Source organism: Malaclemys terrapin, chromosome 9 (assembly GCF_027887155.1).
Source record: "Malaclemys terrapin pileata isolate rMalTer1 chromosome 9, rMalTer1.hap1, whole genome shotgun sequence".
NCBI lineage: Eukaryota > Metazoa > Chordata > Testudines > Emydidae > Malaclemys > Malaclemys terrapin.
In genome coordinates, this window is record NC_071513.1 from 79,668,523 (window position 1) to 79,812,701 (window position 144,179).

Sequence of the window (144,179 nt, forward strand, 5' to 3'; positions counted from 1 at the left end):
CACTTGGCGCTCCATAATATTTAAGAGCCGCTCCATGGTTTAATTCTGGCACACCATGTTATCCTTTCGGTCACTCTTCTTGCTGTCCTGCCACTCCTTCAATTCCTGTTTTTTGGCCGCAGAATGCATCATAACATCACACAGAAAGCCCTCCTTTGTTCTTCGTGGCTGCTTTCTAATTCTTCACAGCCGTTCAGCCGGCAATAACAAAGAGGGAGGCTGGGCTCCCAAGATCATCTTTGTGAAGCCAAAACGCAGCATTTTACAGAAGCAGTATTGTTTGCAACACACACAACACTGATTCAGTGATTTAAAACACAGCCAGTACTCACACAGCTGTCACTAACTGGCTGACCTCAGGCAAGCACACATGAACCACAAGACCCCCAAAATGGTGAGTAGCCACAGGGGCAGGGTAAATCATTGTTCCCGGTCCCTACTGTACACTGGGCACGTGGCTGTTGGGTAGCGCCAGTACTTGGGGAGGGGGGGGGGGGGAGGAGGAGAGTGTATCAACAGCCTGTTCTGCCGCTCAGACTAGACATGTGGTGGTATGCACATCATACAGAGACAAGCCTGCTTTCTGCAGCCTTTCTGCCCCCAACAACTCACTTCAGCAATTCCCAAAATCAAAGCCACTTACCAGGGGCCTCCTCTCCTGTTTGTGCTTTGCTAAGCTCCAACAGCTGTAACTGGCTAGCCTCCTCCAGGGTAGAAAAGAACTCCTGGCTGCACGCATCTCTGACCTCTGAGTCGTCTTCTGCCTTTGGGTTCCCCTCCACATCCTCGTCCAAGATTTCTTCCTCCTGGCTTGGTCCACTCTCGACTGGCACACAAACCACCGAAGTATCCAGAGTGACCTTCGCAGTGAAGGTGGGGTTGCTGCTGAGTATCGTGTCCAGCTCTTTGTAGAACTGGCAGCTCATGGGCGCAGCACCGGAGCAGCGGTTTGCCTCCCGTGCCTTGTGGTAGGCATTCCACAGCTCCTTCACTTTGACCCTGCACTGCAATGTATCCTGTTCATGGCCCCTTTCCATCATGCATTGTGAAATCTGTCCATAGGTATCATAATTCCTACGGCTGGGGCACAGCTGGGACTGGACAGCCTCCTCTCCCCAAATGCTGATGAGGTCCACCCGCTCGTCATTACTCCAAGCGGGGGATCGCCTGGTGCGTGGAGCAGGCATGGCCACCTGGAAAGATGCGCTGAGATCACTGCACGCATCACCGAGCAAACACGAAGGGGACTTTCAAAATTCCAAAGGAATGTATGGGGCGGGGATGAAGGTTGGTCACCTGAGGGCAGGGCAGTAGAGTTCAAACCGATGACCAGAGAGGCAAGAACAGACATTGTGGGACACATTCCGGAGGCCAATTGCAGTGCTGTAATCGACCAGGGTGTCTACATTGGCACCGCAGCGCTGTAGTCCTGGCATAGAAAGCTGTACGCCTCTCGTCGGGGTGGTTTTTTTACAGCGCTGCAACTGTGCAGTTTCTGCGCACTAAGTGGCTTGGCAGTGTACACACCTTGGGAATTACAGCGGCAAAAGCTGCTTTGCTGCACAGAAACTTGCCAGTGTAGACAAAGCCTCAGGCTATGTCTACACTGCGCATCTTACAGCAGCACAGCTGTGCCAGTACAGTAGTGCCACTGTAAGGTACCCAGTGTAAGCCGTTCTTTGTCGGCAGGAGAGAGAGCTTGTCTCTCAAACAGATCACTCGTTACTGCTGGTGAAAGGATGTTAAGTGATAAAGCCCAGTTGTGAATATAGGTTTTAAGCAGGGGTTCTCAAACTGGGGGTCATGAGGTTATTACATGGGGGGCCATGAGCTGTCAGCCTCCACCCCAAACCCCACTTTGCCTCTAGAAGTTATAATGGTGTTAAATATATAAAAAAGTGTTTTTAATTTATAAGGGGGGTTGCTCTCAGAGGCTTGCTGTGTGAAAGGGGTCACCAGTGCAAAAGTTTGAGAATGGCTGGTTTTAAGGATCATCTTGTAGATTTCTTTAAAAACTAAGTTTAAAAAAAAACCCAACACCCTGAAATGTCTACCCCCCTTGGTGTCACCATGAAATCAATACACTAGAGTCTGCTGTAACCAAAGACTGGAACAATTACCGCAGAGCTGTGAATGTCCTCTATTCATCATTATGGGGTGTTAACTTCAAAGCCTACTTGTGACCACTTAAACACTAACACTTTTAAACACAGTCAAAACAAATACTCAGCTCCGTCACTGAAAGGTAATTACAAGGGACAGCTGGGTCTGGGCTCGGAGGGCACATGCAATTAAAGATAAATACTAAGTTATCCGTTTCAGAAGTGAAGACTCAAGGGGAGGAGGGGGGAGTGTATACATGACACTGGAGCAGCTGACACTAATCTTTTACATAAGCATAAATCATTTTAACAGCTACACCGCAGAGAAATTGAGAAATGTGAGGCAAACTATTCCTGGACAAAAAAAGTTGTTGTTCTGGAATTTGTAAATTGGAAGAATGTAAGGGACAAAACTTAAGAGTTCATTTTTAAAATATACAAACTGCTGAAAGACAAGGAAATTCATAGTTTAAAGTTACACTTAATAAAGCAAACTCTAAAGTATAGAAATGTTGAGTTGAACAAAGTTTCTGCCCCAACATGCCCCCTCCTGACTTGCTTTGGTACTGCAGCAACTTTTGCCTCAGTTTCCCCCACTGTCTTTTGGACTACCTCAGCTGTAGGAATGTTCTGGCCAGATTGTTTTACAGATTTCTGCCCTTTTGGGGTACCAGAGTCCTTTACCAAAGTCTAACAAATATAACCAAAAATCCAATGTTCAGTCTAGTTAGGCTCAGATGGTCACCTCCTCTTCACAAGCCTTATCCACTACAGTTTGTTCCCATGCCTTGGCTCAGGCTCTTGTTCCTTCAACAAACCCATTGTCCAGGGGCCGGCACGCTCCTCTTTCACTCAGGGATTCAGGCCTACAGTTCCTCAGGGTCCCTCTCTCCAGTCAGCCTTCTAGCTCACCCTGGAAAGCCGCTCCACTATTCTTAGCCTTCTTCCAGGCTGCTTCCCAGAAAGCGGTCTCTATTATTATTTTTATTTTATTTTCTCAACCCCCCCGGCCTCACTCAGATTTTCAGAGACAAACTCCAGCTAGGCTTTATTTCCAGTTAGTTCTGGCTTACCTTCCATGTGCACTCAGGCTGGTTAATTGGCCTCACAGGCCCATATTATCCTTCTCCAGCCTGTGTGTGGTAAACTCCCCATCACAAACCCCAAACAACATTGACTCCACTTTCAAATACTCATCGCTTTGTGTACCCTCAATATAATGTAGAAAAGTGTCAAATTATCCTGGTTGTGGGAGGGAGTCTCACAGTGTAGCCTGCCTTTTAACTTTCATTCCCTTAATGTTTTTAAGACTACATTAAATTATTAATAGATATTTACAGGATTAGCTTTTTAAGAGTTTTTGTGTCTAGGAAACTCCTATATTTAAGGATTAATACAGGCAGACCCAGAAGCCATTTGAATATATCCTTTTCTTGCCTTAGACTGCATTGCAGGTACAAACAGTTTCCAGGTGGAATACAGAAAGATTGCTTTTTAAGAATAACTTTTCATATTAGATCATGAGCAAAAGAGTTCCTGACTTTAGTGGCATTGCACAGCATGCATATCAGCATAGGCTTTAGTCCAGTATCTATTGCACCTATCTTAAACAGACTTAAAGCTTCAGTATTACTCCATATGCACAACTCCAACTCCATACTTCAAACGCACAGGTGTCGTGAACTCTCTGTGACACGGCTACAGTCTGGCTAATTCTTTCTACTTTTAAAGGTGTTACAATGGCCATAAGATCTACATTGATTTAAGCAAAATGTATTTCAAGTCTGATTTGGTAATTTTTATCTAGCAGAAATTGGTTGGATGTGTTGTATTCTTTGTGTGTATGTTTAAAAAAAAAAAAAAAAAGACAACCACTTAAAGCGTGGAGATGGAGAACTTGCAGAATGCCTGGTTTCAAAGGAATTCTTAAGTCGTCAGTGCATGTATATGACTCCTCTTAATTTGTATTTGTATTTTTATGTTTATATACAATGCCTTTAATCACAAAGGGAGATAAAGAAAACACTTCATCTCTCGCTGAAATGCAGACATCTTTGGGATGAAAATACAACAGTATATTATAAATCAGGAAATAAAAAATGATACCCATACTGAAATTTCAATGAGAATTTTAGCTCTATAGAATGTGATTACCTGAGCTGGAATGCCCCAGTAAACATTCCTATGCTTATATGAACACAAGTGTGCATCGTTGTTTCATATCTCATTCGAAAAACAGAGTACCTTCCTTAGCACACTGACAGGCATTCAACATAGATTTACAGGGAACAGCAAATGCTGGAGCACTTAATGTTCTTTGGAGATCTCCCATATTGACTTGGCCCAGCTCCACTTAAATTATGAAATGGAATCACAGCACGATGGCACCCCTACTTCATAGACTCCTTTGCTACTGTGTCTGAGACTCAAAGGGATGTTTGTTTTTTAGCTTTTTAGTAAATATTGACAATTACAATTTAAAAAAAATGAATTTAGTCCTCTTGAAAGCTGCCAGCTTTGAACACTGAAGTCCTCTATGTGTAGGAAATATTTATAAACACCTTAGCCAGCTAGTGTACCTTAAATCTGAAAGAATGAGAGCATAGTTCTTCCTGTTCATTTAGTCATTTGTCTCTCTGCTGAGACTGGGAGGGTGCCAGTTGTGGCGGTGGTTTTTGAGAAGTGAACTTCTGAGAGTCTTCATTTCCCCTATAGCCATCCTTTTGCAGAATAATTTCCCTTTCTATGAGCCAGGAACTAACAACCAAAACTCCCCCGCCCTTTTTTTTCTTTCCCAAAATCAGAACACAACAAACTACTGTATGTTCTGCTCCAACAAAAACTAAACTAAAATCACTCTCTAAATTTACCTATCTTAATACATTTAAGAGATGCCTAAACCACACTCCAGTTCTGAATGCCTTCTGTGCATTCTATCCTGGGCCCTTCTCTGATGTAAAAGGAAAAAATAGATATTAACTAATCTTCTGAAAAGGATGCCTCAAGATTGCAAAGAGAAAACACACAAGACCCAGTTCTAACCACTTTTACTCATGAAAGCATCACTTACTGTGGGACTTTTTGCCTTGATTCATTAATAAATACTACTCATTGTCAGTAGGAGATGTCCGAACTGGGCCCACCCGCAATGACACCTTCTTGTGGGATGCAGTTTACTAATTTCTTGTGGCTGGAGAGCTCTGCTGACCAGAGCAGTGAGGCAGGATGGAGTTGTGAGCCTTCCTCCCTCCTTCCCTAGCTGAGATTCATAGATTATATAAAGATAGAAGGGACCACTGCAGTCATCTAGTCTGACCTTGTGTGAGCTCGGGTGCCTGGGGTAGCCCTCACTAGAAATGCCAAGATCAGGACAGACTGCAAACAAGAGAGCAGATATTCCCAAGACTGGTGGGTAACACTGAAGTTAAACTCCCCAACTAGTCACAAACTGTGCTTATGATCCCCACACTGGTTATCAAGAAGCACGCACACACAAAAAGGAATCACACAGCCCCCTTTCTTGCATTCCAGTTCTCTGGGTCCCAATCAGTACCGAGGTCCAGAGAAGTTCTTTTAAAACTCTGCTCACTATACAAAACGTCTTCTGAACCCAAAAGGGCCAGCCACATTGCCAGGTCAATATTAGGTTGGATCTTACCCAAAATACCACGCTGCCAGCCAATCCTTTAGTAACTAAAACTAAAGGTTTATTATAAAGAAAAAAGAGAGAACAAGAGCGTTGTTAAATGGTAAAGCAGGCAGGTACATACAGAGGCTTCAAAGTCCATGCATCAGGTTCTTAGCAGTATTGGTGAGTTTGCTGGTTTGAAAGTCCCTCCTGTACTTCCTGGGTCCCAAACACAAGCTTCACAACACATGGCATGGAAAACGTTAGTGTTCTTTCCATAGACATGCCCCTACAGGGCTTGTTGAGTCATAGGTGTAGTCCCTGGTCTTTCAATGGGTTTATTGTACAGCTGATGTCCCTTGATGGGCCAGCAAGCAGGGTAGGCAGTGCTGATGCCAATCTGTCTGGGGGTGTCACCCAGATGCACAACACAAGTTTGAAATACAGATATACCATACATATCTATGAGTTGTGATACAAATATATAAAGATTATTATTATACTTGGCAAATTATAATATTTTTGCAGACACCACACACGGCATATCTGGTTGGATTCCTTGCAATTTTATAATATTGGCATTAACGATATCATAAAGTATCCCATATATTCCATACAGCATCACGTGTTTTATAACACAACCCATAGGTCTTCTGAGAGTTAATTCCTATGCTCTGCTCTTGAGGGAAAAGGCCGGAATCTCTCCCTGCCCGCCCAGTGTGCAGGGACTGAAACTCTGCTTGGGCCTTACACACGCTATGTGAGTTGGGGAAAAGCTTGTTACATCCTCCCACGCCTTAATTCCCACTGCATGCCCACATGAGATCAGGCAGAATCTGGCCATCAAGGAAGTCCATGAGCAGCTCTCACTGGCACAGTCAGCGTTGCATGATCTCAGTGTCTTCTAGGATTTAGTCCAATCTTGATATTTAGGTAGAACTATTGACATCAGTGGGAGTTCTGTATGTGGGTCAAAGACAGGGCATGTCCTTCCTTGAAACCACACACCAACTTCTTCAGCTTCTTGCCTGCTCCTTCAGCAGGAATGTATGCCATAAAACTACTGCACAGACTTGGTCTGTTAGATGGCTTTTCAGACTTCCCACTACACAGCCCTATAAAAGTGGTGCAAGTAGAATTCATTTCTTACTTGGGGGTGGGCGGGCGGTGGCACCAGCTAAGGGGGGGAGGGCACGTGATCACCCCACATGACCCTCCATGTGACTCCTCCCAGCCTGGAGCCCCCATGCTCTCCCCATCCTCTCCCCTCCCCATGATACATCCCACATTATCTGTGGGGGTGAGAAGGTTCGGTCCTCCTCCTGCTACGCTGAAGACTTCAGAACTGCAGTGGGGAAAGGAGCAGAACATGGGGCCACTGGGCAGCACCACACTGGCAGCTCCTCTGGCGTGACTCTACCGCCCCCAGCCCCACCCCCTGCCTGTCCCTTTGTACAGCAGCAGCCACACTGGAGGACAGGGTGTGTGGGGGGAACTGGGGGTTCTGCTCCTTTCCCTGCTGGGAGGGGCAGCGGGAAAAGGAACAGAATGCTGGCAGCTGTACCACCCCGCACCCTCCGACCCCAGCCCCAGCTCTGTCCTCCAGCAGGGCTGCTGCTGTACAGATGGAGGAGACGCAGGTCTGTGGAAGGGCAGGGGGCAGGGCTGGGAGCGGTACAGCCGTGCCAGAGGAGCTCAGCTCCTCCTGTGTCTTTCCAGTATGCCATACCGGCTATAAATATCTAGCTGGTACGGCGTACCGGCTATAAATATCTTGCTAGTATGGTGTACCAGACCAGACCTCCCTACTTGCACTGCTGACTGTAGTGCAACAAATACTTTACAGAATATTGGTTTCAAAAAATAAATATAAAATGTCAAATTAAATCTTATTATTCATCACGTATCTTTCATCTGCCGTTGAAATCACAATACAATACAATATTGCTGGTATGATTCTGCACTGTCTCCCCATCCCTTAAATTCCCCTGCAAATCAGTTGGAAAAATATACAGACTTTCTTTTTCACTATCATCCCCATCTCATCTTCTAACTCCACCGTCCCAACCGGTTCCTGGTTTTAGTATTCACTACTTTTAAAAAAGGAAATAAACACTTCCTTTGTTAAATTCCTCTAGCATCTGTGTTCTCGTCTCCTATCAGCCATTTACTCCCATCTTCCAGATAAGCACATTCAGCGTGAACAAAGGAAAATAACTAACGCAATCATGATACAGTTAAAATAACAAGGAACTGTTACAACAGTGACATCTCTAATTCTCTTTTAGCTCCGCCCTGGTTGTAATGACAATCTCAGACCTCTGTCAACCCATTTCCTGTTCCTGGATTCAGGAATTATTTTTTTTAAAGTTGTAAGTAATTAGAGAGTAATTAAATAAATGAACTGTGTGAACGCTGTAGGGTGGGAGCGATGAAATAGGTGGAAATGAAGAGGTGTGGGGGAAAGTGAATGTTGATATTTGTTGGTTTTTAAAATGATTTGTTTTGAACTTTGAATGTAAGTTTCAAGGCTGGGTGGAATTAAGCATGTCAGGGGAGAGAGGAAGACTTGGGAATAAGCCTGAACACAAAAGTGACCCAAAAATGTACGTATCATAGAATCATATGTATTTATATTGCAAATTAAGGGCCTACAGAACATGTATGGTTAGAGAGTTTGCTTTCTTGACTTATCTCCAAATCAAAGCAGTGACCATCTCCATTCTGCTTTCACCTAGCTAGATAGTCTCCATGCCAGCATGCTTCCTTTAGAGGGAGCACTCTGTGAGTTCAAGGATTTGTACAGGTGTGGAGAAGATGGGCAGTGGCAGACAACATCAAGTAGAACTCAGGTTAGTAAGGTAATACAGCTGAGGGGGCTGTACTATTTTTCATGACTCTACAAACTCCTTGCAGGGATTCCTTGAGACAGCTAACAGAGAGCAGGAAAGAGGCAGGGGTTACAACTGGCATGGAGGCAGAGAGACTGTGTGTGTGGTCTGCATTTACTGTTCATCCACATGGATTGTGGATGATCTTCGGCATTTGTGGGCAGGCCCTGCAAATTCTGCCCTTCTCACAACCCCCATAGAACAACACGGGGAAGATCAGTGAGGGGAGTCTCAAGGAGATTTCCCTTAATGTAGGCCTCCCCCATGGATCCTGCCCAGGGAGTGGGGCAGGGGATGGAAGCCAAAGCTTTTACAGATTTTCCATTTGTGACACTTGGAAAGAAGACTGCCCTTAGAATAGTTTTGCAGCAGTTCTTTCATTTGCGTAACATCAACATTGTGTTCTTTACTCAGTATTCTCAAACACTGACACAAACTATGATCTCTTACCATTGCAAAGGGTGTTAGATTGATCAAATGGTTTGTTTTTTTTAGTGAAGTAGATATTTTATGAAGAGTATATTGTGCTATAATTGCTCTCCTACAGTGTCGTTACTTGAGCAATGACATAGCAAGTTCATTCTTTACATTTCACAAGCCAGACTATTTTACAGCCACATACATGAAAACATTCATGGAAAGGCAAGTTGTCATATGAATAGCTCAAAGAAGCTTGACTGTAGCATTGGTTACTTGATTAACTATCCCCACATAGTTACATTCAGAAATTAACAGTGTGAAATTTCACCTTCTTTTTCACTTTAGTGAATTGCTGCTTGTTCAGATGATCAAGTATGAAAGTATTGTTGAGTAAGACATTTGTTTCCATATACATAAGTTATAATTCACTGATAAACAGATGGAAGAATGAAATCCAGATCTCCTTTGTTATGGACAAGATCTTATGATCGGTCTGTCATAAAAATATGCCAAAAGAAGCAGTAGTAGTAGCAGCAGCCGTTCAAAAGTAATGATGATACAGTTATAATAAAGGCCAATGAAGGACAAAAGCAAAAACTCTTCAAATAACTGTTATAGTCATTATGATTCAGTGAAATAAATACAGTAACATTTGTGAAAACACTGACAATTCAAACTGTTAAATTCCCACTGAATCAAACCACACAGAGAACATAGTCAACTTTTAGCTGGAATTTTCAATAGAATTTTAGGGGGAACTCCACCAGTGAGTGTTTGAATAAAAATGAATATTTTTTACAAGTTGGGTCAATCCATTTTCCCCCAGTGCATGCTTATCTCTGTCCCCCAGCTATTGATTATAAACATAGAACAAAAACATGCAACAGGGCTCAATGCCATCAGTCAAATCTTGTGCTTTGAGCCAACAGTGCTATATTACTAAAGTTGGACACAGGTTTTTTTTTTTTGGTTTGTTTTTCTTTTTTTAAAGTGTAGAAAAAGGGAAAAGCACATGCTGGCTACCTGCAGAGAGAGTGCCTTGAACTTGAACCCTATCTTTCTCTTTTGTATGAGGTACTTTTGTATATGACTGTAGCACATCTATCACATGTGCAATATGTATGGATCTCTGTATTAGTATGTATATGTATAAATAGCATGTGTGATATTGTGCTCCGGAGATGCACACAAAGAAATGTAATAGACATTTTCCTGTGCCTTTTCCTATATTGAATATGTCTCTCTTATTTATTTCAATCTATACATTAAAAAATATAGTGAAAGAGTAAGATACAAGGACCATGCCTTACAGTGAGAAACTTAAGGAGATCCTTCTCTTTAATTTATTTAAAGAATGTTAAGAGTTGACTTGATCAGGGTCCATGGGGCTCTTTAATATAGCAGACTGAAGCATAAATGTATCTAATGGCTGGAAGCTGAAGCTAGACAAATTAAAAATCAAGCGCACATTTTTAACAGTGAAGGTAATTAACCATTGGAACCTGTTTAGCAAAGGATGTGATGAAATCTCCATCACTTGAAGTATTAAGGTTAAACCCAATCTGTTGACTTATTTTGCATTCAATGATGCCTCCTAGTCAACTAGTTAGAATGTCTGCTGTACACTGTATATATTGTACCAAGAACTAGCTATGGAAGATAGATGTTACCTTCTTTCAGGCTCCATAGTGTTCTATTTACACTTGTCCTGTGGCTGATCTATTTGCAGAATTCTTACTTCTTGTCTTTTAAGAGCCTTCTCAGTCTGACTGATTTGACTAAGTCAAACTGTACAAGCTGCGTTAGTCCAGGCATTCCTTTTTCACTTCTGCCTGGCTCTTTAACTATTGATTTTTAACTATATGTCTAGTCCTTGCTTTTCTTGAAACTTTTGAAACAAACATTTCTTGGTAGCTTTTAATAACTCTGAAACATATGGATTTCAATGGAGAGGAGTGGTTTGGGCTTTTATGCTACTGTACTGCCTCTTGGTGGCTTGTTAAGTTATTTCTTATAATATAATAACTTTAAACGTGAATCAAACATGGTACATAGCACATACTGAAGTGAACATTCAATTCTGATATTTTAATTGTTTGTTGGCCAAATAAATCAGATGATGGGACTATCACACTGGTAGCTAAATACTCAATGTACTGAGATTTGACTCTGGAGATGTCAGGTTTTTTGTCATATTTTATGTAGACGTTGTGCCTGAGAATTGCCTTGAATCAAACAGTGGTTCCAATCCGGTAAGTGCTGTATACCTGTAACGACTGTTGTTCCAGTTTCTAGCCTCTAGGAATTCTGCATTTAGAGGGTCAGGCCAGCATAATTTGGAGGCTTGCTGGTTGATGGATGGTTTATATGTAATCTAGAATATGACTGAATTCTGGTTTGAATTCACTTATAAAATATATACATGATTCCCTCCATGTTTTATTCTGATTTGCTATGAAGCCTCATCATATTATTGGACTACAGTATCTTCTATATAAGGTAACATTTGTTTAAGTATTTCCTCCATTTGCCAAGTCTTGCATTAAAACTTTGATTCCAGCTAGTAGCTTTAGGTGCATGTCAGTAGTAAAAGAGCTTAGTGTTCTTACCTAAATTGGTAGGATCTCACATCCTGACTTTATCCCCTATAATTATAAAGGGTAGATGGGTGTGACAGACAACAAATTAAGAACAGCAACATTCTTAAAGCCAATGCCATTATTATTATTTTACATTAACTTAATCTGGTGTATTATTTTGTAACATTAATTGAGGTGCTAAGATGTTCCATATAAAATTATTGTTCCAACATGAAAGCCTAAGAGACTGGCCTATTAAAATGTTTGCCATGAGCAGTTCACACACCCATGTTTTGCCTCTGTTCAATTAGTTATATTTTGCCTATTTCTTTACAGTTCACTTCCCTAGCCAGTCCATGATTCACTGCGAATAAGCACATTTTAGTCCTTTACTCTCACCATAAGTTGGAATTCTGTTCCTTCCACCCAATCAATGTCCTCTCCGCTGCTTCCAGTTTATCCAGGGCTGGTGGAAACAATGTGCCCAATTCTGCATCCACTGAAGGCAATGGCATTCTTATTACTCGTGTGACTGGGAGCAAGATCAGGCCCAATGTTAGGAAACAACTCTCACATCCCAGAAATACAGAGTTTACTGCCAGGTCTTAACAGCCTGGGATATAGTCAAATCGGTTCCCTCTGAAAGATAGGGACATAAGAATAACCATACTGGACCAGACCAGTGGTCTTGGACAGTTACCAGTGTCAGATGCTTCAGAGTCCTGCAAGAGGCAACTCTGGAACAACCTGCTCAGAAGGAAGATTTTCTTACTCCATTAGTTATATATGGGTTCATCTTTCTCTCTCTCTCTCTCTCTCTCTCTCTCTCTTGGAATGTTTTTGCCAGTTCTAAGCATCTTAATTACTAGCTTATTCCCTTTCTGTTCCTTGAACACTAATGAACATGTTGCCCTTACACTAGCTATTGACATACTATGCTATCCTTTTGCTGTTTCACAACCTATGTCAAATGTGTTGGTTGCCAGTGCTGCTATCACAAAAAAATCACCTTTTGTATCTGGTATTAACTGATACTCTTTGGCTTGCCCCTACTTTCACAGGAGTCAGTAGAAAAACTCCTATTGACTTCAATGGGAACAGAATCTGTCTTGGAGTCAGAGAGATTAATAGTCAAATCAGCATGGAGACTGAAATGCCTGTTGTATCTAAAGTTGGTCCACCCATAACAGCACAAGTACATTGACAGGGAAATGTGGAGAAGCTCACATGGTGGCTACCTTGGCCTGTTCTGTAGACAGAGGATCTTGCTCTCCACAGCTGTCAATATAGCACATCTTAATGATAAATTCACTTAATATAAGAAGACCATAAAGAAACGGGCTCATACCAAAATCAAGTGTCCTATTTAGTGCAAATTTAATTTTCTTTACAGGAGAGACATTGCCACAAACCAGAACTATTCACATTATGCACTGCTTTAATGCCTCAGATAGGGTAGTGAGTGAAGGGACCATGCTGCTCCCCTTCATTTGAGTTGACTGGACACAGAGGGCACAGGCATACTTCAAGAGGAATCATTGTATCTTTTTAAGGGACAAGACTTCCTGGAATTCCACAAAGGTAGTGGTGTAATAATTGAGCCTACAAATTTACCCTAATTATGAGTACAAATATAAAAAGTGACAGCTTAGGTCACAATTTATAAGAATACATCTTGATGGGAAAAGGTACGAAGGGAAGACAGACAAAATGAATTAGTCCACACGAAAAAAGGCCTACTGATATAACTCACACTGTGTGAAGATCATGACTGGTAAGACAAATGTGGTATCAGAAATCAATGAACCAAAATTGGTGGACAAAATAATGATGGAGTGGGCCATTCCACCCATTACTTCATTTTGGGGTCCTTAAAGACTTTAGGGAGAATAATTGACTACAGAAGCGAGCTTCACCACCACAGCTGCCACCCCCACCATCTCTTGGGATCCAGGGCCTTTGTCATCCTGAGAGATCCTGGTCTTATTATGTTCAGGGGTCTCTCCATATGGTTTTTCATTGACTTTTTTTCTCCTGAGTGAAAGGTCCCAGTTGGACAGTCCCAGATAAGAAGCTAGTATAGGAGGCTGATGGCAACAATGACATTTGAACTTTTAACATCTAACTCATATATTTCATTGTCTTTCTGGCTCTGGTATAACAATTATCTGTCACTGGAATTAATATTTTCCCCTTTCAGCACGTCTCCAAGGAGCTGAGATATTATGACACTAAGGGCCAGGAGAAATCCTATCATATTGGAAGCTCTAAAAAAACCACCAGATTTTAGCTCTAAATCCTTCCTTTTGGGGACCAAATTCTGCTTAGGGCACAAGAGAAAATGAGCTGGTAGTTTTATTCGAGTCCATCTTCACTAAAGCAATATCAGCTTGGTATATTTCAGCACAATTGACAATCTCTGCTCAGGAGAGACTCTGAAATTAAATAGCAAGAATAGTTTTAAATTGGAATTGAGGAGCATTAGCAAAGCTGTGTGGGAAACAGAAGACTTATACCTGATGATACTGGGAGGGCAAAATGTAAAGTTCGGGGGGGGGGAAGGGAATGTGACTGTCCCATGTGTTGCCTCTGGGAGGAACCTTCCAGCCCCATCTCCCTGGGCCAGAGCAGCCAATCCTGCCAGCTCCTGGGAGCAGGAGCGGCAGAAGCACCCTGCAACTGGGGGAGGGCCAAACTGTGGGACCCCTCTGCATCGCCACCCTGGCCCCCCCTGCTCTGGTGCCCCTGTCTCAGGTGGGGCGGGTGGCCACAGGAGCTGGGAGCATGTGCCTCTGGGCCTGGCTTGGGATGGCCTGGGGAGACTCACAGCACAACAGCAAGCCTGAACCCCCGCCAGCACATTTCTGGCTTGCTGGGCCCCCTTCCCTGGCAGCTGGGCCCAGGCAGGCCCTCCACTCCTGGCCCAGCGCTCAGCTGCCAGGGGATAGGGGCTGAGCATGCTTGAAATGTGCTGGGAGCAGGAGGCGCAGCAGAAGGACAGAACCCCCATCCCTGCTGGTAGGCTGAGCAGAGCAAACCCTGCAAGGGCAGCTCAGTGCTTGCAGAAATCAGGGGTGGGGAGATGTGACCCTGCGTGCCCCCACACGCGTTGCCTCTGCCTATATAGCGTCTTCCTGTGCTATAACTAGCTCTAGCTATGATCTGCTCAGAGGTTGAGCCACATACAAACAGTTGAGGTGTTGTACTTAAAGTACTGCACAGGATCTTTTCAGGGGAATAAGGCAGAACGCCACATTTATTAGTAGTACATGTATTTATTAACACTGTATTATATGCATATAATATATTACACTTACACTTACACACACACACAAACCCATTCCGTCTTGTTGTTACCAATTAGTTGCTCCCCTTAACTTCACTGGCCAGGTGAGTTAGATGGGGGAGGGGGTGGAGCCGGGCTTTTGCCGATCCGGATCGATGCTCCCATGTTGACAAGACGAGACCCGGGGTTCTGTGCAAGACACCTCACTTTTATAGCAGCTTTCCTCTTATGCAAATCTATACCAGATTCAAACTCTGTGTCTGTGTCCATTGGTCCTTTGTGCTGCTTTCTTTTGAGTGTTGTCCCAATGCTGCAAAGAGGGTGTTTCCAAAAGAAGGTGCTTGCTTCTAACCCCCGAGGCAGTTAGTATGTCTGCTTGTCTTTAATGAGCCCACTTGACACGTTTTATTGTCCTTGGGTCTGGCTCCCAGCCCCTCTCCAACAGTTGAGGCTGTCTGGAGGTGCTGCCTTCCATGCCTTCCTCATTCACACCTTATTTATTCAACAGGGCAATTGATTAAGAGTGGGGGGTGGGGGGAGAGCTCTTGTTCTACTGCTAGCAAACAGAAATTTTTCTTTTATCTTATTTTATCCTTAGGGGCTATAATATTATACCAAGGGCAATGCAAAGTTTCTAAATGAAGCTTTGATATAAAGTCCCATGAAAACAGAGGTCACACGTGGGTAGACCCACCACAAGGTTACATGAAGAGGCACAATGTAAAGTAATGTGAAAATTATCAAAGATTTATCTACATTGTCCCCCTTTTGACCTCTCAAGAACAATTCTTGAGTGGTCACCATATAAATCTTTTGTATTTGTTGCAAACAAACCAAACAATTATAACCAGGTGAATATAACTAAAACCATTACAATTGACTAAACACCAGATATAACATAAACACAAATGCAAACAATTATAATTATAATAATTGGAAATACAACAAAACCATTACCATTACAATAATTGGGTACATTGACAAACAAAATGAGGCCCAAGTTTGATGCTGCAATAGCCATCAAACAATAAAAATCACTGAGGTCAGGACCTTTTTAAGCACACACAACAAATAAGATTTTGTAGGAGTACCACAGTTGTTATGTAAGGTTAAGCTGATTTGGACTTAAACTAACGTTTAGTTGCCAAAATGTTGCAGAATTTTCTATTTTTAACAGTTGTTTTCAAGAGGTTTCTGGGGACCTGAAAGATGGTGCCCTACAATCATGGGCCAAGGTTTTACAGGTTATGGGGGCCCAAGAACTATCCTTCAGGGCTTGGGGAAATAGAACTAGAGTGCATAGAGGAAAGTGTGGAATTAACAAAAAAGCAAATGTAACTAACAATACAAATGTATCAAGAACAAAAATTAACAACAAAATGATTATTAGAGAACCTGACAAAACAAACAAAATAACCCTGATGCACTGGGGACCAAAGTTTTTTGGACACAAGGGGTGATTGATAAGTTGGATGGAGATGGGGGAAGTAGAGAGAGGAAAAGACATTTGCCCTGTCTAGTGTAGTATCCCCTCTTTTTCTGGACCCAATGCTAACACAGGACACCACCAGAGACAGACACAGAACATGCAACACAGAACACTGAACACAGACTTTGTCATGACACTATAACCATGGTATTTTATAACTCTTCAGCTGGTACCAGCTCTTCTGATGTTCCGGTTCAGAGCCTGAAAGATAGAAGCTTGGAAACAAATTAGCACAGTGCTTTTACCATGGCGGAACCTGCTTGGTCTCTGCCACAGTGTGTTTGGTACTCGGGGCTGCACAAATGCTAATTAAATGGTGCATTTTTTTGTGAGTGTAAATCCTCCCTTTCTCTCAGTAAAAGGGCGTTAACACTCCATTTAGAAAAAAAAATTTTTTTTTTAAATTTTGAGCCATTTTGCCATGGCCTGGAGATCTGAGGCAGAAGCAGGCCTTGTTGTTAACTGTTTTAATGGCATTTTGGCCCTGGGAGGAGGAATTTACCCAAATATCCTCCTTCCCAATGTCCAGAGGGGTCCCAAAGGTCTGCCCCCTTCTGGGGTCTTAAATGTTTCTTCTCCTGATGTTACTGCTGCTGTAAGATTTGAGAGTGCTGTATTAACTCTGTGTACCCAACCTGTTTTTAGTTTCTTTATCTGTTGCTTGCCTGGGCCCGATCCTGCTTTTTCCCTTTCGCATTCTCCACCAAAATGTTGTACTTAAAGTACTGCACAGGATCTTTTCAGGGGAATAAGGCAGAACGCCACATTTATTAGTAGTACATGTATTTATTAACACTGTATTATATGCATATAATATATTACACTTACACTTACACACACACACAAACCCATTCCGTCTTGTTGTTACCAATTAGTTGCTCCCCTTAACTTCACTGGCCAGGTGAGTTAGATGGGGGAGGGGGTGGAGCCGGGCTTTTGCCGATCCGGATCGATGCTCCCATGTTGACAAGACGAGACCCGGGGTTCTGTGCAAGACACCTCACTTTTATAGCAGCTTTCCTCTTATGCAAATCTATACCAGATTCAAACTCTGTGTCTGTGTCCATTGGTCCTTTGTGCTGCTTTCTTTTGAGTGTTGTCCCAATGCTGCAAAGAGGGTGTTTCCAAAAGAAGGTGCTTGCTTCTAACCCCCGAGGCCGTTAGTATGTCTGCTTGTCTTTAATGAGCCCACTTGACACGTTTTATTGTCCTTGGGTCTGGCTCCCAGCCCCTCTCCAACAGTTGAGGCTGTCTGGAGGTGCTGCCTTCCATGCCTTCCTCATTCACACCTTATTTATTCAACAGGGCAATTGATTAAGAGTGGGGGGTGGGGGGAGAGCTCTTGTTCTACTGCTAGCAAACAGAAATTTTTCTTTTATCTTATTTTATCCTTAGGGGCTATAATATTATACCAAGGGCAATGCAAAGTTTCTAAATAAAGCTTTAATATAAAGTCCCATGAAAACAGAGGTCACACGTGGGTAGACCCACCACAAGGTTACATGAAGAGGCACAATGTAAAGTCATGTGAAAATTATCAAAAATTTATCTACAGAGGTGGTGGGAACAGCTGTGAAAATGAGTGAGACCAGAAGCTATAACGAGGGAGAAATAAGCAGGCCAGTAAAAGCTAAGGTGAAGAGAACATGCCTTTTCTGTTCATCCCCACTGGAGGTGCCTATAGTATTGGTCTCACTTTATTGAGAACCAGGTTCCTACAAAATAGATTGAAGAGGGGAAATGTGATACTATTTTGGAAATTATTTTAAACTAACCTAAATTTTGCTAATTAAAAATACCATAAATCTTACTGGTAAGAAATAACAGCTTTCCATTGCTAATTTTCCATTTTAATCCTTTTACAGGAAATAAGACTGATGCAGCAAAACTGGCTAGTTCCAGCAAATGTAAAGTTAGTTGAGTCACCTTACAGTAGGTGGCGTACGTGAGCTTTTCACAGCTTGGTACAGTTCATGGCAAATCAGAAAGAATTAAGGAAATGTATGCTTTGACGCTTGTTTACATGGTCCTGTAGGTGGCTTGGTGATGTAACAGTAGGACTTTTGATTTGAAGGTACATTAGCAAACACTTTAAAGGTCGGCTGAGCAGAAGGTTGGAGCATTAAGTAGACAGCTTGTTGTTCTAGCTCTTCCCTATGCATCTGATTTATAATGGTGCGTGCTGGCAATGAGGATCTCAGATTTGTGCAGCCCCTGGGAACCCTGTTCCCACTGACTCAATGGCATATTTTCTATTTGCTTGTCTGTTACCAGCCTGCATCAGACAGTCAATACAATAAAGCTGTGTGCTTGCTGCCTTCACTCACTAAAGATAAAAGGTCTTTTTATAAAGATGGAGCTTTGTGTATGAAGGATTTACATACTTCATACCTCTTCAAACTCATTGTACCCCTTTGCTCCCAAATATCAAACTGTGATAATACAATTTGGTTCCCTGATTGTTTTCTCAACCTACCTATGCAAAAACTTAGGTTCATTTAGACAGAATCTGTGATGAAATAACAAATAGAAGGGGCAGGTTATTTTAAAGATAGTGAGAGGGCAAATGAATTCACTCAGTGCAGTTTAGGGATGGAGTAAATTAGCAATAGGAAAAAATAAAATAAAACTATAGCTGCAATTAGTTAGGAGCAGTGGGCTTAAGTGTAACATGTAGTAGATGTGCTCCATATTGCATGTGCCTCAGTATTCTAAAGGGAGGAGGGCAAGTGCTAGAAACAAACCTTTCTCCGGGAAGACTAACAGCTTGCAGACCAGATTCACCTCAGAATTCTCTTAGAGGCAAAAGAGGTGTGGGAATCATAAACATGTATGTTGGAAACTCCATTGGAAACTGGAAAACTAGAGCAACTAATGTTGATATTTACAGGCTTCCAAATCAGACCATTGACTTGTTGCGGAAGATACAACATTTACATGCCTGCCTGCCTGCCATCCAGCTGGGATTGTCCTGTAGTGAATCTGCCCAGCGAGCAGGGGTTGCATGGCAGTCAGCCAGTGGCACCTCTGCCTCCTCTTTTGTTATTCTCGCTGCCAGATTTTGGAGATAAGTCCTGTGACAAATAGGGTAACTGTGCACAATGTCTAGGGTGACCAGACAGCAAATGTGAAAAATCGAGACAGAGGGTAGGGGGTAATAGGAGCCTATATAAGAAAAAGACCCAAAAATTGGGACTGTCCCTATAAAATCAGGACATCTGGTCACCTTAGCAATATCCTTGTGACTGGAGACAATATTGTGTTAAGTGTATGAATGGTGTATGCACGTTGTGGGCCAAGGACTCTGAACTCCATGGAAGGATGGTTACGGCATCTTCTGTGAGAAGGTAAACAGGAGGGGAGGATGATTAAGGCAGAATCACGCAAGTTGTAACACCTCAGGAGAGGTACCCTTCCTGGAGAGCTTGCAGACTGTGGTTCAAACTGGGTTCTCCAGAGACCAACAGATAAAGAAATGACTTTTGGATAAATAGCGCACGCTTAAACAGTTGCAGGGCCTTTGTTCTGGTTCCTGTTCTAAAGAGTGACGTGCACTTGTAACTGCAGGGAAAACCCAGTTGCGGGGTTTGAAGGACTGATGCCTACCAGAGCCCTAGGCTGGAGTTGGGGGTGAACTCTGGTAAGCTTTCTAGCATGCATGGAGGTTTTTATTGTGTTTAATATGCGTTCTCTAAGTCTTCTACCTGAAGAATAACTGTGCTTGCTTAGAAGGAGCTGTGGGGTAACTTGTAACTGCTGGCAATACACTGGTCATAGCCCTCAGAGAGAAAGCAAAGCACCAGGGCTGGCCTTTTAGGCAGCCTGGCTTGCTGAGGATATCAGTGTAAGGCAGAGAGCTATGCTGCCTTAAAACCCTTGCTCAGAAGGGAATGAGCTGAAGGTCTCTTCCCAGGAGAGGTAATGACTGGGAGCCAGAAACCTTTAAGTGGGTGCTGTCAAGGGACCACAGAGGGAGAGACATAGGTGCAGTTACCTTGACGCTGACAGGTTCTGCAGCCCGTTCTGTGTGGGAATAAATCCCCATCCCAATGGGATGATGAGGGGAATCACTCTTCTCCCAAGGGTTTTACCAGCTGAGGGGATGATCCAGTCCTATGTAAAAACAAGGACCCTAGCTTATGATCCCAGACACACTCTATGTCAGGGGTCGGCAACGTTCGGCACGCGGCTCGCCAGGGTAAGCACCCTGGCAGGCCGGGCCAGTTTTATTTACCTGCTGATGTGGCAGGTTCAGCCGATCGTGCCCCCCACTGGCTGCGGTTCACCGTCCCGGGCCAATGGGGGCGGCGAGAAGCCGCGGCCAGCACATCGCTCACGTGCGCCACTTCTCGCCGCCCCCGTTGGCCCGGGATGGCAAACCGCGGCCAGTGGAGGCCACGATCGGCCAAACCTGCCATATTAGCAGGTAAATAAAACTGGCCCAGCCCGCCAGGGTGCTTACCCCGGCGAGCCGTGTGCCGAACGTTGCCGACCCCTGCTCTATGTTAAAATAGAGTGTATCTGTAATTTAGGGTACAGTAAAGTAAACTGCAGAAATGTTCTTATAAATTGGTTATCCCCAAACCAATCCTGACAAACCCAGGAAATTCTGAGTTATCGGTAAATTTTAAAAAAATCCAAATATGTTCAAGCATGGAAATATGTGGTTTGGGTACACAAACAACCTTAACTCTCCTGCAATGACATCATACAATAACTATATGATTATGATAAAGCCCTTTAGTGGTAGTGGTTCCAAGTTAGATTAAGCTGATTTTTTTAAAGACACGTTTGGATTATTTTTCCCCACATGGTTTCACTACAGAGCAGAGCTAAGGTTTTTGGGGTCCCCTACTTGTATATTTCCATACTTCAACATGTTGGGATTTCACAGGCTGCTTTCAGTGAAGATGCCCTTATAAAAATCTTCCATGGAAGTAAAGCCAAGCTGCCCTCTGGGATTGACCCCTCACTGTCACAAGAAGAGAAATACTGACAAGCAGGTTAATAATAGCAATTGACAGCCTTACTAAGGGCAGCCTGTGACCTCAGACCCATTGAGAACATTAGGAGATGGTAGACATTTTGAAAGAAGGCAATTGTTCATGGAATTCTTTGAAATGGAACATTCTTCAGTCTCTGCCGAAGCAAAAACCTTTAGTTAGGAAGAATAACTGGGGAAGGGACCTTTTTTTTTTTTTTTTTTTTAAGCCTACACAAGATTTCAGTGGGTTTTACGTATATGGGAGTTTGAAGAGTCTCCATTATTCCATTAGTAATGGACAAAAAAAGGTCTGGCTCAAGGTGCTAAAATTTTTTAAAGGACTCGCTTTAAAATTATTTTAAATGTTTACAAGTTTTAATGTTTACATTAACTAGTTTTAATTCCCTGAAAGTGCATCCTATGCTCAGAGTAAGTACTCTTATTTTGTGAAGGACATAAGACATTTTATTCATAATAAAGGAATTTTAATCCCTGCTATGGCTGAGCTGAGTTTTGCACTTAACTGGTGCTTCCCTAATTGTATCTTGTCTAGTGACTCAAAGAATTTCACAAGGTGTTAGTGTGACATTCCCCAGGGTACATCTGTGTCCTCTCAATCCACCAACCTGGGGTGCCTTTCACACTGCTTTGCTGTTAACACACCACCGTTAGCATACGAAATAACTTCCAGCTAAATGAGTGCTTCTAGCCAGCCACTCCTGAATTAGATTGCAGAGTGACACCAGCAGATTCCCAGTCTCAGACTTGTCCCCAGAAATGTGCATCTTTCTCTCTAGACAATACAAGCTATGCACAAATCTTGTTTTCTCAAATGGAGCTTCCCAAACACTTCAATCGAAACACACTGGCTTAGATAAATAATAAAACAAGTTTAGTAACTACAGAAAGATAGATTTTAAGTGATTACAAGAAATGAGGCATAAAAGTCAGAATGGGTTACAAAGAAATAAAAGGTAAAACACAAACTAATACCTAACTTAACAAGCTAAGTGGATTCAAAGCAAAGGCTTTTCTCACCACATGCTCTTACTGCTAAATTCCTTCAGTCAGGACCACTCCCTCAGTTCCGTTGTGATTCCTTTGTCTTTCAAACATCGCTGATGTTGTGAGCAGAGAGAAAGGGAAGAGAAAGGTGATTTGGGGCCTCTATTCCTCATTTTTTTTATATTTTCCTCCTCTTTCAGAATTAACTCCAGCTGGGGTTCAGGTGACAGCAAGTCTGTTTGGGACAGGAACCCCCAGCTGTTTGTTTGCCAATATGTAGTTTTCTCGTTTACAGCCTTCTTCCTGCCAAAGAGTGGCCACTTAATTCAGTAATAATCCACTTGATTATGTTAACACCACGCCAAGGTGTGAGCTAATCTTTTGTCTCTGAGGAACCGATCTGGGCTGCTTTTCTAAACTTAAAGCACATCTCAGCAATGTCATACAATAAAATGTCATAACCAATGCTTAAGTTGTGCTTTGGTACCTCCAGGCTTGGCAGTTCATAGCCCTGCATCTCTGGACTTGCTGCGTCCATTATGAAGCTAAAACAATTGCTTGAGTCCCAGCACCTTTTCATTACAAATTGAGTCATAACTTTACATACAATGTTGCCACACATACTTTACCAGGACAATAACGATCAGTGAATTATGAGCTTTCAAATGATACCCCACAAGGCATACTTTTACAAAACTGATCAATTTTGTAAAAGTGATGAAGATAATGGTACACGGCTAGTTACCTCTTTCTCCTTATAAATCCATAGTTCTTTGTATCATTCTCAAGACAAATTGCTTGAGGACTTTTGCTGCTGCCAGAAAAACATCTGCAAATATTAAACCTGCTGCTGTGAAGTAATTCCCATTCCACTTTGTAAACAATAATTAAATGTCATTTAAATGTAATCTATTACATTATCCTTATGCAGTAATGAAACATTCAACTTTTATAACACTTTACAGCTAATTTTCAACTAGTTTACCATTACCCCTCTGGTGTAGGCAGATTCATAGATTTTGGTGGCATATGTTTTTTGTACGCTCAATATCCTGATCACCGCTATTATTCTGGGCTCACAATAACTCAGAAAAAATCCAGTGCAATCTGTTCCTAAAATAATTTAATAGGATGAGGGCAGCCTTTTGATAAATGTACCATTTACTGGCTACCTATGGCTTTGCTAAGGAAACTCAATTTAGATGGGTTGTATGAAGTCAGCAAACTTCTTTCCTAGCAACAAATCCACATGATCTGTCACTTGTGCCAAATGGTCATCAGATGATTGATGCAATAAAACAAAGACTGCTTTTAAATTAAGACGTCTCTAGATTTGTTTCATAGCAGATAGGTAAATCTAAGTACTATTGTGCTCTGTTGTCAAATTGAAATTTCATTTGAACTCATCTCTTAGTATTTTATTGACAATTCCGGACATTCTATATATTCAACACCAAATACAGTTAGTAAACAGTCAGTCACAGTTGACTTTTCCACTTGATCAAACAGTCATTAGATACGGTCTACTAAACATTCCAAACAAGCCCTAAAGTAAACTGGCAAATTATGTAGTTCATCTAGGGGAGCTTTTTATAATTCATTAATATGGTGGATGATCCTGCAAACTAACTGATGGTGATAGGTGCTATTTGAAACATTTGAGGAGAGTTTGGCTCTGGCAGTGTAGAAAAGCTAATATTACCTCAAGACAGAAGATTTTAAGGCCCCTTTAAAAGCTAGATTCCAAAGCAGGCCTGCAGCAAGTAGGTTCCATTCATTAACTTAATTGGGCCTGGTTATATCCAGCTTAGATTTGGCCCTAACTCAAATTTATGGCATAACTCTGCTTTCAGAGGAAAAAAACCTGGCTACAGTGTAATTTTGAGATGCTAAGAAAATTAGATATTTTCATGCTAGTTTTGATTTTATTAGGAGTAGTACATATGGACACACAAGGACTAGTGTGTCTAGTCATCAGAGACTGTTCAGAGGAAATTAAAGGGGTTCATGAGCGAAGATGGGAATATAGTATGCTTAGGCTGATAGTTCACTCATAGTGATACCTGAGAGACCACAATTTTTATCCATGGTATATTGGGAAGGCCTACAGTATTTCAGATACTACTGTATAGATTAACAATATTTCAATAGGTCTTATGTATACATGACCAGTGTTCACCACTATATGTATAAAAGACCAATCTGCAAGATCTCTACTTATGTAATGAGGAACTAGCGGAGCAGAAGCAATATATTAAGGAGCAAAAGGTATTGTTTAATGGAAGCAATTTGGCATAGAGTAAGCAAGGTGACTAATGGAGTGCTGCTGGGGTCAACGTGACAAACAATTTTGTTAAGTTCATGCATTAGTGACCTATAAGAGTGACTGTGCTGTAAGATGAAGAAAGCAGTCGATGTCATAACGCTGCAGGAGAGCTGTTAATACAAAGGAAGCGGGGAATGGAATTCAGAATAACTTGAACAAATAGGATGATGGATACACATGAGCATAGTAAAATTGGTGGGGCAGGTTCCCACCTTGGTCTGGAATGGGTTAAGGAGCTCGTCTGGGCACAATCAGCCCCACCTGTCAGATTCACCTCTAAGGCCTGTTGCACCTAGGGGGGCAGCTCCTTAAAAGGGAGGATCCAGCCCCCGTGGAGGATGGCACACAGAAGGGAGTGGAGGTAGAGAAAAGAGCTACCTAGCCTAACAGAGAAGGGGTCGCTTACCTGGAAAGCAACTGAAGAGCCTTGACCTTCTGTAGAGATGAAGGGACTATCTTTAATGGGGGGAGGGATAGCTCAGTGGTTTGAGCATTGGCCTGCTAAACCCAGGGTTGTGAGCTCAATCCTTGAGGGGGCCACTTAGGGATCTGGGGTAAAACCAGTACTTGGTCCTGCTAGTGAAGGCAGGGGGCTGGACTTGACTCAACTCAACTCAATGACCTTTCAAGGTCCCTTCCAGTTCTAGGAGATAGGATATCTCCATTAATTTAATTTAATTAGATCTCAGAAGGCTCAGCCTGGGCCTCTCACACTCAGGGGATTAGGAACCTAGCCCCCTTCACAGACACTGTTTACCTGTTGCCTCAGAGAACAGTTGGCCCAGACGGTTGTCGGCTGCAGGATTATTTTGTATGCCTCTTTTGCATGTTAGTTTGTGGTCATGCCTTGAAGGAGGGGAGCTGCCTTCCTGAGACTTGCAGTTGGGAGACTATATCCTGCACTCCAAACACGCATTACAGCATCACCTACCGCCTGAGAGAGATGTTGGTGATGAGAGAAGCACCCCAGCCTCACTTCCAGGGGGGTACCCAGAGGTACAACTTGTCACACAAAATAATAGCCCCAATCCTCCCCTACTCTAGGGGCACAAAGTAGCAGTGTAACTGTCCGCAGAGCTGGCATACCATCATTGTATCCCACTTCTAGTGTTGCGCCAAGCACAGTGCTGGCATGTCTCAGGAAAGAGCCTTATATTCTTCTTAGTGTTTATACACGTGCCTCAAGTGGCATGGGACCAGGATTCATCACTGTATTTGGTCCATGTAGTGGACCCTCGCTCTCCCGCTCGGAGGGAGGCCACTTGTTCAGGTTGCCTTCGGGCTTGTCTGGCCAAGGCATGAAGCTGCAGAACAGTCTAGGGCCCCTATCTCCACCTGAGGTGGAGCAAAGCCCCCCAGGTCTTCTAGTTCCCAGCCCCACAATAGGGCTGGGCACCAGACAGTAATGGACAGGCTTTAGCCTGGGCTTGAGGAAGCTCAAGCTGCCAGCAATTAAACACTGGCTACAGGGGGCTGGCTTCGGCCAGGGTGGGGCTGCGGCTGCCAGCAAGGCGATCACAGTCTATGGAGCTGGTGTGGGCCTGGGCTTGAGGAGGCTCAGGCTGCCAACAAGGCAACAGTCTATAAGGAACTGGTAAGGGAGGCTCCTTCTTCAGAGCATGGGGTTCCCTGAACAGTGTAGGGAGTCAGCCACTCCAGGGTGGAGTGGCAGGGGGACGCAGGCCCACCCTACTCCACTGTGCCCCAGCCCAGGTCCTGGCAGAGGCAGGATTGGCTGAGCCTGCGTCGGCAGGGATCCAGCCGCAGCATGCCGACTGGGCCACACCTGGCTCCACAGCCGGCTGCTCCGTGGCTGCCCCTGGGCCACTTCCTGCCTTTCCAGGGTTTGGTACCTCTCGCTTCCAGGGCTCCTTGGGGTACACTGCGGCCAGTAGTCTGGGCCACTTCTTGTCAGGGTCTCCCACTTCTGTGGCTATGGGACAGCCAGGTGTAGGTTCCCCTCTTGGGTATGGCAGGAGCTTCCTTCTCCTCCAGGGATTCTGCCCCAATGAGTAAGGTCTGTGTCATGAAGTCTGCATTTCCACTGAGGACTCTTCCATCGCCAGGGTAGCGCTGGTGCAGGTCTGCTGCCCGGCACAGCAATGCTGAGAGGTGCCAGTGTAGCCCCGACCCACTGCCCTCAGCCCCCACCCTAACCCTGTTCCCTCAGCCTCCCCCGCAGTCCCCCGTGTACCTCCCACCCCGAACCCACTGCCCTCAGTCCCTGCCTTACCCCAAATCTCTTCTTCAGCCTCTCCCGTCATCCCACCTCCATCGCTCCCCCTGCTGTCCCACCCCCTCAGCTTCCCCCCATTCCAGTCCTGCTCCCCTCTGTCTCATTCCCTCCAGACCCTCTCCAGCCCAGCCCCATTGTCTCCCCCACCCCGCCCCACTCTACACGGCTCTCTACCCTGTCCCATTCATGCTTCCCTCAGCCACTACCCTACTCCCCCATCCCAGTCCTGTCCCATCCCCCTTAGCCCCCCTGACTCCCCCGGTCCCAGTCCTGTCCCCCTCAGTTCCTCCACCCTGCTTCCCCTGGTCCATCCCCACACACCCACCAACTTCCTCGACCTCCCTGCCCCCAATCCCACTGCCTGGACCCACCCCCGTCCCACTCAGGACATGCAGGAAAAAGAAGCAATGGGCTTAAATTGTAGCAAGGGAGATTTAGGTTAGACATTAGGAAAAACTTCCTAACTGTAAAGGTAGTTAAGCACTGGACAAATTACCTAGAGAGGTTATGGAATAGAAAGTCATTGGAGTTTTTTAAGAGGTTAGACAAATACCTGTCAAGGATGGTTTAGTGTTGTTATTACTCAGTCCTGCCTTAGTGCAGGGGTTTGACTAGATGACCCATTGATGTCCCTTCCAGTCCTACATTTCTGTGATTCACACTGAATTGCCTTGTGCCACTGTCTAGTGGTAGTGGCACACAGTTCTCTGACATGCAGGTTTATAAAATTGTAGTTAATATACAGTTTAGAGCATAGCAGTTTTAAAGCTCTGCATGCTCAGACCAACTGAGCTGAAAATTGTGATCTATAGTATTCAAAACTATTAAGATGTGGGCTGAAATAAAATCAGCATGAATTGCTCAACAATATCAATGGAATCAGCATTGTGCTGCTATATATTGTAAAACATTACAGTGAAATCTTGCAAGTATTACGTAGCACGCCGCCTTGCCCAAGTGGTAACTAAGCATAACATCTTCCTGTTTCAACATTCTTAACTTGTATCCCATAGCTCCTAGAAGTTGTTTTTTTTTTCAAACACTGAATGCTGCTAAGTTATGAGTTTTAACAAGTTTTTTTTCTTTTAAACCACAGCACTGAATGTTATTCTAAAATTGTTTTCCAAATATTTTTAAACTCTCAGTTTATCCCCCGCTGATGTTCACTGTGAAAAGTATTGCAGGTCTAATAATAATATTTGGCACTTTTGTAATTCACTGTCCAACATGTGTTTTGTGCCCTCCTCTGGTGGATTTTTAGAGGATAACTGTATAGCTACCAGCTAAGGAGTTATATCTTGAACTCAAGTAGTAGAAGCTCATGCTTTTAAGTCTGGATGGCTCAGGTTCAATCTTTGGTGACTAGCTATGATGGAGGTTGCTACACTTATAATCCCTTTAATCAGAGGTTCTGAATATGCTTTGTTGTAGGCAGAGCTAGCCTATAGTTAAGCAACCGAAAATTTAGAATGGGAAGTGTTGAAATGTTGGGAAGCCTTATAATTTTGCCAGTCTGGAATGAACATCCCATCTGAGGGATGGGGGCGGGGAGAGAAGAGAGTGAGACATGACCAGGAAACTGGGACAAGGAATCCAGAGCGGTAGTGGGGGGCAGTTGAAATCAGATGAGGAGCTGGGGCGGGTTAGAAAGCAATAGGATAGACATAGACTGCAGGGGACGGGGAAGAAGGGTCTTTGACTACTAGAGACCACTCCGTTCAGGAACCTGGAATAGACCCAGGATTCCTGAGTTTCACTCTTCTGTCAGCAGATATCTGTGAAACCCAGTGGCAAAAAAAGTGTCTCATCCCCCTATAGAGCTGATCTATCACATATAGGATGACAACCTACTGCCTCTGCCATCATTTAATCCATTAGCTCAAGTGGCAGAAGTCTGTGCAGTGGATCTAAAGGTTCATCGGCAGGGTTGGAGCCATATGAGTTTCACGATGATTCCACATGCCAGAATTTCTGGGGCAGTTCAGTTTTGATTTTTACAAAAAAAACCTGGGGAAATGCATACAGAAATAGGGTGACCAGATGCCTAAATAGGGGAATCTCAAGCAGGAGTAGAGAGGTTATTTTATCTCTGTATTTGGCACTGGTGCAACCACTGCTGGAATACTGTGTCCAGTTCTGGTGTGCACAATTTAATAAGGATATTGATAAATTGGAGAGTGTTCAGAGAAGAGTCACAAGACTGATTAAAGGATTATAAAACATGCCTTAAGTGATCGACTCAAGGACCTCAATCTATTTAGCTTAACAAAAAGAAGGTTAAGAAGTGACTTGGTTATAGACTGTAAGTATCTACATGGGGAACAAATAGTTAATAATGGGCACTTCAGTCTAGCAGAGAAAGGTAGAGTATGAGCCAACGGTTGGAAGTTGCAGCTAGACAAATTCAGACTGGATAGAAGGCATACCTTTTCAATGGTAAGAGTAATTAATGATTAACAATATACTAAGGGTCATGGTGTTTTTCTAAAAGCTTTTTCTAAAAGCTATCCTCTAGGAATTATTTTGGGAAAGTTCTATGTCTGTGCTATACAGGCAGTGAGACCAGGTGATCACCGGATCCCTTCTGGCTTTATAATCTCAGAACTAGGAACATCAATTCACATGCAAAATTCTCATTGAATTCAATAGGTGTCCTTGCCCTGTGGCTTGTGGTGCGGGCTGCAGCAGGGGCCATACAACCCCTCTTGCAGTTTCCTAGGGCCCCCTCTTGCTGCTTTCTAGGGCCCCCTCTCATGGCTCTGTGCACCTGTGTCTGTCATTGTCGTCCTCTCCCCTCCCCCCACCCCACTCGCCCAATGTGTCCTGATATTTCACTCTTGCAATCTGGTCACTCTAGCCAGAAGTAAAATCTACAAGTGCCCTAAGTGCAGTGACTTTCTTACAGTACAATGAAGATCACAATAACAGATCCTAACCAGCCTCTGGGAGCATTCCAAGAGAGGGGTATAGGATAATTGTGTCTTCTGGTAATCTCTACATACTGTCCTGCCTGTGTGCAGTCTGCTGCCTGCATGTTCCTGCTGCAGCTAATGCTGGCCCCCTGATAGCAACAAGGTGTGTCTCTGCCCAGCTCTTGGCCTTCCTAGCTGCCTACAACCAGCCCTTCTGTCCACAGTCAGTTACCAGGCTGCTTCCTCTAGCCTGCCTCCTCTGCTCTTACACAGCCGTATTTTTCCTATGCCTGAACCAGGTTATACTTCACTTTCTTGTACTCTGGGTTTATGGAGGTGGATATTGAAATCTGATGAGGAGGGAGTGTTAAACAGTGCCGGGTAATGAGTCAGCAGGCTTATTGCAATATGTTTCCTTCTTATGTTTATGTAGTTGTGAAGAGATCCAGAAATTTGAGGAGAGATGCTTTAATACCGAGGCCCGCATGGGAGTTGCAAAACTGCATCCCCCTTCGTTGATCATTCCGTCTTAACAGAAATATGGTAAGTACGTAGGAGGTGGTTAACTAGGGAACTGACCATGACAAAATGGTTCTGTGAAGAAATGGAAAAATAAATATCCACCCACTGAGCCAGAGTAATCTATACTCAATATAATTAGCTGCATATAATGAGGTGGTATCTATCAACAGATTCAAACACAACCCTTGGACTATACAGATATAGATATCCAGGATACTACAAATTAATATTTACAGAATGTACAAGGTCTCACTCAACTGGCTCAGACAAAAAAAAAAAAATCTAACTATATGACCTGAACACACACTGCTTTGAGATTTAAGAGTTAGTTTAACTTAAAACCAATGTGTGACATTCTGTACTTTATTTTGCCCAGGACTGGAAAAGAAGTAAAAGCTGTTCAGAGCTATCTTAAGAGCGACATCCCATTTGTGTAAAGGACAACTCCTGCTCTTCTTTCCCAGATAATTTCCCCTACACAACAACTGGCTAAGCAGCAGTTCTGCAGAAAAGCACCTGGGGATGAGTCAGCAGTGTGCCCTTTTTGCCAAGAAGGCTCATGGCATATTGGGCTGCATTAGTAGGAGCGTTGCCAGCAGATTGAGGGAAGTGATTATTCCCCTCTATTCGGCACTGGTGAGGCCACATCTGGAGTATTGCGTCCAGTTTTGGGCCCCCCACTACAGAAAGGATGTGGGCAAAGTGGAGAGAGTCCAGCGGAGGGCAACGAAAATGATCAGGGCAGGGGCTGGGGCAGGGCCGGCCTTAGCAAGAGCGGGGCCCGATTCCTGGGGGCGGGGCTTGCCGCTGGCAAGCCCCGCCCCCAGGAATCGGGCCCCGCTCGGGCTGGGGTCGTGGGGTTTGGGTCCGGGCTGGAGCCGCCGGGGCCCGAGGGGCTTGGGCCGGGGCCTCTTGGGCCAGCGCCCCAGGGCCCGAGCTGGGCTGGGGGTGCTCGGCCGGGGCCGGAGCCGTGGGGCCCGAGCCGGGCCGGGGGTGCTCAGGTGGCACCACTCGGCTGGGGCCGGGGCTAGCGCCCCGGGGCCTGAGCCAGAGCTGCCGGGGCCTGAGGTGTTCGGGCCGGGGCCGGGCTGGCGCCCCGGGGCCCGAGCCGGGGCCGGGGGTGCTCGGCCGGGGCCAGAGCTGTGGGGCCGTGCTGGGGGTGCTCGGCCGGAACTGGGGCCGCTGCCCCGGGGCCCGAGCCAGGCTGGAGCCAGAGCCGCTCGGCCGGGGCCGGGCTGGCGCCCCGGGGCCCGAGCCGGGGCCGGGGGTGCTCGGCCGGGGCCAGAGCTGTGGGGCCGTGCTGGGGGTGCTCGGCCGGAACTGGGGCCGCTGCCCCGGGGCCCGAGCCAGGCTGGAGCCAGAGCCGCTCGGCCGGGGCCGGGCTGGCACCCCGGGGCCCGAGCCGGGCCGGAGCCAGAGCCAGAGCCGCTCGGGCCGGGGCCGGAGCTGCTCGGGCCAGGGCCGGGGGTGCTCGGGCCGGGGCCGGAGCCACTCGGGCCGGGGCCGGGCCGGAGCCGTGGGGCTGGAGCCATGGGGCCGGGCCGGCGTGCTCGGCCGGGGCCGGTGCCCTGGGGCCCGTGCCGGGCTGGAGCCAGAGCCACCGGGGCCGGGGCCGCTCGGCCAGGGCCGGACTGGGCCGCGCCTCCCAGGAGCCCTCCTCGCGCCCCCCCCTTACCTGTTGCTGCCGCCGCCTGCCCCTTTTCAGACTTCACGCGAACATCTGATTCGCGGGAAGCAGGGGAGGGGGAGGAACAGGGGGTGGAGCATTCAAGGGAGGGGAGGAGGGGGAAGTGAGCTGAGGGCGGAGTGGACAGCTGCGGGGCCCTCTTAGGCGCGGGGCCCAATTCAGCCGAATCGGCTGAATCGGCTTAAAGCCGGCCCTGGGCTGGGGCATGTGACTTACGAGGAGAGGCTGAGGGAACTGGGCTTGTTTAGTCTGCAGAAGAGAAGAGTGAGGGGGGATTTGATAGCAGCCTTCAACTACCTGAAGGGGGGTTCCAAAGAGGATGGAGCTAGGCTGTTCTCAGTGGTGGCAGATGATAGAACAAGAGGCAATGGTCTCAAGTTGCGGTGAGGGAGGTCTAGGTTGGATATTAGGAAACACTATTTCACTAGGGGCATGTCTACACTATGAAATTAGGTCGAATTTATAGAAGCCGGTTTTATAGAAATCGGTTTAAACAGTCGATTGTGTGTGTCCCCACATAAAATGCTCTAAGTGCATTAAGTTGACGGACCGCGTCCACAGTACCGAGACTAGCGTCGACTTCCGGAGCGTTGCACTGTGAGTAGCTATCCCACAGTTCCCGCAGTCTCCGCCGCCCATTGGAATTCTGGGTTGAGATCCCAATGCCTGATGATGCAAAAACAGTATCGTGGGGGGTTCTGGGTACATGTCGTCAGGCCCCTCACCCTCCATCAGAGCAACGGCAGACAATCGATTCGCGCCTTTTTACCTGGGTTACCTGTGCAGACAACATATCACGGCAAGCATGGAGCCGCTCAGCTCACCGTCACCATATGTCATCTGGATGCTGGCAGAGGTGGTACTGCATTGCTATACAGCAGCAGCTCCTTGCCTTTTGGCAGTAGATGGTTTATTACGATTGATATCTATCATCGTCATATTCCTCAGTGAGTTCGATCAGAGGCACCTGGGCAGACATGTTTTGTCTCCTGGAGACTCAGTCCTGCCCTCAGTCCTATTGAACCGTCTTGACGATGATGGCTAGCAATCGTAGTACAGCATCTTCTGCCAAGCACCCAGAAGATGCTGATGGCTATCAGTCATGCTGCACCGTCTGCTGCCAGTTTAAGATGTAAAAAATAGATGGATCAGATTTGTTCTGTATTCATTTGCTTCCCCCTCCCTCCGTGAAATCAATGGCCTGCTAAACCCAGGGTTTTGAGTTCAATCTTTGGGGGGGCCATTCTGTGTGACAGTTGTTTGTGTTTCTCCCTGATGCACAGCCACCTTTGTTGATTTTAATTCCCTGTACCTGTAAGCCATGTCGTCACTCGCCCCTCCCTCCTTCCGTCAGACAATAGTTTCGCGCCTTTTTTCAGCCCAGACGCCATAGCACTGGGATCATGGAGCCCGCTCAGATCACCGCGGCAATTATGAGCACTATGAACACCACGCGCATTGTCCTGGAGTATATGCAGAGCCAGAATATGCCAAAGCAAAACCAGGTGAGGAGGCGATTGCAGCGATTGCAACACGGTGACGAGAGTGATGAGGAAATTGACATGGACATAGACCTCTCACAAAGTACAGGCCCCAGCAATGTGCAAATCATGGTGTTACTGGGGCAGGTTCATGCCGTGGAACGCTGATTCTGGGCCCAGGAAACAAGCACAGACTGGTGGGACCGCATCATGTTGCAGGTGTGGGACAATTCCCAGTGGCTGCGAAACTTTCACATGCGTAAGGGCACTTTCATGGAACTTTGTGACTTGCTTTCCCCTGCCCTGAAGCACCAGAATACCAGGATGAGAGCAGCCCTCACAGTTGAGAAGCGAGTGGCAATAGCCCTGTGGAAGCTTGCAACGCCAGACAGCTACCGGTCAGTCAGGAATCAATTTGGAGTGGGCAAATCTATTGTGGGGGCTGCTGTGATCCAAGTAGCCAACGCAATCAAAGACCTGGTGATATCAAGGGTAGTGACTCTGGGAAACGTGCAGCTCATAGTGGATGGCTTTGCTGCAATGGGATTCCCAAACTGTGGTGGGGCGATAGATGGAACCCATATCCCTATCTTGTTACCGGAGCACCAAGCCACCGAGTACATAAACCGCAAGGGGTACTTTTCAATGCTGCTGCAAGCCCTGGTGGATCACAAGGGACGTTTCACTAACATCAACGTGGGATGGCCGGGAAAGGTACATGATGCTCGCGTCTTCAGGAACTCTGGTCTGTTTCAAAAGCTGGAGGAAGGGACAGGGCCGGCTCTGGCTTTTTTGCCACCCGAGGCAAAAAAGCCTCCCGCCGCCTCCCCCGCACCAGCGGGGAGCGCCGGGGGGAGGGCAGCGAGCCTGGCCGTGGCTCCGCTCTCCCCGGTGGCCAGAGCGCCGGGAGGAGGGCGGAGAGCCTGGCTGCGGCCCCGCTCTTCCCGGCCGGCCGGAGCACCGGGGGAGGGCAGCCCCGCTCTTCCCGGCTGGAGCGCCGGAGGGAGGGCGGCAAGCCCGGCCGGGGTCCCGCTCTTCCCGGCCAGCCGGAGCGCCGGGGGAGGGCAGCGAGCCCACCGCGGCTCCGCTCCCCCTGGTGGCCGGAGCGCCGGGGGGGAGGGTGGTGAGCCTGGCCGGCTGTTGGTTACACAGGGGCTGTAGCGGCGGTCTCTGCTCCTGCTGCCTTTCCTGCAGCTCAACCATACGCTGGAGCATATCAGTTTGATGCTCCAGCAGCCGGAGCATAGACTCTTGGCTTCTGTCAGCAAGCTGACATCACCTATTCTCTTCAGCCCGCCACTTGCGCTCTTCAGCCCGCGATTGAGCCCGCCATCTCTCCTCTCGTTCATATTGTGCTTTTTTGCACTCTGACATTGACTGCCTCCACGCATTCTGCTGTGCTCTTTCAGCATGGGAGGACATCTGGAGCTCCGAGAACATATCATCCCGAGTCCGCCGTTTTCTCCTTCTAATCTTCACTAGCCTCTGTGAAGGAGAAACATTTGCAGCTGGTGGAGGAGAAGGGAGAGGTGGTTAAAAAAGACACATTTTAGAGAACAATGGGTACACTCTTTCACGTTAAATTTTGCTGTTCACATTACACAGCACATGTGCTTTCGTTACAAGGTCGTTTTCCTCTTATGTTGAGGGCCTACCGGTTTGGTGTGAGAGATCACTCACACAGTGCCAGGCAACAGATTTCGGCTTGCAGGCAGCCATGGTAAGCCACAGTCTTTTGGCTTTTTTAACCTTCTTAACATGTGGGAATGGTTTCAAACAGTAGCGCCCTCATTTCCCATACCAAGCTTCCATTGGGTTGGCCATTTAAAATGGGTTTGCAATGTAAAAGGAGGGGCTGCGGTTTCCGGGTTAACATGCAGCACAAACCCAACTTACACCCCCCCCACCCACACACACACCCAATTCTCTGGGATGATCACTTCAACCCTCCCCCCTACCGTGTGGCTAACAGTGGGGAACAATGTACCTCTGAATGTCGCCTTAATAAAATCACCCCATTTCAACCAGATGACCGTGAATGATATCACTCTCCTGAGGATAACAAAGAGAGATAAGGATGGATGTTGTCTGCATGCCAGCAAACACCGGGACCATACGCTGCCATGCTTTGTTATGCAATGATTCCAGACTACGTGCTACTGGCCTGGAGTGGTAAAGTGTCCTACCATGGTGGACGGGATAAGGCAGCCCTCCCCAGAAACCTTTTGCAAAGGCTTTGGGAGTACATGAAGGAGAGCTTTCTGGAGATGTCCCTGGAGGATTTCTGCTCCATCCCCATACACGTTAACAGACTTTTCCAGTAGCAGTACTGGCCGTGATTGGCAGGGCAAATTAATCATTAATCATTAAACACGCTTGCTTTTAAACCATGTGTAATATTTACAAAGGTACACTCACCAGAGGTCCCCTGTGTGCCCTCAGGGTCTGGGAGCACGCCTTGGGTGAGTTCGGGGGTTACTGGTTCCAGGTCCAGGGTGATAAACATATCCTGGCTGTTGGGGAAACTGGTTTCTCCGCTTCCTTGCTGTGAGCTGTCTTCATTGTCTTCATCAGCATCTTCCTCGTACCCCGCTTCCCTGTTGCGTGATTCTCCATTGATGGAGTCAAAACACACGGTTGGGGTAGTGGTGGCTGCACCCCCTAGCATGGCATGCAGCTCCGTGTAGAAGCGGCATGTTTGTGGCTCTGCCACGTACCTTCCGTTTGCCTCTCTGGCTTTGTGGTAGGCTTGCCTTAGCTCCTTAATTTTCACGCGGCACTGCTGTGCGTCCCTGTTATGGCCTCTGTCCTTCATGGCCTTTGAGACTTTTTCTAATATTTTGCCATTTCGTTTACAGCTATGGAGTTCAGCTAGCACTGATTCATCTCCCCGTATGGCGAGCAGATCCCGTACCTCCCGTTCTGTCCATGCTGGAGCTCTTTTGCGATCCTGGGACTCCATCATGGTTACCTGTGCTGATGAGCTCTGCGTGGTCACCTGTGCTCTCCACGCTGGGCAAACAGGAAATAAAATTCAAAAGTTCGTGGGGCTTTTCCTGTCTACCTGGTCAGTGCATCTGAGTTGAGAGTGCTGTCCAGAGCGGTCACAATGAAGCACTGTGGGATAGCTCCCGGAGGTCAATAACGTTGAATTCTGTCCACACTACCCCAAATCCGACCTGCAAAGGCCAATTTTAGCGCTAATCCCCTCGTCAGAGGTGGAGTAAAGAAACCGGTTTAAAGGGCCCTTTAAGTTGAAAAAAGGGGCTTCGTCGTGTGGACGTGTCCAGGCTTAATTCGATTTAATGCTGCTAAATTCAACCTAAACTCGTAGTGTAGACCAGGCCTAGGAGGGTGGTGAAGCACTGGAATGGATTATCTAGGGAGGTTGTGGGATCTCCATCCTTAGAGGTTTTTAAGGCCTGGCTTGACAAAGCACTGGCTGGGATGATTTAGTTGGTGTTGGTCCTGCTTTGAGCAGGGGGTTGGACTAGATCAGTTCTTCTCAAAGTCGGGACACCGCTTGTTCAGGGAAAGCCCCTGGCGGTCCGGGCCGGTTTGTTTACCTGCCACGTCTGCAGGTTTGGCCGATCGCTGCTCCCACTGGCCACGGTTCGCCGCTCCAGGCCAATGGGGGCTGTGGGAAGCAGCGTGGGCTGAGGGATGTGCTGGCTGCCTTTCCCACAGCCCCCATTGGCCTGGAGCGGTGAACCGCGACCAGTGGGAGCCGCAATTGGCCGAACCTGCGGACGCGGCAGGTAAACAAACCAGCCTGGACTGCCAAGGGCTTTCCCTGAACAAGCGGCGGACCGGCTTTGAGAAGCACTGGACCAGATGACCTCCTGAGGTCTCTTCCAACCCTAATCTTCTATGATTCTATGGCAGGATGCTGACTGGTGAATCCAACTGTGGATCCGTCACTGTAGCGCTACAGATTGTCTTCCCCTGTGGAGAGATGACGAAGCTGGCATGCAAGCTTCTTTAGCTTCCTGCTAGTAAACTTGGTTGTCAATCCTATACTCCACTCCTGACCTAGATCTGAGCTCTGATTTCAAAGGTGCTAAGTGGTATGTAGAATCCCATGCTGATCCTCTGCACAGAGGTGAATTTCATGGAAGGGGTTTCATTTGGAACACACATTTTCATTTCAGAAGCTCTTTTGATCTTGAGCAGAAAAAAGTTTATATTTCCCAATAGTGTCCACATGAGTTCATTGCAACAAGAATCTATTAAGTTGAATATCATGGATATTTAAAATAGCTGAATATTTTTATAAGTAATAGCTGTAGCTATGCAAAACCTAAACCTAATTTCCCCCATACGAATTTTCCCCTACTGTTACTCACACCTTCTTCTCAACTGTTTGAAATGGGCCACCCTCATTACCATTACAAAAGTGATTTTTCCTCCCTTGGTATCCTACAGTTAATTGAATTGTCTCATTAGACTGACCTCCCACTTGGTAAGGCAACTCCCATCCTTTCCTGTGCTGTGTATTTATACCTGCTACTGTATTTTCCACTCCATGCATCTAATGTAGTGGGTTCTAGCTCATGAAAGCTTATGCTCAAATATATTTGTTAGTCTCTAAGGTGCCACAAGGGCGCCTCGTTGTTTTTGCTGATACAGACTAACACGACTACCACTCTGAAATGTGAAGTCTAAGGTATTGACCACTGTCAGAAGGGATACTAGACTAGAAGGATGTTTGGTCTGATCTGTTACAGTAAATTCTGTGTCTCTCAAGTGTTTGCATTTATTTCAAGCTCCCTGCATAGTGATGAAGAACAAACTTATCAGACAGGTGGACCTTCCAGGGGCTTTTTTGTCTATGATCATCACTTTTCCTGCAACTCTTAATTCATATGCTGCACTCTGTACTTATTTTTGTAACTGCATTTTCCTCTCCAGTCTTTCAGAGCTGTGGTTCTTGCTAGAAGAGCCCCTGCTTGAAATCCATGTATTTTCTTTGATGTTTAATCTTTACATTTAAATATTGTAGCTGAATGCTTTCCACTTAAACACACGTTTCCCTTCTGTGTAGCAGAACGACCTCTGTTCAGGGTGATCGGATGAGAACTCACCTCCTGGGCGTGATCCAAACATAACGACAGATTAACTTTGCCCTATCAGCGTGTGCTGATTTGCAACTGTTAAGAGTCAGTGAGAACGTTTAATCTGATCAGTCTTGAAAGAAGTGGATAGTAGAACATGGGAACTAAATCCCTGTGCCTTCTTTTGGCGTCTGTTCTGGTAGCATATTATGTTTACACACCCATTCCAGAGAATATTGAGGAACGCTGGAAACTGATGCTCATAAATGCTGGCTTTAGAACTGTAGCACATGTGGTAAGTTTAGAATTTTATTTACTCCAGGTGCTTATGTATGAAATTGAGTTCAAGTAATGTATTAATGTGGAGAAAAGAAAAATACAGATCAAAGAATAATATCAGTGTCTGGTTAAGTAATATCCAAAATTATATCTAAGAATACCTGAAACCAATCAAGGAACTGTAACCCTGACACTAAATAAACTATTAGAGAAAAATGAAATCTACGAACATAAATATATACAATAATAGAAATATATTAATTTGAATGGAAATGAGGAAGTGCAAACTTGTAGTTGATTTGCAATTTACTCTACAATCCTGTATAGCTAAATTATTGCTGTTTGTTTTTTCTTCCCTCCTGAGCCTAACTAGAAATACTGTGTCAGACGTCGGAGGAAGGAAAGCGAGAGGTGCATTTAAATATGGTACATCATTGGGGATTTACATAGTCCATGCGCGCATGGGTGAGGTTATGAATAAACACCAGCTAATTATAGAAGTGCTAATGTAATCAATCACATATAAAGCTCTGAGACTTTCTAATCACTTTCCCTGGGTACTGATGCAAGATCTAATTGTAATCCTGTGTGATAACGGGAGAGATGGCTAACTCCGCAGCACAGAACGATGTGCAGCCTTCTAGAAATGATCGGTAGAGTAGTGTGACTATAATGGCTATACAGGACACATTTAAATGTATTCTGATGTACACCTACGTGTTTGTCTCTATTTATTACATTTTGGGCTTCATTTTAGTCATCACTAACTCTTGCACACCGTGTATACATACCAGGGCTTTTCTTCCTGTGTGCATAAACAGGGCTGTAGTTTCCAGCTCTGGGTAGTACTGTCAAATCTGTAGAAGTATTGTGCGCGGTACAGTTTAAGAAACATACATCTTAAACTTCCGATCTACTCAAGCTCCACCTTGCCTCAAACGCAACCTGCATTTGCGAATCAGCAGGGGCTGCAGCAATTATGATCTTTTTGTTATACACTTTTGTCGGCGCTAGCTATGAAGGTTGGTGGTTGTTGCTGGGGGGACGGGGAGGTGTAAGCCTATGTGTTGAGCTGTCTAGATGGTGGCTTTTTGTTTCGCTCTGTTAGGAATACGCACAGTACTAGGTAAACACCGAGAGGGGGAGGTTACGAACTTAGCTTGAAAGGGTAAAACTGAAAGGTTGCTCGGCTGAGGCTGTAAACATTAGGGCTCAAGTTTCAGACGTGCTCTCTTATTTTGGGGGAGGGGGAGCTCGTTGTTTCACCCCTTTGGTGCCCAGCTTGAGATGCGGGGGTATGATTTGCAAAAGCGCCGCGCATCTTTCACTGACTTCGGTAGGAGTTGACAGTGCTTATCTCTGAAATCTAAGCCCTGCGTGTCTGGATTTGGTCACCCAAAATCATTGTCCAATTTTGAGCACTTTGGCCCGGGAGAAAAAGTTTTTCGGGTGGTGGGCGATCTCTTATTGGTGTTAGTTGGGAAGTGAGTTGTGGGGTCTAGGAGAGGGGAAACAATCATTTAGTTAATTTATAAATAAACTGGACTCTGCTCTTCGATGAGCTTTTGTTTTGATTTGGTCTCTGTATCTCATTCATCCTGCACTAGCTTGTCTGATCTGTTCCAAATCTCGTCTGTGTGCAGGATAACTCTTGTTTGCCTTATGGACTTTGTAAGCCTGAAAACCTTCATTAGAGAGCCCTCCGCCCAGGAGTAAAATCTCTAGTGTGAGCGGATTTCAAGTTATCCCCCATGCTAGAGGGACTGTAGGATGGCTGCAAAACTACAAATTTTAAAGTAGTTGCTATGGTATAATTTCATTATGGGTTTTGTTTGGGGTGACCAGATAGCAAGTGTGAAAAATTGGGACACTCCCCCACCCCAGGGGATGGGATGGGCTATAGTTGCCTATATAAGACAAAGCCCCAAATATTGGGATGTCTGATCACCCTAGGTTTGTTTGTCATGTACCAGAAGGAATTTTCCTCCGGGGTAGATTGGCAGAGGCCCTGGAGGTTTTTCGCCTTCCTCCGCAGCATGGGGCAGGGGTCGCTAGCTGGAGGATTCTCTGCTAATTGAAGTCTCTAAACCACAGGATTTGGGGACTTCAACAGCAGAGTCAAGGGGAAGGGTTGGGACGGCTTTGTGGCCTGCATCATGCGGGAGGTCAGACTAGATGATCATAATGGTCCCTTCTGACCTTAAAGTCTATGAGTCTATGAGATGAGTTTGGAGGTCAGATTGGTGAGGGCTAAGAAAGAGAGAGGAAAACTAACATTCAGTCCCCAGACATACTGTTAAAGGTATTCTTTGTGTCCAAGGAAATAAAGAAGTGAGAGGCTACTTAACAGGGCCCATTGTGAAAAGCTATGAAGGATCTAATTGTGTCATTTCAAACACAGAATGAACATACTGTACTGTCTATTACATGAAGTAAAATGCATAGGATGTGATTCTGTGTCTGAGGGAGATTACTCAGATAGGTCCTTACCCATTTGTGTAAGATTAGTAATATAACAGGGAAACATTTGTGTCGTGTGCACAAAACACATAAGCTTTCGTGGGCTACAACCTGTACAAGTCTGTACTGGGCTATCTTGATTATCACTTCAAAAGGTTTTTTTTCACTTACTTAATTGGCCTTTCAGAGTTGGTAAGACAACTCCCACCTGTTCATGCTCTCTGTATGTGTGTATATACACATCGCCTCAATATATGTTCCACTCTATATGCATCCGAAGAAGTGGGCTGTAGTCCACGAAAGCTTATGCTCTAATAAATTTGTTAGTCTCTAAGGTGCCACAAGTTCTCCTGTTCTTTTTGTAAAGATGATGATTACACAAAGTGACAGGGATGATTTCAACAACTCTGCATGGGCCCTGAGTGTGAATGAATAATGTGTAATAAAATGAAAAATGCAGCATGGTCTAGAGTTCTGAGAGTCTGGAGAGCCCGAGTTTTAATCCTGGCTCTGCTGCTGACTCACTAAGTAGCCTTGGGCAAATCATGGGTTAATCTCTCTATGCTTCAATTCCCCCATCTGTACAACAGGCATCCGATCTGCTTCTCAGGAGCACTGTGGATTAAACAGTTAGTTTGAACAGTACTTAAAATGTAGAGATGTTTATAATGTTGTAACAGAAAAACATAGCATGGCTTTTTCAAATGGAAACATTTTCTCTCATACACTAATTGATTTCTATATCATGTATGACATAATACATAGCCTAATTATTCTTTGTCTAGTCACTTCTGTCAGATGTGCTAGGAAAAATAGAGTGAGAAACGGGAAGTGTTTTAAAAAGTTTATAACTCATGACACCTCAGCGGGGACAAAGGAAATATATATAATTCAAGATGTTAGTGCATAGTTACACATATGTTGCAGCTGAAGCAAATCATGCAGCTGAAGTGAATGATGTTCTGCTTGCAAATTCATTGGATTGCATGGGCAAAATTCCTTGAGTAACATCATTCACCTCTAACCTATCCCAAACTTCTATAGCATGTGGTGATGGGCCATAAGTAATGTGTTTAGTACAGATGTGTATGTGGCTTGAGGGGGGAATTGAGGGAGTTGTTGGTAAAGGTTTAATGTTAAACTAGAAGAGGAGAAACCTGCAATATACCCCAGCCCGGGAAATGATAAAAGCGAGAGCTCTTTAAAATAGGCTCAAGTTATTATTATGACAGAGTTTTGTCACAATGAAATGGTGCATACAACACAGTGTGCATTGTTATAACACAGCTATCAAACATCACACTAGTACTTGAACCTGTCTAAGAGGTATATAAGACCCCCCTGCAGCTGTAGAGTTGGCAGCATTGTCTGTACAAGCTCTGGTAATATGGTCTAATTTTTTTTTGGCAAGTACGGTGTTTGACAGCATTATTGGGTCTAGTATGCAAGAAATCCATGCACATGCGTAACTCCTATTAATCTTTGTGGGAGTTGTGTGCATCCAGTGCATGATCCTGCTTCCATTGAACTCTCCTGGACTTTAACAGAGTCAAGCCCCTAGAAATCAGAGAGAATATGCATTGTTACAACTACAGCAGTGTCTTCTTTTCATTTTTAAAGTGGAATTGGTACTTCTGAAGGATGTTGCATTAACTGCACTTGAGACTGACGTCCTTTCTCCATAAAACTGGTACAGTTCTGGCACCAATTGTGTAAATTGCCTCACATCAATTGGCCAGATTATGATCTCACAAACAGAAGTGCAAAGCTGGAGGGACTCCTTTGACTCTGATAGTTTCTCTGAATTTACACCAGTATAAGTTAGATCTGAAACTGGTCCAAAATGTCTTAAACCTGTTCTGGATGGGAAACACTAGAAGCAAGATGGTAAGTTATTGTACTCAATCCTTGGCTTTATTGATCAGACTCTCAGCAAGGGTTCCACTTGTGATGGTGTTTTTTGTGATTAAGCCTCCTGTCTACTATGAACTCAAGAGTAACCACTGGCTCTGATGAACAGTATTCTATGCTTGGTGTCAAAAGCAGTCTTTAGCACTGTCGTGTTTTGGTTCTCTAGAGATTACTAACAGTAGTAATGGATGCTTTGTACTGGAAGGAATGCCATATTCTAGCCATTCTGAATAAAGAGGCAATCCATAGAAAAGTATTTTTTATGTATTCCTGTTTTTCCTTTAGGGTTAATACCATAGATCCCCACCAAACTCACTTAGCATGTGCTGCTGAACTGCCATGTGACCAGATGGCACTGATTTATGGTCACTTAATCATGGGTCTGAATGTGAAGAGGTGATCTAATTTAAAAGGCTGCATGTCTTTTGAGCCTTCCAATCTCTTGTTTTGATTTAAAAAACAAACAAATACAAATTGCATCAAATACCAAGATAAAAGGGTGAATGAAGCTGTGAAACAGCCAACTTAAGTGTTTTCTCTCTTCCTTACAAATATCCTGGGGAGTGTAGCCTATGCTTTCCAAGCCCACATTGTGCAAAGATTTTCCTGGTTTCGGATTTCAAGGGCCAGATCCTCAGATGATGTAAATTAGCATTGCTTCACTGAAGTCTGTCTATTCCTGAGTGTGGATGCAATATATACTCAGCTTCACTTTTACCTGGACACGTTGATATGGCATGCTGTTGAGTTTTAAAACCAACATCATTGAGTTCTGCTCTCCCCTACTTTGAGTATGACAAGGATGCTGCAATGGATACAAGAATTCTGAAGTAAAGTGGGAGATTTACACCTCCATCTTGTGATTGAATCCAAACTAGCAGGCACATGTCTGTCCAGAGTCCCACTGATTTCAGTGGGGCTCTCTTTGGTCACAGGTTTCCAACTGTGTGGTGTGGATTACGAGATGGTGGACCTTAGTTTGCTCATATATACGTTAATACCAGGGATAGTCTTCCAGTTCCAAGCTATTTCATAGCAAAGCTGGGGTCTGATCTCTGGGAACACACTGGAAAGATTGGGTGTGGTGTATGGCTACCCAGGGCTGTGTGTGTTTTCTCTCCGTGTAATAAAGTAATTGTGAACAAGGGTTAAGTCAAAGTGTATAAGCAGTATAAAGTGTTGTAAAATGTTTTGATAAAGAGGAGTTTCTTTGTTGCCTGAGTAATCTACACTTTCTCAAACATTTTTCTTGCCTTCAGAACTCTGGATTGGCCCCCCCTCCCCTACCACCATTAAAAAGTCCTTTATACTGAGGGCTGGTCCACACTAACCCCCCAGTTTGAACTAAGATACGCAACTTCAGCTACATGAATAACGTAGCTGAAGTCGAAGTACCTTAGTTCGAACTTAAAGGTACTTACCAAAGGTCCACACACGGCAGGCAGGCTCCCCTGTCGACTCCGCCTACTCCTCTCGCGGAGCAGGAGTACCGGCGTTGACGGCGAGCACTTCCGAGATCGATCCGGGATCGATTTATCGCGTCTAGACAAGATGCAATAAATCGATCCCAGAAGATCGATTGCTTGCCGCCGAACCCGGAGGTAAGTATAGACGTACCCTGAGTTCTCTTCAGTCTTTTTGGTAAATTGACTGCTTATTCAGCTACGTGGATTTCCTCTTAAAGGGACACCTTGAACTTGAAGTCTTTTCAGTGAGAGAGAACCAGAACAATTAAAAGCTCATTTGTGCAGTGCACATGGCAATTTTAGGGGCTTTATAATCAGAATTCCCTATTTTTAAAAATATTTTTCTCTTCCCTGTTGCTGTGTGGAAAAACCCACACCAAAAAAGAAAAATTAATTTACTATTCATGGCAGATTGTGAAAGGAACTATATACAAAGTGCGGTCAAATGCACAAAGTAAAGAAACTGCAAAAATGGAGGAAATGTTTTCTTATCTGCCAGTTATAGAAATCTCTGGTGTTACAATAGTAGTAGGGATAGAAGTGATATTTTTAACTGATATCCCTTGAAACCTGAGGAAGTGGACTGACAATTAAAATTCTGTAAAAAGGCTGAACACGTCTTGGGATTTAAAAAACATCAACAAGGAACAGAAAGTTCACGGCCCTGAACCTAAGAAAAATTCTCAAGAACATATCATAGGCCAGATTTTTAGTACATTAATAGAGTTGTACCAGTGATCAATTTGGCCAACTGTATTTAGTTTTAGGGAGAGTAATAAAAGGGTGGAGTGTTGATATAAACTGTGTAATGTGTATGACTATACAATATAGGGGTGGGTGGGTGAGATTCTGTCAGGGCCGGCTCCAGCTTTTTTGCCTCCCCAAGTGGCGAAGCGAAAGGCCACGATCGGTGGCAGTTCAGTGGCAGCTCTACCGCCGCCGCTTCATTCTTCAGTGGCAATTCGGCGGCGGGTCCTTTGCTCCGAGAGGGACTGAGGGACCCGCCGCCGAAGACCCGGACGTGCTGCCCTTTTCCATTGGCCGCCCCAAGCACCTGGTTCCTTGGCTGGTGCGTGGAGACGGCCCTAGATTCTCTGTATACATACATTAGGGCTGTCGATTAATCACAGTTAACTCGTGCGATTAACTCAAAATATTAACTGCGATTAAAAAAATTAATCACTTTTAATCACACTGTTAAACAATAGAATACCAATTGACATTTATTAAATATTTTTGGATGTTTTTCTACATTTTCAAATATATTGATTTCTATTACAACACAAAATACAAAGTGTACAGCTCACTTTCTATTATTTTTATTACAAATATTTGCACTATAAAAATGATAAGCAAAAGAAATAGTATTTTTCAATTCACCTCATACAAGTACTGTAGTGCAATCTCTTTATTGTGAAAGTGTAACTTTCAAATGTAGATTTTTTTTGTTACATAACTGCACTCAAAAACAAAACAATGTAAAACTTTAGAACCTACATGTCCACTCAGTCCTACTTCTTGTTCAGCCAATTGCTAAGACAAACAAGTTTGTTTATATTTACGGGAGATACTGCTGACTGCTTCTTATTTACAGTGTCTCCAGAAAGTGAGAACAGGCATTTGCATGGCTCTTTTGTAGCCAGCATTGCAAAATATTTATGTGCCAGATGCGCTAAACATTCATATGCCCCTTCGTGCTTTGGCCACCATTCCAGAGGACATGCTTCCATGCTGATGACACTCGTTAAAAAAAAATGCATTAATTAAATTTGTGACTGAACTCCTTGGGGGAGAATTGTCTCCTGCTCTGTGTTTTACCTTTATTCTGCCATATATTTCATGTTATAGCAGTCTCAGATGATGAGCCAGCACATGTTCATTTTAAGAACACTTTCACTGCAGATTTGACAAAACACAAAGAAGGTACCAATGTGAGATTTCTAAGGATAGATACAGCACTTGACCCAAGGTTTAAGAAGTGCCTTCCAAAATTTGAGATGGATGAGGTGTGGAGCATGCTTTCAGATGTCTTAAAAGAGCAACACTCCGATGCAGAAACTACAGAACCCGAACCACCAAAAAAGAAAATCAACCTTCTGCTGGTGGCATCTGACTCAGATGATAATGAACATGTGTCGGTCCTCTCTGCTTTGGATCGTTATCAAGCAGAACCAGCATCAGCATGGAAGCATGTCCTCTGGAATTGTGGTTGAAGCACGAAGGGACATATGAATCTTTAGCACATCTGGCACGTAAATATCTTGCAATGCCAGCTACAACAGTTCCATGTGAATGCCTGTTCTCACTTTCAGGTGACACTGTAAGCAAGAAGCAGGCAGCAATATCTCCTGCAAATTGTAACCAAACTTGTTTGTCTGAGCGATTGGCTGAAGTAAGACTGAGTTGTAGGTTCTCAAGTTTTGCATTGTTTTATTTTTGAATGCAGTTATTTTTTGTACATAATTCTACATTTATAGTTCAACTTTCATGATGAAGAGATTGCACTACAGTACTCGTATTAGGTGAATTGAAATATACCATTTCTTTTGTTGTTTACAGAGCAAACACTTGTAATCAAAAATAAATATAAAGTGAGCACTGTACACTTTGTACTCTGTGTTGTAATTGAAATCAATCTATTTGAAAATGTAGAAAACATCCAAAATATTTAAATAAATGGTATTCAATTATTGTTTAACTGTGTGATTACGTTTTTTTAATTGCACGATTAATCGCAATTTTTTTTAATCGCTTGACAGTCCTAATATACATTCAACTTGCGTAGAAATACACAAGATAGAAAATATAAATTGTTCTGCATATACCTACAACCACTTGCAACAGCAGTCACAGATACATTCTCTTATTCTCAGTTAACTCCTATTATTTGTGTAGTTTGGATATGAAGTATTTAGATCTTTGTTTCTGAAACAGATTTTCAGATCTTGAGTTGTTTCGTGTTTTGGGGAGGATGTTCTGAACACCAGATTGGGAGCGTGGGTATTACTCCATTCCAGATTGACTTTCATGATCACTTCTTCCTCAGTTTAGTATGGTACTTGCCTATCTTGAGCGGGTGCTGCGATGATTCATCTGCCAACCTCTTTGATGGAAAATGCTATAGAAGTGCTCAACATTATTGTTACTATAATAAAGTATTTGACAATCTGGAAAAAAAAAACAAAGTGGGCACCTCTAGGTCTCTGGTTGGAAGTTGAAGCTAGAGAAATTCAGACTAGTAATACAGCACAATTTTGAAGAATTCTTAACCATTGGAACAACTTACCTAGGGACCATCACAAAGTCTTTAAATCAGTATTGGCTATCTGACTAAAAAGATATGCTATTAGCTCAGAAGTTATGGGTCTGATGCAGAATTTACTGGGTAAGTTTCTCTGGCCTGTGTTGCGCTTATTAAGTTTGCGGATGATGCCAAACTGGGAGGGATTGCAACTACTTTGGAGGACAGGGTCATAATTCAAAATGATCTGGACAAATTGGAGAAATGGTCTGAGTTAAACAGGATGAAGTTTAACAAAGACAAATGCAAAGTGCTCCACTTAGGAAGGAAAAATCAATTTCACACATACAGAATGGGAAAAGACTGTCTAGGAAGGAGTACGGCAGAAAGGGATCTAGGGGTTATAGTGGACCACAAGCTAAATATGAGTCAACAGTGTGATGCTGTTGCAAAAAAAGCAAACATGATTCTGGGATGCATTAACAGGTGTGTTGTGAGCAAGACACGAGAAGTCATTCTTCCGCTCTACTCTGCTCTGGTTAGGCCTCAGCTGGAGTATTGTGTCCAGTTCTGGGCGCCGCATTTTAAAAAAGATGTGGAGAAACTGGAAAGGGTCCAAAGAAGAGCAACAAGAATGATTAAAGGTCTTGAGAACATGACCTATGAAGGAAGGCTGAAAGAATTGGGTTTGTTTAGTTTGGAAAAGAGAAGACTGAGAGGGGACATGATAGCAGTTTTCAGGTATATAAAAGGGTGTCATAAGGAGGAGGGAGAGAACTTGTTCACCTTAGCCTCTAAGGATAGAACCAGAAACAATGGGTTTAAACTGCAGCAAGGGAGGTCTAGATTGGACATTAGGAAAAAGTTCATAACTGTCAGGGTGGTTAAACACTGGAACAAATTGCCTAGGGAGGTTGTGGAATCTCCGTCTCTGGAGATATTTAAGGGTAGGTTAGATAAATGTCTACTAGGGATGGTCTAGGCAGTATTTGGTCCTGCCATGCGGGCAGGGGACTGGACTCGATGACCTCTCGAGGTCCCTTCCAGTCCTAGAATCTATGAATCTATGAATCTATGAATTTCCCTCTTTGTCTAAGAAGCTGTTAGTTCTTTTGACCAAAATCAACCTAAAAATCCCACAGAGCTCTGAAAGACTCAAGGTTTCTTGCAGTAGCTCTTGCTACTTTCTTTTCTAAATAGTATTAGATTTAATTAGTGTAATGAGTTTCCCCTGCTTCAATGCTCAGTTACTTTTGATTTAGCATAACTTCTAGACAATAACAAGACTAGTTGTTAACAGAAGGGTCACTCTCACTGGCCAGACAATAACATATCTGTTCAATCTCTCTCATCCAGATGTTTTGGCTTCAGGGCACGATGTATTGAACACAGTATTTTGTACATTTTTCTGCTGGATGGCATAACCTGGATCCTCTTTTTTGGCAAAGCTGATGTGAACCAATCAGAAACTGACCCATGGTTCTGATAAAGATTTGAAATGTCCAGCCAGAATCTGAGGTGTCTCAGCATCCAGTGAGAAAATAGGGTGTCTCCTTTATGGCTTCTTGCAACTTTGCCTGGAAAATTCCAGTATCTTCGTGCAAAACATCTCATGCCATAGCAGTTTTTGTAAGACATGTTGAACCATATGCTGAATACCTGCTTCCTTAGCTGAAGTCAATAACTCTCTCCCACCAGTTACTTTCCATGGGCCCATTTGCAGTGTGATCCTTTGGCCAAATTTGCATGACTCCATACTCTTTCCATCACCACTTTTGAACTTTGAATAGAATCTTTATGTAAAGTCTCATCACACTCCTTGATGGTGTTGTCCTGGTTTAGTAGCTCATCCCAAATCAATATAAAGTCATTTGACCCATTTGTTGTTTGTATTACTGTAGCGCTAGGACTGCTAATTATGGACCAGGACACGTAGTGCTAGGTGTTGTGCTTGGTCAATCCCTAAAAGGAAAGAATGAAAGAAATCATACAAAACAGCTGTACACAATTCTGCACCACTACAGTCCCTGATCTTCAGTGGCAAGGTGAGGGAGTCCTGCCTATGAAATGATCCTAGTCTGTATATGTGCCAAACATATGGTTGATCAGGGCTTATAAAACTTTTGGTGATTCTGCTCAAAGATTTACACCTCACATTGGCTTCTCAAACATGCCATTTGAATGTCTCGGTTTCTTTCATGCAAAATAAATACCTCCTTAGATATTATCATTAAAGATTTATTTTTATATAAGTATAGATCACATTTCTATTTAAAATTGACAGCATGGTCCAGACTGCTTGCAGTACTTCTGTGGTTGCCTAGGCCACAAACTGAAATGCAGCATCCTCAAACTGAAGAGGTCTATTAAGAATACTTTTATAACTTTAATCTTTTGATACAGTTTTTTAAATCTTAATTGTCATCTTTCAGGATTATACCTTGTGATACTGTAACAAATATAATAATGTGATCTACTCTGTTACTAATTTACAGGCATAAAGTATACAAAATAGGAAAAAAGGTAACAGAAGAAGTTACATCAAAATTTTGCAAGGGTTTGTGGTTGACTAGCTAATTAGCTGCTGTAGTTACTAAGGCCTTGTCTACACTGGCAAGTTTCTGCACAGTAAAGCAGCTTTCTGTGCTGTAACTCCCAAGGTGTACACACTGCCAAGCCATATAGTGCTCAGAAACTGCACAGTTGTAGCGCTCTAAAAAAACCACTCTGATGAAAGACGTACAGCTTTCTGCGCTGGGGCTACAGTGCTGCAGTGCCAGTGTAGACACTGTGGTGATTAGAAGCGCTGCAATTGGCCTTCGGGAGGTGTCCCACAATGCCTGTTCTCACCTCTCTGGTCATTGGTTTGAACTCTACTGCCCTGCCCTCAGGTGACCAACCATCATCCCCGTACATTCCTTTGGAATTTTGAAAGTCCCCTCCCTGTTTGCTCTGTGATGCGTGCAGTGGTCTCAGTGCATATTTCCAGGTGGCCATGCCTGCTCCATGCACCAAGCGATCCCCTGCTTGGAGCAATGCCGAGCTGCTGGACCTCATTGGCATTTGAGGAGAGGAGGCTGTCCAGTCCCAGCAGCACTCCAGCCATAGGAATTCTGATACCTAAGGACAGATTTCACGATGCATGATAAAAAGGGTCCATGACCGGGACACATTGCAGGGTAGGGTAAAAGTGAAGGAGCTGCGGAATACCTACCACAAGGTGTGGGAGGCAAACCGCCACTCCGGTGCTGTGCCCACGAGCTTCCAGTTCTACAAAGAGCCCAATGCGTTACTTGGCGGCGACCCCATCTCCACTGTGAAGGCCCCTGTGGATACATCGTTGGCTCGCGTGCCAGTCGAGAGTGGACCAAGCCAAGAGGAGGAAATCTTGAATGAAGAGGGGGAGGGGGACGCAGGGGCAGAGGATGACTTGGAGGCCAGAGATGCATGCAGTCAAGAGCTCTTTTCTACCCTGGAGGAGCCTAGCCAGTCACAGCAGTCGGATCTTGGCGAAGCACAAACAGAAGAGGAGGCCCCTGGTAAGTGGATCTGATTTTGGGACATGCTGAAGTGAGTTGTTTGGGGCAGGAGGGTTGCAGAAAGCAGGCTTGTCTCCCACCATATTCCTAGTCTGAGCAGTGGAACAGGCTGTTGACTCCCTCACTTCACAGGAATCTCCCTCAGAGATCTCCAGGAAACTCTCATAGAGATACTGGGCAATCTGCTGCCGCAGGTTCCTCGGCAGAGCTGCTTTGTTTCTTGCCCCATAAACGGTAACTTTCCCACTCCACTTTACCATCATGGAGGGGGAAGGGGGAACCATTGCTGCACTCAGGCGAGTTGCATAGGGGCCAGGACGGAAGCCACAGGCTTGGAGAAGACCCTCCCTTGATTCCCTGCTCACCCTCAGCAGTGAGCTGTCTTCCATAATGATCACATGCTGTGGAGAGTTTGGGACCAGGAATGATTATCAGCCCCCCCGTCCCCTCCACAGTGCTGGCTCTCCCCAGGAGCCATGTGCCCAGTGTACAGCAGCGTCCAGGAACAGTGATTTACCCTGCCCCTGTGGCTACTCACCATTGTGGGGGGTCTTGTGGCTCATGTGTGCTTGCCTGGGGTCAGCCAGTTAGTATCGGGTGTGTGAGTACTGGCTGTGTTTTAAAGCACTGATTCACTGTTGTCTGTGTTGCAAACAATACTGCTTCTGTAAAATGTTACATTTAAACTTCACAGAAATGACCTTGGGAGTCCAGCCTCCCTCTTTGTTGTTGGCGGCAGAATGGCTGCACAGAATTAGAAAGCAGCCAGGAAGAACTAAGGAGGATTTTCTCTGTGAGGTTTTGATGCACTTCACTGCCGAGAAACAGGAATTGAAGGAATGGCGAGACAATGAGAAGAGGGACTGAAAGGAGAACCCGGCACACCAGAAAAAAGCCACGGAGAAGCTCTGAAAGGTTATGGAGCGCCAAGTGGACATGCTCCAGGCAATACTAGCTCTTCAAACCGAGCAGCTCCACACCCACCATCCGCTGCAGCCACTGTTGCAAAACTCTTTCCCATGCGCCCCCCACACACACTGCTAACACACTGTTATCAACCTCCTGGCTTCACTCTCTTACCTGCAGCATTCCACTCCTCCCTCCTCACAGTCCAGCACTGTGGACTGCCAGTACCCACTGCACTCAACACCCATCCCTCTGCAGTTTGGCCATGTTGAAGTCCAGCACCCGCTGCATTATACACCAAAGGAGAAGGTTGGGTATGATCTCTGGACATACACAAATCTGTAGCAGTCCTGGGACCCTTCCTCCTCTTAAGACCTTCCCTTCCCCCATCTCCCTCCCTGCTGATAAATTTTTTTGTTTGACTCTCTCCTCCGTTTGTTGTCTTTTAATAAAAGAATTGTGTTGGTTTGAAAGCAATCTTTATTCTCTAAGTGAAAGCAAAAAGAGCATGCAAAGCAACAGGCAATTATGTTAAACCCCTTCTTGCATCATGTGCACCAATCACTTCCTAGCATTTTACAAGCACTGCAATCCCAAGCATAGCAACAGATATTAGTGGCTTTTAGCTTCAAAGTGCTGCCTCAAGGCATCCCTGATCCTTATGGCCCCATGCTGTGCCCCTCTAATAGCCCTGGTCTCTGGCTGTTCAAACTCAGCCTCCAGGCACTGAGCCTCTGTGGTCCAGCCCTGAGTCAAGCTTTCACCCTTCCCTTCACAAACATTATGGTGTATACAGCACGCGGCTATAAGTATAGGAATATTGTCATCGGCTTCTGTAAGGTCCAGCTTACAGGCATCACCAGCGGGCTTTTAAACAGCCAAATGCACACTGAACAGTCATTCTACACTTGCTTAGCCTGTTGTTGAACCGCTCCGTGCTGCTGTCAAGTTACCCCATGTATGGCTTCATAAGCCATGGCATTAAGGGGTAGGCGGGGTCTCCCAGGATCACAATGGGCATTTCGACTTCCCCTACGATGATCTTCTGGTCCGGGAAGAAAGTCCCTGCTTGCACTTCTTGAACAGGCCAGTGTTCCGGACTGCCTGCATTAATGTCTGTGAAACGCCCACGTTGATCCACAAGCGCCTGGAGAACCATTGAGAAATACACCTTGCGATTAATGTACTTGGTGGCTAGGTGGTTTGGTGCCAGAATTGGAATTTGCGTGCCATCTATCCCCCCGCCACAGTTAGGGAAGCCCATTTGTGCAAAGCCATCCACTATGTCACACACGTTGCTCAGAGTCACGGTTTTTCAGAACAAGATGCAATTAATGGCCCTGCACACTTCCATCAACACGACTCCAACGGTCGACTTTCCCTCTCCAAACTGGTTATAGACCGATCAGTATAGTATAGCAGTCTGGAATAGTCAGTTTCCACAGTGCAATTGCCATGTGCTTCTCCAAAGGCAGGGCAGTTCTCATTCTCGTGTCCTTGCACCGCCCAAGAATGTGGCTTTCTTCATGCGAAAGTTCTGCAGCCACTGCTTGTCATCCCAGACATGCATCACGATGTGATCCCACCACTCAGTGCTTGTTTCCTGAGCCCATAAGCAGTGTACCACTGTGGTCAGCACCTCCGTGAATGCCACAAGCAATCTAGTGTCGTACTACGTGTGGCGAGATCAATGTCGCACTCCTCTTGCCTTTGTAGTTTAAGGAATAACTCCACTGCCACTCGTGACATGTTGGTCAGAGAGAGCAGCAGTTCAGGATCCATCCTGCTGCCCGAAAGAGGTAGGGCACACAATACACAAACCATTGAAAGATGGCGCCAAATGTGGACGGAAACACAGGCATTGATGGGATGCCAAGCAATGCATCACGGTGCATTGGGACAGGACCCAGGATGCCCCGTGACTGCCTCCCACCTTCCCACAAGTCTTAACAGCAGAAGAGAAAGAGGTGCTCTGTGGGATAGCTGCCCAGAGTGCACCGCTCCAAATACTGCTACAAGTGCCGCAAGTGTGAACACGCAATTGCGCAGGCAGTTGTCAGTGTGAACACAGAACCGTGGTTTCCCTTCTGCGCTCTCTGAGCGATGCTGTAACTTCCAGCGCTGTAACTTTGTCAGTGTAGACATGCCCTCAATCTTCTGGGTGTGAAAAATAGAAGCAGTGTCTGCTGTTTGGTTATCTTTTTAAAAAAGCTGACACCTGTTTTATGCAAAAGATTCTGGGCTATGCATGAATTTATATAACATCTTTGTTACTAATAAGCTCCATATTTTCTGTGTTGCAACTGCAAAAGTATATCCACGGTTTGGTTTTTAATTGCACTAGTCAAATCTGTGGTCCTTTCTGATATAGCTTTTACTGCAATATATTCAATTGCAAATCTGAATAAATTTAAGAAATGACACTTCAGACCTATACCTTTGCCAAGGAGAAATTTAGCTGAAACACATTTTTGAAGTTTACTCAAGAAATTAAGGTATTAATTTCAATTAAATGGAGTTAATACATTTAACTGGTTTCAGCCATTAGAGAACTCTCAAAGCTGATACTTGAGTTGTGGGGACTTTCGTTTGAAACTTCAGTTAGGTTTAAGCATCCTCAGATAGTGATAAGAATAAAGCATGCACCTTTTAGTAAGCTGCATTTGAGGATTTGTTTTGGATCCATCACTCTTTAGGCTCTAGTACAGGGAGGTAAAATGTAAAGGCACACACTACCCTCTCCCTGGTGATAGAACCCACAGGAGAAGAGAGAGCCCCAGAAACTCCATTTGGCTCACCTTGCGGAGATACTGATGCATGCTCCCAACAATGGGAGAGATTTGAGGATGGGAGAGAGAGAGAGAGGGTTTAGCCTCTTAATCCTGCAGATCCTCTGGACCAAATGGAAAAGGAAGCTGGAAACCTGTAGAGTACCAGCTGTTCTGTTGATTTGCTCAACCTCCTCATAATTTTTGGCAGTGTAGCTCCCTCAGAGGAAATGCACTCACTGCCTCTACTTCATTGGCTGGTTCAACTGCCCATCTTGAGAGAATAGCAGATGCCTAGGAGCCAGCATAAGCTTCAGAGAGGGGGGAAATGCCACAAAGAGACCATTGACAAGTTTCTGCTCAGACCTTTCTCTGAAACCCTGCAGAGGCCCTGCAGTACAGAGTTGGTTGGCATAGGCGTCACCGTGAGTGAAGGAGTATGAAGTTAAGGAGCCACTATTTCTCCTCTGCTACTTTTCTGGTGTTTTTAATACATTTTAATGTTATTTGCTCCAGGGGAATGAAGCAAAGGGCTCTTAAACATGAACTCTGTGGGCAGATTTAAAAATAAACTGACTGGAACCTGAGAAGCATGTGATCTTCTTGAATTCTACTCTAAAAGCAATTCACAACAAGGCCTTGCATTTCTAATACAGCTTTCCCCATCGGCCTCAATTCTGTATTTTAACTAATTCTTTATAATTCTGGGGTTTAATATAGTATCAAATAAACTCTTACCTTTTAAAAAAGGTGTCACTGGAAAACATTCTTTTGAAAATTAAGTGAATTTATTGAAAATCCAACAAAGGTACCTCCTTGTATGTATTTTTACCTCTGGCAGAATCCTAGAAATTAAAGACAGAAAAGACCTGTTATGTGATCTTATTCAATCCATCTGCCAACACAGTATTGCTTTCTTCAACACATTCTCCTGAGCTTTGTTAAATGATTTGGATTAAACCCATCCAATTATTGAAAACTATATCTTACTATTAAATCAAAATACATGATGGCGGATCCTTGGGGCTATTTAGTAATATTAAAATGTGAATCTAAAATAGCTCCACAAACATCAGTGAAACTTCAGGGATTTATGTTGGTGTAATTGAGATCAAACTCTGGTTTGCTGGGCTAAATTCAGCAGTGAGTTAAATAGTGGTGCAAAAGTTGCATGTGTGGTGTAAATTGATTGATTGTAAAATATGTAAATGGCAAAAGTGTCACTTGCACAGATCTGGCATTTTGTGCATGTGTAAAATGAGTAACTTACATATTGAGGATGTGGAAGTTGCTGTTTAGCAGGAAAAGTAACTACCTGAAGGAATAACAGCATCGGGGAGAGAGATGCTTTTTCTGTGACACTTCTCTTCAGTCCCCTTTGCATGTAAGTTACTCATTTTGCACATCCAAGTTAGTATAAATGACACTATTTTATTGCTTACCCCCAACTTCTATATGTCACTTCTGAATGTGGCCTGTTACCTACTCACAGGTTACTCAGGTATCAGTAATTGGTGTCTAGTTTTACTTATACTAGAACTATGCTGCTGTTGTTGATACCAAATTTCCCTTGGGGCCAAGGTCAATGAAGCACTAGTCATTCCTGTGGAACAGCTCATGGGAGGCAGTTCCTTTTTCAGGAGGTACAGAGGGCCAGGAGGGTTCATGGTCTCCAAAATTGTAGCCCACCTACCCACCTAAGATGATGATGATGATGCAAGTAACCTTTGCAGTAGGAAACTCATGGAGTTCCTTCTCTTCTCCAGCCCCTTCTTGTGGGCGTTTCTCATAATATGGGAACTCTGATCCAGATTACATAGACTAAATGATATAAGGTAGAGGGTGCTACCTTACACAAAAGGATAGTCAGTTATTAAAATATAAATCCAATAAGGGGAAGAAGAGAACAAAGTGAAAGAGAATAAGGAAAAGTACTGGCAAATTGCATTTCTGTTCACACAGCTGCATGGCCACCACCCCTGGGTCAATGAAAACGAGATGGAGGAAGGGGACCAATATATAATTCTGAGCATGAGTTCTGCTTTCCAGATCATATATTAAACTTTCACAATAAACTGCAAATTCTGCTACTGGCATGTGCCAGACCATGATTACAACAAAGTTATTGTTAGTTGTCTCAGTGGCAATTAGAACTACACTGTAATGCCCACAAATCATGAATAATACTCACTTTATGGTCCAGACTATATGTGGTTCCTTCAGCTGAAAGAAAATACCAATAACTCATTGCCAAAATGTGCTACAATTTCAAGAAGCCAGCACATGATATGGAGACAGCATAATAATCACTCCACATAAGTGACATCAGAATCTGGCCCAATGTCTCTCCCTCAGCCCCCCAGAATCACTTGTGATAAGCCTTGTATGATAACAGTTAGATAGTGTCTAATTCTAAGAGTCTGATTTTAATTTCAGAAGCTGAATCCTTGATTTGCTTGCCAACCACTGTGGCATTGCTCTGTTATTCCATTGCTCATGTATCATAATCTCATCATGTTCTTGCTAAACATTTTAAAGCAACATAAGAACTAGGTTTCAATATTTTTAAAACCCAGAGTTCCACTGGAAGGGGGGTAGGGAGGAAAAGCAAGTGGAAGAAGAAACAAGCCAGAGAAAACACAAGGCAGATTTTTTTTAAGCTTATATCCTCTCTGTTTACACTGGTGCATTCAGAAACAGCACTGAGGAAACTTTACATCTACTTTACCTGAATGTTTGATTTTGGAGAGATTAGTTGTAGGATGTGTGTGTCCAACGCAATGAAGAGTAAATAGGAATGCTATTGCTATGACTGACATAAATACTTTGACAATTATTATTTGTGAAATCCCTGGCTTCTGAACTGAGATGTTAGACTGGTGGTGAGCAAAGAATGTGAAATAGCCTGTGCTTACCACTAACCACTTCAGCTGGAGAAACCGGTTTGTTTTTTCAAAAGATGTGTGATATAACTGAGCTACTACAGAAAATTCAGAATGTTTACATTTATATTCATGTGGTATGGCAGAGAAAGGGAAACATCATGACTGTGGCCTTTCCCCAACTGTTACACCAGCGCTGTTACACCCTTATCAATCCCAAGCTTTAGATGAACTGGGTAAATTTCAATCCCTCTGTCCATCTGGGATGGCAGTTCTGCTGGCACTTTTCAGCAGAATAAGGAATAACCCTGGTGTCTAGGTATTTCTATCAAAATCTACTGAACTGGCTTATAACAATGGAAAGTAAGTTATCTTATCCTTCTTAGGAATGGAATAGAATACTAAGTAGTTGGTGCATTCATTATTCCGGACAGAATTGGAAAAGTAAAAAATAATGGGGAAAGGGCACACAGGGGCACTAATGTTATATTAGAGATGTTTCGGATCTTATTATTCATGCCCTGTGGTTGGCAGACTACTTAAATCAGGCAAAGAGAGCATTACACTATAGGCATCATTGAATCAGCACCACAGGTAGAGTTCAGTCAGTGGTTCTCTGCAGGACTGGGGAGAAAAATTCATGTGTGTAACACATGACTGGTGAGGCAGAAGTAGAATGCTGAAACAGAGACAGCCTCGTGACATACATGTCCTGGCATATAATCTCTTCATTATCTGGATTATGTACAGGTTAAAATTGTTTTTAATGCTCAGTTCAGGCAAACAAAACAGGAAAGAGTAGCTGCATTATTCAAAGCTTTAAAAAAGATCAATTGGTTGCAACAGAATTTGACCCAAACTCCTGTCCTTTCCCCTTTTGCTTTTACAGTCAGCTCCATGCACAATGTGAGTGTAACTAGAGCTGTGGAAGACTTGCTGCAGATGGAAAGGAGAAATGGAAGGTAACATAGCCTTCCCTCAGGAGCAAAGAATTATAATCCAAGGAGGTGCATCATTTTTGCAGGCAGCCTATATACTGATAGCAATAACAACGGTTCTTAGCATTCTGCAAAACAAAAAGAAGAAAAAAGTTGTCCCAAAGCTCTGTATATGATTTCAAAGGAGACAATGGGTAACATTCAGTAGGGGTCAATGGAGTTACACCAGAGTTTTTACCCAATATCTACATAAGTAAACAATTCTAGAAAAGTAAATCTATACATCAACAGTGTGGCTTCATCCAGAATATGTCATTCATTATTGGTCACCCATTTCAAAAAGGAGATTGCAGAATAGAGGGGATTCAGAAAAGGGCAACAAAAATGATTATGGGCATGGAAAAAACTCTCCTATGAACAGAAATGGAAAAGACTGGGATTGTTTAACTTCAAAATGAAACGAACAAACAAGAACGGACATAATAAAAGTCTCTAACGATCTTGAGAAGAAACATTGGTAGCTTTGGTTCTCCCTCTCTCGCAACATTAAAATAAGGTGAAATTCAAGGAAGCTAAAGGCTTCAAAACCAAGCTTTTCACACTACATGAAATTAGACTGTAGAACTCATTGCCAGCAGATGTCACTGAGGACAAAACCTTAGCAAGAGTCAGAGAAAGGTTGGATGTGTATACCAATAACAAGCATATCCAGTGTTATAGTAGTAAATGGTAGCCTAAATTTTGGAAGAGGTATAAAACTTTATGCTTCAGGGTTTAAGTCCTTTTCTAACTGTAAGGGATTAAGAGGACCGGAATGTGGTCTCTCATTATCCCACCTCTACCTAATGTGAGGTTTTCTTGCACCTTCTTCTGAAGCATCTGAGTGCTGGCTATGGTCAGAGACAGGATATTGGACTAGATGGACCTTGAGTCTGATCCAATATGGCAATTCCTGGGTTCCTAATTCTTCTGCTATTTTGATTTTGAGTACCAAATATTAAATCAGTCACATAGACAATTGCCCCTAAATGGTGACAATCTCTGAAATAATCAGGGATTATTTGGAAAATGTTAATGTTTTTCCAGCTACTGCTTGGAACAGCTAATGGTCACAGATAGGTACTGAACAGCAGGCCCTGCAAAACTCTAGACTGAAAAGCTAATGAGATTGTTTGATCTCTCCATGTGTAGACCAGTGGAGTCATTTATAATATGCCTTCCACTGTAATAAGGCCATTCTGTCATATTCAAATACATTGAGACCCTCTGATATGGAAACCAATTTTTGCCTCCCCAGAACAACTTCAATAAGCTAAGTAAAGGTATTTAATAAAATATCAATGTTGTTTGTTATGTATATATCATGACTCTGCTATTTTAGTGCTTGTCTAAGATCGGCTGGCTAGCATGCAACTGAAGTTATAAATGAATACAAAAGTAGATAAGCTTACATGCTGAACTGGGCCATTTCGAGTTCTAAAAGGCAGGTTTTAAAAAGTAGTTATGCTTAATATTGGTGTGGGCAGAACACTATGAGGAACTGAAATATGTTGTTGGTTACCTTACAGGAGTTACGTAGGGAAACAGTGAAAAATCATATAATTCTTTGCAGTACTAACAATATATATATTTCTAAAATCAACTTCTAAAGACTTTTCAAATGTTCTAGAAACATTACTATACACGTACTTTAACTCTTTGAACTAGCAGCAAGAACGCTGTGACCTAAATTTGCATTTCATAGCTGGATTCAATCGCCTCTTTCAGAAGATTCAATGTAACATCTAAAGAACAGCAAGGGCATGCATAGTACTGTGTACACTTTTCTGAGGGTTGTTCTTCCTCAAAGGTTTTGTCTCCAAAATCCTCCTGGCTTTTGAAGCCATTTAACTGAATGTGGTAGAAATAATTTGTCAAAGATTGAGAGAGGACATACACCAATCCCATAACTAGATACCCACAGATCTTCAAAGCAATGAGAAAGGTGGTGTGTGCTGAAAAGGCTGGAGCATATAGTTCACCTACTGGGTTTAACTATCCTTGCACCAAAATGAAGAGAGTGTTTTCAGATAAAACATTTTATTGACAAATGCCAATTTGTGAAAACCAAAACTTTTTGGGAAGGTTGCTCAGATCCAGGATGTAATTTCTGGTCAAAACAGGAAGGAGAGAGAGTGACCCCTAGATACCCAATAACCCAGTGGTAAGGGTGTTCACATGAAAATGTGGAAGAGACAGTGTCAAGTCCCTGTTCTGCCTCATTTGGAGTAAGGACTTGAATGTATGTGTTTCACACAGACAGTTTTGTTCTGCACCAAAACAAAAACAAAAGAAACCTCCCAATTTTTCATGCAATGAAATCTTCGTTTTCCTAGTTAGGAGTAAACTTTAGTCCATCATATCTGCGTTTCCAAGATCATGAGGAATAGCTCTGTATATTCTCAGTAGATGTGTTCCAACTGGAAAGCCACCCAAACTCACAGGAAGTACACTGTGAAGACAGACTGCTCCTCAGCACCTCTCTATGCCACAGTGATTGTACTATGGACATTTTGTGGGAACCCCCAGAGAGGGGGTGAATGACAGCAGAAGTAGTGAAATTAGCCCAACTTTCCCTTGACTTGGTGGCAGAATTTTAACAAGACATTCCTACAAGACCCCAAGTGTCTCTTCTAGCATGTTGCCACTCTCCCTACCTCCACCTGTGTAGGAGAACATCTATACAGAGAAGCTTCAGTGGTGTCTGGTAACAAGGAGAGTGTAATTACATGGCTCCCAATACTGTAATATCTGAACTCCTCACAGTCTAATGTATTTATCCTCACAATACCCTGGGGAGGTAGGGAACTTCTTTATTCCTCTTTTCACACACTGGGAACTGAGGCACAGAGATGCTAAGCATCACAAGAAGACTGGTGGAGCAAGAAGTGAAACTTGGGACTCTGGAGTCCTACGGTAGTGCCCTAAGCACTGGAGCATCCTGCTTTCCTGCTTTTCCCAGTCACAAACCATATGCCCTCCCACTTGGCACATGTTGGTACCCACCAAACCAGAGACATATTCACCATCATGAAGTTCTTCATTCTTAATTTCCTCCAGTTGTCGGGAACAGAGACTATTTCAAACATTTGACAGTTATTGATTTGTTGTTAACCAATTAACCAAAAAGCGTCATAGATTTTAAGACTATTGTGATCAACTAGTTTAGTACTGCAATATGTCCTGGTCTTCTACTTGCTCCTCCCTCAAGGGCAGCCCCCTGCAGAAAGAGCAGTTAGTATTCCCATTACTCCTGAGGGCCCCAGTGACACAGATTCCATTAATTAGCAGTTTGACTTTAAGCAAGGTGGATATAGTGTCTAATTATTAGATCCTTATAATCAGTGGAGGATGAAGTCAATTGCTGGCCACTGTCAGCTGTACCATTGAAAAAAAAATCCCAACCCTTCCCCCTCCCCCCCCAAAACCAAGACCATAATAGCATACTGTATGTTGCCTGCTCTCAGATACCTGGAAGCTATGGATATTTTTATGTCCAATGCCAGTTCTGTTTGGTTTGTATTGTTAAGTTACTCTTTTGCTGTGTCATTGTCTATAACATTTTTGTGTTTGTATGTAATAAAACAGACAGGGCTGGTTGTGGGCAGTTAAGTAAGTCAGAGAGATTTATGGTGGGGAATTTCATTTTAAACACTCCTGGGGGTTGAAACTGTCCTAACAGATAAGCTTCCAAGAGCTCGTTAAAATCTATTTACAGAATGTTTGGAGGGAGAAAGAATGCGGGCTGATATGTTTCAGTGAAAGGTTATCTACTGGATCTTCTGTTTTTGTTCATCTGCATTCCTAATAACAGCGGTAGAGTTCCCCCTTCCCTAATATGAATCTACAAAGCATGTAATGTTCCCACACAGGTAAAATCCAAAGGCAGCAGCTCCCTTATGACTATTGCTGCAGAATACTGTATGTATTAATAAGGAAGGGATACTTTTGATGAAGAGATTGAGTGAACTATTCTTATTGTCTCTCCAACCCAGAGGGAATTTCTTCTCCTGTGAGAGAAGATGTGGCTTCATTTGAAATTCCTATTCCTTTTGGGTGTGGAGAGGAGAGCCACCAAAAGTCTCCCTATACATTTCCTGCTGATCCCTCAGGAAGGATCAAAGACTTCCATTGGCCACATCTTCCCTCTTATCCTGTTGGCATATAAGGCCTATCTCACTTGTAATTTGTTTGTTTTTGTATTGATTGATTCATGTGGTGTTTTTGTATTTGTTTCTATGTATTTCTACAGAAATGAAGGTATAAAACATGTAATACATGTAGACAAAATAAAATAAATATGCAGGACCATATTGTAACATCAGTTTTTAAGCAGAACTACAATGAAATCAGTAAAGAGTTCACCTTAATAATTGATAGTGTAGAACAGGGGTCAGCAACCTTTCAGAAGTGGTGTGCCGAGTCTTCGTTTATTCACTCTAATTTAGGGTTTCGCGTGCCAGTAATACATTTTAACATTGTTAGCAGGTCTCTTTCTATACGTCTTTAATATATAACTAAACTATTGTTGTACGTAAAGTAAATAAGGTTTTTAAAATGTTTAAGAAGCTTAATTTAAAATTAAATTAAAATGCAGAGCCCCCCGGACCGGTGGCCAGGACCCCGGCAGTGTGAGTACCACTGAAAATCAGCTTGTGTGCTGCCTTCTGCACGCGTGCCATAGGTTGCCTACCCCTGGTGTAGAACGTCCCATGCTAATTAAGATTCAGATGAAAGATTTGAGTTCAGTTTATTGTACATCATTTTTGCTATTACAAGACACCATGAAAAGACAAACCGTTAAAATCAATATTTCCAAACAGAGAGGCGGCTTTGGTAGGTGTATGTATATTGTTTTTGTTGTTGTTGTTTTTAATTATCTAATTCTTAGGACAGTGATTTCCAGCCAGTGCTTAACAGTACTTGTCCTTCCATGTTTTGGGAGTAGGTTCTGATCCTGGGGGGGGGTCTCAAAAGGGCACAAATGAATACCAGACATCAGTCCAGTTCCTAGATCGACTCAAATCATTGCTTTGTTTCGGGGCTGCAACAGCGCCAAACAGCCTGTTCCAACAGACCAGGCTGCCGGGACCACATCAGCATTCTAGCCACACCCCTTCACCCTAGAAGTCCAGCTCCTGCTCTCTATCTTAATGCTTGTGCACTGGGTGCTGGAGTTCTCCCTCTGCCCACCTTCCATTCAGTTATGAGGCTGGGTTTTGGAAGAGCCTAAGTTCCACTACAGATGAGAACACACAAAAGAGATGGGGAAATAGTGGGCAGTGGGTGGTACACCTTGGCTCCTAGTATGGCAAACTGATACAGTTGCCCAGAAAAGTTGGCAACCACTAGTTTACAGATTGAGTTCAGTGGGAGAAGGATTAATGGCAAAACTCCTATTGACTTAAATAAAGCAAAGGACGGCCCTTATTGTACATAGTATGGACTGTACAGGTAGGATTCAGTCTATAATTGATGTACTGATGTTAAAACTTACTTTGTTTTCATTTCCTTTGACCTTAGGCTGAGTTTGCTGAGTGGCTGGGTCTGATGCACTACATGGAAGTTCTGATGATGATCACAAGTATTGAGTACACTGCACCAATATCAGATGAAAATGTGACCGTCACTGACACAAAATTTAACAATGTTCCAGCCCGTTTGTACATACCCAGGAAGCAATCCAGTGGGCTGAAAAGGGCAGTGATTTATATTCACGGTGGAGGCTGGTGTGTAGGAGGCTCAGGTAAATACAAGGGGCTCTCCTTTTCACTAACTAGAGTCTTGTACCAAAGGTCTCACTTACTGTTGTAAGGTGTTAGTTTTTTGTATACAATATTGCTTTCTAGTCACTGGCCCACAAAACCGATAAGGGACCTGCTACTAATCACAGTTGCGAAAGCTCTTTTGTAGCTTAGGTGACACAGGTCAGTGTCTTTTGAGGAGAAGAATAAAGGTTCTAGTTCCACATTCCTGTGTATGTGATCATGTAAATGTTATCTGCAGCACATGGATTTGTTACACTAACAAAAACAGGAGAAAGGAGCAAGAACGGGAATGACCAGGCCCCTCATAAGGGAGAAGAACTTCTAAATGGGGAAGTCAGGTGCCTCCCAGAGGAGGAAATCCCTGTGAAAGGCTGACCCACAGATAGGACAGTGCTCATGGTGGAGCCTCATGGGGAGGGAGAAGTGTCCATCACAAGGGAGGGACTGAGTTTCTCTTGGGTTAAGTATGAGTGATGGGTGGGTGTTCATGAAAATGGGCTGAGTGCAGGGGAGAGAAGTGTCCTGGAGTCATCAGCATCTCACAGGGGAAAGTGCAGAGACAACCTAGGGGAAAGGAATGGGAGGTAGAAAGGAGCTCTGGCTACCAGATGCTTCTCCACCAGGACCGGCTCCAGCATTTCTGCCGCCCCAAGCAAAAAAAAAAAAAAAGCCGCGATCGGCGGCGGCAATTGGAAAAAAAAAAAAAAGCTGTGATCGGCGGCGGCAGTTCAGCAGCAGGTCCTTCGCTCCTAGAGGGAGTGAGGGACCTGCCGCCCCCGAATTGCCGCAGGTGCCGCCCTTCTCCCTTGGCCGCCCCAAGCACCTGCTTGTTAAGCTGGTGCCTGGAGCCGGCCCTGGTCTCCACATGATTCTGCTGTCTCCGCAGGAGGAGAGGAAAAGCAACCATCAGTCTCTCTTTGATAACCTAGAGGGCAGCCTGGTATCTTTTGCCATCTAAAGTCTATTTTGATTGGCCCAGATCCTTAGATTCCCCATGCCTTTTAAGAATGACCATAGAGAGAAAATGGGAAGAAATCAAATGGTGCAATGCAGAGGTTGTTAGGCCCTTCTTATGGTTACTCTACATCTTCTGTTAGAAGGTTCGTATTCAGAATGCCAGAGTTAGGAAGCATTCCTAACAAGTCAATGTGTGGAGGGTCCCCTTTTCCTCACGAGAAGGCAGAGTTATCCATTAACTTATATGTTACATTTCTTTCACCACTGAGGGTGATTTTAGTACTGTGCCTCTAGGAAAGGCCTGAATTAGGAGATCATTTTCAGAAATTAGAGCAAGAGCCCTGTCTGTCTTGTGTTTTCACTGGCAGGGAAAATGTATTACCGAAAAAAAAAGAGAAAAGACATTGTAACTGACCTTGCTTCTTCAGGTACCACTGCATTAATTATATTTCTCCATGTATGCCATGGTTCCCCTGGGGTGCTATGTTGTATAAATAAATTCAAACCACATGTGTAATTTAAAAGGGTCTCTTCTATTTAGGGAAAGCTTTTCCCATCAGGTCGGCATTTCTGATGCTGTGCATTCTCCTGGAAGAAGGAAAAGTAGATCTCTTTTGTTTCAGTTTGCTATAGAGACTATCTCCCTGTTTGTTTTTGCTTAGTCTTCTTCCACATTACTTCCAACAAGGCATTTTAAAATGTTTTGATTTTTTGTGCTATGCTTTTGCTAGTATTATTTAATTGGAATGATTTCTCTTGTCCCTCACACTCACACCCAGCCATGTTTTCCCCCGTCGCAAACATTCTCTGCTTCTTCTTAATGTACTTTAATGACTGTAATAAATGATTATAAATTACCATTTTAGGATGCGCAGCCAGACTGGTATCACAAACAAAAGCATCTATGGCTTAAATTCCTAATGATCACTAAATAGCTCACATTTCATTGCTCCCTATTTACTAAGGAAGGTGGTTGCTAGTCTGCCAGAGACTGAGACAAATTTCTCTTTTCTCACACACATGCAACCCCTTTAATTTCAGCATGGTTGCACGCATGTGACGAGAGATAAATCTTCTCCTCCTTGGTGTAATTTTCATTCCTTTTTTGTCTGTCATAAAATCCAAGCTTTCATGATAAATAATGCACAGCTCTTTCATGGGTGTCTTCTTGGATAGTGTTCAAGCACCAGTTGAATCATTTGCTTACTTTGTGCTTCTCGATAAAGTTGTATGTACAACAGTTGAATTGCATTGCTGTGAAGGCACTGAACTGTGGAGATTTTGGAAAGGGACCAGAGGACTTCTGCTAAGAGAAATGTGGAGCTGTTTACGTATTTGTTTATAAGTGCAATCAAATATGCTTTAAGTGACTTATTTCATTGCAGCCATGGAGCCCTATGACCTCCTGTCAAGATGGACTGCAAACAAGCTAAATGCTGTTGTCATATCAGTCGAGTAAGAGCGATTCTGTTTCTAGACTGAACTAGGGGTTGGGATAAATGACCCTTTGCTATATATTTGTGTTGGGGTATGTGTTTTATGTGGTTAACAATAATTACTTGCAAACAAAAACTTCAAAGATTTTAATAGTGAACACTGTCCCGATGGTGGTGCATGGGTATTCTTTTGTGAGGCGGGGTGGGTAGCTAACCTTCTGCTCTGTGTCCTGGGCAGGGATAATGCCTATTTGTCCAGATGTGCCCAGCCCATAGTTATAGGCACTTTCTAATTAGGATAAATGTTAGCACTCCTCTTTATGTCAGATTTTTCACTTACAGTGGGCCCCGTACTTCCCTGCAGAAAAGTGAACAGACAAGAGCCAAGACCTGCAGATCCCTTTCCAAGGAATGGGTTAGGGAGGAAAAGAGCAGCATCCTTCCTGAATGCTTTCCCTTCTTCTTCCAGAGGGCCTGATCCAAAGCAGCTCATTCAAATAGCTGGAAAGACTTGCATGGAATCCACACCTTTATAATGCCATTACAAAATGAAATTAAATTCTATTGGTATGTGCAGGGGGGAGGAAGGGTTGCCAACTTGGTAATATTTAAAAACTGGACACTCAAGCAGGAGTGCTGGAACTTATCCAGTCCCGCCTCTTCCACCCCAGGCTCTGCCCCATCCACTCCTCTTTCCCCTTCCCCCTCGTCGCTCGCTGCTTTTCCCCCCTATGCAAACCCTTCCCTCCCCACTTGAATGAGGAGAGACTCCCCTGCGGAGCCGGGGCTGGGAGCTGCCCTGGCTGAGTAGGGGCTGGCACGGGTGATGACCCAGTGCCTCCCCACTTCCCTCTCCCACAGTAACCGGACTTTGGGTGTCTGGTCAGTGGAACTGACTGGACACTGTCAGGTTCCCTTTTCAACTGGACGTTCTGGTTGAAAACTGGGCACCTGGCCATCCTAGGATGATGATGAGATAAGCTGATTTTCAATTAGCTCAGTATTTTATTTAGTTGTGTCTTTGTCTATTAAAAAGAATGGGTCCATGTTCAAGAGGCATATACAATATGGGAAAAAATCAGCTAAAGTTTGGAAGCCATTTTTTGCACTTTTGAAAGGCATTTGAAGCTGCTCTGTTTCTCCTTTTTCCATATCTCAGCTTTTACATTTTTGTAACTTTGAAATATACAGTTTGATTTTATTTAGAAAATTACGACTCTTCATTTTAACCAAGTTCACACCAGGAATAGATTTTTATAGTTGAATTCTACATCCTTGAAGCAAAAGATTTATCACAGGCACTCCATTACTAGGGTGTTGGGCATAGTAGAAAAGCCTACACCAGATCACTCCTTCTTGCAGAAAAGTCCATGGAAAGGGTTGCAGAGGAAGGAAGTTTCCATGATCTCTTTACTGAGTCTTTCCCCACCAGACTGGTGTAAGGGAGTGGAACATGGCGTTTCCCTCCCCAAGAAAAGATTGCAGTGGCCACCCCAAACTTGATTAAACCCCCATGTATTCATGTGACTCTCTAGAAATCTGCAAGTGGCCAGTGGTATCTGTGCCTCTGTAATAGCTCTGACCCCGGCAGTACCCCAGCCCTGCTCTCTGGCAGTGCACATCCATTATATTTAATGGTGTAAGTAAAGCATAAGAATGGACATATCAGATCAACAATCCATCTAGCTCATTATCCTGTCTTCAGACAGTGGCCAGTGCCAGATGCTTCAGAGGGAATGAACAGAACAGCATTATCATGTGATACCTGTTGTCCAGTCCCAGTGTTACCCGGGGTTCTTTCAACCCAAAGCTCTTGGTAACTTTTACTCTGTGTCAGGAAATAAATCAGGGGAGACATGGCCGTCCGACCGACAGATGGCTGGCACAAACAGGACAACACAAGAGTGCTTTCACTTAAAGCTACACTTTACTTAGACTCAAGCACTTACACACGTCCGCAACAAGATTAGTAAAACACCCCCAATCCTTGATAATGACCAAAGCTGAGTGTGGCTCTCGAGTGGCACAGTGGCAGCCCATCTGCTGCTGGGGGAACACAAGATGCATCCAGAGGGAGAGGCCAGTCCCGAAGAGTCCCCCCATCTCAAGCTTTTCCCCCTTATTTATACATTAGTAATACGATGACATGTCCCTTAAAGAAACCTCGTCAAGTAAGCAGTTTCAAGCAAGAGGCTCCTTCTGATTATTGATTAACCAGGTGTGGGTTTTTCCAGAGTCTGCAGCTCTGAGACCCCAATAGACATTCCTGCTCTTTTAAAATGCATGTATTAGCAACTTCAACATAATTCTTATCAGGAAGGATGCAGGATCAAGCTGCCCCTTTCGTGGCACCCCAAAACCCCTTCCCCTCCTGCCTTGGTCAAGCTGAGTTTGCTGACTGGCCAATTTACAGCTTGCTGACTAGGTTGCTTTTTAACAATAAGCCATAGTGGTTTCAAGCACTTTACTGGTTTGCCAAAGTCTCCCTGTACACCAGCATCTGACAGTCAGAAGCTTAGGGACACCCAGAGCTTGGGGTTCCATCTCTGACCATTTTGGCTGATAGCCATTGATGGACCTATCCTCCATGAACTCATCTAATTCTTTTTTGAACCCAATTATACTTTTGGCCTTCAGAACATCCCCTGGCAATGAGTTCCACAGGTTGACTGTTGGTTGTGTGAAGCAGTACTTCCTTTTGTTTTAAACCTGCTGCCTATTAATTTCATTGAGTGACTCCTGGTTCTTGTATGATGTGAAGGGGTAAACAACACTTTCACTTTCTCCACACCATTCATGACTTTATAAACCTCAGTCATATCTCTACTTAGTCCTCTTTTTCCAAGCTGAAAAGTCCCAGCCTTTTAAAACTCCTCATATGGAAGCTGTTCCATACCCCTAATCATTTTTGTTGCCCTTCTCTGTACTCTTTCCAATTCTAATATATCTTTGTTGAGCTGGAGTTACCAGAACTGCATGCAGTAGTCAATGCGTGGGTGTATCGTGGCTTTGTATAATGGCCTTATGATATTTTCTGTCTTATTATCGATCCCTGTCCTAATGGTTCCAAACATTCTGTTCACTTTTTTGACTGCCTCTGCACATTGAGCAGATGTTTTCAGACAATTTTCCACAATGACTCCAAGATCTTTCCTGAGTGGTAACAGCTAATTCAGACTCCATCATATTATATGTATAGTGGGGATTATATTTTCCAACGTGCATTACTTTGCATTTATCAATATTTAATTTCATCTGCCATTTTGTGTCCCACTCACCCAGTTTTGTGGGATCCCTTTGTAACTCTTCACAATCTGCTTTGGACTTAGGCTGTCATGTGTAATTACTCAAGATAGTTATGTAGCTATACAATACAAATGCGTCCACAGAACCCAAGGCCTGTGTATCTTTTTTACAAGGATTGCCCATAGGAAGTTCATTATTAAATGTCAAACATGGATTTTACTTTCAGATCACCATCCAAATGTCACTATCAAAGAGCCATTTGCAATGCTGAGCAAACCACTGATGACCATGGGTGGCCTAATTATAGAAAAAACTGCAGTAGTGGGTATTAAGAACACAATAATGTAATCAATTGAAGACTACTTCTAGGATTGCCATTGTTTCCGTACCTGCCTCTTTGCAATAGGAAATTGGCTTGGCACACTAGACTCCACTGTAGTAATTACATTGTCTTGTAAAACTAACATTAAATTAACAGGCACTCCATTAGATTGGTAAAACTCATGTTAATCGCCTTATACTGTGAATCAAAGTTTCCCAGGCACCAACCCTAACTGTCAGCCATGGTGATATGGCTGTTCATCAATCAAGGGATTAAGTTTTCCTCCGCAAATACCCTATTTTTATTTTAAAATATGCCAGATAAGAAATGAAGGGCTGGGACATTAAATTTGAAAGAGAGCAGGAGTAGGGAGAGCAACAGTACTGCTCTGATAGGACAGCATTTTACCCTGTGTCCTGGATGCACTCCAGGGAAAGGATGCAAGGAGGCTCTTTGCTTTTTGCACACTTCTGCATGCAGGTGAGCAGGATTAGAGGAAGCAATAGGAAGTAATGTATCCGCCAGTGATCTGTCACCCCAAGGGCCACAGCCAGGCAGCTTGAGGCGATTACGTTACTGTTTCCACTGTACATATGCTGCAGGCACTCACAGAATTGTTTGTGCTGTCTGTCTCTTTTTAGATCTGGACTAAGACTCAGTACACAGCCCATTCCACCAGGGCTTTTCTGAGCCATCCTATCAATAGGCTGTCTCAGGGACTCACCATGGCACGAGCATCATTCATCTTCCCCCCCGCTCCTAGTTTCTAAAATTTCTTTAAAAATGTAAAATACTTTGAACAGTAACTGTGGAAAATGGTGCCTTCTTATACCACAAATCTGTTCCCTGTGTGTATGTTTAGAGCCCCATCTGCTAACTTTAGTGACTGAAATAATTTTTTTACTGATTTATTTTTTTGCCCTCTGGGCCCCAGTCTGGAAATAAATACAATCTCCCCACCCAACCACTTGAACATAATGTATCCTTGTCCAGGACCTAGCCTGTCCTTCTGGTGTCTTCAGTGATGGACGAGTAGAGTGTTTCATAGTATTTTATGCATTTGGCTAGTTGTCTGCTTGGGACAGAGTCGTGCTTCAACTCCCAGTAGTGGCTTCATCATTCATGAACTTTGTTTAAATCAGTAACCACCCAGAGGTGATGGGATTTTTCTCCATGTTTTCTCTAGCAGCACAATTATTGTAACCAGTGATATATGCTGGTATGCAATTATTGTTATTACACAGATCTGTAGAACAGTGACAATGCAATGAATACATTTACATAGCATTAGAATGTTCTCAAAATATGCGGGGGGAATTTCTTTAATCACAATAACATCAAACCAGTCACATTTAGTAGTACTTCTTATCACAACCCCTGGAACAGAGAGAGCATGATAGAAGTGAAACAAATCAATGTATGTATTGTAGTCAGCGGGTAATTGCAGAACAATGGAAGTTCACTGCTAATTTTGAATATGTTAGGGCAATAACTACCAGAACCATGATTTGTTTATATCTTCAGTAGGAGAGAAAAGGCCCACTGGCAAAATATTGCCATTTCAACTAACTCTGATTAAAATTGACACATGACCCCAAGAAACAAATTTCAACCTTTTTACTGTCAGGTTGAAAAAAAAAGGTGGAAATGGTAAAATTTTGCTACTGGATTAATGTGTGAATTTTCATGAAAATTAGCATCTTTAAAATGTGTTTGTTTTGCCAAGCAGCTCCAACTAACACATTTGTTTTTTCCCCCAAAGGTACAGATTAGCACCGATGTATCATTTTCCAGTTCAGTTTGAAGACGTGTACACTGTAGTGAAGTTCTTCCTACAAAACAGTGTTCTTGCGCAATATGGGGTGGACCCAAATCGGATCTGTATTTCAGGAGATAGTGCAGGAGGTAACTTAGCTGCAGCAGTGGCACAGCAGGTATGTTGTTTATATTTTACAGGTCTAGAGATTTGTTCTGCTCATTTTTCTTACCAGGGTGATTTAGCAAAATATCTCTTAAATTTAAATATCTTAAATATCTCAGTTCATTAAAGAAAAATATGCCTCCCAGTTATTTTTCACTTCTATTTATGCTGGTGTCAGTGAGAATTGAATCACACGTAAATGAGTAGATAAAAAACATCAGTTCTCAGGTTGGTGAATGTGGTTTTTGTATCTCAGATTGAACAAACTGCCTCAGCACGATTTACTTTAGTTGCTCTTACTAATGCTGCCACTTAATAACACTGTAGCACTAATTGATAAATGCCGCAGCTGATGTCACAACCTGCTGGTGCGGGGGGACCTCCCAAATCTGCATACCCCTGCAGAAAAAAGCTCTACTTAATAATATAATAATTAGTGTCAAATCATGCAGCCCTTATTCAGGTGAAACCCCATGAAATGGGGACTTTTTAAAAATAATTGCAGAATTTGGTCCATTTTGATTAAAGTGCTACTGCAAAAGGTGCTTAAATGTTAGCAACTGGTCAGTGTAGTACAGCCTTGTAAGCGGGTTGTTCTGTTTAGTTAAGGTATTCTGTACTGAAGTGAAGATGTTACTGCCCTGAGAAGAAATTATTTGTATTTTGTAAAGTTGCTGCTTTGGAAATGTTCCAAGTTCATGGTGGTCAGTACAGCTAGGAGAAGGCTAGGATGACATTTAAGCAACCATGGTGTTGAATTAATTTCATATACTCTCATTTTGTTCTCCATGTGTTAAAGATGGATGAAAGCTCAATTATTAGAGCCCTAAATCTCTCCTCAGATTTAATAAGACAGAGTGAATAAAGCTTATGTAGTGCAAAATAATTAATGAAGTCTCAAAAGTCTGTGCTTCATAAATCATGGATATTACAAAATGGCATTTTTTACTAGTTAGAAATGCACCCATGACTTCTAATTAATGCCCTTTAAAAAAGAACATTTTCAGATGTATTATTTTTATTCAGCAAAAGAAATAATATGGAATTATTTCTTTAATTAGAACTTTACATGGGAAAACTGTTAATATAATTCAAGATATGCTTATACAACAATGTAGTCTTGGGTGACCTTCCTATGAACTAATGATTTTTATTAATCTGTTTTATTTTGGTTTATTTTGCTTATACTGTAAAATTTCTTGTAGGATCTTCAGTCATTGTCAGGGAACTGAAACCTTTAATTGATTGTGTAAACATTTTAATTTTTTACAGCTGCTAGATGACCTTGAAGTTAAAGTTAAACTTAAGATCCAAGCTTTACTTTACCCTGCTCTTCAGACCCTTGATCTGGATTTGCCTTCCTATAAAGATAATGAGAACAAGCCAATTCTGCCCAAGTCATTGATGGTCAGATTCTGGAGTGAATACTTTACTACTGATGTCTCTCTTCAAGAAGCTATGGCTTCCAATAGTCATGTCCCTGCAGAATCAAGCCATTTGTTTAGGTTTGTAAACTGGAGCAATTTGCTGCCTGAAAAGTTTAAAAAGGATCATGTTTATGCCAGCCCCATTTATGGAAGTTCCAGGCTTGGAAAAAAATATCCAGGATTTCTGGATCCAAGAGCTGCACCACTCTTGGTTGATGATACCAAGTTACTTGGCTTACCTGTGACATATGTCCTTACGTGTCAACATGATGTCTTGAGGGATGATGGAATCATGTATGTCTCACGACTTAGGGAAGTAGGAATTGAAGTAATACATGACCACATTGAGGATGCAATTCATGGGGCTCTAATGTTTATTACAAGTCCAACTGATTTAGCTCTAGGACATAGAGCAGCAAATAAATATATTGAGTGGTTAAATATAAACTTATAAAGTGAAAAAGGATATTTAATGCATTTGGCTCTTATTCACTGGGTCTGGGTGAAACACTGTATTTGGAGAGAAAAGGATCCCTGGTGAAAATTGTGGATGTGAAATTGCCATACTGAAACTGTACATTTTTCTACAATGTTTGGGTTCAGGTTGGCTTCTTGCCTACTCTGGCAGGTGACTTAGGCTGTCTCTAATCTAAGTGCTCTTTCATCACTGGGATACAAAATCCAAGTACAATCACCCTTACTGCCATCAGTTACGAGCCTTGAATTTCTCTACACAAGAATACAAGTTCCCCTGCACCAGATCCTTTTACACCTAATTACTCCTACCCACTCTGTCCACTTCCTTTCTTTCTATTCTATGGGTTCTGCTGCTAACCTATCACAGCAAATCATACTTCCCAAAGTGTCTTTATCTTTCAGGACTTCTCTATTACAATCCATGCTCCATGCCTCATAAGCCTGTATGTGTGCTGATCCATCTTAGTGTCCTTCCCCCCACCCTTGAATGGATATCAGTGGGATCACTTAACAATAGAATGTTTGTGTTAGCCCATTTAATATCATCAGTGGTGGTCAGTTCCCATAGTCATTAGTGAGAAACGAGTCTGGAGTACAAGGGGAGGTGGAGATGAAGGGCAGGGCAGGGACCAAATTCCATGGCTGAGGTAAGGACACAATTTTGTGTGAGCCTGAGAAGCCTTTGTAGCTGGCACTTGTGTGGGTATGTTTCTCTTCTCGGCAGAATGCAAGGAAGCAGTTGAAAACATAACTGAATTTGAATGGCTGTGAATATGACAGCTGTTATAAATATGTAATTAGGTTTTGGTGCCATTATTAGACTTTGTCTAATCACATTCATCAACTTTTTTGTTTACTGCAAAAAACAAAGTGTAATTTAACAGCATTGGATACTGTATGATCAAAAAGATTACAGCCTTGCAATAACACCATTTTGTGGCTTGTGTTTCTCTTATTACTCATTATATGGTAAGCCTTATGATTTTAAGTTAGCTGTATTTATTCCATTAGTATAACACTTGCATACAGCACATTTTAAAATCTAGGCTTAGACATCATATGGACTCAAACAAGACACAAATCTCAGTCAGTCTATATTGCATGAATATGTTTTAACACAAACATAAATGTTTTGTACATTAAAAATGTGTCCTAAAGGTTTTGGAATCATGAAAAGTCACAGCCCTGAGTTTTTGTTTGTTGTTTGTTTGTACATGTGGCATCTATTTGAATATTTATTGTTTTTTGATGTGCTAGTAACATGCTGTATTTTCTCCCTAAGAAAAACACACAGTCTTCAAGAAGTCAACATTTTTACAGCTATGTATAAAAACAGAATGTGTGTGCAATGATTATCATATTTTTCCTCAATTTTTATCATTATTGTTATCAAAATTAAACTTGCCTTTGATTCTACCACAATGTACTGTACGTCTTTCAAACTTTGCATTTACAGGAGATGATAAAGAAGCTCACTTTGCATATATAAAAACAATCAATATAACCAGTTTGGGCCAAATCCTATTAGATGACGGACCTCCAGCATTGATTTCAGTGGAGTTGTGGGTGCACCTCTTAACCACCATGACTCTTGAGGACTCTTGTCTCTTCTGAAAGGAAAGTGGTTGAAAAGATTTCTTTTTATCAACAAAAAAAAGTGCTGGGAGCCTGGAATTACATATGAATTATAGTAGGTTCAGAGCTGGAACCCTCCATGTATTTGGAGAAATGTTCCTTACAAAGCTTTGTACAATGTTGACAACCAGACATAGCTGCAAGCACAAGAAGCAGGATTCCTCTTCTCCAACAGCAGAAGGCTGGATGGAACTGAAGAATTCTCTCTTGCTCTCTGTCATTGGAAATTAGACTGTTAAGTTTGGGTGTTTTTCCAAGGAATTATCTTGCTAACACTCACCTACATCTTCAGGCTGACCTTTTTATTGTGATATAATCATGTGCAGTGGAGTTGCCTATACTTTGGTTTTGGGGTAGAATATTGTCATAGGCACATCTAAAAATACTAAGGCATGCTCTGAATAGGTCATATTTTATCCCCATTCTATTATCCTTGCTCAAAATGGTATACAACAGAAATTGGCCTTTCCTCTAGTTTCAGCAATAGAAAAAGCTGGTTTCAGAGTGAGGCTATAGATATAGATCTTTATGGATATTAGCTCAGGAAAAAGGGAGGAGGTGCACAACTAACCACAAACATGGAGATCAGCAGTCAGACGCTGAATTTTATGGCCATTATTACTTATTATTTTTAATTGTTTTCATCCACACAAGCACCAAAGCACTGCTGATAAAATGACATTATTCTGATTGAAAATGTTTAGAAAAGGTCACTCCTCATTCAGTCTGTTAGAAGAAATCAAATAACAAACAGAGGAGTGGTTGTTCCCCCGCAGGGACTGAGATTTGGGTACATACTGACTTACAAGGTGCTAATGTCTTAAAGCACAGCTGGTTTTGCACACGTGATCAACTCTGACCTAGATAGAAAAAGACTGCATTGTCTTTGCTTTTTGGTTCTTGAGAGTCTGGAAAATATACAATGTGGCTTATGCTGGAAAATAAACATCAGTTAATTTTAAGCCTTAAATATTTTGTTGGATTTGGAGAGAAGAAACACACTTCCCAACACAACACTAATTCAGGGCATTGCTATTAGAACTGATTTGTCCCTTCACTGTGTAAAGGTGTCTAGTGTTAGGCCTTCGGTGTGAAAGCAACAAAGAGGGAAAGACTGGAATTAGGCAGAGGGTTGGCCTTACCAACATTTCTAATCTATGGTTTTGTGTCACTGAATACTGGAGTTAAATTGGTCAGGATTGTATAGTTAAACTTAGAAGGTGTGAAAGTGAAATGAATATATTAAAGAAATAGAATGAATTAAAGAATGCTGTATGTACCTTTAAGTAGAAATGAGAAATGCTGCAATCCATGTGGCAGGAAAGCAGACATTAACCGCTTAATGAATTGCCCCACTTAAGGGCAACTGGTGAAGCATTAACCTTAGATCGATAAAAGTTAATAAGGAAGCAGGATATGCATATTGTGCCCCATGCAAATTTTACAATTTTGCTCTCTCTGTCCCTTTGTTTAGTTCGCACCCTTTTATCTGTATAAATAAGACTGTTTGAATCTTGCATGGGGGCTCACATTATCTGAATGTATTAGCAGAGTGCTGTGCTAATAAAACAGAGTGGTCTGACAAACTAGGAGTCCTGAGTCTAACTTTGACAATTGTGACTTCCATAGTTTTTAGTGTTTTTTTCTTTTAATTGACATACTATGCTTGGTTAGGAGATGCATACTCTAATTACAATGTAACTGGGTTTGTGTGGCTTTTCTTAGCTACTAAAAGTGCATGGAAGGTAGCAGGAAGCGTTGTATAGGTGGGCAGTGGGTTGGTAACATGGGGTGGTGTAGTGAGGTGGTGTGGCGCCGCTCCATCCCACATAGGGCCGAACTTCCCCTAACCCCAACATGGGCGGAGCCACCGGGTCCGGCGCCCGCCCCTCTGAGGTCACGGCCCTGACCCGGAAGTATAAAAGCCCGCCTGCAGAGCTCAGTGGAGCCCAGGCTGGCAGAGAGAGCAGACGTCCCGGGCCAAGCTCCCGCTTGGGAGACAGCCGCAGGCCGCGAGCCGCCTGCTACCCCACCGCGCTGGTCGAGCCTACCTCTCGCCAGGTACCCCGAGGAGGACTGGCCAAGCCTGCCCCGGACCCGCTACCCCGAGGAGGACTGGCCAAGCCTGCCCCGGGCCAGCTACCCTGGTGGAGAGCTGTCGGACCTGCCCCCAAGCCCTGCACCAGAGGAACCGATGCTGTTGGACTGGCCTGAACCCGGCGTCGCCAACAAGGTAGGCCCCGAGGGGGAACACGGAAGTAGCCCGGGGGTAGCCGACCCTGGTCAGGCTGCAGAGACATGTGAGCTGATGTCAGTGTGTTTCGGTCAGGACACCCCACTGACCAGCAGCGGCAGTAACCGCTGCTAGGGCCCCGGGCTGGGACGCAGTGAAGTGGGTGGACCTGCGTCCCCCCCCGCCACCCCCGCTCACGGGTGGCAGGCTTCCCCCTCACCCAACGCTCAGGTAGGAACCTGGGCCTCCCCCAAGTGTATTGTTGCTCAGCCCCCGCACCAGAGGGCCTGAGCCCCTTAACTGACTGTTGCTCAGCCCCCGCACCAGAGGGCCTGAGCCCCTTAACTGACTGTTGCTCAGACCCCACACCAAAGGGCCTGAGCCCCTTAACTGACTGTTGCTCAGCCCCCGCACCAAAGGGCCTGAGCCCCTTAACTGACTGTTGCTCAGCCCCCGCACCAAAGGGCCTGAGCTGTGATTGTTTGTGCCCCGCCCTGATCCAGGGCCTGGGCCTACTTTAAACTGTTGATTATCGCTCAGCCCCTGCACCAAAGGGCCTGAGCTAGCTGATTGTTTGCTCAGCCCTGCCTGAGGGCCTGAGCTCCCTGGACTGTGGGTCGCTTAGCCCCTGCGTAAAGGGGCCTGAGCTTTGACTGTCTGTGCTGTAGTGAGTTGGTGTGGTGCCCCTCCGTCCCGGAGGGTAGAGCCCCGGCGCAAACCTACTACAGGTGGTATTTCGGGGGGGGGGAATAGAGGAGTGAGGGAGGAGCATAGGGAAGTGGTAAGGGCAGAGTGATTGAAGGATGGCTTCACTAGGTGGTTAGATCAGAATTGAGGCCAGAGGGCCTGAGAGAGGTGGTAGGGCAGTGAGGATGTTGTCTGGGAGAAAGGAAAGTGGGTAAGATGGCATGAAAGGAGATCCTGCTCTGCTCCTTACTAGGAAAAAGGGTCTTGGTGCAGCTTTGTGCTGAATCATCTGTAAAGAGGGATGAGGTTGTGGGTACGTGGACTTGTTTGCTCTGGTGTTGAAGTTCATTCAGCCCTGAGGAGAGAGGATGTAGGACTCTTGTTCTCTGGAGCCAAAAGTATAAGACTCTTGGGTTGTCACTCGTCTCTCCTTTCCCCCTCCCCCATCTTTCTGTAAAGGAAGATTTTTATTCCACCCTGCTCAGAAGGGTGCTTTTTATGCTTATTTTTCTACCAAAAAGGAGGCTCAGAACTATACTGTTTTTAGACCCTGCTAAAAGAGAACCCACCATTACAAAGGAAAACTAGCTGTGTTTATTTGGACCATGCTGACGAGAGAATTGTGAACCTGCCAGTTTCCCTGCTAAGCAAAGCAGCTATTATGACTGTTCCCTGCCCTATAAAAAGAAAAGATTTTGCATATTAAGACACTTTATTTGTCCCCTTTAATTGTAAGTGACTCCTTGCTGTAGGAGGTGTGGTGATCGCTTTTATGAACAATAGGCGGACTTGAAGATGGCCAGGTTTGACTCTCCCCCATTAGTATGTTTGTTTGATTATTTTGTTGTAGCTACAAGGTAAGGGAAAGACTATAAGTATGTGTGTATATATTAGGGCTGTCAATTAATCACAGTTAATTGTGTGAATTAACAAAAAAATGAATCGCGATTAAAAAAATTAATCATGATTAATCGCAGTTTTAATCCAACTGTTAAACAATAGAATACCAATTGAAATTTATTAAATATTTTGGATGTTTTGCTACATTTTCAAATATATTGACTTCAGTTACAACAGAGAATACAAAGTGTACAGTGCTCACTTTATATTATTTTTATTATAAATATTTGCCCTGTAAAAATGACAAAAGAAATTGTATTTTTCAATTCACCTTATACAAGTACCTCAGTGCAATCTCTTTATCGTGAAAGCGCAACTTACAAATGTAGAATTTTTTTTTACATAACTGCACTCAAAAACAAAACAATGTAAAACTTTAGAGCCTACAAGTCCACTCAGTCCTACTTCTTGTTCAGCCAGTCGCTAAGACAAACAAGTTTGTTTACATTTACAGGAGATAATGCTGCCCTCTTCTTATTTACAATGTCACCAGAAAGTAAGAACAAAGATTCACATGGCACTTTTGTAGCCAGCATTGCAAGGTATTTACGTGCCAGATATATTAAACATTCGTATGGCCCTTCATGCTTTGGCCACCATTCCAGAGGACATGCTTCCATGCTGATGACACTTGTTAAAAAAATAATGCGTTAATTAAATTTGTGACTGAACTCCTTGGAGAATTGTATGCTCCTGCTCTGTGTTTTACCTGCATTCTGCCATATATTTCATGTTATAGCAGTCTCCGATGATACCCCAGCATGTTGTTCGTTTTAAGAACATTTTCACTGCAGATTTAACAAAAAGCAAAGAAGGTACTGATATGAGATCTCTAAAGCTAGCTACAGCACTTGACCCAAGGTTTAAGAATCTGAAGTGCCTTTCAAAATCTGAGAGGGATGAGGAGTGGAGCATGCTTTCAGAAGTCTTAAAAGTGCAACACTCTGATGCAGAAACTACAGAACCCCAACCGCCAAAAAAGAAAATCAACCTTCTGCTGGTGGCATCTGACTCAGGTAATGAAAATGAACGTGTGTCGGTCTGCACTGCTTTGGATAGTTATTGAGCAGAACCCGTCATCAGCATGGATGCATGCCCTCTGGAATGGTGGTTGAAGCATGAAGGGACATATGAATCTTTAATGCATCTGGCACGTTAAATATCTTGCAATGCCGGCTACAACAGTGCCATGCCTGTTCTCACTTTCAGGTGACATTGTAAGCAAGAAGCGGGCAGCATTATCTCCTGCAAATTGTAACCAAACTTGTTTGCCTGAGCAATTGGCTGAAGTAGGACTGAGTTATAGGTTCTCAAGTTTTACATTGTTTTATTTCTGAATGCAGTTATTTTTTGTACATAATTCTACATTTGTAAGTTCAACTTTCATGATGAAGAGATTGCACTAGAGTACTTGTATTGTGAATTGAAAAATACTATTCCTTTTATTTTTACAGTGCAAATATTTGTAATAAAAATAAATATAAAGTGAGCATTGTACACTTTGTATTCTGTGTTGTAATTGAAATCAATATATTTGAAAATGTGGAAAACATGCAAAAATATTTATATACATGGTACTCTATTGTTTAATAGTGTGACTAATCGCGATCAATTTTTTTAATCGCTTGACAGCCCGTGTGTGTGTGTGTGTGTGTAAATATAGTAATAATGAGATCTATACAAGTGTATAGAAAAGGAAAACCGAAGCAGGCTTAAAAGAACACAAGTAAAATTAGTATAACCACCAGCACTAAGTTATATATGTATTAAAAGTTTAGTCAAATTGTAAGTTTATAAACATTTTCTTGACTAGAATCCTAAAGGAGGTTTCCAGATTGGAAATACTTGGTAAGCTTGAGCAGTGAAACAGTCACATCTCTAGCCTGACATGTTTGTGGAAACTCTTCTAGCAATCATTGCTGCCAGTCATATTCCGGAAGGGTCTCAAAGCACAGTAGCAAGGGCACAAACACTGTAACACCCCACTTATGAGGCTAAAAATGAGATTTGCCTGCTGTACTGTCCCAGGGTGCATGAGTAGTGACAGCCAGTCACATTCACTTAGGGTGGAAGCCAGTCCTGAGGGAAACACTTGCATCCTGTGCAGGGCCGGCTTTAGGAAATGCGGGGCCCAATTCGAACATTTTCGGCGGGGCCCCGGCAGGGATGACTAAAAAAAAAAACCATGTAAAAAAAAGCCTTTCATTACTTAGCAACCGGTTCCCTATAAAAAGTTCTGATTTAAGGGATGTGCCACAGTATGTATTTTTTATACCAATAGGGTTACCATACATCCGTATTTCCTCCCGGATGGCGATTTAAGAACCAAAAAGCCTGACATGGCTCAGCACCGCCGGCCCGGCCCCAGCCCCCGGCCCAGCACCGCCGGACCCGCATGTCCCGATTTTCCCGGACATGTCCGGCTTTTTGGGATTTCCCCCGGACGGGGATTTGAGGCCCAAAAAGCCGGACATGTTTGGGAAAATCTGGACGTATGGTAACCCTAGACTGGAGGTAGGGTCTGGCTGCAGACAGGGCAAGGGGTGCGAGTCTGGCTGGAGACGGGGGTGTGGGGTGAGCTGGCTGGCTTCAGGCAGGGCTGCAGGGGTTGGCAGGGCTGGAGACAGAGGAGTGCGGGACTGGCTGGCTTCAGGCACGGGGGTGCAGCAGGGGTTGGCTGGAGACAGGGCAGGGGATGCGGGGTTGGCTACAGGCAGGGCAGGGGGGGCAGGCCACCTGCCACTAGAGGCCTATTCCCCTGCTTGCTGGGGCCACAGCTGACTCACCCCCACCAGGAACCCGGAGTGCTGGCAGGCAGAGTGATGGGGTGGCTGCCAGGGGTTTAGGAACGAGGCAGGGCAGAGCCGGAAGGAGGCTTGGAGGGAGTGGGCAGAGCTGTCAATTCAGGCTGGTGCGGGAAGGGGTGTCTGTGGAGCTGGCTGGCTTTGGGCAGGGCCGCAGGGGGGTGCGGCAGGGGTTGGCTGGAGACAGGGCCGGGGGGTGTGGCAGGGGCTGGCTGTGGGCAGGGGGTGAGGGGCTGGCTGCGGGCAGCAGCAGGGTAGGGGGTGCAGGGCTGCTGCAGGCAAGACTGGGGTGCAGGGCAGGGGATGTGGCAGGGGCTGGCTGCAGGCAGGGGGGTGCAGGGCTGGCTGGAGACAGAGACTGGCTGCGGGCAGGGCAGGGGGTGCGGGGCTGACTGGAGACAGGAGCTGGCTGCGGGCAGGGCAGGGGATGCGGGGCTGGTGCGGGCAGAGGGTGTGGGTACAGCCCACCCTGTATGGTAAGTGCCCCCTCCTCCTCCTCCCTCCTCCACTGGGGTAGCAGCAGCCTGGGGCTCGGGGGCTATTTAAAGGGCCCAGGGATCCCCTGCTTCCACTGCCCCAGCCCTTTCAATAGTCGCGGGAGCCCTGGGGAAGCGGCAGGGCTCCAACGGCTATTTAAAGGGCCAGGGCGGTAGAAGCAACGGGAGCCCCGGACTTTTTAAATAGCCCTCAGAGGCCCGCAGCCCTACCCCAGGGCTCCAGCAGTGGAGCTCTGGTGGCAATTTAAAGGGCCTGGGGCTCCCTGGGGAAGCCGGGCCACCCGGGTACAGCACTCTGGCTCTTGCCGGTATGCCGTACCGGGGCTTGGGCGCAGGGCCCGATTCAGGGGAATTGGTTGAATTGGCATAAAGCAGGCCCTGATCCTGTGTATAGGCAGGAGGGGGGAAAAGCCTGAGGCTGTTCCTGCTGACACCGCTCCCTGTGAGTCAGCTGGTGAGCTGATGGCCAGAGCAGGAAGCAGATGCTGCAAGTGTGGCCACCTGCCACTAGAGGCCTATTCCCCTGCTTGCTGGGGCCACAGCTGACTCACCCCCACCAGGAACCCGGAGTGCAGGGCAGGCAAAGTGATGGGGTGGCTGCCAGGGGTTTAGGAACGAGGCAGGGCAGAGCCGGAAGGAGGCTTGGAGGGAGTGGGCAGAGCTGTCAAGCTTGGGACAGCTCCAAGTGTGGTATTATGTAAATTACAGAATGAGCTGATTTGCATACTCACAACTAATTTGCATATAACCATAAACTTCATCCTATGCAAGACTGTGCCGCATCAGGGCTGGTGCCTGGATCCTGCCGTATATCTTGAGGGCAAGCTTCCCGCCTACACACTACCTTGAAGAGGAAGTTCAGTCTGCATAACCCAGGCAGTTCTTGGCCTCTCTAAGCGATCGTCAGGCAATTGGGGGAAAATCGTGGGGATGAATTGTGATGTAGGAGCTCACACTGAGACCCACCAAACTCATCTCACATAAGAGCCCCCAAGCATCCTTTAGATGGGAACAATCTTCACTCAAGTGAGATGGATTGAAACTGACATAGAGGTGAAAGGATTTGTAGCTCACTAGCAAATGCATTGATGCATGCCAGCCCCCAGTAGGTGCTAAGTCAAAAGCTCACACCCCAGGAATTCTTGTATTAAAATCCCCCATGGAAGAACATTCAGGTTGCAAAGTCAATCACTCAAAAATTAGAAAATGCTAGTACTAATGTGGACCATGAACCTTAACTCTATGTGCTTGTATACATTAGGACACAAGCCTCAGTTACATCACATAACAGGATTTGAACCTGGGACCTTCCCATCTACTAAAAGTCAAGGAGACTTGTACTGCTAAGGCATTTGGATGCTTTTGAAAACCCTATACAAAAAAGGAAGCCTCTACTGTGGCCTAGTAGCTTAGCTGGCTAAGGGAATTGTTCCAGATGTGTCATAAATAAACACATCTGACACAGTCAAGCTAGCAGAGACAATGCTAACTTCTGACTTAACTGTATGTGCCATCTCCAAAAAAGGTCTCATTTTTCTGACAGGGAAAAACTGCTATTAAATTTACATAATGGAAAAGTGAAATTCTAATTAGCAGTTGGCAGGGCTAACCAGAGTCAAAAGGAATGTTCTGTGACCTTCCAATCCTCCACCTTACAGGGCATCTTGTGCTTCCTTTTAAGAAGGAGTTTTAAAAACAGAAGGCAGCTTTTCTTACCGTCAGACATGTTTTAATGATACTGTACAACCATCAGCTCAGAACTGACCTTGCTTCAAGTGGAAGTTACTGAGCGCAGTGCTATATTTCATGTCCAATCCTTTCATCAAAGCATTATTTATACAATGATGGTTGTATGTGGAAAAAAGCAAACTAGTTTGTACTTGCAAACGGGGGGTTAGAGGTGGGAAATACAATATCTCCTCAAATTCTTTTTCTTTAATTATAAAACTGCTGTTATACTACTTAATGTACTGCCTAAGCACTGTACAGACAGTAAATATAGCTCTAAAACCCATTGGCAGAGTATTCATCTGTGAAAGCATTTTTTTACATGTTCAGAGAGATGGCCAGTCAAATGAACTATGCTTACCATAAAGGCTTCAGAAAAATGTTCATTAGTGTACATCAAATTTAAGCATAAGCACTGGAGCTTGACTGGCTCAGGAAATTAGAACTTTTAACTCAAAAGCCACACAGTTACTGCATTTAATAATGGAGAAAGGCTTGAGGCCTCATTGACATGAAAAACTAGAGTGGCCATAGTCCATATAAGTTTGTATATGAATTAAAAAATGTCCATGGGAAATTTCTGTTTGTGTTTATTCTTGGAACTGTTAATGCAGCTGTTAATATCCAGTTAGAAGTTACCTTTTATTGCCTAATCTTTTGGGTACCAGCATAGTAACCACACAGTGGTGATAAGCATCATCTCTCCAGTTTGCTTTGGTATGACTTCTATGTTCCCTGTCACATGTTATTTGCATGTCTGTGTTTAGCTCAGTCTTTCTTATTCAACTTTAGGTAGGATTGTCAGGTGGCGTACATCAGCAAATCTCTGATTTACTGATGTTATTTATTATCTCTATTCTTGTAGTAACTAAAGGTCCTGATCAGGACCATTATTGTAGGCACTGAACAGACATAGAGTGGAAAGATGGTCCCTGCAGAGTTTACCTAAGTATATAAGAAGTATGTGTAAATTTCAACGTGCGTGCTTTCATCAAGTGTTCTGAAAGTCGGGTATATACAGTGTTTGGAAAAGGAGAACCTTACAGCTTTGAGACTTTCTGCATGCTAACGCTTACTACCACATGGCATGTTTAGTGCACATTGAGTTCTGTGGGACTACTTGCTGCTGTTAACATTATGCCAGTACTAAGAGTTTGCAGGACTGGGGTTTATTATAAAGACAACCAAGATGTCATTCAAAGTGAGAACTAACCATTCAAGTTGTATTTTCAATAACTTTAGCCATAAACCTAGTGCTGAAAGAACAGCCAGTAGAGGACAGTATACCACAAAAGTATATGACAAACAAACAGCATTGCTGTGATACATTAAATTTGTTTATCTGCTATAATACATGAGTATTATAACATGAAATGTTTTCCTGAAAAGGAGAGTAAATTAATACATTGGTGGCCTGGAGAAAATTGAAGATTATATCTTAGCCTAAAACCAGGCCCAGGACTTGCACCAACTTAACAACAACAACAACAAAAAAGCTATATAAATTCATGGGAAAATAGGCCACTGTAGCCATAAACAGTTTTGGGAAATTTCCATGTATATAACACCAAAACTAAAAATCATGACAAAGTTGTGGGTAAACATGCATAGTGCACTAGTAATAAGAGCAAAATGTCTCGGAATGCTTTACACATAGGCTGAAGTGTGTGACCAAGTATTCTTTTAGGAATAGTCATATAAGACCAGACTGTCGGCCCATCAGGCTTAGTATAGCTGCTTGTAGCAGTGGCTTTCATGTGACATTTCAGAGGAAGGCTGTGTGCATCTGGTGAAACCTCCTTTTAGATCCCAGCTGGCAATTGGTTCATATCTTGAAATATAAGGACCGATATCCTTTGTGACTCTCAAATCTACAGAAGCTAGTGTAATTACAGACATTATTTCTTTTGATATAACTATGTCTAAACTTTTTTTTTTTTACACAGATTTGCTAATGAATTTGCCTAACAATAATTAGGGTTGGGGAAACATCTGTTCAGCTGTTATGTATTATTTGTATTAGGGCCTAGAAGCCTTAGCCACAGACAAGCATCCCATTGTGCTTGGTGCTGTAGAACGGACATCTTCACACAGGATTTGAATTCAGCCTAGTCATTTTTAGATGTTTGGTTAACTTGTTTTTTTTCTTTAAAATTTTTGTGCGTCTGTGCACACATGTTGGTATGTGCTGAAGTGAGAAGTGAAGTAGCAGCTATTTCTTTCTTGTGGCATTTCTTATCAGACGGAAATGATGAATGCTTAGAAATCTTCCAAGGCAGCCCTGTGTTCACAAGAACTCCAGTTTTCAGACCAATTCTAGAGAATTTTGGAAATGTGCAGATAAGCTTTGGAGGTTATTATCCTCAGCATTATTTGTATTATGATAGCACCGGCAGGCCCCAACTGCTGATGTGCTGTACAAACACTAACTCTTACAAACTTGTAAGACACAGTAACTGTCCCAGGTACCTTACAGTCCAAGGGCTCGATCCTGTAAGCTCCTAGGTTCCTAGCTGAGAGATCCTTACAGTCTCGAACCCTAACTGCACAAGATAGACAAAAGGGTGGGAAAGGAAATGAGGCGAACTGACTTGCCTCACATCACACACAGCAAATCAGTTGCAGAGTGGAACTAGATCCATCTCTCCTGAGTTTAAACTATGCCCTATCAACTAGACCAGTGGTTCTCAACCAAGGGTACTCATACATCTGGGAGTATGCAGAGGACTTCCAGGGGGGTACATCAATTCATCTAGATATTTGCCTAGTTTTACAACAGGCTACAAAAAAAGCACTACTGAAGTCAGTACAAACTAAAATTTCATACAGACAGTGACTTGTTGATACTGCTCTATGTATTATACACTGAAGTGTAAGTACAATACTTCTATTCCAATTGATTTATAATTGTATGGTAAGAATGAGAAAGTCAGCAAATGTTCGGTAATAGCGTGCTGTGTCACTTTTGTATTTTTATGTCTGATTTTGTAAGCAAGTAGTTTTTAAGTGAGGTGTAACTTGAGGGTACGCAAGACAAATCAGACTCCTGAAAAGAATACAGTAGTCTGGAAAGGTTGAGAGCCACTGAACTAGATGATGCTGTTCTTCCATTTCTCTCAGCAGTGTCCTGCAACTCTGAATTCCACAGGATAAGTACACCGTGGAAGATGGGGAATATTTTTTTTCATTTAATAGTGTGTATGGACCACATTGTATTGGTATTTTCTGCCAGTGAAGATCACAAAAGAAGGCAACGAAAGAATTACACCTTCTGTTACTAAATTTGCTAACACTGTACAGTAGCAGCTATCGTTTTACTTGTATAATGGGATGGCCTAGAAGCTCCTACTGAGGATAGGGCCTTATTGTGCTAGATGCTGTACAAACGTATAGTAACAGACATTCCCTACCTCAAAGAGCTTACTATTTAAATAGACAAGACAGATAAATGGTGGGAGGCAAAAAAAAGCATGGAGAAGGGAAGTGACTTGCTTAAGGATTTTAGAAAGACTTTTAAATTTTGATACAAACTAAAAGTAACCCGTGATGTTCAAGAGTGTCATGGAATTGTGCAAACAATTCTTGGTTTGGAAAAAGGTTGATTATTGCTGAAATTTAAGCTATGGTTATTTTTGGCTGGGCAATACTGTATATTACTATTCCCTGTCTGGATTAGAAAACTCCTTAGACTTAGATAAAACTTGACAAGTTTCTGTGCATTCAACCAGCTGGAACCTTTTTTTGGTGGCTGAATTTTGTGCTCCGGAGTCTGAGATTCCTTTTTAACAAAAAATGTTTTTAGTTATTTTGGATACAAAAATAAATGAAAATCAAAAAGCAAGCAGTATATGAATCAGTGTGGTAATGTTGGCCAACAGTTGAAAACAATAGATCTAGGGCATATTTACATTGGAAAACTCAGAAAAGTTAAGACCAATGAACTAAATGTGTGAAGTTAAAACTCATTAAACCCCAATTCTTATTCACAAGCAAAAAGTGGCCTTAGTTTGCTTTAGTTTAATTTTAGGGGATTAAGGAGATTAAGCCCCTAAAGTAGTGTGAGCTCTGCCCCTTTTTATGTTAGATGAGTGTTTATGCTGAACCCTAACACTGGCTATCAAAATGTCCACATTAACTATTTCACTGCTGATCACAGCACACAAAGTAAAGGTATTCTGGGGTTATGAAGTTCTGCACAATTAAGTGTTATCTTATTTTGGTCTCATGAGTCTGAGTTGTGGTTGGAGTTTGGGAGAATGTCAGAATGTTATTTTGTTCCAATTTGACATTTTTATAATCTGTTTTCTGGTGCCAATACCAGCATTTATTGGTTCAATATTTGTTTTCCACAGATAGTCTCCAATATTTGCTGAAAACACACTGAGTTGGGAAACATTTTTCAAATAATTTGTCTGCTAGAATATCTGTAGAAAGTGAATGAAAAGGGAAACAAACATGAAGGGAATTCATTTAAAAACTCAAATATTTGCAGGGTAGGAGTGTGTGTGTGTGGGGGGGGGGGGGGGTTTGTACTGTTTTGTTTTGCAGTATTTGCCTATCTCGAGTCAGAAATTATTTTACAGCCACCAGAATCACTGACTTAGAAGTACTCTGGTAATGGAAAATCCATAAACCTCAAGCCCATCAGCCTATTGTCTTTCAAAAAAAGGAAATAAGATATCCTTGCGGGTCTCTGAAACAAGTTCTTTGAAAACTGGTTGGTGATTTATAAATGCTGAAATACAAATGAGTCCCAGAGGAAAAAAGTTTCAGACTAGATAAACATTTTTCTGACTGCCATGGGGATAATATGATTTTGGACCATAGATTCACTCTGAACAGGTTGGTCTGCATCCTCCTCCTGACATTGCTGCTGATCTTGTACTCCTAAGGCTGCTCAAATGAATTTGTCTTGCAGTAATGCAGTGCCTGGGGCTGAGCCAGCACATTGTAATGGAGGCTTTGTTCCTCACTGACTCGGGCATCACATCAACGCAACTCTTTTTAAGCAGTCTGAAGGCATTTGGTTACCATAATGATAAAATCCCAGGTGGCTTAAAAACTGTCCCCCCCACAAATTTAAACTTTAACTCAGTGAGACAAGAGAGTGGTTTCAGCCTGTCAGGAAACACCATGAGTGTCAAATGCATTCCTCTCTTACTGATTTGGAGGTAGTGGTTCCATTGAATATCATCATGGTTCTTGTTTTAAAAATAAAACAAAAAATGCAATGGACAAATATGTCCCTGGTGCAGACCTCATAGCAGGCATAATGCATCTAAAGGGCCATTACTTTCCTCCATGAAAGGGCTGACATTTAGGACTTAATATGGTTGGGGAGCTGTTTTGATGGCTGGCTGACTCCCTTGGGTTGGGAACCAGCCAAATGGAATGTTTCTGGGAAGGGACAGTGGGCTATTTTTGCTGCAGGAGGAAAGTGAGAGTCAGGCATTTGTCATAAGAAGCATGAAAGAGACCCTGAGAATCCACCCTGAGGGAAATGAATCCTGGGTGAGCTTTGCAGAAGGGGCGCCTTTCATTTTTTCATGAAGGGAGAATACAAAATCAGCTTCTGAGAAGTGACCAATAGAAATGTCTCTGTTTGATTCAGTTAAGAACAAATGGTTTAAGGAGCCATTTTGGCTAAGTGGGCCCAAGGAGGGCAGCTTCAGTCAATAAACCTTTTGTCATCATATTATACTTTTGTTGACAGGTGCCACTTCTAGCCAGTTTGACACAAGAGTAAGGGGAGCTTGGTCAGACTGTGGCCTCTTTGCTTCAGAGCACCAGCACGTTGTTGCATGTTCTCATGTGTAGTGGGCTCTATGCAGTTCATAGGAGGAAAGTCTGGACTGCAGGCTCAAAATTTGATGATGATGGTGATAATAGTAATGGAAGGAGAAACTCCTCTGACTTATAAATATTTAAAGTAAAACAATAATGATAAAAAGGCCCCTAACCTTAGCTGTAAATAAAAATAAAATAAAACAAAAAATGCAATAGACAAATATGTCCCTGGTGCGGACCTCATAGCAGGCATAATACATCTAGCCCTGTGTTTTGTCCCATCCTGCTGTTTCTGTGTTTCCAATTAATTGACAAACTCTATTAGCTATTCTGACATCAGCCAAAGATGCTGGTGAACAAACAAAGACATTTTGGCACAGAAAACCTGCAAATAAGTAAAGTTCCTCTTTTCTTTTTCTTTTCTTTTTTAAATCTGCTTCATTTTAGTTCCATTCAAAGCATAAAAGAGAACTGATATTTGCTAAAGAAAATGGACAAAATGACTTTACATAACATACCAACAGTCAACTTGAAGATACAATATCAAAATAGAACAACTACTTTCAACTTTCTGAGAGAGTGATGACTAAGCAATACTTAGCCCTGACCTGCTTAGGGGCTCTACTAATTTATCACAATGGCACGCCACACCTTCACTCAGCAAGCGTTCCTAACCTTTATCATCAACCAGTAAGCGTCTACCTCAAATGGCTCCGCACTTTCTCCTGAACCACCTTGTATGCATGGTGAAGACTCCCTGAAAAAAATCTTTACTGTCATTCCCTTAAGCTCCATCATTTGTGCTGTGATGCCTATAAACTCTACCTGCTGATCATGGCTAGACAGCTGATGAGGTGCAATTTCACCTCTTTTCCCCTTCCATTTTTACCTTCTCCCTTGCCCTTACTCAGTCCCTCTTTCCTGCCATTTTCCTTCACCTTGCCTTTACCCTAATTAAGAAATAAAGAAACAAACCTACCCAGCAACACCAAAACTTTGCCTGATGTGTACATGCCAATAATGTGCACATGCATGTGCAAAGGCACATTTTTATAGACGTATGTGCATTTTCAAACAGGTTCATTTCTGAAAAGGATGTTGTTATGTTGTCATTTCTTTGGCTTGAAGATATAACATTTTATTAAAGCTAATGTTAAAAAAATTATCTAGTACACAGGTTAAGAAAAGAGTGTCTGTACATTATTACTACATGGAAGAAACCCGCTGGTTTATTCAGGCCTCACTCTACCTGGTTGCCTGAAGCGGCAAAATATTTAGCAGCTGTTTAGTATGTGAGTGACTAGGCAGTGTAATGGGAGTATCCTTTATAGTTTGTCTGCTATAGCAGTAATCAATAAGCCAGACTTAACCTTACAAAAGAAATGCGATCAAATCGTGATTATATGTGAATACTTTTGTATAGTTCACATAAATCCATTCATCTTTCTAAACGAATAAAGAAAATATTTAGCAGATGTGTAGGTAACTTTTCAACAGCATATTGCTTTTAAATATTAGCTGAGCTAATGGGGCTCGTCTCTCCAGAGAAAGGTTAGCTCTGTGGGGTATAAAATTATATTTTATCCTATCTGTCAATATCTTAAATGCAAATCACTTAAAAGGAGATGTGACTTGAAAGCAAAATTAAAAAGCCGCTTTTGAATCTGTTCATGCTAACTGAGAGCAATAGTCACAATCTACAAATTGGGAGTAATAAAATAAGTTTTATTTCTCTCATTCCTGTGGTGGTGATATTTAGACATGGCTTGTGTGTGCGTGTAATTATGTATAAGTTTTTGATCTTTCTTTTAACAGCCACTCCAAGTGTTCCTGCTTTATGTTTCTTCTACTTTCGAGGCCCCATGCTTCATTCGCTATCCTTTCCATTAAGATGTGCTGCTCCTTGGAACTAGTCACTATCATTCTTTATTTAGAGGATTTGCTGTTGAATGACATAAGGCACTACATTAAGAGAACTCCCAGCTATGCCCCAGATACATACCAAGAGCCTGGGACCAAAGATGAATGTAAGTCATTGGTGTGGTAGGAGAAAGCACAGCATTGTCATTAGGCAAATGAGCCAGTCCCCAGCATGGTATTTTTAGTTTTATTTTAAATAGGAGATGGACTGTGCATGGAGACTGCCTTATCTAAAGCTGATAAAAAGTTGGATCTTTGCATACATTATATAGCATCTTCCTGGCTTTTGGGTTTAATTTACAAAATATGTCATAATATGGGAATTTTATTGTCTTCAATTTATGTAAGAAAATTGTAAGAAGTAGTCAAAATAAGTTTCAGCAGATTCCCACCCAGTTTGGCTGAAAATTAATGTCTCACTGCTATCCTCATTTGGATATCATTTTAATTCATATTATGCAGAGTCTTTCTTTACAGAGGGATCTCAAAGCCTTGTACGTCAATGGGATTTGATGATGAAAGAGGTGTTCATTTCTAGGGCTACCTGCATTCATTTCATATCTGGAGTTACATGTTGTTTCTGCCATCTAGTGGATGCTGGGACACTAACAACTCTTGTAACCTTGAGCCCTGAGTAGGGCTCTACCAAATTCACAGTCTATTTTGGTCAATTTCACAGTCATAGGATTTTAAAAATAATAAATTTCATGATACCAGCTATTTAAATATGAAATTTCTTGATGTTGTAATTGTAGGATTCCTGACCCAAAAAGGAGGTAGGTGTGTGTGTGTGTGTGTGTGTGTGTTGCAAGGTTATTGTAGTGAGGGTTACAGTCCTGCGACCCTTACTTCTGTGCTGCTGCTGGTGGTGGCGCTGCCTTAAGAGCTGGGCAGCTGGAGAGCAGTGGCTCCTAGCCGGGAGCCCAGCTCTGAAGGCAGAGCCGCCGCCAGCAGCAGTGCAGAAGTAAGGATGGTATGGTATGGTATTGCCACCCTTACTTCTGTGCTGCTGTCTGCAGAGCTGGGCCCTTGATAAGCAGCCGCCACTCTCTGGCTGCCCAGCTCTGAAGGCAGCAGCACAGAAGTAAGGATGGCACGGTATGGTATTGCCACCCTTCTGCGCTGCTGCTGGCAGGGCGCTGGCTTCAGAGCTGGGTGCCTGGCCAACAGCTGCTGCTCTCCAGCCCCCCAGCACTGACGGTAGCACAGAAATAAGGGTGGCAATACCACATCCCCTCCCCCCCAAAAAAATAACCTTGTGACCCCCTGCAACTCCCTTTTGGGCCAGAACCCCTAATTTGAGAAACACTGGTCTCCCCTGTGAAATCTGTATCGTATAGGGTAAAAGCACACAAAAGACGAGATTTCATGGGGGGAGACCAGATTTCACAGTCTCTGACACGTTTATCATGGCCGTGAATTTTGTAGGGCCTAGCCATGACCCTCAGGAGGAATATGAGTCCTGCAGAGTAGAATCCTTCTCTGGTATCGAGTGAGACTTCCAGGTCAGTTTAGACCCCGGAGTAGACGGTCTAATTCCTGCCATCAAGACATACCTTATAAATGAAAAAGGAGACTCTGCTAGATTCCAAACATTTTAAAAGCATGTTTCATATTAGTTACATTGTATGACTCAATTACTATTAAATGTTCGTCTTAACGTTCTAATATAAAATAAAATTACATGTTAAATTATCACATTTACAGAGATGTTGCTGAAAGGCCCCAGTTGGACTTGCTTTCTCTTTATAATTGTTTGCAAAGTTCAGATAATTATTTTCAAATGTTCAGTGCTCTTTATTCCACATACAATGAAAAGGGACTGGAGCTGAGGTGGTTGGCAATAGGATCTGATACCCGTAGATCAGTGCCCATAGTCAGGTGTTTAATAGCAACCCCTAAGTAACAGATCATTATGCTCACACAGTGCAGGAGAAAGCAGATCTAAATTTCAAACTTCTAAGCTGTTGTTGCAAGGGGGAGAAAAATGATCCTGAAAATGATAAATTACGAGTGAGTCTTTTAACAAATGTTTTAGCAACATTGTACCAATGTCTCAATCTTGAACAAGTGAGCAAAGCCTGGCAAAAATGTCTTCTTTGTAAGGAACTGGGAGGGATCTGAGGGAAGGAGATATCACAGCATGGAAGGCACAGGAAAATCTGCGTAGGCAAATTCTGTCTAGCTAATGCTGTGCATGGGTGGGAGAGGTGGCTATGGCCTTCTGTTCCATTGCTATGAGTGTTTTGATTCTGGAGAATTTTTATTAACATATACACTGGCTGTGTCACTAGTACACCCACTTTCACATCTTGTGTACTGCCCATTACAGTCCTGACACAGAGGTCTCATCCCTGTTATGCATGTGATGCAGGGCTCCACATTGCAACATATCTGGCATTCAGTGTTGAGCTTAAACATATATGTATATCTTGGCAATCAAGAGGTTTCCCATGGGAGATATGATGGCTTAGGTGACTGATAACAGGAGATAAAGCCTTTCCTCTCTACTACTTTGAAGTCAGTCTAGGGTCACTAGTGACCAAAATTTGTTATATTGTGTAGGTGTTTGCTACCCTTTTAAAAAATGTGTGAGGTCTCAGTCTAGAGAGGATAAATCCTGAAAGGACATGGAAGGTTGTTTACTGTATTCTCTGACCCCAGGATATAGATTCCCCTTCTCAGAAGAAGTGTGGGGAAAATGTCCCTTGCACTTCTGGGCTACACCTGTTTTGCAGATAAAGGGGGTCTCAGGGCTTTCAATCCAGCACTTTTTGTGAGCACTAAGCATAAAAGTTTTGAAGGGGTGGAAAATTTTCAATCTTTTTGGTTCTTGTCATTCTGGTTCTTGCTTGATAGCACTATGACAATATTGAATTTATTTACATCAGCATCACAAGGTATTGCATTTTCTGTGCTGCAACTGGTGATGTATCATAGTCACAAGCCTCGATTAGTGACTAGGATTTCTCACTGTTCTTTTAGCAAAAGGCCTCCAAGGCGTAACAAGTTCCTTTGATTTAGTCACTTCCTCTTTGTCTTCTCCAAAGTCCACTTATCTGCCTGACGACTCAGTCTAGGCAAATATTACAATTTGAGCTAATTATGTTTTAAATCGAGTTTAGTGCTTAGGAAAGATTGACAGCACTTCAGCCTGAAATGTTTTATTTGCCCCTGGAATAGGTTCAGAATGATAGCCATACACATGTTCCTCTCTGTCTCCAAATGTGCCTTAGCCCTGACCGACAGAGACCACCTCCAGGAGTGAGAGTAGTTCAGATACTAAGCCTACTCAGTCCCTTACATCTCTGCTGAGACTGCCAGGAATGGCAGTAATAGTACGTTATGGTGTGGAAGAGGGCTGAGATCACTTTTGGTCACTAGCAACTTGAACTGAATTTGAGTGCGTGGCCTAGAGATGAAAGGCTCTGAATGGTGTCCTGTTCCTAAACCTTTTGGCCATGCTTGAGGCTCCCTTTTTCACATGGACATGAAAAAGATTATGAAAAAAATCACTTCTTAAAGCCATTTAAACATAGGGGAATGTTCATAGGCTTATTCATGCTACAATATGAAGTCTGCGTATTACTTACCAGCATTTCTTAGCCTTTATATAGGACTTTTCAAGAGATGACCTGAAAGCATTTGACAGAGGTTAGTAAGTGGTGTTAGCCTCATTCTAAGAAAGGAAAACTGAGGAACCGATAGCATAGGTAACTTGCCCAAGGTCAACAGTAGAACCAGGAATAGAAGATCCAGGTCTTCTGCCTCCCAGTCAAGTGTCCTATTTACAGGATTTACCACTGTAACATTTGTCGGGCTAATGTTTGGTTGGAGTCCAGCTCAATTATGTTATGAGCATGGGTTTCCAGTGTTGTGCTGACATATGAAACCCACCTTACAGGGGAACACTTGCACCATATTGATCAAAAGATAAACTGTCTCAAAGGCCACACATGCGGTTGTTCAGTTGGGACAATACTGAGCTATAGTGATCTCTCAACCTTTCTCTACAAGCTCCACTCTAGCTATTTTTTTACTCACACATTAGAGAGAATGTTAGACAACTGATAACGAATTGTTCGCTGTAACCCTGCCTGAAATAGGTATTTACCCACTGGAAGATTGATTTCTTGTTGTTTGGTTTTAAATGTTGAGATTTTAAAAGCGAACTTGAGAGAGAATTCGTAGCTCATGAAGAGAAAGAGCTAATCAGCAATGGCTCATATCATGCATAATGGAGGCAGGTATTGTCAGGGCCGGCTCTAGGCACCAGCAAAACAAGCAGGTGCTTGGGGTGGCACATTTCTAGGGGCGGCATTCTGGCGCCGGCCATCATAGGCACTGACTCCATGGCATGGAAAGGCTGGGAGGGAGGAGAAGCAGAGAAGTGGGGCGCTCGGGGGAGGTGGTGGTGGTGGAGCAGAGGTGAGCTGGAGCGGGTAGCGGTTCCTCTACCCCCCCCAATTACTTCCTGCGCCCCCCCACCCAGCTCACCTCCACTCCACCTGCTCCTCTGAACACGCCGCTGCTCCGCTTCTCTCCCATCCCTCACCTGAGAGGGAGGGGGGAGGAGCGTAGCGGCGGCGCACCTGGGGGAGCAGGTGGAGCAGAGGTGAGCTAAGGCGGGAAGTCGCGGGGGGGGCCGCAGGAAACAATGGGGGGGAGAAATGCAGCACCCCCAGGGGAGGAGGCGGGGCCAGAGATTTGGGGAAGGGTTCAGAAGGGGCGGAGTTGGGGCGGGGCTGAGGGCGGGGGGCACGTAAAAAAGGGGGGGCAGCCAAAAAATGTTTGGCTTGGGGCGGCAAAAATCCTAGAGCCGGCCCTGGTTATTGTGCAAACTTGCACTGGCAGAGCTGCATGCATCAGCCTTCTGGAAAGGTGCACTATGCACACTATAACCTCCACTTGCAATTTCCATGTTGGGCAGTATTCTTCACTTCCTGATCTAAACTATTTTGTCATTTTCTATTCACTATTAAAGGGTTGCAGTGTTCCATCCCACATGTGCCAGTAGTGGATAAAGTCTTGGTGTATCCATTTAAGTTTGTAAAGAGCTTTGGCTTCCCTCCAGATTAAATTTGCAACCAAATATAAAAATATATATGGATACTGTATACATAAAATTGAAGAGATTCTGTCTATTATTTAAAGGCCCTCCATGTAATTGGTGCTTTACAAAACACAAATATCAAGGCAGGTCTTGTCCTGCGGAGAATATAACCTAGACAGTAATAAGTATTTCATTACATGTTGTGAGATGACTTAAGATTTGCCTAGTTTTGAAGGACAGCTTTTGTACATACTATATACATTGCAAAGCCTGCAACAAGATGAGAGGTATGAAATAATTTCTCCAGGTGTTGGGCTGTTGTGAATACATTTTAGCTACTTTACATGAAAATGCCATTCTGATCATCTGGATCTTTCTGGGCAGCAACAAAGTGTTTACATTTAATCTTCATGAATCTATGTTCTTTGTGCATTCATGCTGATTGCTCCTGATGCTTGTAGGCCTCTGCCCCCCTTTGCAGTCTGCAAACCCCATGATGTACCAGACAAGTTCCCCATTGTTCACCAAGTGTTTGGAACATACAGATACCCTGTAAAATTACACAAGAAAGGCATAATGCATGATCTTTCCATGTAATTGAATGGAATGCCCAGTGTAAATGGGGGATATGCTGGAGATGAATGGGGACATTTCATCTAAATTTTATAACTCTGCACAGATAGCTACTGAGTGATGTTAATTTGTTTAGATCAACAAAGTTTTATTAGAGTTTAAGAATTTTTTTCACATTCCAAGCAGTGAAGTTGATGATATAGTGTGTTCTTTGTTTGGAATCTATACTAAGCAAAGCTTTCTCTAGCACTAGAAATAGACATAGTTTACTGCAGATCATATCAGTATAGCTAGAGAATTATAAAAAATAAACCAATTCACTGCTAAAACAGCATGGGAGGAGTGTTAAATTCCCAGATTAATAAAAACCATGTCAGCAATAAAATTCACAACCTCTTATATTTTTTCCCACCCTCCCTTCCTCTCGGAAATGACTAATCCTCTTTACTCCTAATGCCTCCAGTTTTCCAGCAAATTAATAGCAGAAAAGATTGGTGATGTTTTAAATACCAAGTGCTTAAATTACGCACATAAGCAGGTAGGTGTGCCTGCCACATAAATATTGTCTTGCTTCAAAAAGGTACTTGAATCCCCCTTTCCCCCTCACTTGTATATTACATGTGCAGATATCATGACTGTTCTTGCGTACACATATTTTTTCAGACACAAAGAAGGCATTGAAAACATAGGACCAGTTCTCACTTCTGGCTGAAATGAGTTCAGCACAGCTCAGAAAGGAAGAAGAGCAAAGGCGGCTTTATCCCCTAAGCACCAGCAGCCCCTATAATGGTGGTGCACAGAAAATTGAGAGGGGGTGGAGCACAATCTGAGAACATGAGTGTGAGAAGGCCACAGTGACACGTTCTTCAGATAGACGGGAACAAGTGTACAGAAAGGACAGAAACGTGGCAACTTTTCATTTTCATTAAAGGCCTGAAATTAAAAACGTGGGGGTTGGTATTTATTCACCAGTGTAAATCAGGAATAACTCGACTGAAGCCAATAGAGTGACCCAAGTGTAGAGCCATGGTTAAGTTTGATCAGAATGACAGGTTTCAGAGTAGCAGCCGTGTTAGTCTGTATCCGCAAAAAGAACAGGAGTACTTGTGACACCTTAGAGACTAACAAATTTATTAGAGCATAAGCTTTCGTGGGCTACTGTCCACTTCTTCGGATGCATATGAAGAAGTGGGCAGTAGCCCACGAAAGCTTATGCTCTAATAAATTTGTTAGTCTCTAAGGTGCCACAAGTACTCCTGTTCTTTTTGATCAGAATGAAGTCTCTATTCCTAACCATCATATGTCCCCCATACGCTGTGTTCTTTTGGGGACTGACCAGGCTTGGTCTGCTGGGAAGTGCCCAGGCTAGATATATGGGAGCTAGTCAAACCGCAACAATGAAACATCTAACCAGCCTACATACCTCAAAATACTCCAATTAACTAACCCTTTCATTAATCAAACACTGCAGCTCCCATCTGCTATCTGTGAAATCCTGGTCTACACACACAATTACTAAACCTGGACGCTGCTTTCAAACACTTAAAGTCATTATCCCAGAAGCTCTTCACAGTATCCTGTAAGTTATGAAATTGTGGCCAAACAACCATAAGACTGGATGAGTCAGAACAAAGGAAGATGAGTAACTAATATACAAATCAACTATCTTTAAGGAAAAACAAGTTGTTTCTTGTGGGCATTGAAATGCAAAAGGATGGTTCTCTATAGCTTTCGTCCTTTGTTATTTTCCTTTTGTCTCTGTGAGCCTACCATAAGGGAAGCATACCCTCAGTATCTGTCCATTTCACAAACTGTACAGCATTCCCTTCCTTGCCTCATCCCCGTTTCCTATTAGCGGATCACAGAGTGTAACTTGCGATGCTGGGGTGACTGGTGTGTCCTCTGACCAGTGTTCTGAGGGTCAGCTAGCAAAGGCTGTCAAGTATCAGGGGGTAGCCGTGTTAGTCTGTATCTACAAAAACAACAAGGAGTCTGGTGGCACCTTAAAGACTAACAGATTTATTTGGGCATAAGCTTTCGTGAGTTAAAACCTCACTTCTTCGGATGCATAGAGTGAAAGTTACAGATGCAGGCATTATATACTGACACATGGAGAGCAGGGAGTTACTTCACAAGTGGAGAACCAGTGTTGACAGGGCCAATTCAATCAGGGTGGATGTAGTCCACTCCCAATAATAGATAAGGAGGTGTCAATTCCAGGAGAGGAAAAGCTGCTTCTGTAGTGAGCCAGCCACTCCCAGTCCCTATTCAAGCCCAGATTAATGGTGTTGAATTTGCAAATGAATTTTAGTTCTGCTGTTTCTCTTTGAAGTCTGTTTCTGAAGTTTTTTTGTTCAATGATAGTGACTTTTAAATCTGTAATAGAATGACCAGGGAGATTGAAGTGTTCACTTACTGGCTTGTGTATGTTACCATTCCTGATGTCCGATTTGTGTCCATTTATTCTTTTGCGGAGGGACTGTCCGGTTTGGCCAATGTACATGGCAGAGGGGCATTGCTGGCACATGATGGCATATATGACATTAGTGGATGTGCAGGTGAATGAGCCCCTGATGGTGTGGCTGATGTGGTTGGGTCCTCTGATGCTGTTGCCAGAGTAGATATGGGGACAGAGTAGGCAACGAGGTTTGCTACAGGGATAGGTTCCTGGGTTGGTGTTTCTGTGGTGTGGTGTGTAGTTGCTGGTGAGTATTTGCTTCAGGTTGGGGGGTTGTCTGTAAGCGAGGACTGGCCTGCCTCCCAAGATCTGTGAGAGTGACGGATCATTTTCCAGGATAGGTTGTAGATCGTGGATAATGCGCTGGAGAGGTTTTAGCTGGGGGCTGTATGTGATGGCCAGTGGTGTTCTGTTATTGTCCTTGTTGGGCCTGTCCTGTAGTAGGTGATTTCTGGGTACCCGTCTTGCTCTGTCAATCTGTTTCCTCACTTCCCCAGGTGGGTATTGTAGTCCTCGCTTACAGACAACCCCCCAACCTGAAGCAAATACTCACCAGCAACTACACACCACACCACAGAAACACCAACCCAGGAACCTATCCCTGTAGCAAACCTCGTTGCCTACTCTGTCCCCATATCTACTCTGGGGGGGAAAAATGTGACTGCTCACAAAATAGGAAATAAGTAAATACAAAATCATTATAATTTACCCCCCTCTTAATAGTACCCTTTAAACCTTTGTTTCTTCAAGAAAGAATATTCTACTCTGTGAATCTGAAGTATCTAAGAATAGAGGTGGAATGCTCTGTTTCTTTTTTATCAACTGTAGAAGTATGGATTGGATAAGCTTTGTGGGTGAAGTCACATATGCAGCAAGTGAGAATGATTTATAAGTAGTTGATAGACACAAGCAGACCAGTCAGAGTGGAGAAATTAGAAAATAAGTACAGCTGTCCTTCTCTGAGAGCATGAATCTGCTGCTAAGTACTGAAAATGATGCTTGGATGATAACAAGGATGTATGGGGGGGAGGGAAGAGACAGGGTTTTTTTTTTTTTCTTTCTAAATGAAAATTGTATACCCTTACATTGCTGTTCCTTGCCTCTGTTTATCTGATGGCTCAGCATTTGCTCAGGGTAGTAAGAGTACAAAATACACAACAGTCACCGATGGGGAGATTTTAAAAAAATATTATTTGTAAGGGATTTATTGCTGATGTAAGATGCCAAATGATCAGTCCTAAAAACTGAAATCCTTCATTTGTCTTCAGAACAGGTTCAGCATGGGGATGTTTCCCCACCAATGTGCCTCAATAAAATTCTGAGTTGCGAAGTACCCTTTTCAAGTGCATTCAGTTCTTGATGCCAGCTGCAGAATGGCCAATTTTTGTGACACAGACAGCAGTCCACAAGGAGCTGTTTAGACAGTCAGGTAGGTCTTTTCACAAAGGCCAACTATCCGTCACGACCAACTTGAGGCAGGTTTGAACTGGGGATGAAGAAACAAAGGCCGCCATAGTGCATCTTAGCATCAATCCCCTGGAGTGGTCTTAAAAACATTTCACCAGAACTTTGGATGTGTATCCAGAATACTTTAGTTTATAAGAGATACAAATAGAAAATTTGTTTTGTCAACCATTAAATATGTAGATGTCATTTAAAACATAAGAAATGTTTTACTTAGTAAAGAGGAAGCATTGTCAAGTAGCTAAATTACTGGACAGCGCTCCCTCTTTACTAAGTATCTCATGGACTGGTGTGTTTGTAAAGTGCCTTGATCCTCGAATGGAAGGAAATGTAAAATGCAAACTATGTCATGGTATTGTGATAAATCGCACTCTGTCGTTCATGCCATCCTTTTCTTTGCCATTCTCTGAGGGATTTTATAACCTGTCACAGATAAACAGTTCTACAGTTCTGTCATACAGCAGTGCTATACATTTAGTAAAGACACTTGTATATCTCAAAAGACGTTTTCTGGAGGGGACAGCTTGAGATTGTGCATGTTAAAATGATGATGACAAGAAGGTAGACAGCAGAATTAGCGCTACTTGTGGGGGGGAGATGGCGTTCTGCTCACAGGCAGCTGACAAATGAGCATGTGAGCATACTTGGAGCTCAGCAGCTCTCTAAAAGGGATGAGTTTGACCTAGAGACTGAAAGTAAACAGTAAGAAGAACAAGGCACATTTTATGGACTAACGTAAATAAGCCAAAAATAAACATTTCACTCAGTCCTTTCTTTGCAATCAAGCTAGAAACAACAGTTGGCCGTAATGTTCTGTGATAACAGGGTTTGTACATACACTATTTCCAAACCCCAATACATGCTGAAGTGACGCTACAGAAGCAGTGTGCGTTACTTGGCCATTCATGTGCAATAACTACTTCACTTCCACATGTCATTTAAGAAGAGAGCAAGATTTTTCCCGTTTGTATTACTTTCATGCTTTACATGCTCTTTGTTTGTCCCCACTGGGATAAACCCAAAGAGTTGGATAAGGTACTGTCATTTACAAAAGGTCTTTGGAAATAGCAACACATTTCACTATAGTTGAGACTGAATGACCCAAGCAGTTCATAAGTCACAAGAAATCTAATTGAAATTTATGATTCAAATTATAGACCAAAGTCTAATAGAAATTGTCTAAAGTGTATTTAATGACAGATTAGTCCACTTTCGACTGTATATCTAGATGCAAACGACTATAATAGCTTGAAGCCTTATAGGAAGAAATCCTGTAAAATTAACAGCTGTGTATTAATGTATGTCTCAGTCAAAACACATTTGTTTCAATGGTAGTTTAGCTTGAGTGGTCTGCAGGTTAGCAGGATTTGGTCTCCAGAGTGGAGCCCTCCAACTGCTCTGGTGAGAACTGCTGTACACAGCTATCAAAGCTGTGCAGAGAAAAGTCTGATTTTAGTTAAGCTGATATGTGAAAAAGGTAACATGACACTAAGAAATTTGATAAGTAATGTTAGCCTGATCTTTGACTGCTAACCTGAACAGGCTTATCCTCCATTTAGAGCCAAGTGTGAATGCTGGATTTTCCTTCTTCTAAACTAACGCTTCAGTCAGGACTCTAACTACCCACCGGATCGGCGGGCAGCGATCGATCCAGCGGGGGTTGATTTATCGCGTCTAGTATAGATGAGATAAATTGACCGCTGAGCGCTCTCCTGTCAACTCCGGTACTCCACCAGAACGAGAAGTGCAAGCGGAGTCGACAGGAGAGCGTCAGCTGTCGACTTACCGCAGTGAAGATGTCTCGGTAAGTAGATCTAAGTACGTCGACTTCAGCTACGCTATTCACATAGTTGAAGTTGCGTATCTTAGATCGATCCTGTGCCGTAGTGTAAACAAGTAGATTTTTGTCACTTCACCACAAGGATCTTCTGTGTGCTGCTAGTATCTTATATGTATTTTCTTTACAACTCTGTCCTTTCAAAGTGTTAGACTCTCTGCTGTGTATAAAATGGAGGAAGGGTTTAGCTTACTGTATGTTTTACTATCAGTTTCATGGATGGAAATACAGTATTAGGTTGTGCTTAGGCCAGGAAAGTTCTCTGCTACTTCACACAGCTGCACCCCCAAAAGCTTCATCTAGAATAGATAACCAGTAATGGCAACATCAAGTAAGAAATGTTATATTGTCAGATCAGGCTCTCAGCGTACGGTTTTTGTGTTGAGCTGCACTTACATTCTGTAATGCTTTGGGACAGCAGACTAAAAGAGATAACTGGGAAAATATCCTTTTGTTTGTTTACTTTCTATTTGAAAGCCTTTGGTGCATAGGTAATTTCTCAGCTTCCCCTCTAGTTTGTGTTGGTCTCACACACAACACTTCAGGAAAAAATATTTTTAAAACTAAAATGATGTGGCTATAAAACCACAAAAACCGGCATTTGGCTCCTGGGCAGGCATAGTACCAGAAACTAATTTTAGCTCATATTTTGCAGTTTGCAAGATTTGCTAAAGATTCCTGTGTGAACGAGGGCAAGGCATGATGTATCTTTGTGCTTCAATTCCCCCGGTGTAAAATGGTGATAATAGTGCTTCTTCACCTCACGGGGATATTGTCAGGTTACGTTTATTAACAGTTGGGAGGTGCTCAGACATTACAGGGATGAAGAGTCTCTGGCAAATTTAATGGCCACAGAATCATGGCAAATGAACATCGACCATAATTTTCGTGGACATGGCTTCTAGCAGTTTCAGAAAGAGAGCTTCCACAGGACATTATAACAACTGTATATCACCAAATCAAAGGAAGGTACATTTTTAAAAATACTCCTTCAAAGGCAAAAAAGGCACACTGAAGCTCAGGTTTCTTCATAAGTGCTTGTTATTCCCTCTCTAAGATGTACTAAATGCAAAGGTGAAAACAGGAAGATTCAAGATATTGCTAATCTTCTCTTCCTAGATCATTTCAAAGACTGAAGGCTAGGGTCAGCTAGTACTTGGAGAGAATAAGTGAGAGCTTATAATGATAATTTGCACTTCCATCCTTTTGCATTTTCTGCCTTATCTGATGTATGCGCCTCTTGCTAGTAAATGGAAATTTACCAAAAATGCAAAGGAGGTTTCTGTGGCATAAGAATTGTTCTGCAACAATAAATATACATAGCTCCATTCTTATCCTGTGGATTCCCAAAGCCAAGATACAGTAAATTAAATAACAGAACATGGTATTCTGAGTAGGATTTAATCATACTTTCTAAAAACACAGAATAATATTCAAAAATGACTGCAGAATGTCATTGCTATGCTGTTAGCTTCCTTAGCCACAGTGGCGTATGGAAAAGATTTTAAGACAAGAACTAGTACACTATGAAAGATTATATTGATAAAAATAATCTCATGCCATAAACCAATCTCAGGCCTAATCTGTGCCACAAAGCTAGATTTACATAAACTACCTTGCGTCAACATAGTTGCATATGTGTCTACGCTTAAACTTGTCCTCCACTAATGCAAGTGTCCTGTTACAGTGATGCAGTAAAAGTACATCCCCAAGCGGCATTGAGCAATGGTCGAGTGCAGACACTGTGTTACTTATGTTGACCCTAACAGTCCTCCAGCAGCTGTCCGACAATGCCTGACACAGACCAGTCTGGTCACAATTGCGAACTCCACTGCCCAGGGGTCATGGAGAACGGAAGGCCCTCCCTCCCCTTTAAAGCCCTGCAAATGTTTGAAATCCCTTTTTCTGATTGTCCAGCTTGGAGAGCACACCTAGCAGCTCTCCATTCTTGCGTGCAACTGCTCGGCCGACTGAGCTGGCTCCATGTTCCAAACATGGCTTGGAGTAGACAGGAGATATTGGATCTCCTGGGCCTGTGGGGGAAGAGACTGTGCAGGTACAGCTATGGACCAGCCGTAGAAACATGGACATCTACAAGTAGATTGCACTGGGGGTAGGGGTAAGGAGAAGGGGTATGGCAGGGACCAGCAGCAGTGCTGCATGAAAGTGCAGGAACTGTGGCAGCCATCAGAAGGCCAGGGAGGTGAACAGTCAATCTAGTGCTAGTCACAGACCTGCTGCTTTTACAAAAAGCTGCATGCACTATTTGCCAGAGACTGCACCCTTGCCCGCAAACCACCCTGGATACCTCTGAGAAGCCTGAGCCACAAGCCCTTGGTGTGAACAGCAAGGATGAGGAAGAGGTGGAGGAGAAACAAGAGGAGGATGGAGGTCCAGCTATGCCATGAGCCAGGACCTTTTTGAGACTCCACCACAATCCAGTCAGTCTGGGCAATTGAGCACAGGTGAGCCCAATGCAGGGGAAGGAAACTTGGGTAAGTGTGTAATCGTATTTCCCGTTTCAATGATGTATGTACTGATGGCACCCCCAACTTAACAGGGCACAGCCATCGACTGTGTCCTGTTATTTTACTTGTACTAAACGAGATAGCAGTACAACAAAGAGAGGTGGAGTTATCTGCTTTTCATTCCTCTGTAGACTTAGGAAGGCCATGTGGAGCATTTTGTTTATGTGCACAGGGATGTCCCTGGCATCCTCCTGAGAGATCTCGATGAAACTTTCATTACTTGGCAATCCTCTCCCTTTCTAGGGATGGCGGCCTTATTTCTTCCTCCGTGGTAGGACACATTCCATTCGTCAGGCACCATTGCAATGAACAGGTTAGTGGTAGATGGGCCTGGAGGGCTTCGGGGTGCCAGCAGTAGCCATGCTCTCTCTGCCTCTGTTACCCTTAGGAGTGACATATCGGCTAAAATCACCACGGCCTCTGGAAAAAGGTGCTAATATTCATTGCCATTGTCCTGTACTCATAAGTTCATGCAACTGAGCAATTCCCTTGTCATTTCCTGGAGGGTCGTAATCGCCATGGCTGATGCTGTGAGTGGTGCTGTGCACAAGCACTCTGAAGCAGAAGTGTCAATAAGCATGTCTTGTTTAACACTTGAGGGGAGCAAGGGAAGGGAGTTCTAAATCTTAACTTTCACTTTCCGTTGTGACTATACTGACAATGGTACCTCTGTGTTTTATCTGTAGCTGCCACCGCTGCGGTCTTGAAGGGTTTGCACTCCACACCTGCAGAACGCCTGAGACAGATAAGGAGGAGAAAGAAGAGGACTTAGGATGACATGTTGTGATGAAGTGGGAATATTTTGGTAACATTTCTGAGTCCTGTTTGTGCCTCAGTTTCCCCAATATACTGTATTGTTATCTGGGGAAGGGGGGATGGGGGAGGATGGGGTGGAAAGGGACTGTTTGCTCTCAGGGCAGGCTAGGAGACGTAGGTTTTGGTGCAGCCTAACTGTCTGGGACTAGGTTCCTATATCAATGAAGCATTTGCAAATCCAATCGCTTGGACACTGACACCTAGCAACCAATGACCCAGAGGGATATGGACTTCCCTGCCTCTCCTTAGGGAAGCTGAACAACAATCACCAGCTCAAGACTGGAGAGGTATGAAGTGGGGGGATAAGAGTTGACTGCTGGAAGGTGTCAGGGCTCTCACCTGGAGTCTGACAATGGAGGGAAAGATGGAGCTTGAACCAAAAAGTTCACCTCAGCTTGGCTGGGCTCTGGGATAACCAGAATGGACTTGGGCTATGTTTTAAACTTCAGTTTTCTAGGCTACCCAAAAGGACTTCCTATGTTGTGTTCCTGTAAACGAATAAACCAACTGTTTTGCCAATGATGTCACTGCAAGTGCTTGGTGAAATGCATTAATCCCTGAAGAGCGTACAAGTTTCCAACAGGAGTCAACCTCAGTTGGACTCACTGAATGGCGCTCACAGTGTGAAGCAGGAGTGCTGAAGGCCCAAAGGTCTAGTCTAAGGAGGTGGTGAAGCCACATGGCTTACCCTTCAGGAAGACTGAGACTCATAGGAGATCTCTGAAGGGGTTCCTCCTACAGACTGTTCCAAAGCTGGGCACGTAGCACTGATTCTGTGCACCTGTGACACAAGTTCAATGAGATCCTGCAAGCCAGTGCTGCATCAGGCTGCGAGCAAAGGACCTGGAGGGTGAACATTGCAGACAGCCTGGAGAAGGAAAGAGCAGACAGGGGAAAGGCCCAGAAGTCCCAGCAGGAAAAGGAGAGGGAGCTGCACCAGTACATAATGGGGCTTCTCCAGCAGCAAATATAGATTCTGCAGGTTCTTGTGGGCCTTATGGACAGGTGAAACAATCAGTGGCCCACCTCACTCTGCAGCCCATGGAGAACTCCATTACAGCACCTCCCTCCATCTCCCCTCAACATTCCACGTGGCATCAGGGGCCACCTCCCTTCCCCTACTACTTCACCTTGGAGGACAGTAAGGACAACCACAGCTTCACATATACTGACCTGGGAAAGTCCCAGTTGCTGTATGTGTAGGGAAAAAGGACATGAATGTTCTTTCCCCCTTGTTAAGTTCTGTTCCATTAATTACGTTTTTAAAAATCTGGCTGCATGACACTTATAAATGGTGGTGAAAGTCAATGTGGGGAAGTTAAAGTTATAAGGACAATTTGCCACAGTTCTGAGAGCATGCATATGTGACTGGCCACTTCCCTCATTTTTGTATTGCAATACATGCATTGTTACCATACACAGGGTATGGTACATATACATTGGGGATGTGGATAACCAGACCCGAGTAGGGCTAGAGCCTGCCAACATATATGAAGTCTGTTTCCTGCCCTCTGTGCCCCCTGGTCACATGCAACTATGGTTAGTGTGTTTGCTCCCCTCCACTCCATGCAGCAGAAGAGCTACTACCACAACAGGTTTCTAGGAAATAGGTTAATACCATTTATCATGTTAATAACAGTAAATAGAAGAGTATAGGTGAGACTTTAGTAATTAGGGCCACAGAGCCTGGGACAATGGACATTCCCACATCATCACTGGCAGGCCATGCAGTGCTATATCCAAGGAGCACTGTGGAGATTAGGCAACACAGGAAGTATTGCCCACAGCGATCCGAGTGACAGTACCATGTGGCCTTCTGATTGGCCATGCTCACTATTTAACTCTGGAGGGTGCCCCAGGAAGTGGTCTGGGCAACCATACAGACTTCCGGCCTGTTGTGACTTTAGATCTCCCCTTTCTTTCTGATCCAGCCTGACTCTTACTTCCTGATTCCATTCTAATAACTATTTCTGATCTCCAGCTCTGACCTCAGCCTGACTCTGACACTTGCCTGTCCATCCCAGCTCTCGACATACTTTGGCACATTAGACCAAACACTGACATTTAAAGACCATGTCAAGAAGCTGAAAAAGAAAGTGAACTCCAGAAATGGTGTACTCTAGAAACTGGCCAATACAAAATGGGGAGCTGACCCCAAAACACTTCAAGCAACCTGTCTTGCCCTTTGTTTGTCAACTGCAGCATACTGTACCTCAGTAAGGTCACACTCGAGCCATGCACACAGACTGATACTGAATTCAGTCAATCCTGTAGGATCATCTCAGGGACTTTGAAACTGATCCTCATGAGGTGGGATGCGTTCAGTAAAAAGGAGGTGGGGGGACAGGTGAATGATCCAATATATCACATTCCACTACTCAGGAAGCCAAAGTCCAGAAATAGCTTTTCCTCTGAAAATCCCTTCCCCCAAAATATCACTAAGAAAGGCACCAAGGCAACAAAATAGTGGGAAATGCCAATAATCTTAGAGAGTGGTTCCTTCAGAACAACACCTCTCAGGCACTGACCTCAAATGAAAACACTGGTATACTCTAATTTGAGTGAGAGCTGGGATGGGAAAGACTGATGACAATGTGATCAAGTGGAATCTTTGGGTACGTCTATACTTACCTCCGGGTCCAGCAGTAAGCAATCAATCTTCTGGGATCGATCCCGGAAGTACTCGCCATCGACGCCGGTACTCCTGCTCGGCGAGAGGAGTACGCGGAGTCGACGGGGGAGCCTGCCTGCTGCGTGTGGACCCTGCTGCGTGTGCGCGCGGTAGGTTCGAACTAAGATAGTTCGACTTCAGCTACGTGAATAATGTAGCTGAAGTTGCGTATCTTAGTTCAAAGTGGGGGGTTAGTGTGGACCAGCCCCGAGAAATGACTCCAAATGTGAATGTGGAGAGCCTAGCCAAAACATCTTAACTCTGCCAACATCTTGTAATCCCAACAAACTGTTCGACATAAGTGATAATACAAGGTCTTGACTGTGGCTTTGGAGCCACAAGCTTTTTGACTGCCATTTATGGGGGAGCAACTCCACATGCAGACTGCCAGTACAAGGAACACCCCTCTTTTAAAAAAAAACACCCAAGGTGACAAAGGAGTGAGGGGTAAATAGCTTCCCATTATGAACAGGTAAGTCATAACATTATCAGTCCAGTATAATTCTGGCTGTCAACTGGAAATGGACAGTGTAAGAAGTGTTAATGTGCACACATGCTGCAAAAGTGTTTAATTTGCACCCATCACCACGACTGGCTCAATGTCTTGCAGGGTCCATGAATAAATCTTATGCTGAATTTTACAATTCAGTTGTACCAAAGACGTGTAGATTTGAGATTAGTTCATTTACTTGCTCTCCTTTATGAAGTTGAAATTAATCAACGTAGCCGTGTAAAATGATGGTTATGTATAATATGCTATCTTCTTCATGTTGCTGCTAGATCTAGTCATTTAAGGAAAATATATCTTAAGCCTTTTCATTGTCTAACCTCTGTGAATGAAAGCTAGTTCTCATATTGAATAACGACAACTCAATCAAAACAGACTTTTGTACATGATTAAACTCTGTTGCATGGCACCTGATAGGCAATAAGCTGGCTTGTAAATCCTGTGGCTTCAGTCATGAATTCATTTACAATGAAATAGTGGCGGTCAAGTAATATTTTCATAGTCAATTTGCTTTTGACACATTTGCTTTGTTATCACGGTTCCATAGCTGCTTTTATATTGCACAAGTCATGACATCCGGTACTTTGGAGAGATTGTCTATATTTAAGTTGGCCAGATACTATTTCCATACTACTATGTGTGTACATTGATTCTGTTTCCTAGTTGTGTAAGAGGGGCCATTATATTCTTCTTAGTTACCCAGTGAAATCAGCAGAGCTTTTTGAAGAAGTTGCATGCTGTCATTATACAAAGTTGTGGATCATTCTGTTATTAGTCATACCTGTATTTTTCTTGGTCATGGCCTTGAGTTAAAAACTCCTCTGGCAAAAATGTTTTAAAGGCTATATAATAGTTCAAGAGACAGACATAGCTTTCACACTTTTATTTTCAGCATGGTCTCAATCTTTGCTGGTTTCCAATTTCACTTCATATGTATTCATATTCAGCTATGTTTTTGTCGGGCAAGTACTGCAAATCATACAGCAAAGAAAACAAACCTTGAGAAAGCTGAAACCACTTATGCTGCCTTAGTTCTGTTTGCCCTGGTTCTGTTTTCCATTCCTTCCTGTCCCGACCATGCTAGGAGAAATGTGAGATTAGCTTCTATACTCTCTCTGGTTTAATAAATAAATAAAGACAGCTGTTCCATATAAATCATCAGAACAGACCAATAAGCAGTTTCAACAGTTGTTTGTATCCTGATTTTTTTCCTGTTTAATTTCCTTATAGCAGATAAGTTTTTAGAGACTTCGTTTGCATAATTCACCAAGGTGAGATAACACTGAATATATTTGTGTACTGCTTGTTTTGAAAACTTCAAAAGTGTTGGAAGCTAATGTGTCATTTAATTCTGTCGATTTTGCTTGTCTTAGCTTTATTCAGGCTAAATATTTTACAACTATCTACATAATAGTAGTTTCACTATATGACTTCATTCTCTTTAAACTCCTGTTTTAAAGATGAGGCATGCAAATACTGGTTTAAATTCAAGAATGCAGCTGCACTGCAGGAATAATTAGTTTGCTGAACCTGCAGATGTCAATAACTTTTCTTCTCTGTGTGTTTTCTCTTTCTCCCTGGCGTACTTTGCATTTGTAATAAAAATATTTCCAAACAAAGTTGACAAATAGTAAAGTGAGCTACTAAAATCCCTAAACAGACATAAATTTGCTGTGATGAAACTGATGCAAATCTACGCAATAGCTCCGTTTTCCCTTGGTGTTTCCTACCATGGTTCATATGATATGGTACAAAACATAACATGTGTTCATGCCAGGGATCTTGTTTACACTACTGGTGCCTCTTGTTTAGATTATAAGGTACTAAATGTAGGGGCTGACTTAAACTTTATCTTGTACAGCACTGAATTCATTGTTGATGCATGTAAGCCAGGGACAGATACGCCAGCTGGGGAAGGTAACATGAAGCCCCAAAATACAGTTCAGAAGTGCCTTTCCTCGGGTTTGGCTTTAACACAAAGAAGATTCAAAAACAAGAACACAGCCCAGAACCTTTGGGCTCAGATCCTCAATGGTATTTAGACACTTAACTTCTGTTGATTTCACTGGGAGTCAGATGCCTAAATACCTGTGAGGATATGGGCTTTGGTAACAAATAGCAGAGGCCTTTCCAGCTGTCAGCATGCTGGGAGGGGAGAGGGCACAGCCTTCGCCCTAAGTAGCCTCCACTGCAGCAGTTTCCTGTCTGCTTTTTACAGCAGCAGCATCCAGATCCCCCAAGTGATAGAAAGAGAACCAGGACTCTCCCTGTAAACCCAAACATGCTGGGAGCTAAGAAGCATGTTATATCTTGACACAGTGAATATTGAATAAATAGTGTTGTAAACAGTATTTGTAGGACTTGTTAATTTCCACTGACTTTAAATCTTTCTATTTAGCAGTCCCTAACTGCCAACAGGTACGGTATGTATAGCGTAGAGCACCTTCCATTAAAAGAGTCTGCTTTTAGGTCATGGTTCCATAGCCCTTACATCAGTGGGACAATTTTTATGAATAAAAGTTGCAGGATCATGCCCTTACACACAGCATAGTAAGGCCCTGCTCCTACAAACAATTCTGCATGTATTATTGTTTCCTGACCTAAGTATAGGGGAAAGGTGGAGTAACTGTTGACAAGCAACTTTCTTGATGATGACCTTGTTAAATATAGGCCCAAGAATGGTGGAATGGAAAGAAAGGCTTTATTTGTTTTTGTTTTTTTCTGAGTGGAAAGAACTGGAATGAGACAGATTTTGAGGATTTTTTAAGGTGGTAATTTCAAGACTTTTCATGGTAGGAGAGAGAAGAGACAAATTTCACTTAGTGCTAGTTCTGTCCAGGCTGATTGACGGGATGCAAGGCCCATTTCTGCATGGTATTTGGGCCTTTCTGATAATGAAAACCCTGAAGAGAAACCTCTTGTCCTACAAGGAAACCTGTATCATTAATGCTGCCTGCACTTTGTGAGATTGAGACCTATTTTCAATTCCAGGCAATGCCCTTTGGCTTCTCTCCTATTCCTTATTTGCTTACCAGTCTGATGGTATCTGTGTTGGCCAGTCCATGTCAGGAAGCTTATAGGAGACTGGTTGTTAATCTACTCACGTGAGATGGTATCTGTACATATTGACTAGATCAGGGGTGGCCAACCTGAGCCTGAGAAGGAGCCAGAATTTACCAATGTACATTGCCAAAGAGTCACAGTAATATGTCAGCAGCCCCCATCTGCTCTCCCCACTCCCGCTACTAGCGTCTCCCGCCCACCGGCAATCAGCACCTCCCCCTCCCTCCCCGCACCTCCCAATCAGCTGGGGGAGGAGGCAGAGAAGGAGGAGGAGCGAGAGCATGGCAGGCTTAGGGGAGGAGGTGGGAAGGGGTGGAGTGGGGGCAGGGCCTGTGGCAGAGTCAGGGTTGAGCAGTGAGCACCCCCCGGCATACTGGAAAGTTGGCGCCTGTAGCTCCAGCCCCAGAGTCGGTGCCTATACAAGGAGCCGCATACTAACTTCTGAAGAGACACATGTGGCTCCGGAGCCACAGGTTGGCCACCCCTGGACTAGATCTTTCAATCACTTTAGTCCCTCAGCTTCTTCAGTTATTTTCAGAGGAACTCTTACTGCTCTTTCACGATCTGTCCCACCTCTGGGAGATCTGTCAAACACTTCGGTTCCAGGCTAATTGTCTAAGGAAAGAATTCACAATTTGTATTTCTGATGGGAACTCAAATATTTCCCTGTATGAAAGTGACCAGGTGTGGAAAGTATTCCAGGGGGTGCTGTACTACACCCATTTTCTTGACTGTCAGTGGAATTGCCAGAATCAGGAACCAGATTATCTTCTGTGCCCTGGAGGGAGCTTGGGGAGGCCTTTAATTCAAGGCAAATGGCTGTCCAAGAAAGCTCATGAGAACAATGTCCTAAAGTTGCAAATAGTTAAAAAGGTAGCTTTCGCTCTTGTCTCAAGATTCGCTCTGGATTTAGCTGTCATTCAGGTGACAAGCAACAATAGGACCTTCGTAACATATTAGCACTTCCAGGCAAGAACAAGAAAAGGAAATACAAATTGATAATCCTGAATGAAGCAAGGGAAATTCTCTTGCTCCTGGAGCAAGAGAAATTTGGTTGATTATTTCTCACATTTACAGTTAGGACTGTCCTTAAGCATATGCAGTATACGTGGCTGCATAGGGCACCCGAAAATTTGGGGCACCACAGGGACCATAGGCACCAACTTCTCATCTTGCTTGGGGGGGGGGTGCTTGACCCTCCCTCTCCACTCCAAGCTCTGCCCCCCGCTCCACCCCTTCCCCCAAGCCTCCGCCCACCTCTTCCTGCCCCTGCTCCACCCCATCCCGCCTCTTCCCTGCCTCCTCTCCTGAGCGTGCCCCATCCCTGCTCCTCCTGCTCACTTCTGGAGCTTGAATGCCTCAAATCAGCTGTTCGCGGTGCTCTGGAAGCGCTGGGAAGGAGGGGGAGGAGTTGGTAAGCGCAGGGCTGCCAGCGTGTGGGGGTAGGGGGGCAGAAGTGGGGAATTTGGCACCGGTGGATGCTCTGCACCCACTAAATTTTCCCTGTGGGTGCTCCAGGCCCGGAGCACCCACCCACAGAGTCCGCACCTATGACCGGAACAGCAGGTAAGAGTGGGTCGGCTCCTGCACACCCAGTGCGCGCTGCAGTCTCCTTCCTAGGCAAAAGGCAGGAGCTGTATTCACAAAGCCAAATGCTCTGGGGTAGGGGCACCAGTATTCACAGAGCTGAATGCGCTGGCATAGGGGCGGCAGTATAGGGACACCAGTATTCACATAGCCAAATGCGCCAGCATAGGGGCACCAGTTTAATTATACTGCATAGGGCCCCATAAATCCTAAAAATGGTCCTGCTTACAATTTGCTTGCTGTGCACTGGGTGTTTTCCAAGGCCTCATTAAAAAAGTCTGTGCTTTAAGGAACTCGCAGCATAAGGCACCTAAGTGATTAAAACCACCTACATTTCAGCAAAAGAGCAGCCTACATATGCAATTTTCATAACAAAATCCAAAAATATTTATTAACAAGCATTTTCACTGAAAAGACTTAAATGGAAGAAAATGCGGAATGAGTGCTGTACATGGGAGCTCAGGAACCTTAGACCAGTTGTCACCAAACTGTGGGGCGTGCCCCCCTGGGGGGCATGAAGAAACATTCGGAGGGGCACAGTGGGACCTGGGCCACCCTCCATGGGGATGGGGAGGGTTTGCCACCCAGTGCCGCTCTGCCCCCAGCTCCACTACAGTCCTTGCCCCAGCCCCCAGCTGCAGCTCCAGCCCTGGCCCCCAGCTTCCAGCTGCGGCTCTACTCCTGGCCCCAGCCACATCTCTGGCTCCTGACCCTGGCTCACAGCCCCTGCGCCCAGGCCAACTCCGCTCTCATTCTGTCTTCACCCCAGGCCAGCTCCGCCTCTCGCCCTAGCTCCTCCCCTCATCCATAGGTTTGCCCCCAGCTCTGCCTTCAGCCCAAGCTACTCTGCTGAGCCAACTGTGCAGTAATGGATGGGGGGGCATGGACAGATTCCATTACTGGTATCGGGGGGGGGGGGGGGGGGCGTGACAGGAAAAGATTGCACCCCACTGCCTTAGACTAAAGAAGAGCAGTGAGAAACTGATACCAAGGTATCATCAGATCTTCATTCTTTATAAATAAGGTTGTCCTGAAAGAGCAGTTTTCTCTTTTGCCTTGCTTTTTGTTATTTTCCTTCTATTCCGCAGCTGCCCTCCCCCCATGGTCTATCACTTTTTCATTATAGTTTAAGTCAGCTTCAGATTGCAAATGCCTCAGGGTAGGAACCTTTATATTTCTGTTCATCTGCAAAGACTGATGAACATCGTGTCATTATGTCACTACTAAATCACAGATATCTACGACCTGTCTCTCTCTGAAACAGAAAAATAAAATGATTCAAGGCCATCAGAGACTACCTTTCATTACCATAATTACATCCTAATAAAGGATTGCTTGTGTTACAAGATTAATTTGTCTCACAGACAGTCATTTCTATTTGTAACTGGCTCCATTTTTTCTTCATAAGAGAAACAGACCATCAGTGGAAGATGGCTTTGAACCATTAAGTACAGAAGTGTTCAGATATTTTTAGAAGAAGTTACCTTATCTCAGCCGAATGCTTTGGGGGTATATTTAATCTTTTTATTGGCATCTCTCAATTTGTATGTATTGATTGTATTTTATTATGTGACTTCCTCTGGCCTTGAGCCACTATTTTCCTATTCAAAATTGTTCTTGATTCTTATTTGTTCGGCAACTACAGTGACCATTTATTTACATACTATTCCTTTTGACATTGAGGTTGTCTACAGCTGACCTGGCTCCCAATATTGCTACTCTTACTCATGCAGATCTCTCACTCATGTCAGTGGGAGGGCTGCCTATGTAATAGCTACATAAGGATCACATTTGGGGCTCTCTATCTAGACTTAGCCATAGATACATTTTGAACAGACTGCTACCTTCATCAGAAAACACCCTTAGAGTGAATTTTCTGAGGGGATCATGACTCAGCTGAAAAATGTTGAATAAAATAGTTGGCGCTACATCAATGCCTCCTGAAGTGTGGGATGGTGTTTCTTCTGTACCTGTGCACTCCCACCCTCCTTTCCTTGCAGATATTATTTTATTTTTCTCAATATCTACTTTATATTTAACTCGCCCATCACAGCCTGGCTATAGTTTTCAAGGTGAGCCTCCAAAAATAAGTAATTATGGCCAAACATTCACTTGCACCTCCAGCTGTAGCCCCTAATTTTCTTTACACTGGGTGTTTGCTCAAGTCTCTGACATTTAAGGCTGTACCAGATATCTCTAATATTAAAAACAGGATACAAAGATATGGTATATGAAATGTGTAGGACCACATCCTTCCCTTAATTACCAAATAACTTTAGTATTGCATGTGTATACGTGAAGGAAGGATATGACTGGTAATCTTCTGATACCGTACGGTATCTGACAGATCTTTCTTGATTGTGGCTGCCATCCTGTCCAACAAATGCACAGTAACATCCACATTTATTCACTATCAGGCAAAGTATTAAAACCACAACTTCTCTCCAAAGTCATCTCAGTAAACAGAGCTGTTGTCATAACCAGGGAAAATATACAGAGATAAAGCAGAGACAAAGACTTAGAGCCAGTCCTGTCATCCTTGATTTTCACTTTGAGTAGATTATAGGTTCGGGTGAAGAACACATCACCTCAAAAATCAAATTTAGAAAAGTTTATCAAAAATGCCTCATACAAAGAGCAAGAATTCTTCCATTGAACTGAAATTGAGTGAGTATTGTCACTAAATGCGACATGAACATGACTGCTCTTTTGTTTGCTTCATTGGCACTAACCACAAGGAAGGTTGTAGAAAGTGAAGATAAAAAGGAAGTATTTCTTCAATGACACACAGTCAACCTGTGCTCTAAGGAACAAGGCCAAGGCCAAGACCATAACAGGGTTCTAAAAAGAACTAGACAAATTCATGGAGGATAGGTCCATCAATATTAGCCAGGATGGGCAGGAATGGTGTCCCTAGCCTCTGTTTGCTAGAAGCTGGGAATGAGAGACAGAGGATGGATCACTTGATGATTACCTGTTCTGTTCATTCCCTCTGGGGCACCTAGCACTGGCCACCATCGGAAGACAGGATACTGGGCTAGATGGACCTTTGGTCTGACCCAGTAGGGTCATTGTTATATTTTTATGTTCTTATGAGATTGGATTCACCAAGTGCAAGTTGTTTTGTGATGATGCAAGTGTCTGGGAGTCTCCTGAACACTTGGTGGCCTCCCAGTACTACTCTCCCTGTTAGCACTGTTCATGTATGAACACTTTCTCTGGGGCTCATTCTTCTGTCCAGTTTTCTCTCAGTAATTTATTTTGGGGTTTCCAAAGCACTCATTGTTGGTGTAACTCTGTCAGTAAAACTCCCATGTCTTTACTAGAAGATAAACTTTTGAAAAATTTCACCCTTGGTCTCTCTTAGGGATTTCTGTCTTTATTAATTAACCATGGTTAAAACTACTTCCTCCTCTTCCCACTCTCTAGTACTGCATCTGTAAATGTTCCTATGTTACTGACCTGTGGGAATTTATTGCACAAATACTCTGAAAGTGCAACAGTATTCCCTGAGGGTCAATCAGAATTATTTTCTTGATCTCATACTGCCCTCCCTATCTCAATACACAAATTTTGGGCCACTGTGGAGTATTATTGATTTAAGGCCAGTCAGTAATTCTCAGGAGGCTGCCATTAGCTGTGCAAAAAAAGTAATTCTTCTTTGTTTACATGAAATTCAGACCTAATGAGCTTCTTCACAAAACATCCTGTTTAAAAATAAATACATGTGAGCCTGGGCCTGCAATCTTCATATACAATATAATCTGAAATGAATGGTACTTTTTTGGTGAGACAGGTCTATAGTATTGGGCCCTCTGTCTATACCTTTCCATATACCACACTGAGCATCAACCTGTTATACAACAGAAATTTTGGCTTCTTATCTCTCTCTCACAAACTTTACATGTACATAGGTATGTAATCAAAATATTTTTTTGTTAAGTTTTGGAATGTATATAAGCTCTCGTGCTTCACAGCATAGCCAACTTCTCCACAGGCCGTACAGAAAATTAGTTTAAAAATCAATTTAATTAAACCAATCCAAACCATTTTATAGACACACTTGTCAGCTGAAAACATGTTCTGTTGATTTACCTTGCAGCTGTAAATTTACTGATGCAATGTAAACCAAAATAAAGCGGGTTTAAAGCCTTTTTTTTCTCTTGCTTTTCTAAAGTATCTGGTACTGGCCATGGTCAGAGACAGGATGCTGGGCTAGATGGACTGCTGATCTGACTTGCTAAGATGGTTCCTGTGTGTGGGATCCATAAAAGGCCTGAGGCATTGCAATGCTAAGCATCACAGCACCTAACTTTTAGGCACCTAGAAACTCACAGGAACAACAGTAAGATCCACAAGGACCAAGTTAAGTGCCTAGGCTCCCTATACAATGAATAGGGAGAGATAAGTGCCTAAGAATGTGATCCACAAAAGCCAGCATATTAGGCATGGAGCTGCCTAAGCTAATTAGAACAAGATGCTGATGAGAGGAATTTGTAATAAGCCCAATCCCTCTCACAGAGGTAGGTGCCTCCTTCAACCTGGACTTGGGTACCTATCAGGGCCGGCTCCAGGCACCAGCTTACCAAGCAGGTGCTTGGGGCGGCCACTTCGGAGAGGGGCGGCACGTCAAGCTGTTTGGCGGCAATTTGGCGGACGGTCCCTCACTCCTGCTCGGAGCGAAGGACCTCCCGCCGAATTGCCGCCGCAGATCGCGATCGCGACTTTTTTGTTTGTTTGTTTGTTTGTTTGTTTTTGTTTGGCTGCTTGGAGTGGCCAAAACCCTGGATCCAGCCCTGGTACCTATCTCACCTAGTAATTCATGAATGGAACTCACCACCTGGAGTCAGGGAGCTAAGGCACCTTAGTTGCCTCTTGTGGGAATTGATTTAGGCACCTGCTTCACTCCATACAAAATGGCCGGAGGAGGAGGTGGTGCTGCCCATCTTATGACTCTTAGTCTGGTGCACTCATCTAGGATGTTGAAGACCCAGGTTCAATTCATCTCTGCCGGGGGGGGGAGGATTTGAATAGGGGGGGTCTACCACCTCTCAGGAGGTTGCTCTAACCACTGAGGTCTCAGATATTCCTATGTGAGGCTTCCTCAGTCCTTCCAGTTGAAGCTGTTCCTCGGTGGGTAAATAATGAGTGACTGGAGCAGGGGGTCAGGACCCTGAGTCTCCCACTTCCCAAGTGGGTGCCCTAACTGCTAGACTACAGAGTCACTTTCACTCTCTGACTCTGGCCCAGTGATTGCTCCACTGTGGAGAAATATGAGAGAACGACTCTTTAGTCCAGTGGTTAGGGCAACTATGTGGGAGACCCAGGGTATGCCTACACCGCAATAAAACACTTGCGGTTGGCCCATGTCACCTGACTCGGGCTCGGGTTGTGGGGCTATAAAATTGAAGTGTCATGTTTCCACTTGGGCTGGAGCCTGGGTTCTGCAACCAACCCCCTTGCTGGGTTTTAGAGGCTGTCAGTTGCCCCGGGCTCTGAGACACACTGCCATCTGGGTCTTTTTTTGTAGGATAGGTGTAGCCTAAGTTGCTTCATGGATCTCACAATGGGTTTGGCAGGGCTAGAAATGGCTTTCTTCAGGAATGTTGGTGTTCCCAGTGGCCCCCCTCAAAGTGCTCAAGTGCTTTTACATTTTGAAAAATTATTAAGTCAAACTTTTTGGGGGGTATGTTTAAAAATAGTTTGCTGTTAGTTTTCAGGGAAAGTTGATCTTTACCTAACCAAGTTTGGATATTCCTGATTCACTATACTACAGGGCCAAAAGTTTGAGTGGTGCCCTGCTGACCTGTAAAACTATCGGTATACTTTAAATCTACCTTAATTTTTGTGCAAGCTATCTTGACCAAATTTTTGCACATGCAAAAACATTCAAACTTTTGCTTGCAAACTGAATTTGTGTGAAAATACAATTAACGGAGTGCACCAATCCAATAGGCATATGAAAATCAAGCTTGAAGATAAATATCTGTTGGGGTTTTTTTTCATGCAAAACATTTAGTCATGTAAACCAGCATGTGCAGATACCCTGGAGTGAAAAATGAGCCTGTCTATTTTGAAACTGAGGAGTAAATTATTCACTGGTGTAAATTAGCTCAGGTTTATTAGCTTCAGTGATGCGGTGCCAGTCTACAGCAGCAGAGTATTTGTCTCTAATTCAGAAAATACATCCAACCCTCTTCTACAGCACTGGAGTGCAAAATAAAAAGCTTTGGAAGTATTAAAATGTTTTCTGCTCTAATAGTGTAAATTGTAATAACTAAGACAAACACTTAATATGGGGGGCAAGTTGATCATTAATGATAGAATTATATTAGTCTCTGTGTTGCATTTATTTTTAACTGTCAACATGCTGAATGTTTCCTTGGTCCTTAGAAAACTGAAATTAATCTGGCAATAAAACATACAATGGTTTAAACTTTCCTTCCATCTGAGGATCTCAAAGCACATTACGAACATTAGTGAATTAATTCTCATAACACCTTCAGGAGGTAGGAAAGAGTCGTTCTGCTTATTTTGATGGGGAAACTGAGGCACGGAGGTTGTTTGATTTACCCCAGGTCAGTGAGTGAATGAGAGAAATGTCATTATAACCCAGATCTCCTGACTCCTAGTCCTGAGATTCAGCCACAACGCTGTACATATCCTCCTGTTATGAATATTTCATTAGTATTAGGAAATAGTAGTTTTAAACCTCTGTTTACTGAATCCAAAATCTTTTTATAAGATGCTTTCAGCATTCTCCAGCCATTTACAAATAAATATGATAAATAAGTACAACAGAACATTTCTGGCTACTTACCGCAGCACATATAGTCAGATTTGAATAGGTCTCTGCAAAGAAGAATTATTTCATTAGTTTTCTAGTTGACTCAGAATAAGTTTTGCAATACTTTCCACTTCAGTGAAACTTCCCACACAGCAAGCTCGGACAATTTTCCTTGTACTTTTGAATAATTAACCACCTTTGCATGATATGCAAAATAAGCTGAGACAACTGTGTTCAGTTGCACTCTAGTAAGCCAGAAGCTTTCATCCAGTCATAGATAAAGGAGTGTCTACTGAGACAGTACTCATTCCACAAAATGGTAAGTTGTAATCTTTAGTGAGTTAGACTTTCATATTAAACTGTTACAGTGTTATACTCTTTAAAGCTTATGACAAAATGTTAAAATTTTGTCCCTTTGTTAGCAAAATTTAAAGAGGTGGCTAACCATATAAAAACTACTAAATGAAGAGTGTACCTCATTCTGCCTTTCTGTTACCCTATCCTGAATATTGCTCTGAAGGTGATCAATAAGTCTGTTTACAGGATGTACATGGACTAATGGGGCTTTCAATATTTTAACATTTTTTTCATTCAAAATGTGAATGCTTATGTAGTGTGCAGTGATCTGGTTGCTTAAACTTTTTTATTTTTAAACAAAAGGTTTGAGATTGTTCCTAATTGTTTGAATTGCAAGGGCTAGCTAAAAGCAGTATCTGGGGTTGTTTTGATAAAAATAAAAAACTTGTGGTGATTCTATCAATATTTTTACAAGAATCTATTAGTACACGGTATCTGTGTATACATTTTTGTTTCATATGACTATTTTATCTCATAGCTTTAAAAAAAGTTTTTCTTGCTACAATAGAGTATCTTGCTATCAGCTACCCATATAATTCAGTGATGGATTTTATATATTTTAGACAATATAAACAATAAATATACAAAACATTAAAAATAGGAATGTCAGAGAAAGAGCATCTTACGGACCTTATGTATAGCAGATTTTGAGACAATGTAATTTCCCTTCTTAGGAAGTGTTAATTGAGACTTCATTGAATTTAAGTTGTAATCTAATTTCTATTTTTCTTATGTTTCATTTTCCCACCATATGTTGCCAGTGATGTGCTGCCAATATTTGAATAATGGGCTCCTACAAAAATTCCCTCTTTAGCCTGTAATAAGCCCCATAAACCAGGTGTGTGTGTTTGTTGACATGCAGGGAGGGAAAGGTGAAGAACTAGACAATCTATTACGGTACTTCCCCATATAAATAGAAAGAATTTCTCATAACTGTAACCTATTAAGAAAGCAAAACAGCTTGGCAAACAAACTTTCACTAAGTACACTCTAGTAGAAATGTTTATACTTGTTCCTGAAAAATATATTGAGTACATTGAAGATACAGCACAATAATCAACCTGTGTCATTTGGGGAAAATAGAAGCATCCTTCCCCCAGATTTGTTGATACCGGGTGCAATCTACTGCATTTAAAGGCAAAGCAATGTTTTTGAGCCCAAGGGATAATTTGCATATTGTTGGGGAGAGGTGGGTGAACTGCTTCAGAGACAAAGTATCCCAGTCCTCTCTGGAATTTTGACAAGGGCTCTTTAGCCCATCATGATATATTTTATTCTGAAATCAAAAAGGAGAATAATAAAACAGTTGTTTTAAATAACGAAAGAGAAGGTGCAATAAACTGTGGATGTTATTCTCAATTATCCTGGGTAATTTGCCTTATTAGAGTTATTTATATTATCAGGGAATCAAAATTGTAACTGTAATTATTTATAGATAGGCCTACACTAGAAAGGGGTGCTGAACAATGTATTTTTACAGCTTTGAAAATTGTGTGCTTATATTCCCTTAATAAAGCATTTCCCTTAGCATGCAGCAATCGAATAGTTACATGTTAGCTAAAATACAGAAAACATACTACGCTGAAAGTTCTCCAGGACAGGGACTGTCTCTCAACTTCACTGCACTCGACAGAATGGGACCCTGGGCACTCTGTCAAATAATTAATTATAATTATAATAATACACCATACAGAGAGCTGAATAGATCTCTGGGGTTTACTTGTAAAATGTTCGCTACAAAAATTGTGAATTGATGAAAGTTTACAGATTACACCACTCAGGGCCGGCTCCAGGCACCAGCTTGTCAAGCAGGTGCTTGGGATGGCCACTCCGGAGAGGGGCAGCACGTCCAGCTATTCGGCGGCAATTTGGCAGATGGTCCCTCACTCCGGCTCTGAGTGAAGGACCTTCCACTGAATTGCCTCCACAGATTGCGATCATGATCGCGTTTTTTTTTTTTGGTGAATTTTGGATTTAATCTGTTGAGCACTGGCTTTTATTTTGAAAAATAGACAAATAATATTATGGTCTATTAAACTGCAAATACTGAGATCTCCATTTCTTCAATATTGCCTCAGAATTCCTGAGACACAAATGTAAACTGCAGTGCATGCTGTAGCTACATTATCTCTTCTATAAGACTGTTTCCATGTAATTCTGATAAGATTATTATTAGTTTAGTTTATTATTGTGAATACATAAATAGCAAACATTCCTATTGGTTAACAAACAAGTTTGTTTCCTTTTTTTTTTAACCACCATGACTAATAGAAACTTCTTCAGAGCATAGTCATACCAATGGCTCAATCCTGTACTACTACTTCATTCCTTACTTGGGCAAAGGTCCCATTGGAAATGATGGGATTTCTGCCTTAGTCAGCAGTGAGTAAGATGTGGGAGTAAAACTCCACAGCCACAAAGCAGAGGATTTCCGAAAAATGCTGTTATGAGATAGATTTTGCTTGTTTGTATTTTTTCTCTTCCCCTCCGATCACACTCCCTCCAGCCCAGTGCTGGGTAAGTATAACACAATGCTTTCAGTTTATACTCGTAGCATAATGGACGCTAAGAATAAAAATCACCTTTGTGCTCTATCTTATGGGAGACTCTCAGGAAAATAAATGTTGTCATACAAAATCCCAAAGTCCTCATTCAATTTCTTACTGAGGCAGAATTCTTACTGGATTTCATCCGTATGTTTTTATCATTGTGTTTTTACATCTCTTTGATACCAAGACCTTGAAACAGAAAGTTTAAGTGTTTATAAGACACATTTTTTGCAGAGCTGGAAATATCTGAGTTGTGATACCAAAAAATAGAATAGCACTGTAATTGTCATTGTATTCTTACTATTACTTTTACTTTTTTAACTTCCCAGGCTGCGAATAAGACAGGTGACTGCCTGGAGATGGATAACACCCTGCAAAAGTATTATCTTTCTACCATGTATACCATTGAGTTCATTTTTGGCATTATTGGAAACAGCATTGTTGTGTTTGGCTACATATTCTGCCTGAAAGTTTGGAAAAGTGGCAATATTTACTTGTTTAACTTATCACTATCAGACTTTGTATTTCTGTGCACACTTCCAATGTTGGTGACAAGCTACTCCAAAGGAAAGTGGACATATGGGAACATTTTGTGCCAAAGCAACAGGTTCATGCTGCATGTAAACCTATACACAAGCATCCTTTTCCTTACCTTTATCAGCATTGATCGTTATATGCTCATGCAATATCCTTTCAGAGACCATTTTCTACAGAAGAGGAAGATAGCTGTTGTTTTCTCTGTTGCCATATGGATCCTTGTTATACTTGAACTGTTGCCAATAATCACCTTCATAGGATCTAGAAATACTGCCAATGATAACCAATGTATCGATTATGCAAGTTCTGGAGATCCAGCAAAAAACCTGATCTATAGCATGTGCCTGACTCTTCTGGGGTTTGTAATCCCTCTGAGTGTTATGTGCTTCTTTTACGTGAAGATGGTTCTCTTTCTTAAGAAACGTAGTGAGCAGCTCACAGCTGCTCAGGCCCTTGAGAAACCTCTTACTTTAGTCATCATGGCACTGGTTATCTTTTCACTGTTCTTTACCCCATATCACATAATGCGCAATGTGAGGATTGCCTCCCGAATGGAATCCTGGAAGCTATCCCTGTGCACACGGAACATCATCAACACCATTTATATTATCACAAGGCCTATTGCATTTTTAAATAGCGTAATTAACCCTATCTTTTATTTCTTAATGGGTGATCACTTCAGGGAGATGCTGATGACTAAAGTAAGACAACTCTTAAAAAGGTTTACACCCACAGCAAATGAGGCGACGACAAAGTACTCTGACACAGGAACACACTGAGAAATAAAGGACCCTGGTTTATGGGACAGCTTTTATTGCTGAATATCGAGGCTTATGTAGCTAGCTTTATTTAGGCTTGGTTAGTACATACACAATGATGCCATTACTAAGCAACTGCATAATAGACCTGATCTTGCTATCTTTATTCAGGCAAAACTCTCACTGGCTTCAATAGCTGGTTATATTAACAAGAGTCACAGGACTGGACTAAGTATTGCTATATGATAGAAGAATATAATATTTATGCACTTGTCTGTTTTAACTAGGGTTACCAGATAGCAACTGTGAAAAAATGGGACAGGGGGTGGAGGGTAATAGGCTCCTATATAAGAAAAAGTCCCCAAAAACGGGACTGTCCCTTTAAAAATGGGACATCTGGTCACCTTAGTTTTAACTTAATGGAAATCTAATGTCCTGATGGTGTCTGTCAGAGGGCAGAGACTATATGCAGTGGTGTTGTAGCTGTGTCGGTCCCAAGAAATTAAAGACAAGTTGGGTGAGGACAGAGACTATCCTTTCAGCTGGCCTGGCAGACTGACATACTGACAGAGGGTTGACCTTAGGCACCTGTGACATGTGTAGCAGCACTAGACCCCACACTCAACATTCACCCCATGGCCCTTTCTTTGTTCTTGTTTCACATTGTTTCTGTGTGGCTGGAGACCATTCACCTTTTACAGTAAGTGGCTGAGCCATTTTCAATTCTTGGTTGAACTGGTGGGGGGGAAAGGGGAGTTGGTGCATCCCAGGATGGGCTCAATAGTTTTATAATAAATTATCGTATGTGTGTGTTGTTATTTGTTGAATAACTGAAAAATGGTGAACCTTGCTTGCTTTTGGAGCCCAGGTATTATCTGATACCTGACTTGGGCTAGAGAAGTCCAAATCTCAAGCCAGACTTCACTTCAATGCACTCCACGGGATGATGAAGTACTGTACATAAAAATATGGTTCATGTTAGGAACGAAATGGCCTGATTTGGGATATGGCATCTAGCTGTTGATAGTTGTGGACCCATAAAGCACTGGGGCTTTAAGAGTTGTTATGCAAGATGAGTTAAATCCTTATTGTATTATTCCTCAGGTGACATTCCAATAAGTAAGCATGTCAACGTATGGCCCAAAGTTTGTTTTATTTTGTCATTTGATATAGTTTGTGTATTTTTTTAATTTGTTTCATAACTGCCTGATAATAAAACATGCAGTACGTAAAGTTCAAAAATCTGTTCAGTGTTTTGTGTTTAATATGCACGTTCCCACAGCTTCATGACTTCTGCATTTCTCAGTACACAGTACTGTAAATCACAGTACAATGTACAATCCTGTAAACTGAATAACTCAGCATGAAAATTGAAACGTATTGAATATGAAGTACATTTGAACAATATTAGCGGAGATCTCTGCCTTTGTTGCCTATTTGACACATTTGAATATTTCAGACCAGATTCTCAACAGATCTAAATGCTAATTTACACCAGCACAAGATCTCACCCTCAATGCCCCATTAAGTATGAGAGCAGCAAATTGCCCAACCATCTGCCCTGTACATTGAACTTAACTATTTGGTTTGAAGTTCAGCGGGACCATGAAACTATTTTCACCCATCCTCCACCAGCACCTGTCATAGAGTATAATTTTGGGGGGAAAGGGTGGTGTTAAAGATCTCTGGACAAAACCTCCATGCTTTATCCATTCACATTCATTTAAATTGTGTTCTTAAACAACTAGTTTCTTTTGCAGAAAAGTTACAAAGTAAATTTCATCTAACAATTTCAACTTATTTAGAAGCATGATTTAAGCCTTGCAACAAGCCTGTGAGGTAGATAATCATTCCTTTTTATAGATAACCCATTTTACTAGATGCCACAAAAACACACTCTGAGAATCTGCAGTAGACAGGCAAAGAGAAGAGGAAAGGCTGGTAAGAAGGAAATTATTTCACAATTGTTATCGGCAAAGCACACTGTGGAAAAATAATTTGAATGCTGCACAGTCCTCATTCATATCAAACTCTAGCTGAAGTTGATACTCCCTTGCAGGTGAGATAGTAATCTGCAATCTGCTATTGTAGTAGCTTTTTCAATATCATCAAAAGAAAATCGACTTCTATACCAGAATGAGACTAATAACAAGGATATTAAAGGTGAAATTTAGTCCAGCTCCAGTCAGGGCAGGAACTTTTCCCCCTACAGTAAGTTTTCTAGGGTGTATCACCGATCCTTCCTTCCCATTCTAGGTATGAATGTTTTTATAGGTGACAGGTGTGTTTGCCATATTTGAAAGAGTTCGTTAAAACAAAAGCAAAATACATATTTTTAGCATAGCCTCTGTAAACTATATACTAACTAAGTGTTCACTGCATTATCTTACAATATTTGCACTCTAATCCAAACAGGTTTTGATTGGAAATGAATAATGTGAATAAAACCTCCATTTCTACACTAGTTTGTTTTGTGCATAAAACATCAATGTTGACACCCATTGGGTTTGTAACAAATCTGCATAAATCTCAAATCACTTTGTCAGTGAGGGAAAAGATCCATCATACAAACTATAGCAGCACTGCCTGCTAGATTTGATACAGATAAGACTGCTTGCATTTTCATTATCAATGTTTCCTGTGTTTTTTAAAGACCACAGTACTTAAAACTAAGCAGTCATTATTCACTTGAGTCTGGAACTTGACATAAAACATGTTCAGACCAAAGGACAAGGGTTTATATGCAAATATCCAATAATCTGGTTAAATGTTACATTTTAAAATAGGTATTTATCCATTTAAAAGGGGGCTTTCACAGAAGGAAAACACTCAAATGTCAGGCCTAGATGTCACTTGTTTTAATATAACAAACTTATTAGCATCAGTTAGGAAAGACACTTAGTTTAAATAAAGGTTTTTGCACTTCTCCTCCTGACTAGTCCAGCAATAAAAGCTAAGCACACCACGTGTACAACTTCTCATGAGACTTCAATCTAATCTCGGCTTTCACATGTCTTGCAAAAGATAGGTTTGCAAATTAATGGACACAAATCTGACATCAGGAATCATAACATTCAAAAACCAGTAGGAGAACACTTCAGTCTCTCTGGTCACTCAATAACAGACCTCAAAGTGGCAATTCTTCAACAAAAAAAACTTCAAAAACAGACTACAACTTGAAGCTGCAGAACTGGAATTAATTTGCAAACTGGATACCATCATATTAGGTCTGAATAAAGACCGGGTGTGGTTGGGTCATTACAAAACCTAAACTTAATTTCCCCAATGCTAATTTCTCCCTACTGTTACTCACACCTTCTTGTCAACTGTCGGTAATGGACCACTCTCTTACTACTTCAAAAGTTATTTTTCCTCTCTTGGTATCCTGCTGTTAATTGATTTATCTCATTAGACTGACCTCACGCTTGGTAAAGCAACCCCCATCCTTTCATGTATTTATACTTGCTCCTGTATTTTTCACTTCATGCAACCCAATGAAGTGGGTTCTAGCCCACCAAAGTTTATGCCCAAATAAATTTGTTAGTCTCTAAGGTGCACAAGGACTCCTCATTATATTAGAGAGGTAATTGATAAGAGTTTGCAGAGCTCCTCCACTGGACCTCCCTAATCTTAGCTGCTCAAACTCTGCATAAAGATACAGAATAATTACTATTAACTCACATTGGTATTTAGCTTGACTGGAGCTAACAAAATCTATAATTAAGAGTGAGCTGTTTCTTTGGACATGGGGAATTGGAGGCTAAATCAGAGGAGTCCTGCAGAGAAATCCTAGGAATGGCCAAGCTTTGCCAGAAGGTTTAGGTAACGTTTAAGATTTTTGTTGTTGTTATTGTTGCTGTATGACTTACCAGTAAAAACCAAACCCCAGGAAAGGTGCTGGTATGGACTGTATCTGATGTATTCAAATGGTTTTTAAAGCAGGATGTGGACTTCAGTTGTTTACACAGTATTAAGGGACACAATGTTCAACAGCAGTAAATGTACTCTGAACTATCTCTACGGCTCACATAACAGTGCCTTGCACCTGTTGATGCAGGTCCATAATACAGTTCGAAGGTAAGATTTTATTTCCACCCTATAACTAAACCATTCTCACTTGAGGATTGTGCGTGCCATAATCAAAAATGTTATTTTCGGGGTTATTTAAAATGTAATTCTGACACAGGTTTCAGGGTTTCTGCAACCAGAGTCATGCTGATTCAATCTCATCTAAATCCAAAAGAATGAAACAAATATAAATAACTGATTACTTTGCCACTACTTTGTTGTGGAAGTCAAGCCGTTGGACTGTTTTTACCACTTTTAAAAACTAAACCTAAGTAACATCCTGGAAATAGTTGATTCCCATATCAATCTTAATGCTGACTGCTTACCTTCACTTTTCCACTTAAAATTACATGATGGTGCTAGCCATGTGAAAGGAATGTAAATCTTCCCTGTTGTACATATGAAGTATCACAGGATGACAGAATCTGTACTTGCTTATTAATGTTTCCAATAGTACTTAAAGACCCTCATTATCCTAGGCACACTACAAACACCTGGTAAGAAACAATCCCTGCCCCTAAGAGCTTTCAATTTAAATAGACAAACAAAAGGTGGGAGAATGACCTCACCACCAATTAAGTGGGGAATGGGGTGGGGATGGGGCGCATTGTCTGGCTTGTCAGAAAATATGTGTGTGCCCTGTTAAGAGCCAGAAAATGACTTGTTGTGGCAGCTTCATACCTGGTCAGCTTGGGGATGCTGACCCTTCTTCCCGCCACGCCTGGTGACCAGAAAAAAAGGGGGAACTATTTAGGTCCATGACAGTGCAGAATAAGTCTCTTTTACCTGGCCCAGGCAGAGCAGTAGCAACACTCCCACCCATGGAGATAGTTAAATAGCAGGTTTTGTCATGCTCCACTGTGGACATTATGCTAGTCGCTCCTTTCTAGGAGGTCTGGGAAGGAATTTTTCCCTTGCTACCAGATTGGCCAAGGCAAGGTGGGGTGGATGGCCAGATACTATGTAGGGAAGAAATACGGTGATCAGATAAAATGGATTGGTAAAGGATTCAAAGGAGGTATTCTTTAAAGGAGTGGAAGCCGGGGGACAGAGGAGGGAAGGGCTTCAAGGCTTCTATAGCTAGTACAGCAGGGAATCAACCCCCTTCTCCTTTATAGCTCTCCTTAATGCTCATTCAAGGGGAGGTGTGGGGTGAGGTCCCAGCAGCAGGTTGGCTGGGAGACCAGGATGGGTAAATGGGGAAGGCAGACAGCAGCCCCACCTAGCTATATGTAAATGATTATGAAATTACCTGCAATGTACTTTATCTACGGCGTACTCCCAGACATTTAGGAATAAAGGTGCGGCCTATTAAAACCATGTCCCAGTGTCTCCTGTCTTCCTTCTGGCATAGCCAGACAATGGAGGCACAGAGAGGTGAAGTGAAATAGAATCTCCTCTCCTGAGTGTCAGGCCAGTGCTCTAGGCATTAGAGCAGGGGAGGGCAAACTACGGCCCGCGGGCCGGATCCGGCCCAGGGCTTTCAATCCGGCCTGCTGGATTGCCAATCCTGTGGTACAGTGGGGCTAAGGCAGACTCCCTGTCTACCCTGGCCCTGTGCCGCTCCCAGAAGCCGCTGGTACCATGTCCCTGTGGCCCTAGGGAAAGGGGGGGAGTGGAGGCAGTGGGATCTGTGTGCTGCCCTCACCTGCAGGCACCGCCCCTCGCAGCTCCCATGGGCCAGGAATGAGGAACTGCGGCCAATGGGAGCTTTGAGGGTGGTACCCACAGGCGAGGGCAGAGTGCGGTGGAGCCACCTGCCCCACTCCACCCCCACGAGCCACTGCCGGACATATTGTTTGCTTCTGGGAGCAGCATGGGGCCAGGGCAGGCAGGGCACCTGCCTTAGCCCCGCTGCGCGCCACTACCACCCTGGAGCTGCTCGAGGTAAGCGGCGCTAGGCCAGAGCCTGCACCCCTAAGCCCTCCTACACCCTGCACCCCAACCCTCTTGCCCTGAGCCCTTTCCTGCACACCGCACTCCCTCCCACACCCCAACCCCCAGCCCTACATTCATGGCCCTGCATACAATTTTCCAACCCAGATATGGTCCTCGGGCCAAAAAGTTTGCCCACCCCTGCATTAGAGCATGCTGTCATCTACCTTTCTAGCCATAAGGTATTCTATTATCTCAATAAGCAAATGGATGGTATCAGAGTGCATCTGGTCAGTATATTCAGGGTGGACAATGAAAATCTGATCTCTGGCTTTTGAACAGAGCATGTGATCTAGTGAAGGTGATCTTCTAGTGGAGTATCTGGCTTTTAGGGCAGTAGTGAATAGAAAGAGACTCTCTTAGGCTTGGTCTACACTAAACCCCCAAATCGAACTAAGGTATGCACCTTCAGCTACGTGAATAATGTAGCTGAAGTTCGAAGTACCTTAGTTCGAACTTACCTCGGTCCACATGCGGCAAGCAGGCTTCCCCGTCGACTCCGCGGTACTCCTCTCGTCTAGCTGGAGTACCGCAGTCGACGGCGAGCACTTCCTGGTTCGACTTATCGCGTCCAGACAAGACGCGATAAGTCGAACCCAAAACTTCGATTGCCAGCCGCCGAATTAGCGGCTGGGTGTAGACATACCCTTATAGGCTAGATGTGAAGGACAATATATGATACAGCTTCTGGGCCAATAGTATAAGAGTGGGGTTTACCCTGGTCTCCAGCCCCTAATTAGTGGAAAAGTTTGTGTTTTACAGGCTAGCAAGGAGTTTTCTGCAGCTTTAATGGGAGACTGCAGGCTATCGCTGACCTGATGGTCAGGTGCAAAGAGTCAGAATAAATGTTAGCATTTGCTAACTTGTATTTATGCACAATACATAAAGAATATCTCTAACTCTCCTGAACTGTGGTCTGTCATCCAGACTGTCAAGGTATTCTGACATGATTTTAGATTTATAAGGCGTAGCCAGATTGGATTGACTGGGATGATTTGATGTTCAGCTAAGAGGATAAAGCTCAGAACAAAATGGGTAGCAAAAAATTGAAGTATCGGGCCATATCTCGTGCAATTTTTGAGGCAGAGCATTAAAATGCAATGGGACGAAAAAGCCTGGTCTTGCTGTTTTCTGTCATCTCGACAGGGACTATGAGACTGCAGGTCCCTTTAGCTCAGGATTTGCTTTCAGGAAGTCATTAACTTTTTCCATGGTGGTGAAGAAGAGTCCACCGTTTTTGTAGCTGAAGGCAATTACCGCTTCATCACAGATCTGTTTCATTCATGCCTTTTTACTTAAAAAATAAGCAAAGAACCCCAACCTCTTTCTATAGTTAAGTCAAGGATTCCAGTAGTTTTCTCTTGAAATTTCAGGCTTTCTGATTTCTCAGGGTAGGTCTACACTTCCCTTTGGGTCTGGCGGTAAGCAATCGATCTTCTGGGATCGATCCCGGAAGTGCTCGCCGTCGACGCCGGTACTCCAGCTCAGCGAGAGGAGTACGCGGCATCGACGGGGGAGCCTGCCTGCCGCGTCTGGACCCGCGGTAAGTTCGAACTAAGGTACTTCGAATTCAGCTACGTTATTAACGTAGCTGAATTTGCGTACCTTAGTTCGAAGTGGGGGGGGGGTTAGTGTGGACCAGGCCTTAGCTGCTTTTTCTATAGATTTTAGACAGCATGAATCTTCACACAAATACATATTTCCATTGATGTTTGAGATTTTTAAATTTTGCTTACATTTATACAACTTTGTGAACGAAGCCAATTGCACATATGAATGTTCAGAGAAAACAAAAAAGGAATATTACTGAAACAAGTTGTTGGTTTTCATTCAAACAAATGTTCAAAAACTTTTTTGTAGTATTCTGCCTTATGTAGCAAATAATTACACAGACTTTTGTATTTAGCTGGGACAAAATACTACACACCAGCTTATTATGTTTATGATTATGATTGTATCTATCTACCTAATCTCTTTCTTTCCATAGGCAGAAGCATAGTGGAATGAAAGTGCATCTTCTCTTAATTCATACTAATTATATTTTAAATAACTTTTTTTTCCAGTTAAGGACCTAGTTTGTCCAGTCTTTCATCTGGTGAGCTGTATTCACGTCTGCTAACCTCATTCACATGGCTTTGGCTGCAGAAGAAGTCCTAGAACTCAAAAAACAAAATAATGAACTTGTCCAAGCTGAAACCTTACCTCGCCTAATTTGACCTATTGTATGACTTCCTGTAGTATGCTGAAAGCTAATAAACCAAACAAAGGTAGGAATCACACACAGCATACTTGCTTAAAATGTTTGGTCATCAATTCAAATCCAGCACCGTTGCTAATGACTAAAAGTTGTTACCATCTGGTGACAAATTGATCCTTATTTGATACAAATGTAGTATCATTCAGCCTCTACTGGGCAGCAGTCCACAGCACCATAATCACCTTGGACAGCCAGCAGTCAGTACCTTTTAAGGGCCATTGAAAGAATAACTGGGTGTGACCAGATTCCCAGGGGAGCCAGCTGAGGTCACTCAATTAGGGTGAACTGCAAAGTCTGGGGCAGGCAATCCCCAAAACCGGTGGATATACCAGTACTTAGATTTACCAAGCCAGCACAAAAAGGTTCTGTTATACCTCACTGGTTACTCAGAAGTCAACAATACAGTTCCCTTAAAGTAATCCAGCCTCAGGCTTCCACCTAGTCACCCAAGTCAAATATGATGAAGATTAATGAAAATCTTATCAACGAAAAGGTTCTACCAATCCCAAAGGATCAGACTCATTACCTCCCAGGTTAATGAATCTTTCAGACCTTACCCAAATACATGCTTACAGCCAATTCTTATTAATTAAACTAAAAATTATTTTAAAAAAAGACAAGAGATAGAGTATGGTTAAAAGATCAATATACATACAGACATGAGTTCAATTCTTGAGGTTCAGATTCATAGCAGAGATGGTGAGCTTTGTAGTTGCAAAGGGTTCTTTTAGAATTTAGTCCATAGGTTATAGGCCAATGTCCAATATCATATTTAGGGTGTTCCAGCTTAACTGGGATCTCAATCTTGAGACTCAAACTTTCCCTGATGAAGCTTAAGCAGATCTGAGATGACAGGATCAGGACCCAAGGGTCTTTTATACAATGTTTTAGCATTCACTTGACCATAGAGTCCTGGGTAAACAATAAGCAGTCAGGGCGACTTTGAAGTAGGCTTACTTCCTAAGCATCGCCCAGTAATTATTCACACAGATTAACACAAGGCAATTGCCTGTTTTTCCACCATTTGCAGATGATTTGCTATATATTTCAAAGAGAAATGGATACAGTGATATCCCATGTTTACAGTTCATTTAAATGCTAAGATGTTCTTTTGATCTCTGAATTAACAGAATACAGCATAGACAGGGACAGTTTGATTACATTGTTGACCTCTACCAAGCATCCTGAATTTGAGTCAGGATGCTTAACCCTTTCTGGTCATGCATCATACTGAGTTCAAAAAATAATTAGATAAATTCATGGAGGCTAGATCCATCAATGGCTGTTAGCCAAGATGGTCAGGGACATAGGCCCATGCTCTGGGTTTCCTAAACCTCTGACTACTAGAAGATGGGACTGGATGACAGGGGATGGATCACTTGATAAATTGCCCTGATCTGTTCACTTCCTCTGAAGCATCTGGAGGAAGAGAGGATACTGGGCTAGATGGACCATTGGTCTGACTCAGTATGGCCATTCTTATGTCATACTGACTTTATTTTCCATGGCTGTCAAATCAAACTACTCTAGAATACACTAATTCATATTAATAGTTTTGTTTAATATACGCTTTTTTCAAATTAGGGACAAATGAATGATCAGATCTCATTGTCATGGTCAACTTCAGAGATTCAGAAATAGGTTTTGTTTCTTGATAAAGTTTTTCTTCTTCTTTTGGAAGCCAAGGTGTGGTGTTCAGTTTCATTTTTAAAAAAGGTGGTGATACTTTTACTGTTATAGCGAGAAGTGTTTCGTGTCTCCATGTGTGCATGCTTCATTTCCATAATTGCCAGGTTAGTATTTTTAGCACAATGAGTCTGTTCAGTATCTACATCGCAAAGAAGCTCAAATGAGTGAAAACTGTCGGGGTGCGGTGATATACTGGTTTACATTTGCTGCTAAGGACTCCCTACTGTGAGGGGAAAATAAACAAAATCTTCAGACTCCAGCAAATCACCAGAAACCAGCTCATCCAACATTCAGGTCACGCAGCTCATGCAACATCTCAAACCAGGATGTGTACACGCAGAAGAAAAGTAGATTAAGGCATCCACAACAATAATTTGAAAATGTCTCTTTCATTAGGGCATATTAATTTCACATTTTAAGTTGCAACATACTTTTAATGAAATTAACAAAAACTGTCTGTTTTGCCATCTGGTCTTAGCCTACTGAAAATACCCAAGCTGAGAGTTGCCCTTGGATAGTGTACCTAATGAAGTTGATCTGAACGGCCCATTTAAATTTGTTCCAGCCTACTGTTTGAAATGAGAGTAAACTCTTCCCAACCACAATATCATGAACTAAGATATTACAGTTCATAGAGTTCCTTGCATGTACAGGAATATGGAAAAGTTTTTTAAAAAATAGGGCTTGATTCTCACACCTATATAAATCAGGAGCAACTCCATTTGAGTTAGAACATAAGAATGGCCATATTGGGTCAGACCAATGGTCCATCTAGCCCAGTATCCTGTATTCCAATACTGGCTGGTGCCAGAAGCTTCAGAGGGAGTGAACAGAACAGGACAATTTATTGAGTGATCCATCCCTTGTCGTCCAATCCCAGCTTCTAACAGTCAGAGGTTTAGGGACACTGGGGGCATGGGGTGGCATTCCTGACCATCTTGACTAATAGCCATTGATGCACTTATCTTTATCTAATCCTTTTTTGAACCCAGTTATACTTCTGGCCTTCACAACATCCCCAGGCAATGCGTTCCACAGGTTGATTGTGTGTTGTATGAAGTATGTCCTTATATTTGTTTAAAATCTGCTGTCTATTCATCTCTTTGTGTGACCTCTGGTTCGTGTGTTATGTGAAGAGGTAAATACTTCCCTATTCATTTTCTCCACACCATTCATGATTTTATAGATCTCTATTGTAGCCCTTCAGTTGTCTCTTTTCCAGCTGAACAATCCCAGTCTTTTTAATCTCTTCTCAATGGATGTTCCATACCCCTAGCAATTATTGTTGCCTTTCTCTGTACCTTTTCCCATTATAATATATCTGGATTTTTTGACATGGGGTGTCCAGAATTGCATACAGTATTCAAGATGTATGTTTACCATGTATTTATATAATGGCATTGTATTTTCTGTCTCATTATCTATTCCTTTTCTAATGATTCCTAACATTGTTAGCTTTTTTGACTGGTGTTGTACATTGAGCAGATGTTTTCAGAGAACTGTCCATGTAGGGGACTGGACTAGATGACCTCTCATGGTACCTTCCAGTCCTATGATTCTATGATGAGTCCAAGATGTCTAATTTAGACCCCATCATTTTGTATGTATAGTTGGGATTGTTTTCCAATGTGCATTATTTTACATTTCTCAATACTGAATTTTATCTGCCATTTTCTTGCTCAGTCACCTGGTTTTGTGAGATCCCTTTGTCACTCTTTGCAGTCTGCCTTGGATTTAACTATCTTGAGTAATTTTGTGTCATCTGCAAACTTTGCCACCTCACTGTTTCCCCCTTTTTCCAGATCACTTATGAATATGTTGAACAGCACTGAGCCTAATGCAGATCCTTGTGGGACTCTGTTATTTATCTCTCTCCGCTATGCAAACTGACAATTTATTCCTACCTTTTGTTTCCTATCTTTTAACCAGTTACCGATCCATGAGAGGACCTTCCCTTTTATTCCATGACTCCTTACTTTGCTTAAGAGACATTGCTAAGGGACCTTTTCAAAGGCTTTCTGAAAGCCCAAGTATGCTATATCTACTTGATCATCCTTCTCCACATGTTTGCTTATACTCTCAAAGGGTTACACATATGTCAAGGTGGTTTGAATAAAATCCGATTCCAGACTATTGTGTATATGGGCAGAAAATTCCGAAGTGAAGTCATAGGAAAGCTGTCTCGTATAAAGGACTAAACAAGAGAAATATGTTATTCTTACAACACTTGGATTAGTAGTTCAAAATTGGAAACAAGTTCATACATTTTTAAGATCTGGAAAGTTGAGCACTCAGGGGTCTATTTAGTGGAGTCATGCAGCAGTCTCAATTAATTTCAAACCCAACCAGAAGTTCTTCTCTTGTTGTGTGGCATCTCAAAAATAGCTTCTTCTTATGTTATTAGTCCAGTCAATGCCTCTCTGTAAAGGTACCAATGATTAATATAACTACTTAAGACAACAAAATGGATGATAAGTTGGAGAAGACACTGAAAAGCCTAACACCATTTAAAATGATAAATCATATCCTTCTTGAGTCAAATGTTTGTTATAACAAGCATGGTATTACTCTTCTAATAGATTTACCGGCAGTAACAATGACTTGTGAACTCTGAAGGAATGCAGCCTTGCTAACTGGAACATAGGTAATTAAATTTACTTGATCTGAAATTCTGTAATGATTATAATTGCTCTCACTTAACAAGGAATAGGGATGGATTGGCAGCTGTTAAGCTTTTTTTATTCTCTATACTAGTTAATTACAGGATGAAGACTCAAAATCATGTCATATCGGTTACACAGCAAATGGTTTTACAATAATTTATTTTTATTCATATTCCCCATGGCATCAGGTTAATATCAATGTAAATATACTAGGCCATATTACCTCTTTTCAATCCTCATTTCTGTAGTTATGAGACCACAAAAAAAAAAAAAGTAAATGCCTGATTTTTATTTTGTTTAATCCTGTTTTAACAAACAGCGTCATTTATATTATATCAGACAAGAAGGCTGCTTTAACTGAATGTGGATCATGTATTTTAAGAACTACTACACATACCACATACAATCATTAAACATTAACTTGCAGTTGACTCTTATCCATGGAAATTACCATAATATAGGCACTGTAGATAGGACCTGAGTGTCTTGCCTATGGTCACATAGACAGTAATAGCGCATTGTTGGGAACCCCAATCGCCTGCCTCAACAATTATTCCTCTCTAGATGTTGGGCTAAAGCTATCTCCTGACCTAGGCCGGTGTTAAGTACATACTTGTTTTTATATCAACAAATTTTTTGTTCCAGAACTGGCCTGTGGCCATTACAGCATAGGGTTTCTTCTTTTTCTGTTTCTTATCTACTTGACTTCTTATCTACCATATATTTACCCAGGCAACAACATGGCAGATGCTTTCAAGGTTTGTGAATAAAGCAGAACGAGAGACAATGATTTAATTCCACAGGTGTTTGTAGGAAATCTTTTGCCTGGATGGTGTTTGTGGTATTGGGGTTTGAACAACTTCAAAACATCGAAACAAAACTCATATGGAACTGCGATTTCCACCCAAAATCATTGTGTCAGCATGTACCCCTATGTTCACCCCTTTTACACGACTATGATAAATTTCATACAAAGGTATCATTTGAAAACTCATAATTTACTGATCATTATTGTCTTGGTAAAATGTGTGGCAACACTGTATGTAAAGTTACAGGATTCTACTGTATTATATTACTAAAGACACGTTCTATGTCTGGGGAAGAATCACAACCCAGTGCCTAGAGACAAAAGGTTAGCCGATGCCTCAGCGGGGTGTCAACAAAGTCAAATGAACCATCGTCTGGTTAAGTGGCCATTCTTTGCCAGAAAAGAGGATGTCGGTGAAAATCTACATTTTGATAAAGAAAGAGCTGGGGATTCCCATCCACACGGACTTTGTCTCCTGAACCTCAGCTGAAACTTTTTTGAACAGGACTATAAGAGTAAAGAGGAGATGACCCAAGTTATATCCTCCTCCTTTTCTCTCTAATGCAGGTTTCACAACTTTCCTTGTAACTAGCATCTCATAACTTCTGTAAACGTGGTTGCCAATTCAAGCAGCATATAATTACCAACTTTACCACCTATAGGCAATTGTTACAATGCATGTTCTAACCTAAAATCTACAGTTGATTCAAAACTATACAAACCCAACCAATAAAATGAAGCTGATGTGAATAAAAGGCTAATAATAGGATTTTAAAAAATAAAATCACTATAATATGCTGTGATGGTCCCTTGTTAGGCCCTGATCATACGAAGAGATCTGCTAGTGTGGACACCTGGCCCTGCATGATCAAACATTTAGACTGTAAATTCTTCAGGGCTGGGACCATGTCATTTTCTTTGTTTGTAAAGTGATTGGCACATTTATAGGCACTGCACACATAATACATAGTAATTACTATTTGAGAAAGGAACGAGTAAAATGTGAGTGCATAAAAATATACATTTTATAAAACTAACTAGCAAGCATGTGCTTAAATTCCAGCATTTATAAAGATAGTTAATTTCACAGCTAAACTGAATCAGGCAATAGATTCTTGAAACCAAGAAGAGAAAAAAACTGCTTCCTTGCTGTCTCATTTTTTTTTAAATAAACCAAAAGCAGCAAACGTTCTCTCAGTCCCACCAAAACATTGAAGTTCACAAGTTCATAAGGCTGTATTTAGCATTACTTCATCAGCACATTCAGTCATTCTCAGTGTGACAGCAATGTCTTTTGCATGAATATTCACTGTAGGTTATATTTAGTTATAAAACAGAACCTCCTCTCCTTCAGCATAAGAAAAACAAGAGCTGGTTCCAGCCAAGAAGTGTGGTAACTGTGTTTGCAGGACCATTAATTTACCCATCCCACCAACCAGTTAGATTATCCTGTCCTTAATCATTTCCCCCTTCTTTTGTTACCTCAAGGAGGGAATATTTTTGTCTCTATAAAGATTTTTGTGTATTCAAAAACAGGAAGCAGAAAGTGTTATTTTAAAGGGACATTTTTCTATAAATGTTTGTGAGTCTCAAATTTACTCCTCCCTGTCCCTTAAAATCAAATAAACAAACAAAATCCTTTATTTGAATGTGCCTTACATAGTGAAAAACATAGTATATTTTTCCATTTCAAATACTTCTGCTGATATTCTAGATCTATCTGCTTGCATCCCCCATCGCTTGCTCCATAAATCTTCTAATATTACTGCTTTTATGAAATTCATCCCAGGTACCATATTCCAGCAACTATATTTGTGGTTTACCTGAAATGCATGAGAAAGGTGCAATAATTTAATAACACTTTTATCCTAAAGTTGACTCATATTTAATCCCATAAAATGTTAAATCTATTTAATATTATATTAACATTTAATTTCAGTGGGAACTGTTTTAGTGATAAAGCATGTCTCAGTTTGCCTATTCCAGTATGAGCGTTATATGGAAAAATACTTTTTGGCCTCTGTCCCATAATCTGCACAGAGGTTTTTTTGATAATTTCTTTTAATATTAGCTTTTATCAATAATTAAAAACCATTGATATGAATAATTTAAAATAGTCTGAGACTACAAAATAAAATCCCAACTCAATCCCTACCTATACTCAAACATGATCTTCCATTTTTCAAGAAATATTATCTCACTATGCACAAAGACTCAGCCATAAAAACACAAGCCCCATAAATAAAGAAAAATCCAATTTAATAATGCAATACAATTTTAGAAGCAATCTACACACAAATACAAGATAACAATGAATTGTAAGTATTACGGACTGGCTACCTCTTTATATGACTAAATGTTTAAGGGAGAACTTTTGCAATGCGAATGAATGACTTTGCACCTTCTAACCTAATGGCAAAAAAAGGGGGGGAGAGGAAGAGATTGGGTTAATCTGAGTATATGAAAACACCCAGAGTAACATAGCAAGAACCCTTTCAGTGATCAGCAGGGTGCAGAGCTTTGCAGTGGTTTTAAAAAGGTCATTATCTAGGAGACAGGCTGCAGGCGGCACTCCGTCCTAGTGGCTGCAGATAATCTTGTAAAATTCACATCCAAGAAATGTGATCTTTATGCTCTCATGTGGTTAAAAAGCAACACTGCAGCATGTTTGTTTGGAATAAGTTTTGTAGCCAAAGCAAATAAAACAAGAGAGTAGTAATATCACAAATATCCGTTGAAATCTAAGTAATTAAACAAGTTTACTGGCAAAATACAGTTTGGGGGCAAGAATTCTTCCTTTCTTTCTTTCTTACAACAAACAGGTACTCTCTCTTTCTCTCTATATAGCATGTGTATGAAATAAAAAATTCTTGCCTCAAACTGTACTGTGTATATGTTTGTGTATATATCTCTCTAGCTTTAATATTGCTGCAGTTGTCCATTTCTGAATCATCTCTTACCATGACAAATGTTCACTAAGTAAGAAAAAATGTATTTCTCCTTTAGCAAGCTATATATTTTCATCATCTGAGCATTGCCAAGTCTTAGACTAAGTCCTTTCTTAGATGTACTTTCTGAATAACAGTCCACTTTAAGGTGCACCATATAGAGACCCCCAAATCACTAACTGCTTTTGAAAATCTGCACTAAATTTTGGGTGCAAGTAATGAAATAATAGCTCTAGAGACAGGGGCTTTCCTTTTAACAAAATGTGATTTTATTAATTCACCACATAATGAGAAGCCAGCTGCTATGCTGTGGAATGTAGGGGTAGAAATTCCCCAAAAATGACAACTCACAAAGCAAACCAGAGGATTAGCACAAGAAATTCTGTCCCAGTTTTGTAAGGTACTTAATGCTCACCCTTAACTCAAATTGACATCACTGATTCAGGGGCTAACCACTTGGCAGCTATTTGGGCTTGATCCCACACAATTCAACTGGAGTTTTGTCACTGACTTCAGCTGGAGCAGGATCTAGTCCATTTTGAGTGCATTAGTATATATCCTTTAAATAGCAAGTGCCAGTTCAGATGACGCAGCCTCAAAAATTGTGTGAGGAGTACTGACCTTTAACTAGTGAGTTTCTTGTAACATGTAAGAAACAAAGATAAACAGCAACTTCCAGTTAAAACCCTGCAAGAAAGATGCCAGTCCCATTATTACAACATTTAGCTGGTTGAAATATTCAGGGGTTTCTTGGGGGAGAGGGATGGTTTTTGGTCAGTTTTTTCCCTCTCGTTTCCCCCCCTACCTCCAAGGAGGCAGTGTATCCTCAAATGCCAGAACTCCATTGCCACAGTACCCCCTGTTACAGGTTAAGCTGGCCCTTTAAAATAGATTCCAGGAGCTGCTCTGCCCTGAAAATGGTTTCTGCCCAGCATAGAGGCCTTGTGGGGGTGGCAATTCCTAAAGAGCATGGAAACTGTAGGCCTGAGAGAGAGGCATGCTGGGAAAGAGGGCGGGGCTATTAGTAACTTCCCTATGTGCTGCATGAGAGAGAGTAGCGTTTGTGTTGGGGTTTCCTGTAGGAAGGGATTGTAGGAAAAAGCCTATGAAAGGGCCAGGGTAGAAAACAGGCAGCAGCAGTGGTGCTAAAACTGGGGGTACTTCCACCACCCCTGGCTTGAAGAAGTAATAATAAATAACTGACCAAATATATGGTATTACAGCAGCCCTGGGCAGTAGACTAAGGAGCCTTGTGAAGGAGCAAGTTTATGTGGGCATTTTTGAAGAATGCTCAGAAGGCTAGAGCAGGGGTGGTAACAAAAGGGTTTCCTGGAATATCTAGGGGAGGGACAGACTATGGAAAGTAGCCTTGGAGGAAAGAGGAGTGGGGGTAGGTTGGAGTCAGACCTGATGTCTGTGTCCAGAGCTGCAGGTCACAGAAGAGGCATGGTAGAAGTGTCTCTTTTGCCCTGAGGAACGGGGTGTAATT

At 42.9% G+C, this 144,179-nt stretch overlaps 2 protein-coding genes across 3 annotated transcripts; both read left to right on the top strand.

Moving 5' to 3' along the window:
* Positions 1-321: 321 nt before the first annotated feature.
* Positions 322-76,001, top strand: AADAC (arylacetamide deacetylase). Of its 2 annotated transcripts, XM_054040896.1 has the most exons (6): positions 322-394; positions 30,292-30,401; positions 64,555-64,777; positions 67,142-67,211; positions 72,523-72,694; positions 73,954-76,001. In XM_054040896.1, exons 2-6 carry the CDS (start codon positions 30,399-30,401, stop codon positions 74,560-74,562), a joined length of 1,077 nt encoding a protein of 358 aa, XP_053896871.1. In that variant the 5' UTR covers positions 322-394; positions 30,292-30,398; the 3' UTR covers positions 74,563-76,001. The 2 variants fall into 2 exon arrangements, with proteins under 2 accessions (XP_053896871.1, XP_053896870.1); XM_054040895.1 differs by lacking the exons at positions 322-394; positions 30,292-30,401 and adding an exon at positions 38,754-38,897.
* Positions 76,002-122,406: 46,405 nt separating this feature from the next.
* On the top strand, positions 122,407-127,513 carry SUCNR1 (succinate receptor 1). The gene is made up of 2 exons (XM_054040420.1): positions 122,407-122,440; positions 125,357-127,513. Exons 1-2 carry the CDS (start codon positions 122,438-122,440, stop codon positions 126,341-126,343), a joined length of 990 nt encoding a protein of 329 aa, XP_053896395.1. The 5' UTR covers positions 122,407-122,437; the 3' UTR covers positions 126,344-127,513.
* The last annotated feature ends 16,666 nt before the right edge of the window (positions 127,514-144,179 follow it).

Bases quoted from the DNA above. Each gene is read 5' to 3' on its own strand.
- AADAC (XM_054040895.1), top strand. From the start codon at position 38,760: ATGGGAACTAAATCCCTGTGCCTTCTTTTGGCGTCTGTTCTGGTAGCA. The intron at 64,778-67,141 runs GTAAATACAAGG...ATTTCATTGCAG, and splicing joins CTGGTGTGTAGGAGGCTCAG to CCATGGAGCCCTATGACCTC. The intron at 72,695-73,953 runs GTATGTTGTTTA...AATTTTTTACAG, and splicing joins CTGCAGCAGTGGCACAGCAG to CTGCTAGATGACCTTGAAGT.